This window comes from Ahaetulla prasina, chromosome 6 (genome assembly GCF_028640845.1).
Source record: "Ahaetulla prasina isolate Xishuangbanna chromosome 6, ASM2864084v1, whole genome shotgun sequence".
Taxonomy (NCBI): Eukaryota; Metazoa; Chordata; class Lepidosauria; order Squamata; family Colubridae; genus Ahaetulla; species Ahaetulla prasina.
In genome coordinates, this window is record NC_080544.1 from 85,868,969 (window position 1) to 86,013,147 (window position 144,179).

Below are 144,179 nucleotides of genomic sequence, written 5' to 3' on the forward strand. Positions count from 1 at the left end.
CAATGGAATTATAGTGAGCATGAAATTGGCGCTGTAAAGTATTTGTATCGATGACTTTGTATTGATTTGTATCCATTTGTATATGATTTGTATCCATAGGAGAAGTCAAGGAAGTCATTGTTTTCTTGTTCCTGGCGAGAATTAAGCACATGTTGACAAAAGGCAGTGATTATATAACAATTTTGTGGAATGTTTTAAATAAGCAGAAAGAATGGTCCCTAGGAGATAGAAAAGTTAGATAATGAGGACGTTTGAAAAATGATATAATGAATTTTCTTTACCTTTGAAATAAAGCTGAAGCAAAATAATTAACATCAAGATAAGGAATGGTCTTTGTGAACGCCAACACATTTTAACTATTCAGTAATGTCAGCTGTATGAGACTGCTCAAGCACAAAAAATTCTCATTATAAAATTGTAATTTATAAGTACAACTGCTACCATTCTAGCCCTTCAGACCACTAATACAATGTTTCTCTTAACACTTACTATACCTATATTCTGACCAGGTGTGCTTAATATTATTGGTTGATTCATTATGAGTTTAATATTTACATTTATCAAAGTTAACAATAACAACAATAGCTGTGGTGGAACAGTGATTAGAATGCAATATTGCAGGCTAATCCTGCTGACTGCCAGCAGTTTGATTCTCACCAGCTCAAGGTTGATTCAGCCTTCCATCCTAGGTTGATAAAATGAGGACCCAGATTTTTGGGAGCAAAATGCTGACTCTGTAAACCACTCAAGGCTATAAAGTACTATAAAGCCAGTGGTGGGATTCAAGTAATTTAACAACTGGTTCTCTGCTCTAATGATTTATTCCAACAACCAGTTTGCCAAACTGCTCAGAAAGTTAACAACCGGTTCTCCCGAAGTGGGGCAAACTGGCTGAATCCCACCACTGTATAAAGCGGTATACAAGTCTAACTGCTATTGTTATTTACCTGATCTGAATCACTCACAACAGCTAGCATTAGCTATGCAGAAAAGAAAACACTTGATAGAATATGTATTAATATTTGATCAAACTAAATGTTATACGCTACTTCTTAAATGTGGGAAATTAAAAATGATCTAGTTGAGAAATCAAAACCTACATCTTTCATTTTCTTGATAAAATGTTGGTTCTGACACTTCATTCAAGCACCTCAGGAAAATGTTGAAGTGTTTTTTACAAGTTTTCATAAGTTATTCATTTCTGGGCAGTGTAAGATATAATTGCTAAGTGGCCAAACACTGAAATTACCACAAATCAAACAAACAGGGTTTTCTATTCCAGCTATGCTTTTTGGGGTATGGTTGCTAGATAGACTGAGTTGTTTATAGTATATCTGGAAAGTGTCTGAATCTCTCTCTCTGTCTCTCTTTTTGCAGAAATTACTTTCATTTGGCTACTAACATTCCCAATTAATTAGAATATAGGTAAAATACGCACAAGAATCTGCAGCTGCCCACTGCAATATCAGTGGGATATTAGGAGCCAAATTGAAGCAAGTCCATTCTTATTGAGTAATATTTATTTCTAGCTGTGACACAGAAGGTCACAGTAAAAGCACATAATAAAAAACACACCCTGTTCTGCCCTTCTGCACCAGGTTATCACCTGTTTAGATTTGCCTGCCTACATCATGAGGCTGCAGTCATTTGCATCTACCAGAACAATTATTTTCTGTCATCGGGAACAGAATATCAAAGTAAAACAATGAAACTGAGGAGTGATTGATTTTGATTACCTTTCTGCAACCTGAATTCTAAATGTATCATGTATGCAACTGATACCTCATCTGGAGAAACAGTCAGTGTTGTACTGGGGTGATGGGATTAGTAGTCCAACATGTTTCCAAGGACAGCAAGTAGAGGAGAGCTGATTCATTTCTACTCAAAACTACAGAATGTGTGTCATAGTGGAACCCTGATTTACTCCTCAGTTACAATGGCTGTCTTAATTGTGTGGCGCTTTGAAATTCAAAGCAGACTAAATCATTTTAAAGGAATAAATATTGAATTCTGTTATTCATATTGGATGCTCTAGGATATGATTTAAGACATTCAGCACAGAGGTGGCAATAGTCAGCATATGAACTGGAGGAATTTCCAGCCAGCAAGGAATTTCCTTCATCGTCACACCTTGGGGGGGTGGGCAAATCTAAAATTTGAAAAGCTATTCAGATTTAGGATGCCATGAGAAGTCCTCCATAACACTAAATTCAATTTCTGTAACTGCTTCTTACTCAAAGTGTACACATTGTCTCAGCCAACATACTCCAGTTTTCCTTTCTCTTCAGAGACCACTGGGTTTTGGTCCTCATTTGGAGGTCAAACTATTTCATTTAATATAAATGTATCAGATATAGCTAGCATCATTAGTCCCCATGTACCTCTCTCCCTGCTGAGTTTCAGTGCTATCCATCCATACCTGAGTCAGTGAAATGTACTGTCCCACTGCCAGTCTTAACATTGTAAGTGTACCTGTTCTTAGTCATTGCTGAGTATGGAACAATAGTGTTCTGTGCAATGCATGATAAACAAAGCAGTTGGTCATTTATTTATTTTTTACTTTCCTCCAGTTTCTTTAGTTCAACACCAGTTGTTAAAAAAAAGCATCTGCCGCTCCAGGGCTCTGTTAGATACCAATCTTTAGGCTGCTTTGTGCTGCCTTGATCCCATACCCTATTGAGTTGAAATACACAATTTATGAAGTATTTACGATAGTAGCAATGAGGATTTCTAAAAGGGACTGAATCACTTTTAATATTTCAAAGAGAAGTTTGGGGGGCTGTTGTCAGCAGAACAATAAAGTATGCACTATGTCAAGCATGCACAATGCAAGAACTAGCGCAGAAAAAGTTATATGCTCTGTGCCCAGCTCCAGCATGCATTGAAAAGGATCTCCAGTGTGTTTAAGAAATGGACAAAGAAGAACATGTAGTTTTCTTTGCAACAGAAGGGAAGTGGTGGTTAGTTAAAACAGTTCCTTAGAGAGTAGACAGAAGAATGAAAATGGAAGAGGTTGACCAGAGATCGGAGGAAATATGTCGATGAACAAAAAAGGAAGTCCAGCCCAAGTGACTCAACTTCAAGACAACCAGAGGAAATGAAGTTCCTGCACCATAACTACTGCACTCATATCAATCTGAAACATTGGAGATTGGAGATAAGATGAAGGCAGTGTTTAGAGAATTGCCATTTTCAAGAAACAATTGTGCCCTGGTTAAGCGCAAACAGTGAAATGACCTTAATCTGATTTCCTTTTTGTCACATTCAAAATTATAATACGGTGGAAAATTTTTGGAAAGACTCTGGCGACTCCATATAAAGGTTTCAGGAAACACATGCTATAGCACTTTTGCTCTTGAGAATCAGAGGGATTGCACATCACCATTCTACATTGGTTTAGACTACTTGAATTTCAGAAGTGTGAATTCACAATAATTCAATTCTGAGTAATGCTTGGCAACACATACCCAAGCATGATTCATAAAAAATATTGTGTGATATGAAAGAAATCTATCTTAGAGAATCTAGTGAGAGAATGAATGATCTATCAAAGAGGGTTTAACAGTTTATCAATTAAATACGGTAAAATGTATTCTGATGACCTCCTTTATCCTAATCCTCAACATGGTGATGCCCTTTTGTGGATTCAGAGCTATAATGTAGTTTCAGGATCTGGGATCAAAGTTGCAAATTACAAGGATATGGCAGAGGCTGGATCCTCCATATATTCAAGGCCAGGCTGGCTCATTAGGCAAGGAAAGATCTGTTAAGGTGACTGTTCTCATCTTCCATGTCCTCCTCTGAGTAAAACAAAAACCCATTAAAAATCATGATGAAAACTTAGCTATTTCATATTTCATATTTAATGGCTATTTCAGATACTAGGTGCCACTTATTTGCTGGTAAGTGTGCATACACAAATCATCTCTCAGAACTCCATCTTTCTTAAAGTTTGCAAATGATGATCATGTGCTATGGCCAGCTGTGGCATCATAATGACAAGCAGGGCACCTAAGTGCCCATATCGAGATCATGTGACTGCAGGGATGCTGAAATATTTGGAACTTTAAGGACTAGTGAGTCCATTTTTTCTGTATTATTGTAACTCTGAACTGTCACTGAATGCATGGACGTAAATTGAGGATTAAGTACTAAGAAAGAGCAGTCACTAGTTCAGAAATCTAAACAGAAAGCAAAGGTGGAATATGCAGTTCAAATGCTGAACAGGCGTGGCTAACCATAGAGCAGTGTTGGTGAACCTTTTTGGCATTGAGTGCCAAAACGGGAGCGTGCACGCAGGGAAGCACCAGATAGTGGAAGAGCAGCTCCCTGGCACGCCAGGGAGCTGCTCTTTCGGTTTCCAGCGCTCACGCTCACGTGAAGACCACCTGGCGCCAGAAGCCCGAAAACAACGGGCAACAGCTGGCGTGCCTGGAGAGATGGTTCTGCATGTGTGCCATAGGTTCGGCCAGTGGTGGGATTCAACCAGTTCGCACCTATTCAGGAGAACCAGTTGTTAACTTTCTAAGCAGTTCAGAGAACCGGTTGTTGGAAGAAATCTTATTTTGGTTTTTCCCACTTTACAGGGCTAATCCTGTAAGGAAGGCAGGAAGGAAACATTCTGGTGGTGTTTCTAGCCTAATCTTTATTGCCCTGCTTACAGAAATTGCCTCTCTGCTTAACCTTTATTACATTGTAACAGCTAAGGCGAAGCGCCCATCGACGTGAGTGATGTTGAGTTGGCCACGCCCACATGGTCACATGACCACTGAGCCATGCCTACCCAGCTGGTCATTAAGGCAGAGAACCGGTTGTTAAATTGTTTGAATCCCACCACTGGGTTCGGCCATAGGGTGTAGTTAAAAAAAGTCAATATGGTGGCTACAAGAGTTGCTCATAGAAAATTAAATTTCTATCACACCATTGTGGAGGTCACCTTGACTTCTTGATTGTACCCAGTGGTGAAATCCAAATTTTTTACTACCGGTTCTGTGGCCGTGGTGTGGCTTGGTGGGTGTGGCAGGGGAAGGATACTGCAAAATCTCCATTCCCATCCCATTCCAGGGGAAGGATACTGCAAAATCTCCATTCCCCACCCCACTCTGGAGCCAGCCAGAGGTGGTATTTGCCGGTTCTCTGAACTACTCAAAATTTCTGCTACTGGTTCTCCAGAACCAGAACCTGCTGGATTTCACCCAATTGAACATCAGGACACCCCCCAAAATAAGTGACAATTGTGAAATGCCTCTGAATTACTCCACTGGAGTAATGGAGTGAAATGAAAACTTCTGCATACTGGGAAGGAAGGAAGGAAGGAAGGAAGGAAGGAAGGAAGGAAGGAAGGAAGGAAGGAAGGAAGGAAGGAAGGAAGGAAGGAAGGAAAGAAAAGACAAATGGGACACAATGCATTGAGAACCCTAACTGCAGAGGAATGGAATTTGAAAAAAATGCTCATCTGAATATGTGACTCAAACATGGCAAATCTGAATATGTGACTCAAACGTGAGGTTCAGTAGGTGACACAATGCACATGTCAAGTTCCAGATGTACATTTTGATGATAAGTAATAGCCACTGATAGATGGCATGAGGAAATATGAGGAAATAGATAATGAGTACATACATTATAAGGTTCTATACCCTGTAAGTTTCTAAATCATTACAATGTGACAAAGAATTCAGTATTCTGAGATTGAGTTGGGGTCTTCTTTCAATCTTGAATTCTTAATTGTCTCGATATACAATATAACCCGATATCCACCATTGACATATTCTCACAAAACCTCTTGTGGAACTAAAAAATATGGATTCAAATCATTTTTATTCTTTTTATTATGAACTGGATGAATTACTACCACTGCTGAGTACAGAAATTATGCAATTGCTTCCATAACAGGTGCTGTTGATTTTCATGGAAGAGAAATTGCTTCATACAGTTATTTCAATGGAGAATAACATTTCAATGGATTTTTCATTGGTGTCATATGGCGTCATCAAATATTTTGGAAGTATAGCACTAAGAACTCTACAGCTGTTCCCACATTTATGATTTATAGCATCTTCCAGTTATTGCTAGGGTTATATATCAGAAACAAAGATAGGCTTTATTTTGTCAGTTTAGCCTAGTGATTAAGGTGCTGGCCTAGAAACCAGGAGACTATGAATTCTAGTCCTGCTTTAGGCATGAAAGCTGACTGCTAATTTTGGGCCTGTCACTCTCACTCCACCCAATCTACCTCACAAGGTTGTTGTTGTGGGGGACAATAGGAGGAAGCAGTATGTTTGCCACCTTGAGTTATTTATAAAGTAATAAAGATGGGATAAAAATCAAATAAATAAAAAAACCTGACTCTGCCAATTGGCCTGGATTATCCTGGAGATAGCATTGGATTAGAAGATACCACCTGCAGTCTACTTGACTGACATCTGACTGATTTAACTGACCTCTGACACCTTAACTACTTTTTTTGTTAATTTCAATGTATTTATTATCTTACTGTTTTAATCTTTTAAAATATAGCTTAATTGTAAGCCACGCAGAATCACAGGATCGCAAGATGAGTGGTAAATTTAATCAATTAATAAATCAATCAGTCATGAATGGATGACCTGGAATGACCTGGAGAAAGATGTGTTTCCTGTCCTTTCCCTTCCCATCTTTCTTTCTCACCCACTTTTTGTGTATTGCAGCCCCCTTTTCAAAATTTTTGATATTAATTCTTTTTGGTTAACGTGGTCAGCAATCAATTATTTTCTTCCCCCAAGTGTTCTGAGGAGTCTCAGGTAATCCTCAAGGTAAGAACATTCCTTTAACAACAGTTCGACGTTACGATGGCCTTGGGGGAAAAAAGTGAGTTATGATCTTTCCTTCAAATTACGACTGTTGCACCGGCCCTGGGCTCACATGGTTGCAATTCAGGTGATTGCCAACCGGTTTTGTATTTACAAAGATTGCTGCATTTTATAGTCCAAGTCATGTGATTGTGATTTGTGACCATCCCAGTTGGCTTCCAACAAGCAAAGTCAAGTGGGAAAGCCGGATTCCGTTAGCAACTGAATAAATCACCTCACAATCATGTTTCATTTAATGACCATGGTAAAAGGGTCATCCAATTGGGTCTGGTGACATGACAACTCGCTTAGTAACTGAATTGCTTAGCAATCAAAATTCTGGTCCCAATTGTGCTCGTAAACCAAGGCCTACCTGTATGTACCTCATGTGACCCACTCATAATAACTTTTTGTCTTTTCTTAGAATTTCTAACTCCTTTTGAGTTCATCGAAATTACTGCTCAAATTATCTTTTATTTTCTGAATTAAATAATATGCTCCCCCTCTTCCCAGCTACTGGGAGGGTTCCAAAGTTCCCCCCAGCTCAGCATTCTTTCTCACACTTCCCTCCCTGTTTTTTTTTTTAAATGATTAAATCTACTTTGTACTGCTTCAGATTAGAGGTATCCCTAATTCAGTGTAATCTATGCAAAGAAAGACAACCTTTCCTTTCCACACGTCTTTCAGGGGGAAAAAAAACTTACTTGTTTTGGTATGTGTGTTTCAATAACTGGCCACCAGATGCAGAACTTCAGCGGTTATAACTTCCCCCGCACCTTTGGAGTGGGTGGGTAGCTGGCTGGGTTATAGATTCCTTCAATGCTTTAAATTACAGGGGGAATGAGGGTATGAAGGAACAGTGGAACCAATTATAAGCAGGGGTGGTGACCTCCCCTTCACTGTATATGTTCAAGCAGAGGCTAAATGCATGATTTAATTTTTGAGCACAGCAAGAGTCTGGACTTGGTCGTTTAACTGGCTGGTTCCAACTCTAAAGTTCTGAGAGTATTGGCAACATAGCCTGAAGAAGAAAGGATAGCGTTTGGGAGTGGATGTGGCCTGTGATTTCCACCCTATACTTCAAGGAAGGATGAAGAGCACTTTTCCAGGATTTCAAACAGCAGCCTATCCTAGCTCTGTGTTGTGACCCAGGCCAAGTAGTTAGTAGGAAACTCAGTCAGTGAAAAAACAAACAAACTTTATTGGAACCGTTGAGAATTACTTCATTCCCAACGTAGTTCAACTAAATTAAAGCAAATTCCTCTCAACACCAATTCCTCAGTCCTATCGCAAACCTTGGTCCAATTAGGCAAACTGCCAAAGGCCTTTCTTGGCAAATGTTCAGAAGTCACCAATACAAAAATAAATGCAAGAAGACAAAGCTACCAACGTTGTTTTCCAGCAAAGCCCAAATGCCATTGCTGGTCTTTATGGGAGGGGCCAATCATCTCTTGGCCCTACTCCCAAGTCATCCTCTTTGCTTGAGCTGCTCTTGCCTTCTGGCAGCTCCTCCTGTTCCTCTGCCTCACTACTATCAGTCTCTGGAGGCTCTGGAGTCCGCACCTCATTCCCCGATGGCCCTGGTCCCACCTCAGCCTCATTGCTGTTTGACTCCGTTGCCAGCTCCGTAGGCTGCTGGCAGACTACAACACTCTTTCATAAAATTGTAAGAACTGCTTTTTGCAAATTCAAAGCATGCAAGAGCTTTCCCATCTTACTGACTAATCCGTGGCTATTCATTGCAGATGGAGACACCAGGGAAATGTTCTTCCCACAGCCGTAGCTTTATTGGTTTGTTTGCCCCCCCCCCCAGAAAAAATAACAGCACTGAATGAATCAATTGGAACTGGGCAGCTGTAACAATTTCAAATTAAGTAAATGAAATAAGTAGGCATTTTGGCTTCTCCGTTCCATCATTGATTCCTTTTTTTTTATTTTGTCACAACAGTATATATACGCATAAGCATGAAACAACCATACAACATATAAGCGTATATAAAGAAAGGAAACAATAGGACAGGAACGGTAGGCACTTTTGTGCCCTTATAGTCCTCTTAGGAATGGGGTGAGGTCAATGGTAGACAGATAATGGCAGACAGATCCTTATCCAAATCCCACAGTCCATGGCATTACCATATTGGGCAGAAGCTCAGTATCTCGCTAAACACGGAGGGTTCCCAAATGATGGAGGAATTATGGCTTCTCACAATTTGAAATAAAGAGAGGATAACCGTAAGATTATTTTTTTTAGTAAGGTATTGTATCTGGGCTGCAAAAACCCAGAAGAAAAGCTGTAACTTGCTGCCACCTAACCCAGTGAAAAAATTTACACAGTGCAAACTATTGGGACTGATCAAGTCATAGTGATGGTAAGAAAGAACAGAAGCAGTACAGGTAGTCCTCGACTTACAACAGTTAATTTAGTGACCGTTCAAAGTTACAACGGCACTGAAAAAAGTGACTTATGGCCGTTTTTCACACTTACGACCACTGCAGCATCTCTATGGTCATGTGATCAAAATTTGGACACTGCAAAGCAACTGACTCATCTTTATGATGGTTGCAGTGTGTAGTGGCGTCATGGGATCCCCTTTTGCGACCGTCTGACAAGCAAAGTCAATGGGGAAGCCAGATTCACTTAACAACCACATAATTAACTTACCAACTGTAGTGATTCACATAACAACTGTGGCAAGAAAGATCGTGAAATGAGGCAAAGTTCACTTTTCAAATGTTTCACTTAGCAACAGAAATGTTGGGCTCAATTATGGTCATAAGTCAAGAACTATCTGTAATCATTTATTTGTTTGTTATAAGCTGCTCTTCACTCTCTGATGAAATAAGGACAGTTAGTATAACATAACATATTTTAAATCTTCCCTTTTTTCTTTTTACCAACATCGTTTGTTACGCGAATCAGCTAGATTAATCTTTTGTCGTTTTTCAAATTCTATCCCATACCTAAACGCAATTTGTGTTTTGCCACTGTTGGTGCAAAGTACTACTCTCCTTTTTCTGTTCATTTTTAATACACACACACACGACTTCCCAGGTGAGATTTGAATACAGCCTGATTTCAGGCCCCAAGCAACTTGTTGAAAATAAATGTGCTGAATTTGCTTTGTTAAAGGGGGAAAAAAATCCCCGTTTCAACATGAGACTATGATACATAGAAAAAATAGCACAATAGTTATCCTACATCATCTTTGCTAAATTTTACAAATAGCAGGGATATTTGCATAAAAGATTGTTCTGTCTCCAACAAGCAAAATAATCATAATTAATAATCTATAAAAATATTAAAAACCCATCACCTTCTTTATAGGACTGAAAAGGTTCCAAGGTCTTCTACTTATAAAATAGGTTTGATTTAAAAACTTTCCTCTTTGTCTTTGTTACGTTCTTACTCTCTGTCTTACTCACCTGAGAGTAATATGATGATAGTACACCACAGTAAATTTATCTTGTACTAGAGGAGAAAACATTAGCTGAGAGATACCTGCTCTGTGCACACAGTTCCGTTATAATGAGAAAAAGGCATCCTGTAGCTGATGGGAAACAGTTCTGAATGAGGTCTCTTGGAACCTAGACCATGATTTGATACATTAGCTTAATTCATCCAATGCACGCTCCAAGACCGCCTGTCCTCTGAGTCGTGATTCCTTAAATGCAGTGGGAGACCTTGTGTGTGGGTTTAAGTGCTAAGCCAGAGTAAAGCTTCCTTTAAGAGGAAACAATAGAAGTGAGAAAATGAATTGTTGTAGCATGCCTTTCAGATTCTTAGATTGCCTAACAGTGAGTCCTGACACTGAGTCTTACATTACTTTTAAAAACGAGGGTTTCTACAAAACTGTGTGGGTTTATGTTGACGTGAGCCATATGAACAAACATAACCAAAAGTATCTAGTTTGGCTATGGTTTTTTGGACAGTTTCTGGAAGAAACTTGCTGTTACATAAAGCGTGAAACAATTAGTAGGCCAAATCCAGACATTACAGCATGTTAAGCCAAAGTTGGATTTCACACAATATGTATACTCAACAGAAAGTAATCATAATTGATGAGTGTTTTGTAAGATAAATATGTTTGTAAACACATATTTCTTGCATTTGTTTATTCAATATGCTGCCCAATTCCCAAATGAGTTTAAGTAGCTTGTAACTAAAAAAAGAATATTAAAAGAATGTTATATTAAAAGAAAAATATAAGAGACAAGAAGAGCACAGTACCAAACCAGACCAAAGGCTTCACAATCTCACAATCTCCAAGATGGAACAATAACCAAATATTCAACCTAGTTTATCCACTTTCAGATATTAAGGCTAATGGTAAGCTTCTTTAAAAATGTTTACATTCCTATTTATTGTGTAGATTTACTTGGCCTATACAACTTTATGGCTCTGGGAGTCTAACAATGTTAAAAATATTAAAAACATGTAAAAGAAAAAAACCTGCCAACAGGAAACACATAGCAATGAGATTGTGAAAACAACACTCAAGAATTCACCATAAAAAAGAGGTGGGCTCTGTTAATTACCAGGAGCTCTGAGTTCTTGCTCAAAGCCAAGTCTAAAGGGCTTTGTGAAAGGCCAACAAAGACAGAATCAATCTGGTATTTTAAAGAACGATGTTCCAAAAAATAACAGAAAAACAGAGTTGGAAGGGACCTTGGAGGTCTTCTAGTCCAACCCCTGCTCAAGAGGAAACCCTATGCTGTTTCAGACAAATGACTGTCCAATCACTTCTTAAAAGCCTGCAGGGGTGGAGCACCCACAACTTCTGGAAGCAAGTTATTGCATTTGTTAATTGTTCTCGCCTTAGTTCTAGGTTGATTCTCTTCTTGATTAGTTTCCATCCATTGCTTCTTGTCTTGCCTTCAGCTGCTTTGGAGAATATATTGATCCCCTCTTCTTTGTGGCAGCCCCTCAAATATTGGAACACTACTATATCATTCCTAGTCCTTCTTTTTATTAGACAACCATACACAATTCATGCAATCATTTTAATACTTTTTAGCTTCCAGCCAATCATCTTTGTTGCTCTTCTCTGCAAACTTCGGAGAGCCTCAATGTTTTTTTCATATTGTGGCATCCAAAATTGGATGCAGTATTCCAAGTGTGGTCTTACCAAGGCATTATAAATTGGCATTAACACTTCACACAATCTTGATTCTATCCCTCTGTTAATGCAGCTTAGGACTGCATTGGTTTTGGCGGCTGCAGCACTGCTGGCTCATATTTAAGCAGTTGTCCACTAGGACTCCAATATACCTCTGGTAGTTGCTGCTATTGAATCACCTACCACCTATTCTATACCTGTGCTTTTGGTTTTTCTTGTCTAAATGCAAAACCTTACTTTTCTCACTGTTGAATTTCATTTTGTTAAGATAGGACCCAGTGTTCAAGTTCAAGAAAAGTGTTCCTCAGTCCTTTTCCCGATATAATTCCAGATGACTATTATCAAGTTACATTAATATTTGGAAGCTACAACTATGAACTCTGCTACATGTACTTGCAGCATATCAGAGGAGGAAACCTGTGATAAGCATTGTTACTATTTATTTTGTCAATCATATATAACAGGTAAAAGTATAAACATAATTTGGATATATGAAAAGAGTAAGTAAAAAGGAATATTAGGACAGGGACGGTAGGCATGCAGGTGTACTTATGCATGCCCCTTACAGATCTCTTAGGATTGGGGTGAAGTCAACAGTAGACAGTTGAAGCTTAAAGTTTTGGGGGTTTGGGGAAGAAACTACAGAGTCAGGTAGTGAATTCAAGGCGTTGACCACTCTGTTACTGAACTGATATTTTCTGCAATTGAGTTTGGAGCAGTTTATTTTGAGTTTGTATCTATTATTTGCTCGTATATTGTTGTGATTGAAGCTGAGGTAGTCATTGACAGGTAGGACATTGTGGTAGATAATTCTATGTGCTATGCTTAGGTCAGACTGAAATCGGCATAGTTCTAAGTTGTCTAAGCCCAAAATTTGGAGTCTGGTGGCATAAGGTATTTTATTGCGGGTAGAGGAGTGGAGGACTCTTCTCGTAAAATATCTCTGGACTCTCTCGATTGTATTTATGTCCAATATGCAGTGCGGGTTCCAGATGAGAAAGATACTACCCAATGACATTTGGACAGGTTGACAATCTTAATTTCACTACATTTAGGTTCATCGAAGGATTTACATTCTTTATTGTCCAAAATTGCTAATTTCTACTTGGTGACGTTGCATGGTTATGTCTTTGCTGAAACAGAACTTTTTAAAAAGTTCTTCCAGCAGCTATAAAGGAGTTTGAAAGTTGCTCTTCTTTTCCAATCTCCTCCTTTTTAAAAAAAAATGTTTATCATCTTGGAATGTCTTAAAAAACTGGGATGGAGTAATTGGTGCCATACTAGAGGGACTGCCTCTTTTTCACACCTTCCCTATATTGGAGAGAATATGACAGCTCCTGAGAAGACAGAGATGGGAATTCCTAGAGCAGTTCCACTTTTGCATCATATCCGTCTTGAAATCAATTAGCTTCATAGCAAGTAATTTTCATGAAGTAGGGGATTGTTAGTTGAATCCTAAAGCAGGGGTCTCCAACCTTGGCCACTTTAAGCCTAGAGGACTTCAGCTCCCAGAATCCTGGGAGTTGAAGTCCTCCAGGCTTAAAGTGGCCAAGGTTGGAGACCCCTGTCCTAAAGAACACTAAATCTGTTTGGGGTAAGTCCTTCTGGGTTAAATAGGTTATTTGTGTGAGAGATGGCACAACACACGACTCAATTAAATGTTCTCCATGAACAGGAAGTAAAAGACTGAGCAGAAGAAAACAAACACACAGCACTTCAAGATCATCTTTCCATCTGTAAGAATTATTTGCTGTCATTGTATTATTATTTAGTTTTACACAACTATAAATCTAGATTTTCCAGACTCCCAACCCATGCCTTATTAACTTGGCAATAGGTTCATTGACACAACTTGGCTAGTATGAATACACTGTAGTTGAGAATGAAGAATGACCTAAGATTTGCCTTTGACTCCAGGATCTAAACCCATGATGGTGAACCTATGGCACGCGTGCCAGAAGTGGCACACAGAGCCCTCTCTGCTGGCATGCACGCTGTCGCCCCAGCTCAGATCTTCGTTGGGTTTCTTTCGTGAGCTTCTGTTTTCCTGCAAACAACGAAACAGAAGCTCACGAAAGAAAAACATCTTACCTGTTGCCGAGTTGCTGGTATTGGGATGCCCCAGTCTGCCGGTCAGCTGATCTTTGGGGCTCTGCTGCGCATGTGTGATTGTGCGTGCATGTGCAAACTGTGTGCTTGCGTGGGCACGAAGTTTGGGCACTTGGTGTTCAAAAGGTTTGCCATCACTGATCTAAACTCTAGCCTTTTTCCCCTTGCCTTTCTGTGTAATGGATATTTGGCCATTCTCACCGAGTTAGCTGGAACTTGTTGACGTAATTGTTCTCAACATTTGGAAATGGTTAGTCACTGCTCTATCATTGTCACTCCAAATACACTGTACAATTTGAAGAAGCCATTCTTATAGCTGAAGAGCATCAGGTTGTAGACAGTTTTTTGTAGTGCCACCACTCAATGGTGGGTTTCACTTACCTTTGCTACCAGTTTGCTTGCTCATGCACATGCCACTTCTGCATATGCACAGAGCGTATTTGATGACATTCAAGCGGGTGGGCGGAGCCTCCCACCGTTGTTGCTACCAGTTTGCCCGAACTGGGGCGAACTAGTAGCAACCCACCACTGCCACCACTGTATAATAACATCACAAATTTGGGAGAAAGTTTTGCAAGTTGTCCAGATACATTAATACTGGGGCTTTTTGGCAAAGTCCAAGTATAGTGGAACTGCATCATCCATTAGTATTTTGTAGTTGGAGCCACCTTCCCAAAATGGCACCTTTTAAATATTTTGAGACTATAACTCCCAAGAATCTTGCTAGCATAGGACTGTAATTCAAAACTCCTGGAAGACTATGCTAGATTTCTTTATGCAGAAACTGTAGTATGTAACTACTCCTGGCATTCACATCAGTTTCTTCACCCAGTTATAAGCTATTCTCATCCCATTACGGTCAACAGCTAAGAGTTTAGAAACAGTTTCTGTTTCCAATAATTAAAATGTTTCATCAACATTAATTCCAGAAGCCTGGTCATGTTGCAATATATATTGTCACAAATCCAAACATAGAACTTGAATTAAAAAATGATCCTTAATCCAGAACACTGTATTCTTACCGTACATAATAAATAGCATTACTGTAAAATGAAACCGCTTTGCTGTTTTATCTGCCGTTTGGTTAAAAAGGGGAATAATTCGGAATACTCAAGTCAAACCCTTGTATCCCTAAAATCTACCAATGAGAGAGATGGATAAGGAACACAAGCCTTTTGTATCTTCAGCGCAAAATCCTACTTTCTAGAGCTGTTGTAGTTTGAGGGCGATAAACTGTAATACACATCTCGTTAAGGTCAGCGTCATTCTGATATTGTTGAGCATTCAAGTTAAAAGTTTTAGGTAACGAAGGAGTGCGGCTGGCCACATGTTGCAGAACTGACGTGGAGCTGAGGGGTCGCGAGGGACGAAGCCACGGTTATTTCTGCAACTCTTTTCATTTTAAATTTCTTTATTTTATTGTGGTACACAATCTGACAAACACACAACATATAAGCATCTATTTTTAAACCACGTTTCCTCGCGGTCTTCTTTCGCTTTTATACCCTTTTGTACTCTTTTCTTACTTAAAGCTCACAAGTGAGTTGCCTGAATTCTAAAAGACGGGTCGGGGTCGCGGGAAGGGAAAAGATAAGAGAAAGCGAAGGAGGGAAAATATTTCGCGTACGGCACCGAGACGCTTGCAGCGACTTCTTGCAACCTGCGTATCGGCGTGGCTGCCCGCGCTCTCTTCGTTTCTCTGCGGGCTGCTGTCACCGCCTCGCCTCCCTCCCCCTCCCCACAGTTTGCAACCTCTCACGTTTTACACTCTGCTCTATACCGATCCGCGACCGCTTTGAGTCACAGTTCCCAGGTTCCCCGGGCGAGGGTGGTTTTCTCCCTCTGGGTTCAGTTTGGGGGGAAATAAAAAAAAAGCCGCGCGCTCAGAGCGCCGCTCGCGTGCGTAATGACTCGAAACCCGCCGACCTAGGCGGCAGGAAGAGGGAGGCAGGCGGGCGGGCTTTGTTCTCCGCTCCTCCTCCTCCTCCTCTTCCTCCTCCTCTCATCTGGCAGCGCTGCCGGCTGGCTGCTGCGTGACAAACCCATTTCACAACCCCACCGCTGCGGTTGTTTAAACTGATCTGGCTGCCGAGCAGCACGACACCCTTCGTTTGAACTCCGCGCGGCGATAGCGTGAGAAGAGCCAAGGCTGCATGGAGGGGGGACTTGTCCCCAGCGTCCCTCTCTCGCGTCCCCCCGTGCTCTCTGCCCTCGGTCTCCCCCTCCTCCTCTTCCCCCCTCCCCCTGCCCGAAAGCGGCTTCTCGTGCGAGGCTCAAGCGGGAGAAACATATGTTCAAAGGGCAACATCAAACGTAGAGATGGCAGGAGCGCCTTTGTTTCCTAATGCCGATCAAAGGGAACCCCGGCGCTTCCCTTGCTCGCCCTCCCTGCCGTCTCTTTTAATGCATTCAAGGCCTCCGAATTGCTTAAGGGAGAGCCTGCCGGGGGTGGTGGGAATGGTGGCGGTGGTAAGAACAACAAAATAATTATGATAATGCTGCTCAATTTGTGACCTGGTTTCTCTGCACGCCATCTGGCTTAAAACAGCGTTTTGAGGCGTCAAGGCCTGCTTGCAATTAACCGGCGTCTTGCCGCAACCGGAAACTTTCGCCGAAAGTTGCCCTCGAATTAAGTCGGGAAGCACCGGCCGCTTGCAGCTCCGGCCCCGCCTTGCTTGCCTAAACGCTACTCGCCGTTCAGAGTGCCCTTCTCTACCCACCCTACCCCGGGCAATTTTATGCCATGGTTAAACGCTGGCAAATTTGCAGGCCAATCCAAGGCATGCCTGTTGGGAAATGAATCTCGTTTCTTTCGATTCTTGAGAAAGCAAGTAGAATCCGCTAGGAGAAATCATTTCAGCCCAGGAGGATCCCCGATCCCAATAAGGCAGAGGTCTTCAAACTTGGCAGCTTTAAGACTTGTGGACTTCAACTCCCAGAATTCCTCAGCCAGCTTTGTTGGCTGAGGAATTCTGGGAGTTGAAGTCCACAAGTCTTAAAGCTGCCAAGTTTGAAGACCTCTGCAATAAGGTGTCTCCTTTTTTTGAATACATCCCTAGTTGGAGGATAGAAGACCAGAACTGGGGTGGGGGTGGGGATTCCAAAACATATCAGCTTAAGCCAACTTGGACACATGTATGACTGATAGTCCACAAGCATCTGGAATTCGTAAGATTTTCCACCCTTGTTCTAAAGAGAATTCCAGGAATATTATCCATCTTGAGACAGAAATCCTGCTTTCTGAGTTAGCGTTTTCTAAAGCTTCAGGCAGTTGATTTTAACCTTTTGAGCGTATGTAGCTTTCCTGTGTAATACCACATGAACTTTCACCTTGTAAAACTGTACAAGTGCTAAGCAGCACTTTAAAGTGATAATTTATTAAAGGGACCTGCAAAACAGGGAAGGAGGAAAGGGTCTGAAAATATGAGATAATCTAGTCATGTTACAGAGGATTTTATGGTAGGAGAATGTGCAGACCGCTATCAATGTTCAGAAACATTAAGCAATCCACATTCATAAACTGAAATATTACAATAAGTGTCTATATCTTTTAGGAGGACTTATATGGTTGAATCAACTTCACTGCAGAAAAAGAGGAAGTTGAACAGAAGGATTTTATCACTGTTGTCCGGGCATTTTTTATGTTTTACATGGCAGTAAACACTTTATTTTTCCACTGGCAGAAATGCAGGAATGATATACCATATGCTGTTTCTGTGTATTTGATCTTGCTTTAAATGGCAGATACAAATCTCCCAATCTCATATAAAAGCAACAGGTGTGCACACAGACACAAAGCTTACATGGAGTGTTGTGTTTCCCTTTAGTTGCTATGTAAGTTAAAGTAATAACCATATAAAGAGGTGGATAAAACAGGAGCAGGTGGCCTTATCTTTAAGCTAAAATTAAAGTGTTGCAGTAATAAAATGTATGCCTAAAATCAAATGTGTGTGTCAAGGGTGCTTTCCATAAAATCATATTTCAGTTTTGGATCATCTTTAATACTATGTCCTATGTCCTTATAAGAAGGACATTATGAAGTCCACAAGTCTTAAAGCTGCCAAGTTAAGGCACCCTATGTTGATATCCTTAGATGTGGTGAAACAGTGCCGTAGTCCTTGACTTACAACCGATTGCTTAGCAACTGTTTAAAGTTACAACAGATTCAAAAAAGGTACTTAGAGTATGTCCTGGATTTGAAGTCATCATCCGTCCGTCCCCCCGCAGTCACATAATAGTATTTCAGGTGTTTGGCAACCAGCTTACATTTACAACTATTTGTAGAATTCTGCAGCTACATGACCACAATTTACTTGCAGACAATGGGTTTGCTTAAAACCTGCTATGTTCGCTTAATGAACGGATTCACTTAATGACCATGCTTTGCTTAACTGCCACCAAAAAAAGTTGCAAAACTGGGTTGGTCATGTGAGAACCAGCTTAATGATCAGAAAGATTTATGACCATAGTTCTGCGTTCAATTGCATAACAAGTCAAGGACTACCTGTTACAGAAAATCCACTGTTAATATTTAGCATTTTAGTTTACTTAAAAATAGAACTAATACTGCAATCCTACATATCTGCCTGGAAGAAAATTTCACTGACCTTGTTAGACTTCCCCCTAAATAATTACAGGATTATAAATTTCACTCTTATTGTAATTAATCTGCAATAGGTCCCACAGACTTCAATGGATCATACTTCTGGATAAAATATAGGTTATTATAAAATACATGGTACATTAACCAAATTACTTACAAACCTTTGACAGGCACAGAAATGTAAATCTAGTTGAAAACTAGGTGTGATTGTCACATCAGCTATATTGGGATGCTACTAAAGATGGGAGAGTGGCCAAATTTGAGATGAGCCATGTAAATAATAATAAAACATTTATTTAGTGTATGTCGTATCATACAAGAACTAGCAATATATATTAACATTTCACCTTGATTAGTAGAACACAATAAAATATAAATGATAAAAAGATCTATGTTCAAATACTAATGGCTAGGCCAGTGATGGCTAACCTTTTTGTCGTTGTATGCCAAAAGGGGGCAGAGTGCAGGGGGGGTGTCTCTTGTGTGTGTGCCCACACCCATAATTCAATGTAGCCCCCCCCACATGCACGCACAACCCACCCCCATGCTCCACCCGTTTTTGGCACAGGATGGTGGGCCAGGTAGGCCTATTTTTCACCCTCCCCAGGCTCCAGAGGTTTTCTAGGAGCCTGGGGAGGGTGAAAACAACCTTCCCCACCCTCTGGAGGCTGGAAATGGCCCATTTCCTGACTTCTGGTGGGCCCTGAAGGCCCGAAAATCAGCTGGCCAGCACGCGCATGCACACTGGAGCTGAGCTAGGGCAATGCTAGCGTACCCACAAATATGGCTCTGCGTGCCACCTGTGGCATGCGTGCCATAGGCTCTCCATCACGGGGCTAGGCCATCTAACCATTGAAGCACAGCGTCGGGCATATAAAAAAAATCGAATAGTGGACGGGTAAATACTCTCAGCTTACAGCCTGTCACATTGTGATTTACAGTTTGACATGGGTCAAACTGCAGTCACACTGAGGGGAGGATACTAGGCCCCATTTATACAAAGAGTCCCAGCGGATGCCGTTTGAGGTAGAAATCCTATTCAGGATTGTCAATTGCTGGTATGATAGTTCGAAGCCTGGCACCTTTTTTTGTGGGGCCATTTATATGTCTTCCTATGTGTGGGCATTCAGCAACCTTTATGGCTTTCCATTGGGAACTGATGTTAAAAGTTATTGAATAGATGTTGTGCAAGTGCCAGTGGGGGCTCCCTAGAGTTGAACCTTCCAGCTGATAAATGAGAAAGGTCGGTGTGCACCAGTAAAAGTGAGTTGTTCATATATATATATTATTTTTAAAAAAATGAAAGCAGTCCTTAGAAGACACTATATGTATAAATGAGGAAAAAAGCCGCTGCCCACAAAGAATACCTTAACAATAATAATTCAATAATGTTTTATCCAGAAATGCAAAGAATAAAAACGAAAACTACAGGAATATTCATGATGGATTGACCGATTGGCCTCGGTGGCACAGTGGTTAGAATGTAGTACTGCAGGCTATTTCTGCTGACTGCCGGTTGACTGCAATTTGGCAGTTCAAATCCCACCAGGCTCAAGTTCACTCAGCCTTCCATCCTTCCGAGGTGGGTAAAATGAGGATCCAGATTGTTGGGGGCAATAGGCTGACTCCGTAAACCGCTTAAGAGGGCTGTAAAACCCTGTAAAGCAGTATATAACGCTAAGTGCTATTGCTATTTCTATAATTCTGCCAAACTCTGCAAGACTCTGGGTGGTTTATAACATTAAAAATGGGAAAACACTTAACACAATGAAACCCCAAGCCATGCATAAATAAAAGAAGACAAAGATTTTTTTAAAAATCTACAGGGCCCCAGCACATTCCCTACTGCACAATTTGAGGGAGTAGTCAGGTTTTGAAGGAGCTTTTAGTATCAGGGTAGGAGCCCTACAGATCTTTTGAATAAATACTATTCCAGGTGGCATGCCCCACAGATCCTGAAAAGATGGCATTAATTGAAGGGCCCTGGACTTTGCCAAATCTTATGGGACAGGCAGAACCATAGCAGACAGGGCTTTCTCAAGTAACTAGGCCCTATGCCATCCATCCAATGTGGAAGTCAGTTTGTTCTGTTCTGTGCTGGACAGTAATGCTGACAGGAACATTTTGAGAGCCAAGGAGCTCTCTCTGTTGAACCAATGCAGGTCAGATTTTGTAAGCTGTTGGAGCAGAGGTCTTCAATCTTGGCAACTTTAAGACTTATGGACTTCAACTCCCAGAATTCCTCAGCCAGCAAATTCTGGGACTTGAAGTCCACAAGTCTTAAAGTTGCCAAGGTTGGAGACCCCTGATATGGAGAGCAGGGCTTTGGGAAGCCAGTAATGCAAATGTTGGACAGAGTACTAGGATCAAATGCAACATAGATGAAAGGTTAAAAGAGCACCAGGGAAGTGAATGAATAGTATCCGTATATGAGGGACTTTGATTAGAGACCTCCGTTTTTGTAATGTATTTCATAATGTAATGCATTTCATTATGTCAGGAATATCTGTTTTGTTGCTCCATGTAAAAACCTCTGAGCTTATAGTACTGAAGTGGCAATTTTCTTTTCATTTAAAATTCATTTTAAATTTATTTCATTTTTGAATGAAAAAATGTGCCATTTCTCATTTTAGATTCTTTATACTGATTGGGTTTACTTAGCATTGAATCAGTGAAAAGTTTGTTTGGCTTTGCTTGATTACGTTGATAAATAACCTGAACAAAAAGTCACTGGATTTAAGACACAGAGTTCAAATCTATTATTGCCCTTGCCTGACTGCGACTGAATTAACACAAAAGACATGACAAGTCTACCACAGTCCCTCATCAGGAAATCAGAATTAGAGCCTTTAGAACACATACAAGTGACCAGACCCTGCACATACAAGTAGTCCTTGAATTACAACCATTCATTTAGTGACCATTCAAAGTTACGACCACAGTGAAATAAATCACTTATAATAAGTCCTCGCACTTGCAACCATCACAGCATTGCCACAGTCAAGTGATCCATTTTTTCATGATTGACAACTGGCATGTTGCACTGCAAATGTTGCAGTGTCCCAGGGTAATGGATTGCCATTTGTGACTTTTGCATCTGGCTTCTGACAAACAAAAACAGTGGGAGAAGCCAGATTCGCTTAACAATCCTGGCAAACAAAGATCATAAAATTGGATCAGACTCACTTAACAATTGCCTTTCTTAGCATCGGAAATTCTGGCCCCAATTGTAGTTGTAAGTCAAGGACTACCTGTGCTATATTCTCTGGTGCGAATCCATTGTTGAAATAACCAATAATCAAAACGCTGAGAATCAAACCATTTTGGATTGTTTCTACTCAAAGCAGTAAACTTAAATTGGCTGAAACAAAATCCTGACAGCATTGTGAGCTTCCACACACATTCCAGTTACTGGGTTGTCAGCTGGTTTTAAAAAAATGAAGAAGAAAACCTTACATCAATACAGGATGCAGTGAGAAAGTGGGAGCTTAAAGGAAAACATTGCCTCCAGCTATCGGAGGGATTTTGGCACCTCCAGCAAAGCAGACTCTAAGGGCTTCTTCCTCCTCCTCTCTACCCCCTCCTCTCCCCTGCCGCTGCAAATCCCTTTGGGAGATCAAAGGGGTTTGGTCCACAATACTTTTGCCAAGTTCAGGATTAACCAAGTCATAGGGCCAGCTTTTAGTTCCGCACGCAAAGCTCTCAGCGGCCTGTCTCCAAGCCGGGTGGGGGGTGGGGGGGGTGGATGTGTGCTGTCATCTGAACTGAATGTGCAAAGTAAAGCTGAAAAATAAATAATGTGGGCAGTAATACAATGGACAAGGACAGTCGCTGGTGTGCATAGGATGGCTGAAGGGAGAACCTGCTGCAGGAATCGGATTGCCACCCTGCATTAAGAAACATGTGTGACTTGGAGGGATGCCTGGGGTTTTAAGAGCAAGTTGTTATCTTGGCCAGAGAGGGGGATGTTAGCAGCCAAAAGGAGGGCTCTGCTGGAAGTCACAGCTGATCAGAAAGTGTTTCCCTCAAACTTGAAATAAATAGGAATGAGAACCAGTTTCCAGTAATGAGGATGAAGGAAATATTCCCCACATAAAAGCTAAGGGGCATGCTCCCCTCTGTTTCACCCCACTGGTTCCCAAAGCATCTTTGGACAACTTGGAATTCTTTAAGTGGTGCAGCATCACCGCTTTGCATGCCAGCTTTGTCAACATTATTTAAATACACACCTGTATTTTCTTCAGAAGTGAGAGAACTAACCGAGTATACATCTCCTTATGCAACTAATAAGCCACAGGGCAATTTTGGATAGTCGTGATCAACATCATCCACAGAATTAATCTGAGTTTATTATAAAGAAAGCAAAAAAAGTCTGGATAGCGGACATTGTGATATCTGGTGAAAAGAAATCATGAAGTATAAAGACCTGCAAATAGAAGTAGTATAACTGTGGCAAAAGAAAACAAAAGTTGTACTAATAGGTAACTTGGGCGCAATCCCCAAAACATCTGGAGCACCACTGGAACAACATCAGCATTGACAAACTCACCATCGGTCAATTGTAAAAAGCAGTTTTGTTTGGAACAGCTTACACCCTGTCACGATTCCTTTATTATTATTAAACAACCATGTCTGCCTGTCCCAGGTCCTCGGGAAGGACTCGATTGATTGATTGGACAAACATGCAGATCCAATTTAAACATCTGGCTGACTGTGCAACCAACCATATTAATAACAATTTGTTAAACTGGTATGCTGCTCAACTCTCAATGGGACAGGGAGGCTCACAACAAACAAATTAAATAAAAGATAAATAAAAGATGGCAAGTGTGATGAAGCCAAAGGCCTGGGTGAAGAGTCAGCTTTTCGAAACAACAGCAGAGTGGGAGCCATCTGGATCTAGGCAGGAACCTCGTTCCTCAGAGCTGTACGTAATTCATTGTTCATAGGTTGTGCCCTTGTCAGGAAACTTGTTTTATCATTCTCTAGCTCAGGATTTCTATGCAACTGCAGTCCAACTGATAACAGAGGGAACAGATCCAAGAAGAAAACATTAAGAGTCTGACTATGCTGAATAGCTTTTCTGTCTTTCTGCAGCTCACAGCTTGATATGTTGCTGTGCAATTTGATTAAAAGGGGACTTAGACAAACAGAGCTTTATAAAAATCACAGCTTTACTAAAAATTAATTATCTTTAAAATGCAAGCAAAAATAAGTACATATAAATTGCTAGATAAATACTGTTCCATCCAATTACGGTAGAACCACAACTCTTAATACTTTGAGCATTCAGCTAACATTGTTTCCCTTTCCCCCCTTTGATCCTCATACCGATTCAACTTCTGTTCCTAATCAGAGCTGAATCTTCTATAGATTAGTTGCAGCCTCTAAATGCACCCCTTTTTTATCTGTGCTTGACAAAACACAAAGGGGGAGACTGCATAGGAAGAACATAATCAAAGTTGTTCATAAAATGAATGCAAATCAGCTTAATGAAATTCATTTAGCAAAAACATAGACCTTTCCTAGCATTAATACAATTTATGTATTAAAAAGATTAAAGCATGCTCAATCTTTTAACCTAAAGTCTGTAAGTATCAGATAGATCTGGGCAGCTGGCCATTACTATTCATAAATGTTCAAGGACTTAGTTTTGATTTTGTTAGAAGAATTTCCTTGGTCCAATTTTCTGAGCCAGGTCACGAATAAACACAAATGGGCAGCTGCTGGAAGTAAGAGTAATGTATTCATTCAACCATATACAATGGTTGAAGGTAGCTTACATCATTAGGGGTTTACTTACTAGGTATATATAATGATAAGTGGGCTTTGATGTTTAGATATGCAGATTGAGGTGTTCCTGCCTCCTGCTTTGATCATAAGGTATTGACTATTTCTTTTACCCGGAAGGAAGATCCACCCTAGGTGTGAATTATTATAAGGAATCCGGCATCTTCCCTTAACTTGAGGGGATGCCTGTTTTTTTGATAGTGAGGTGCTAGTCTAAATGTTAGGATTGTATGTTAGGATTGTATGTTCTGCAATCTTGATTGCAGAAAATATGACTTCAGTAACAGAGTTGTTAATGCTTGGAATACACTACCTGACTCTGTGGTCTCTTCCCAAAATCCCAAAAGCTTCAACCAAAAACTATCTACCATTGACCTCACCCCATTCCCAAGAGGTCTGTAAGGGGCATGCATAAGAGCACAAACGTGCCTACCATTCCTGTCCTATTGTTTTCCTTCGTTATATCCAATTAATATAATTATTACATACTCATACTCATATATATGCTTATGTGTTGTATAGTTGTTTCATGCTTATGCTTATATATACTGTGCGACAAAAATAAATAAAATAAATAAATAAAATAAATTTTGAGACTTGCTGGCAGTTCAGAAGGCTGAATAAAGGGGGAGTGGGGGCAAATCAGATGCTTTTAACTTCCGACCTTCTTTTCTATATTCTTTTCTGTTTAAATTCTAACAATTTTCTAACATTTCCCCCCTTGTGTAGGACTAAGCTATTGAATTCAGTGCATTGATAAAAAGATTTCTAAAAATTCTGGTAGCCATGCCTTTGATCCATTTGGATCATCATAGGGGGGGGGGCTTGCCTTTGATTTGTCGTGGTCTGTCTTTAGGAGGTATGGGAGACATTCCCAGATCTGCCCTATGTAGGTGGGTGTATGTTGGACAGAGGAGCAGAAAAATATTGTTATTGCCTCCCGAATTCCATTATGAAAGATGCTTTCTTGGGAGAAAGAGACCGATCATTGTATTGAAACAGAAAGTGATTCCTTAGTATTGGCTATTGCTTAGCAGGTCCCAAGCCATGTTCTCAGATAGAGCATACCAGTCCATGGAGGCTCTATCAAACATTGTCAAACCTTGTTTTTCCTTCCCACATTCCACCCTTATCAGATGTAATGTTAAGGGATAAAGATGTAATGTTAAGTTATTCTCATGAAAGGCTATAAAGGTAAAACACACATGTTAAAACATCACACACCCCTTTTTCCCTCTCTCACCAGCCAGCATTGAGCCAACAATTTTGGAATGCTTTTGTATATAGGCAGATTATATGCAAATCACTCTTGTGGGGCAGCACAGCAGGCAAAGCAATAGGGCACCTGGGAAGACAAAATGGTATGTCACCCCGCCCTCACAGCTAAGTCCTTTTATAGAAGCAACTACCGTTTCCTAACTGTAGCAGCTATAGGAAAAGACTCTGAGCTTTATTTTGAAAAAGGGCTTAAAGCCCAGTTCATTTACTATAATCACTTTTGTACTAGAGCGGGAAGCAAGCTTCCTGCAACACCCCCAAGTCTGGCAGACTACAAAAAAATTACATCAGAATTCTTGGTTTCAGAAAACTAAAATCCCAAAAACCATAAGGGAAGTAGGAAACTGTTCATAACTTTTTCCTGGGAAAAAAAACAAAACAACAGCAGCAGCTGAGGTTTCTCCCCTGATGTTTCTTATATTATTAAATCCATCTTGACTCCTAGGAACCAGGAGCAGCAATCCCTGCAATCTTCTTGGCAACATTTTCAGAAGTGGCCTGTTAGTGCCTCCTCCTTAGGATGACTGGTCCAAAAAACATCCAGCTGGCTTTCATAGCTATGGCAAACCCACAGTCCCATGGTTTCTAGCCTGGTGTCTTAACCATTAGACCAAACTGGCTCTCCTAAAAAAACACACACCCAAAAAAAATCCCCTTTGTCTTCTTTTCTTAACCTCAAGAAAAAGGACAACACATTTAGTACACACATTTAACAATAACTTGTCACCTCTTTTGCAGTAGCAAGAAGTTCCAAGTGCACATTCTTTATTAGATTTTAAATCGCATTACACAGAAGCATGACAAACTTTATACCAGGGGTAGTCAACCTTTTTATATCTACTGCCCACTTTTGTATCTCTGTTAATAGTAAAATTACCGTTTCCACAGTAATGTGGAAGTAAAAATACCGTTTCCACAGTAATGTGCCGTGTATCGTCGTCTGCGAATGCCTCTCGTGCATCGTGGATCGGGTTTGTGGGGGGGCATCGTCTACCAGCTCTGCTTGTCTGTTACAGCTGGGTGGTGTGGGGGGAGATGCACTAGCTATTCTAGGACAAGGCTCTTTTGTTTGCGGTCACACTATAGCGCCATTTAGTTTCACTTACGTAACGTGAACTAAACTTATGCGCGGGCAATACAAATAGTATATTTTCAGAAATGTAAATTGTCATGGGGAATTTTGTGAAAACCTAATGAAAATATTTTTAAATAATGCTATGAATTTTTTTTAAAAAGTTGATTAAATTAAAAAAAGGAAAGTGCTTCAATATCAGAAAGAACCCCTACCGCCCACCATGAAAGCTGGAACGCCCACTAGTGGGGGGTAGGGACCAGGTTGACTACCACTGCTTTATACCCTTGGTCCTTTGGCTAGAACCAAAATGCAAAAAAATAATCATCATCACTCAGATCCTGACACACAACAAACCACAACACACACAGCACCAACCCTTCTTTCGCTCCTCCCCATATCACATTTGCCTACAGCCAACAGTCATAAACTTTCTTACAAAGCATATACTCTAAAAATCAAGTATAATATTCCATCAATTGTTCTCAGCTGCTTCCCCTGCGTCTTTTCCACACAAAGAGGGGCTACCTCCCACTCTCCCTCCCAACTCTAGGCTTGGTTTTTTTATAACAGTCAATAGAGGCCACTCATCAATGACCATCTTCCCCCCTTCCCCATATTCTCCTTCCATGAGAGGCTGCACAGATTCAGTCAATGGGTCTTTCAGTCCAGCTGGGGAAGCCACCAAATCAGGCCATTCTCATGGGGCCCACATTGGTCAATGAGACATCCAACCAGCCATCCTGGTACTTGTCTCTGAGCATACTTTTTTTCCTATTTTGCTTGATTCATCCCTCTTTTAGTATTTGCTTCACAGCACCAATTGTTTCCATTTAAATCTTAGAATTTGAAGAACATACCACAGAAGGAGAACATCAAGAGAGGCACATGAACCTTAATAAAGCTTAGGAAAGGTTTATTAAGAAATTGCCTCAAAACACGTGCAATATCAGGACATGACCCCAATGGTGGGGAGGGCCCATGCCCTTCTCTAGAGAGAACTGAAGAAGTTTCTTGGATAAGCAATAAAAGCCTTTTGAAAAGCACCTTTGGGACAACCATGACCTGGATGATTGAGAATCTCCATGGAGAGAGGCTTTTAACTTTCAACATTCTTTCCTAATGTTAGAACAATGCAAGAAGGATGCCTCTGTTTTTCCCTTTCCAATATAATAAAATCTAGTCCCCATACCATGCAAAGTGGGACCTTCTTATTGAATTGAGTGTTGCATTTAGGTAGAATTGTCAAAAATAAAATGAAATACCCCCCCCCAAATGGGTAGAAATTCAGTAGATGTAGAGATACACTGCAACAATACACAGTAGAAAAAGAAACTATGTTGGGCTTGTTTGTCGCGTACCTGGCTCCTTGCTACGTGACAGCTGCCCTGCCCAAGCTCCTGGAGGTGCTGGCTGGGGTGGCAGTGGAGACCCCCAGACTTATAGTCATGGGGGACTTCAACTTGCCATCTTCCGGCACATCATCGACAGCAGCTCGGGAGTTCATGGCTTCCATGACAGCCTTGGACCTGACTCAAGTAGTCGATGGCCCTACTCACACTGGGGGTGGCACGCTGGACTTGATTTTTATCTCTGGTCAGGGGTTGAAGGATCTGGACTTGATGGAAGTAGTCACTGAACCTTTGTCATGGTCAGATCACTCTCTCCTTCGCCTAGACTTTCTGACCACTACTCACCGCCGCAGGGAGACGGAACCAATACATTGGTTCCGTCCCAGGCGCCTGATGGACCCGAGAGGTTCCAGACGGAGCTTGGGCCATTTCCTGAGGGTCTGGCTCACGGCACGGCTGAGGAACTAGTCGCGGCCTGGGAACGGGCTGCAGCTGGGGCTTTAGACCGTGTCGTGCCTTTGCGGCCTCTGAGCCGGCATAGATCCCAACCGGCTCCTTGGTTCTCCGAGGAGCTGAGGGGGATGAAACGCCGGAGAAGACGCCTAGAGAGTTCGTGGAGGTCCAGTCGTTCGGAGGCTGATCGAATACTAGTTAGGTCCTATAATAGGACCTGCCTAGTGGCACTGAGGGAAGCGAGACGTTGCTATGTCTCGTCCCTCATTGCGTCGGCAGATAACCGCCCGGCCACCCTGTTTCGGGTGACTCGTTCCCTCCTTCACCAGGGGGAGCGGGATGACCAGTTGCAGGGACATGCTGAGGAGTTTAACGGTTATCTATACGATAAAATCGTTCAGCTTCGGGACGGTCTGGACCAAAATTGCGGGGATCCAGATGGGGCGTCTGAGGGCGGTCTTGTTGACATTGTTTGGGATGAGTTTGACCCTGTGGCTCCCGAGGACATGGACAGGTTGCTGGGTAGGTTGAATGCCACCAAGTGTTTACTGGACCCATGCCCCTCCTGGTTGGTACTGGCCACTCAGGAGGTGACACGAGGCTGGCTCCAGGCGATTACGAATGCTTCTTTGTTGGAGGGAGTCTTTCCGGCCGCCTTGAAAGAGGCGGTGGTGAGGCCCCTCCTCAAGAAGCCTTCCCTGGATCCGGCTGTTTTAGGTAATTATCGTCCGGTCTCCAACCTTCGCTTCGCGGTGAAGGTTGTAGAGAGTGTGGTGGCATGTCAGTTTCCCCAGCACCTGGATGAAACTGTCTATCTAGACCCGTTCCAGTCTGGTTTCTGGCCCGGATACAGCACTGAGACGGCTTTGGTCGCGTTAGTGGATGATCTCTGGAGGGCCAGGGATAGGGGTTGTTCCTCTGTCCTGGTCCTATTAGACCTCTCAGCGGCTTTTGATACCATCGACCATGGTATCCTGCTGCACCAGTTGGAGGGATTGGGAGTGGGAGGCACCGTTTATCGGTGGTTCTCCTCCTATCTCTCCAATCGGTCGCAGACGGTGTTGACAGGGGGGCAGAGGTCGGCCCCGAGGCGCCTCACTTGTGGGGTGCCGCAGGGCTCGATTCTCTCGCCCCTTCTGTTCAACATCTATATGAAGCCGTTGGGTGAGATCATCAGTGGCTTCAGTGTGAGGTACCAGCTGTATGCTGATGACACTCAGCTGTACTTTTCCACACCGGGCCACCCCAATGAAGCTATCGAAGTGCTGTCCCGGTGTCTGGAAGCCGTACGAGTCTGGATGGGAGAAACAGGCTCAAGCTCAATCCCTCCAAGACAGAGTGGCTGTGGATGCCGGCATCCCGGTACAGTCAGCTGAGTCCGCGGCTGACTGTTGGGGGCGAGTCATTGGCCCCGATGGAGAGGGTGCGAAACTTGGGCGTCCTCCTGGATGAACGGCTGTCTTTTGAAGATCATTTGACGGCCGTCTCCAGGAGAGCTTTTTACCAGGTTCGCCTGGTTCGCCAGTTGCGCCCCTTTCTAGACCGGGATGCACTATGCACGGTCACTCACGCCCTCGTGACGTCTCATCTGGATTACTGCAATGCTCTCTACATGGGGCTCCCCTTGAAGGGCACCTGGAGGCTTCAGTTAGTTCAGAATGTGGCTGCGCGGGTGATAGAGGGAGCCCCTCGTGGCTCCCATGTGACACCTCTCCTGCGCAGACTGGCACTGGCTACCTGTGGCCTTCCGGGTGCGCTTCAAGGTTTTGGTAACTATCTTTAAAGCGCTCCATGGCATAGGGCCGGGCTACTTACGGGACCGCCTGCTGCTACCGAATACCTCTCACCGACCCGTGCACTCTCACAGAGAGGGACTCCTCAGGGTGCCGTCAGCCAGGCAGTGCCGTCTGGCGACACCCAGGGGAAGGGCCTTCTCTGTGGGGGCTCCCACCCTCTGGAACGAACTCCCCCCAGGACTTCGTCAACTTCCGGACCTCCGAACCTTCTGCCGCGAGCTTAAAACACATCTATTCATCTGCGCAGGACTGGACTAGATTTTAAATTTATATTGGTTTTAATGGGTTTTATTATATATACTGTTCTTTTTAATTATTTGGCTATGTGGAATAAGTTTTTTAATCGATATTTTATTCTGTATTTATATGTACCTTTTTATTTGCCTGTGAACCGCCCTGAGTCCCTAGGGAGATAGGGCGGTATACAAATGCGAAAAATAAATAAATAAATAAATAAATGTTGAATTTCAGCCTACCATGAGAGAAAGAACAGGCCAGTGACAGCTCCCTGATTTTTCTTGGGTAACTAAACACGGGGAATAGAAAAAAGAATTGTGGAAGATAACATTAATTCAGCTCTTCTGTTGTACTTCATCCTTAATGTGAACTTTTTCTGCTTTGGCGAAGCATGGTGTGTGAACCCAATTATGGTTTATTCAGTAAACTATGATTAAAGTGCCAGTGAACCCAGTCATTGTAGAACTCAGTCTGGAAACACTCTTGACTAGATTTGCACAAGTAGCAAGCTGGACCGAGACTGCATCAAGCCAGCTTAATTAATGTCTTTCAGTCTGTGTGGGGCTGAAAGTGTTTTTCTCAATCAGAAAAAGGAAACTAAACACAGGTAGCCATTTAAGCCGGCCTGATTTCTCCTACCCTTTCGCCTTCGAATGCAGCTGTAGATCAGGTTAGCTACGCCTGTGCATCTTTTGATACTATACCCTAACATTTCTATATAATAATACCGTGACTCGAAAGCCTCGTCACAATTTAGCCTTTTCAACGTCAACTCCGTCCTCTTCGATCGTGACCCGTAATCAGAGGGGTGACCTCTTTCTTTCTCTCTCTCTGCCGCCTCCCACTTTCGAGTCGTGCCCTGCGGTACAATTGCGCTCCCTTCCTTCCAGGGCGCCCTGCGCGCCCTGCTTTGAGGCCGCGTCTCCAAAGGGAAGCAGATCGTGACAACTATCCCTTGCAGCGTCAGCCACTTCCCTCCCTGGGTTGAATCACACCGTGCGAAGCTGCGCCGGAATCCCCGGGGAAGGCAACCCTCAAGTCGCTTTGCCTGCCTTGACACGCACAAGGAAGGCGGAGCCCGAGCCAAAGCGCCCGCGGTTTCCGTGCTTGGACCTTGACTCCTTCAGTACCTCGCGTGTACGACTGGCACGCAATACCAGCTGCTCCTGCCTTCTAAGCGCCGGCCTTGCGTGCTGCGACGGGATCAGCGGGTTGACGCTGCAGAGCGCACGCACTTCGCCGCTCCCTCCCTGTCCTAGTGACCCCGCCGTCATCTTCCTGTTGCTATCGCGGAGCTGCTGTGCAGGTTTCGCGCTTGGCAGGAGATACCTAATTGCTAATCCAAGGCGGGGCAGGTTGGGGACGAGTAGGGAACGTTCGTCCCGGGAGCGCTGCAGAAACTGGAACGCGGAGTCTCCGCGGTTTATCGGAAGGCGGAGTTGTTTTGACCAGATCTCACCTCTCGTAAGCGGCAGCATAAAATACCCTTGACTGCCTTTGGTCCCCGAAGGGTGAACGTGTAAAGGATGTGCCTCTACAGAATCTAGGCTTTTCATTGTAAATTTAGCTCTTCTTCTTCTTCTTCTTCTTCTTCTTCTTCTTCTTCTTCTTCTTCTTCTTCTTCTTCTTCTATTATTATTATTATTATTATTATTATTATTATTATTATTATTATTATTATTATTATTATTATTATATTTTATTTTTTAAAAATATCACCTTTCTCTGTCTGGTGAAGTTTTGAAGGTCACTACAAGATTTGTTTGATCTTTTTTATCTTTCAGGATATTTCAGAATGACAAACTGACACAATGATTCCAGGATTAAATGCATTCTTCAAAGTGGAAGAAGTTTGCCTCCTTCCACAAAAGTAAAATGGATTTTTCTCATAAAATGGAAGCCTATATCATTGGGATCCTAAACAATGTGTGCACAATACAACTACTCTGCAGGGACCTGCTTTAAAAACCACTCAGAAACTGCAAATATTTTAGGCATAATATTTCTTGATTTCAATTTGGCTCCCCAAATCCCAATAAACTGTTTCCGCTCCCCCTACCTCAATATCACTAGAGACCAACATTTTAGGTCTAAGATGCTGGGATCAGAAACTGGCCAATGCTGCTTTTCCCTTCACTGCCCTGGATAATCTGCATGCATTCTCTATGCTTTGCACTAGCATAGTGCTTTGTAGTAGAAAGGAGGACAAAAGTAACAAGATTATGTGGGGATCTTTCCTCATCTTTTCCTTCCCACTTTGGTTTTTCACTAGAGGACTGCTTTGGCGTCAGCGGTTCTTTGTCAAGTCTGGGAAAAGTAATTGTGATTTACTGATGACATTCATTCAAAGCAGGTTGGCTTGGTTTGTAATTACCTTGGAAGGATCAGTGCCTTAAGCATTTTTTTTTCATAGTATCATGGAGTTCCACTGACTGGCTGGAAACAGTAAACCATGAATTAGTCACAGAGTGAATCAGTTACTTGATGCTTCCCAACCTAATGGGTTGAGGCCAACTCCCAGAATTTTTCAGACTGATGGTTCGAATTTGATAGGCACCTGATAGGTGAAAGATAAGTTATTATTATATAGCAAATACCAGCAGAAGGCTATTTGACCCCTGCTTAAAATCACAACGGAGGCATCCAACTGGTTACTGTGGGAATTAGATGTTGGATTAGATAGACTCAGTAATATTGGACTAGGACTGGAACAGCTCAGGTTCAGATTCCCATTTATCTGAAGAACTAATTTTGATACAGTGTCCCAAAGGTGCTTTTTCAGAAGACAACTGGACTTTATTTTTTCTTTGAAGGCATTTTGCTTCTCATCCCAAGAAGCTGCTTCAGCTCTGATAGGATAGTGTGGATCCTTCCTTCCACTATCCTTTGAGCCAGTGGTTATCTCATAGCCCAGTGATGGCAAACCTTTTCGGCACCGAGTCCCCTAACTGGAACGCATGTGCGCACCAGAAACCCAAAAACCAGGTGGTTGGCGTGTGCATACACACCGGCCAGCTGCTCTTTGGGTTTCTGGCGAGCGCGAAGACCAGCTGGCTAGCGCACATGCGCATGCCGGAAACCCAAAGAACAGCTGGTGGTGGCGTGTGTGCCCACAGAGAGGGCTCTGCGTGCTACCTCTGGCATGGGTGACATAGGTTCGCCATCACAGTCAGAGCCTCATAGAGTTACTGTTCTGAGAGAATGGGAGAAGGGAGATGAGATAGAAGGGGAAAATTATGGCTCAGTTTCTTGAAGAAGACAGAATAGAAAATAAATAAATCCAAGGGGTTTCATCTTACATTTTAAAGTATTTATATTAGTGTTATGATTTAGAAAGATTGGGACACTATGTTTTCCTTTCACTATGTTTTAGAACGTATGACTATTCAGCAGAGACTCCTCTTTCTACATCCTACACAGGGCTAATTAAAAACAAAGTCTGCTCATGTGTTGAGTACTGAAAACAGCATTATATAGTCCCTGTGAAATATTCAATTTCCCTTGCTTCATGCCGGCTGAAGGCTTTTTGCAATTCTGAATGGAGCAGGTGTTTGATCAAGAGTTGTTTTATATAATAAATTTGTTAAAAATAAGAAAATCAGTAACATATTTTATCTCTAATAAATTATGAACTGAACATTGTAAAAAATTACCCCGGTCACTATATATTCATTGTGGAATTATTTTACAGAAGTAGGCTTATAGGAACTGTGCAACTTGCATTGTTCTGAATAGATCTGCAACTCATGCCAAACCAATTTGTTTAACCATGATTTATTGACAACCACAACTGGATAAAGCCTTAGACCAAGGTCACAAATCACATTGGCTGAGTTAGCATAATATGCTAAGTGAAATCCAAACTAATCCACTTAGCACAGTGTGTAAATCCAGCTACTAAATTAGGCCGTTGGTCCATTGAGTATATCAATGCTATCTACACTATCAGAGTGATTTCCAACTCTAGATGGGACATTCAAGCTATTTCTAATAGACCAGGGGCAGCATTTTCATATCATGATTGAAATGCACTGTGTGCATTTCAAATCAGTTCACAGACTGAACTCCCATTCCTTAAGATTACAGAAATCAACTGACCTACATTTCTATCTGAACCATCATGATGGTGTTTATAATGAAAGACTGAACCACATGCCCAGTTCTTTGCTCATGAAAGTTGTTGGGTGTGGGCAAGCCAGTTGAGTTTTTCTTCACTGAAACCTATGACAACTTCATCTCTTTTGACAACAAAACAGCTCTGTTTAAAAGGCTGCTGTAAGAGCAAGGCGGGCTTGAACAAAAAAACAGGATGTCATCAAGTCTTATCCTTGGTTGGATAGTAAAGACTCATCACTCAGATGAAAGAAAAGCATAATCATGGGGGAGGGGGGGATTAATTCCATGGGAAGGAGTCACAACAGAAATGCTTATTCTCAGGATTATCCCCTGTGTTGTATTTTGTTCTGAGTGAGCTTTCAGCCAGGGCTGGATGAGCAAAAGCAGTTCAAGTACAGGGTAAACAGATGTCCTAGTTTAGAGGCACTGAGCTAGCTCTAACAGACAGCTCTTGGGTCACCAGAGTTCTAGTGAAATCAGGCTTGCGTGTTGATTTCAGTAACCTCAAATAATCAGGTGATGCCTCTTTTCCTGGCCTTTCCTCCTATTGTAACTGAAAGTGCTGTGCCTGCTCAAAGCCCAGATCACTGATTTTAACTGGAGACATGGCAGAGGCTGCGGATTTTAAAAGTACATACCAGGACATTACAGTCTATTAGACTGCACGGAATATCCTGAAAACCAGGAGAGATGACAGCATTCCTGGCCCAAAAGTTAATGCAAATAAAAAAAATATATGTTCTAATTAGGCTTCATTCTCATTCGGTGGCTTTTTGGTTCATTGCAATTCAGTGCTTGAATGGCAGCTGAGCAACAACGGTTGTGGTATTCTGTGACTGAGGATGGCTACTATGAAAAATAAAAAGGGACCCCCCCCCCACAACCTGAAGACCTTTTTTGGAACAACTGCAATTAGTCCTCGATTTACTACAGTTCATTTAGTGACCATTCAAAGTTGGAATGGCACTGAAAAAAAAGTGACTTGCGACCGTTTTTCACTTATGACCATTAGAGCATCTTCATGGTTGTGTGATCAAAATTTAGATGCCTGGCAACTGATTTGTATTTATGATGGTTACAGTTTCCCGTGGGCATGCGGTCACCTTTTGTGACCTGACAAGCAAAGTCAATGGGGAAGCCAGATTCACTTAATAATCGTGTTACTAACTTAGCTGCAGTGATTCCCTTAAGAACTGTGGCAAGAACACTTGTTAAAATAGGGCAAACCTCACTTAATAACTGTCTCAGCAAGAAATGATTAAAATAAAATGGCTTTTACTATTGCTTTATGGGTCACGGTGGCTCAGGGGCTAGGACATTGAGCTTGTCGATCGAAAGGTCGGCAGTTCAGCGGTTCGAATCCCTAGTGCCGCATAACGGGGTGAGCTCCCGTTACTTGTCCCAGCTTCTGCCAACCTAGCAGTTCGAAAGCACGTAAAAAATGCAAGTAGAAAACTAGGAACCATCTTTGGTGGGAAGGTAACAGCGTTCCATGCGCCTTTGGTGTTTAGTCACGCCAGCCACATGACCACGGAGACATCTTTGGACAGCGCTGGCTCTTTGGCTTTGAAACGGAGATGAGCACCGCCCCCTAGAGTCAGGAACAACTAGCACATATGTGCTAGGGGAACCTTTACCTTTACAGCTTTATGTGAGTTCCAGAACAGAAATTTTGGGTTCAATTGTAGTTGTAAATTGAGGACTATTTCCGAGTTTTTCTGTGCCAGTATTATTAGCACTTGATGAGAAAAATATTCACTTAGATGCTGTAACCTTTTATTACAGTAGTTGTTAGAAAAAAATAAAATATAACATAAATAAAGCAACAATATATTCCAGTATAGAACAAATATATGCTTGGTTTTACAATGTTGGTAAGCCCCCTTAGATAAACACTTTTATATTAAGGAAGGCAAGAGCTCTAGCTAGAATAGATTTACACTTTTCATTATGCTGTACCTTATTTCTGGCTTAGCACATTTGTGTGAGCCCAGACATAGACTTGTAAATTCTGGTTTATAATATGCTACATGAACTCAGCCAATTGTGGCTTATGTGGATCATAGGTTATGTGTAAATTAAGTATTACTGGTATTTACTTTGCAATGTCTCATGACACAACACCCCAAAACAGGGTTTTTTAAAATTGCAAATTGAGGGAAAATAAATGTTCTTTGAAAGCTTATCTGAAGCTCTTAAATAGAAAAAAAAAAAGTAAGTGCATGCAGTTCCTGAAAAAAAAAGTTTTTACAATCAATTATTACCTCCAAATACATTGTGGGCAAGGCAAACGTGATCTGCAGCAATTGTGAGCAGTTTTATGGGATCCATTTTGTTTTTTACTAGACAATTGACTTCTACCAATTGAAGTAGTTCAGGGAATAATCAGTATTATTAATCATGCACTACACATTAAGGGTGAACAATACTTGGCCTTCTAAATGTTTAGCTACAACTCTCACCAACCCAGTCAAAAAGCCCAATGAGGACGATGTTGGGCGTTCTTCAACAACATGTGGAAGGCAACAAGTTGCTTAACCTACACCTGAAAGTATACGCAAGTTGACATGTCAATTTTAAAGCTATTTAAAGCTATTTAAAGCTATTCACAGAACGGAATAATACCATCATTTACACAGCAAAACCAGATGAGACACACATTTTCACCACATATAATGAATATAGTCACACTACAAGTAGTCCTTGAGTTACAACAGTTCACTTAGTGACCATTCAAAGTTACAACGGCACTGAAAAAAGTGACTTATGACTGTTTTTCACACGTATGACCATTGCGGCATCCCCATGGTCGCCTGATTTACATTAAATTGCTTGACAAGTGGTTCACATTTATGATCATTGCAGTGTCCTGGAGTCATGAGATCCCCTTTTTGTGACCTTCTGACAAGCAAAGTCAATGGGGAAACCTGATTAATTTAATAACTGTTACTAATTTGACAACTGCAATGATTCACTTAACAAACATGACAAGAAATGTCATAAAATGGGGGAAAACTCACTTAAATTTCTCACTTAGCAACATAAATTTTGGGGTCAGTTGTGATCGTAACTTGAGGACTACCTGTATGTAGTAAAACTGTTATAGAGAGTCTTTGATGGCTGAAAGTCACTCATTTCTCTGTGCCATAAATCAACTATGTGAGGATATAATGGTTATAAAAGTTTTCATTTTATTTAAGCATACAATAAATTGCCAATATTTTTTGGATAATTAGAAACTGTAATATAATTTCATCCTGAAAAAATTGACTTTACTGACACTTTCTGAAAGTATAAACAATTATATTTTAACTCTCCGGACAGCTATAACGTTGCATTAAACAAGGGATTGGGTTGAATGGCCTAATGACCATTTCCTCTTTTATAGTTCAACAACACAACTCAATGTCAGCATGAAGGAGTCATATTGAGGGTCAGAAAGTATCCCCAGTACTATTTGTTTCTTTTTAATAAAGAGATTCAGTCTTATAATTTTTATTGTTTACTTCTGAATTAAAAGTTCCATTCGTTTTACACTCCTGAGCATATATTCCTATTCAAAGTCTGCTGGCCAGATTTGAATTCCAAAGGAAGTGATGTGCAACATAGAATTGTTTTATGCTATGGCTCCCAAGTATCACATTTCCTAAACATTTTGTATTTTCTGGTAAAGCTTGATCAATCTCAACAGTCCCTTGTGGGAATATAGGAACATGGGAGTTACTTTTGAAGTTTTGGAGACCATCTTTTGACGGATCATGAAACCTTTCATTCTAGTTCTTTTCCATATGCTACTAAAATTGAAACGGCACATGGGACAACATATATGTATTTATATCATGGCATGATGCAATGATTGAGGTATACTAATGACAGTATTAGTAGTTTGCCTAATTAATACCGAACTCTGTGAGCTCTACTACAGGTAGTCCCCGACTTATGACCACGAGCCCCGAATCATTTGTTAAGTGAATTTTGCCTCATTTTATGATCTTTTGTGCCACAGTTAAATGAGTCATTGCAGTTGTTAAGCAGTTAAGAAGGTTGTTAAGTGAATCTGGCTTTCCCATTGACTTTGTCAAGAAGTCGCAAAAGGGGATTACATGACCTTGGGAACATTGCAACTGTCACAAATATGAATCTGTTGTCTGAATTTTGATCACGTGACCATGGGGCTGCCGCAATGTTCCAAAGTGCGAAAAGTCGTCAGTCACGTTCTTCAGTGCCATTGTAACTTTGAACAGTCACTAAATGAACTGTTGTTCCAAATTTTAAACATTTTATTAGGTTATAAGATAAGATACAAAATACAAAAGTAAACAGGAAAGCAGTGGGGGGAAAGAGGTGGTGGTGGTGGAAAGAGAAGTGAGGAAAAGTTAGCAAAAAGAAAAAAAAAGCTTTGACTTCCAGCTCCCTCTGTTGCAGTAAAATAAGGCATTAACATCAAACCACAACTTTTTGCTTTTTCATAGTAATATAGACTAGCCATAAATGAACTGTTGTTAAGTGGAAGGCTACCAATTTTTTTTTAATTTGCATTTATATCCCGCCCTTCTCCGAAGACTCAGGGCAGCTTACACTATGTTAAGCAATAGTCTTCATCCATTTGTATATTATATAAAAAGTCAACTTATTGCCCCCAACAATCTAGGTCCTCATTTTACCTACCTTATAAAGGATGGAAGGCTGAGTCAACCTTGGGCCTGGTGGGACTTGAACCTGCAGTAATTGCAAGCAGCTGTGTTAATAACAGACTGTTTTAGCAATCTGAGCCACCAGAGGCCCATGGAAAAATTGAAAAAAGCGGCTTCTCCAAAACTGAGCCATACACTTTTAAATTTAAATTTAAATTTTATTTATTTTGTCACAACATCATACAAAAAGATTATATAGTATATACACATATAAACATATATAGGAAGAAGAAAAGAAAAACAATAGGACAGGAACGGTAGGCACGTTTGTGCGCTTATGCACGGCCCTTATGGTCCTCTTAGGAATGGGGTGAGGTCAATAGTAGAAAGTTTTTGGTTAAAGCTTTTAGGATTATGGGAAGAGACCACAGAGTCAGGTAAAGTATTCCAAGCACTGATGATTCTGTTGCAGAAGTCATATTTTCTGCAATCTAGATTAAAGCGGTTTACATTAAGTTTAAATCTATTGGTTGCCCTTGTATTATTGCAATTAAAGTTGAAGTAGTCTTTGACAGGAAGGACATTACAATAGATGATTCTGTGAGTTAAACTTAGGTCTTGTCGAAGGCGACGGAGTTCCAAGTTTTCTAAGCCACTTCACTTCACACTAACCTATTCAGACGGCGAGCTAAACCTCACTGCAATCCATTACTATAAATAAAAAAAAAACAGCGATTGCATACCCTTACTAATGCATAAGTATCGCCAAGCACCGGGGGAGAGGGGCTCCCCTCCACGCATGTCTCTAGCTCAGGGGTCTCCAAACTTGGCAACTTTAAGACTTCTGGACTTCAACTCCCAGAGTTCCCAGAGCTTTGCTGGCTGAGGAATTCTGGGAGTTGAAGTCCACAAGTCTTAAAGTTGCCAAGGTTGGAGACCCCTGCAACTGCCTGAATTGAGCCATTAAGCCAGAAAGAACCCGGAAGAGAAACGCCGAGCCCAGAAGAAATAACTTCCGGTCTTCGTCTCTGCCCTACTTCCGGGATTTGCCGGACATGCTTAGTTGGTTGCTATGGAAACGAAGAAGCGGAGAGACTCCTGGGTGGGGCCTTGACAACATTGCGCGGCTGTCGTTGCTGCCCGCGGTGTTTTGCTAGCTGTGTTTGGGGGGTGAGTTCTTGTGGGTCCTTTTTCCCGCTGGTGTCCGTTGCCTTTCACCCCACACCCTAAACCCGCAACCCCCCCCGGGCTGAATATACGAGGTCGCGGTGTGTCTGGCTCCCTTGCGCGCCTTTGAACCCTCACTTGAGTCAGCTCATTATTTCTCCACCCGTGATTGCCTGTGGAAATGCTCAGTCACCCGTGTCATCCTTGTCTCTGAAAGATGCTTCCCTATCCCGCCTCCCAAAAGGTAACTGGACTGTCTTCTTCCTCAAGGGAAAAAACAAAACAAAAAGAGTCCAGTTGCCTTTTGAAAAAGCACTTTGAGCCCACTCGTGACTGTTAAAGCTTTCCACAAGGGGAATACTTCCTCGCTTCTTCTACTCCGAGATCTTTTAAAACAGAATGGCCAGAGATCGAGTCTCTATAAAACGAAAGAGTCTCTGTAAAGTTTCAGCTTTATGGGGAAAAACCTGATAGCTCTTTGGCTGGAATTGCGTGGCTTCATCTTTAGGACCAAACATAATTTCATGCTAATTATATGAATTTATATTATATGAATTATATAATTATATATCCGTGCACAAGCTGTGCCTAGGAATTGGTGCTACTACCTTATAAATACCTCATAAATCCTACACAAACATTTGATTTCTTCTAACCACCTAGTCCAATGGTGGGTTTCAGAATTTTTTACTACCGGTTCTGTGGGTGTGGCTTGGTGGGTGTGGCATGGCTTGCGGGACTGGCAGGGGAAGGTTACTGCAAAATCCCCATTTCCTCCAGATCAGCTGGAACTTGGGAGAGAGAGAACACATGGGGGCAGGGCCAGTCAAAATTTTTACTACCTGTTATCCGGAACTGGTCAGAACCTGCTGAAACCCACCTCTGGCCTTGTCTCCTTGTGTTCAGCAACTGAATTTAGGAAGAGTGTTACTCAAATGTTAAACAAGTAGTAACAGTCGGTAACCTCCCCAAATATAGCAAATTATTCCAAGTTTTATCTTCATCAAACTCTCAGAGTCACATTGGTAGGCTCATATAACTTATCCCTCCTGCTGTATACAGATTCTGGGTTCTGTTGCTGAGTTAGCCTCTTCCTGGACAGTAATATAATAAACCTGCTGGGTAGAAAAGGGCAAAAGGATTAGAAGAGGGAAATTGCCTGAGGGAACTGGAAGTTCATTGTCTCATCTTTTATTTGTATTTTTAAAGTGAAATTCTTCACTCATCAGAATTGTACTTGAGTTATATAGTCCTTCTCTTTTTTGCAAGCTTGTTCTTTTTATAATGAATTTCCCTATTTAGATAGGTCTGAGTTGTGAAATTCTACACCTAATTTTAATCCTGCGAAATGTGCTTCTAGATTGCATATGCTTTACTAAACAATATGACATTTCATGAATTATGCAATGTAATAGTTTAAAGAGATCTTGGAGATTATCTAGTCCAACCTCCTGCCAGTGCAGAAATCCAATATTGCAGTATCCTTGACAAAGGGCTAACCAGCTTCTGTTTAAATACTTGCAGCATAAGGGAATCCACCTCTTCCCCCAGGCAATTTGTTCCATTGTTGAACTTTTCTGATTATTTTGGAAAATTTCCTGATGTCTGACAAAAATCTATAATTTACATCTGTTGTATCTTCTTCTGTTTTCTGGAGAAATGCTGGGGTAAAAGAAAACCTCTACTTTATCTACTTCAACTATTGATCTTTCCTTGGAATAGCTTGGAACTATTCATTCCAAGCCCCTTATCATTTTGATTGCTGTTTTCTGTAATATTCTAGTTTGCCAGTGTCTTTCCTAAAGTGCAGTGCACAGAACTGCATACAATATTCTAATTTTTATCTAACAATGTAGAACCAAGAGAAATTATGACCTCTCTTGACCTGATACTTTAGATTTGTTCGTGTAGCCTAAGACTGCATCTGTTTTTCTTTTTGTACACGGTTTACTTATCTTACATTATCCATGTAATTACTTTTGCATGTATTCATATGCAGCCTGTCCTACACTCATGCCTTTTTTCTATTCAAATAAATAGTATTAAATTGTTTTGTTGAAATTCATCTTGCTGGTTTCTGACTGTTATTCCAATTTCAGAATCCTCTTGAATCTTAATACTTTCTTCCATTTGCTGTTTCTCTGTAACCTATGTAATCTATGAATAATAGCATACCCAGTTCATAATTTGCAATCTTTTAAAATAATCTCATGGAAGACTTTGTCAAATGCTTTGTTTAAATCAGGTATACTGTGTTCAGTACATTCCCATATTAAACTAAACAAGTTATTATATCAGAAAAAGAGTTCAGATTGGTTTGTCACAGCATGCTCTTCATAAACCTTGTAAAGCAATATGTTCTTTTTAAAATGCTGACAAACTAACTGTTTAAATAATCTGTTTCAAAGTTCAAGCAAGGTGACTGGTCTGTAGTTACACGGTCCTTTTTCTCCTGTTTGAGAAAAGTTGTTTGTAAATGCAGGGGGGAAAATTGCTTTTCTTCACTCTTCTACACATTCTTCATGATTTCCCCAAGAACAAAGGCTCCAAGGAAGAAAATGATGGGCATGTTACTTGCAGAAAATGTTAGGATAGCAGGAAGGAGAAGAGCTTCACAATTTCTATTTTATTTGGTATTTTCTTTGAGTAGGACCTGTGTTCTAATTGACCCAAGCAGAACCATTGACATAAGGAGGGAATGACAATCCAGGTAAATAAAGATATTAACATTAATGCATTTAAGGTTCCAGAAGCAAATCTATTAATCTAAGAGTGATGAGGGAACATTGGATCCCTAACTTGTAAAAAAAAGTGTGCTTTTTCTGCCTGGCTTTCTTCTATTTTTAGGATAGTTCTTGGTACCCTTCTCCCCCAGGAAGTACTTTCTGTGTTCAATTTAAGAAATCCCTACCTTCTTTGATAGTCTGGGGATAGACCATTATGCCTCTACCACTTTTATTTTATTTTCCAGTTGTACAGTCAACCTGTTTGTAGCATGTGTAATTCTTACCATCTTCAGAAAGGAAAACAAATGTGGCATTTAACCAGTGGTGAAATGTAAAATTTGTTACTACCGGTTCTGTGGGCGTGGCTTGGGGGGGGTAATGTGATTGGGTGGGCGTGGCTGATTTTTTTTTTTACTTTTAAAAGCATTTTTTCTACAACCTCTTCAGCCGAAGAGGTTGTAGAAAAAATGCTTTTAAAGGGTTCTGGCGATCCCAGCTGAGTTGCCTGATTGTAAGAAGCTTTTAAAAGCATTTTTTAAACAATCTCTTCGGCCAAAGAGGTTGTAGAAAAAATGCTTTTAAAGGGTTCTGGCGATCCCAGCTGAGTTGCCTGATTGTAAGAAGCTTTTAAAAGCATTTTTTAAACAATCTCTTCGGCCAAAGAGGTTGTAGAAAAATGCTTTTAAAAGGTTCTGATGTTCCCAGATGAGCCGCACGATCATCAGAGACTTTTTTTAAAGCATTTTTTTGTCCAAAGAAAAAATGCTTTTAAAAGTACAAAAAAGCACGGCTCAGCTGGACATGGGTGGAGGGGGGGGAGGGATTTTTGCTACCGGTTCTCCAAACCACCCACCACCATCGCTACCAGATCAGGTGATCCAATCTGAACTGGGAGCATTTCACGCCTGCATTTAACCCTGCAGATAATGGAAAGATATTTTTTTCTGGTTTATCACATGGACAGAAGAAAGAATTTCAGTATTCTAGAATCCCCTAATTGATTTTTATTTTGTGTGTTTATTTGTTAATAGGCTTTGTGACAGGCCTCTGATAATTCTTTAAAAAATATAGAAAGAAATGGATCGACATATTCCTGTGTATCCTTTGCCAGAAGAAATAAGAAAGGTATGATTTTGCAAGAAAAAGTGATGGGTTTGGGGTTTTCTAAACGGTTTGCAGTTATTATCAAGCCACAATTTTATATTCATTCTTATTTAATGTTTTCCTCTTTCTACTTAACTTTAATATTGTTATGGTTTTTTCCTCATGCACATTCTGCTATTCTTGAAAAGTTTGGTTTTTTTTAGAAAAATGAATGTCTTTTCCTATATAAAAGATTTACACGCGTATACACATGTGCACACAAAAATGAAAAATCTTGGGAGGGGAGGAATTCTGAAACAGGTAGATTATAACTTCCGCTAAGAAAAATATGAAATTAAAGGGCTTGATAACACTGGGAGGTTGGCTATACAAAAAGGTAGAATAGGTGTCAGTCATGTCCATAAAATTACAGGAATGATTTTTTTTAATGTGTGAGAAGGTTTTTTTCAGAGAAAATTCAAAATTTTCAGATCACAGAATGCAACACAGACTACAATAGATTTTGTGGAAAATAACTGGCCTATAACTGTATATAAAACTTATATAACTATAAGCCTCCTTATAGCATTTAGCAATAGCATTTAGACTTATAGCATTTAGACTTCACTGCTTTACAGCCCTCTCTAAGCAGTTTACAGAGTCAGCATATTGCCCCCAACAATCAGGATCCTCATTTTACTGACTCGGAAGGATGGAAAGCTGAGTCAATGAACATAGCGTGCCATGACTTTAATTATATTAATTAATTGCATTAAAAACCATAGTTAATTAATACAATTGATGTCAGAGTACATTATGTTCACATGTTATACAGATATAAACAGAGAAAATCTAATCTTTTGGATGCTTAGTATCTCCCATCACTGCTAGTTTGGGGAAGAAGTGTCAGCTTTGGAAGGTCTATTTATACTATTTATACTGGTGAAAAGTTGCACCACATTCATGGCTGTGAGTTTCCAACAGCATTAGGTCCTGAAAAATGATAGGCTATTGGGTTTGACAGAATTGGGTCTGGTTCCATTGCTTCCAATTCCTCCTTGCTTGCCATCTACAATCTGGCAAACTCATTTCCACACCATTAATTGTAATGAGGTATGTGCTTTTAGACGTTTCCCAAATGAAAATCTCAACTACAGTTTTGCTACCATGTCATGTATGAGATTTCTTCAACCTGATCAAGTATTACTCAGAAAATGTTAGTGATTTTGTATTTTTTGTTACTCCAGCAGCACATTAATAATACAACATATTTATTGAATGAATCCTGAAAGTGCTATTCATATGATGAGATTAAATGTTATCATGCAGTAAATACAATCAGACGGGAAACTGAAAAAACAAGAATCATTTGGATATTTGGACAGATAATTGTTATTGCTTGGGAGGAGGGGGCGGAATGTAGCAAAATCTTGAAAGCCTAGATATAAACTGAACTTATATGTAGCATAATTAAGGTGGAGTTACTCTCAGTCTCTTGCTTTCCCCTTCCGTTGAGCTGAGATGCCACAAACATGTTTCTTCTTCTACTTTCCCAGGGTCTGTCAGATGTTCCATCAGATTTATCTATATACAGTGCATGACACTCTGTTTGGCATGATTCCATTACTAAGTTTTTGGAAAGTCTTTCCAAATAACCTATTAGATAACTGAGAGCAGACAATTAAATCTCAAATCACATGCTTTCTTAACTAGTGAATAACATTCCTTTGAACTCAGATTTATCTTTCATTTCAGTGGGACTTAGTTTAAATATAGTATTGTTGTCCAAATAGATAAAGTGGTTGAGTGTAGAGAATAACAAAAAAAAAAAGAATGAAAATAACATTCTTAGAGAATAAGTAATGGCAAAAATGACAGCCAAAATATGCAAGCTGTATATTTGAAGAGAAGCAACTTTGACTGCTTTTGACTTTATAATATTTAATTTAAATATTTAAGTATGTTCCGTATTCATCTCTTTGAAAAAAAAGTGGCTCACAATGGTTAATTGACCCAATAATGCTTTTATATGAAATCCTAAACTCAGGGAGTACAATTTTATTTCTAAGTAAACCTGTTTTAGTGTGAAATGTATAGTCATTAGTGACAGTGTGATAGAATCAACAGCAGTCACAAGGCTAAATGCCCCAAGGTCTCTGAAGTTAGTCCTGGTTTACAACGATATGTTTATAGAATTTAGATTGTAACAAAGGTTTGATAATTTTCTTCCTCCATACACAATATAATCTACATAAAGGATTGTTATTAAATGATGTGATGCTTTTAGTATTGTTCTTTATTGCACCATTGTTTCATGTAGGTAGATATATTTCTTTGGTTTCTCATGACTCCCCCACTTGACTGTCCATTAATTTTATTTTTTCTTTATTTATTAAACTTCTATGCATTTGATACTCTTAAGAGCAAAAGACAGAGTCCTCTTTCTCTCTTGCATGTATTATTTAATTATTTTTGTTGTTATCCTTGGATGCTCTTTGCTTATCAATGCATTGCTTTCTTTCTTATTACTACTGGTGCTTAGGGTGAGCGATTGACACAAAGTCACCTAGATAGTTTCTGTTTATAAGAGAGGTTTAGAATCTGGATCTCTGTGCTCCTAGCAACTTAAACATTATATCATAGTGTTCTAAATAAACATTTATCTAAAGTACAGAGGAAGCCAACATAGACTTCTGAAAATAAAATTTATAGAGTAAAAGTACAATAATTTGTAAAATACATAAAATAATGGACTGCAGTGGTTTTAAATTATACTGAATATATTACTATTCTAAAGGAATGATCTATTAACATTTATCACTCATGGTGATTTACCATGGTACCAAAATAACATCCGTCTTGTACAGCAATCACATACTTCTGACTTACCAGTTGTCAGATGTGCAGCAATTAAAGAAATCACTCCCTGGTTCCTGTTCCATGTTTCCTTAGGTCAGTCATATTTTCACAATTGCATTTTTATTTAACTTGAATAACAGTTATCATCCCATGTAAGGCTATTTTGGTTAGAGCGGCAGGAAAATGGATAACTAATTTAAACTTATTGATATGTATTGATGATAGGAAAGAAATCAATTGAGATACATTTTAATACTTGGAAAAGGAAGCATTATTTTAAAAGACCAAGGTGGAAGATCATCAAAATAATCACATTGTCCTTGATTCTGTAGATCTGTATATATTTTCATCCCTTATAATGTGGCAATGATACAGACACTTTGCATCATACTGATACTTGTCACGTAACCACGATTCCTGCACTGTTCTATGGACAGTTCATTGACAAAACTGGACTGTTTAGTGTGTGATGTAGCTAAGGGTCTGTCTATGCTGGTGACTGAGTTTTATTCAGAAATCACAAGAAGCTAAGAGTTAAATGTTATGGCAAAGTGTTCTATTTAAAAAAACCATTTTTTAGCATTTCAAATTATACTATGTTTGATATAGCACAGTGATATACTTTTTCTTCGGTATGATACAATATATATGGGAAAATATTATCTTGATAATAATGTATTCCAGTTATTCTATATCATTTGCTTATGTGAGTTTGTGAGCATCCAGACACGGCAAAATAAGTTCTTGAAAGAAATACAGATGAACACATGGCTCTATTTTTTAGCTGAAAGTTACTCTGGTTGGTAACACAAAATATATCTTACTCAGGGTTGAATTTAGCATTTTCAGATTATTTATGTAGGTTCAAAATAGAATTGCTCATTAGCCCAAGCTTCTCCCCATCCAGTCCAGTGTCTTGCTGAAAGTAGATGCATACATTGGAATGTTTGAAATTGTTTATTTTGAAATACAAAAGTGGTGGTGCTACAAGAAATCACAGTGTTCTTTTTAGGATAACAGTCTCTCCTTTTCCTTCATGTTACAGTTCAGTTTGTCCTCTTTCAATAAGTAATTTTAGTACTTTGGAACCTTATGGTATTTATTCTGAATGATAGTTTCATATTTCTGGGCACAGGTTGTTACTGCCAGGAAAAATAGAATTAATTTTTCATTTCCTTCAGAACCACTGTAACTATGATCAGGCTTCATGAGGCAAAGAAGAGTTAAGAGAAATAAAGGCAAGCTTAGAAAACCTGTATCCAATATCACAGGTACACACTTATATTAGAAAATAATTAGAATATCATGTGAGACATGCCAATTAGTTAGATTATGGCGTGTCTCATAAATAAACATGATTACTGTTCATTATCCTGGCAAATAGATGGGGAAGAAATGGAGATAGTGACAGATTTTATTTTCCTGGGCTCCAAGATCACCGCAGATGGGGATTGCAGCCAAGAAATTAAAAGATGCTTGCTCCTGGGGAGGAAAGCTATGACAAATCTAGATAGCATATTAAAAAGCAGAAACATCACCCTGCCAATAAAAATGCGTATAGTCAAGGCTATGGTTTCCCAGTTGCAATGTATGGCTGTGAAAGTTGGACTGTAAGAAAGGCTGAGCACCTAAGAATTGAGGCCTTTGAACTATGGTACTAGAAAAGACTCCTGTGAGTCCCTTGGACTGCAAGGCGATCAAACCAGTCAGTCCTAGAGGCGATCAACCCTGTCTGGTCTTTAAAAGGCCAGATCCTGAAAATGAAACTCAAATAGTTTGGCCACCTAATGGGAAGGAAGGTCTCATCACTGGAGAAGAGCCTAATGCTGGGAAAGATAGCGGTGTCCCCCAAGGTAGCGTTTTAGGACCAACACTCTTCATATTATACATTAACGACTTCTGTGACCATATTATAAGTAATTGTGTTCTCTTCGCCGATGATGTTAAACTATTTAACACTACCAACAATACGGCTACCCTTCAAAAAGACCTTGATTTTGTGTCAACTCAACCAGCAAATGCTCTGTCTTACACATTGGAAAAAAGAATCAGAACACTAAATACAAGCTCGATGGACATTACCTTGTAGATGACCCTCACCCCGTTAAAGACCTTGGAGTTTTCATATCAAACGATCTAAGTGCCAAAGCCCACTGCAACTACATCGCAAAAAAGGCTTTAAGAGTTGTAAACTTAATCTTACGTAGCTTCTTCTCCAGAAAGATTACACTGCTAACCAGAGCAAATAAAACATTTGCTAGACCAATTCTTGAATACAGCTCGCCTGTTTGGAACCCACACCTCATTTCTGACATTAATATAATTGAGCGTGTCCAGAAATATTTTACAAGAAAAGTTCTCCACTTCTCTGTTTACAACAAAATACCTTATGCCACCAGACTTGAAATCCTGGGTTTAGAAAATTTAGAACTCTGTCGCCTTCAGCATGTCCTGAGTATAACTCATAAAATCATCTGCTACAATGTCCTTCCTGTCGAAGATTACTTCAGCTTCAATCACAACAATACACGAGCACACAATAGATTTAAGCTTAATGTGAACCGCTCCAATCTTGATTGCAGAAAATATGACTTCAGTAACAGAGTTGTTAATGCCTGGAATGCACTACCTGACTCTGTGGTCTCTTCCCAAAATCCCCAAAGCTTTAACCAAAGACTATCTACTATTGACCTCACCCCATTCCTAAGAGGTCTGTAAGGGGCGTGCATAAGAGCACCAGCGTGCCTACTGTTCCTGTCCTAATGTTCCCTTTTATTGTATCCAATTCATATAGTTATGTCATGCTTATGCTTATATATATGCTTATATATCGTATAGTTCTTTCTTTCTTATGCTTATATATACTGTTGTGACAAATAAAAATAAATAAAAATAAAACAGAGAACAAGGTGGCTGGATGGAGTTACTGAAGCAGTAGGCATGAGCTTAAATGGTCTCCAGGGGATGGTAGAGGACAGGAAGGCCTGGAGGAACGCTGTCCATGGGGTTGTGATGGGTTGGACATGATTTTGCAATTATCAACAAAAGTGTTTATTATTTGTCTTTTTCAAAACAACTTTATTTTTTTCTCCTTTTAACTTTTTGGTAGTATTTGAATATCTTTGTTCTCCTTTTCTCAAGAAGGGTTGTTATTTAATATCCACCATATCCAGAGCACACGAAATGTCTACTAAAGCAGCAGAGACTCTGCAAAGCCTCTTCAATCCAAAGGCGGCGCAAAGCCAGCGCCAGTACACCAGGAGGAGATTCAGTCGAATCCGAAGGTGAGGCGAGGATGAGGAAGAGGTCTGCCGGACCGAGAAGCGCGACACTGAGGACCGTGGCGAGTCACGGAAGCTGCGGAGGGCAGCATCAGCGCCAACGCTGCAGGTTTAAAGGCGCAACATGCGGCGGTGTGGGAAGAAAGGACACTTAGCTCAGGTTTGCAGGCGGCCCAACCTTCCCGCCGAAAATTCAAATCGGCCAATCAAAGCGGAACCGGAAAGGCGGCCCGCGATTGGTTCAAACAAGAAAGGCGAAGTCTAACCAAACGACTGTCATTATAGGCGCGCCTCAACCAAAGTGGAAAGAAGATTTTACAAAGCCCAAGATCGAGGGAGTACGGTGCAGGCTTGAAGTAGACACGGGATCAGCGATCACCATCATGTCCTGGGACACCCTGGCGAAGTCACTGCCGTCCGTCGCGAAGCGCCATTTGCAAGCACAGCGGCTACGAGTGCACGACTACCAGAGGAATCGCATCCCTGTTCGAGGACCACCTCCGTCCGAGTCGAGTACGGCCCTCACAAAAAGACCCTGCCCATCACAATCGTCGAAGGAACTCTGCCCAGTCTGTTGGGACTAGACTGGTTTCGTGCCCTGGGCATGGGAGTGACTGGCATCTACAGAAGTGACTGCAATTTGAAAGACATTCTCTTTAACGAGTTCGAAGATGTCTTCAAGGACTGCCTGGGCAAGTACAAGGGGAACCCTATTTCCTTCAACTTAGACCCCCAGGTAGCCCCCATTAGGCTTAAGGCGAGGAGAGTCCCTTTTGCCCTAAAACCAAAAATTGATAAGGAGCTGGACAAGCTCATAAATCAGGGGGTTTTGGTGCCAGTCGATCACGCAAAGTGGGAGACGCCAATCGTCACCCCAATCAAGTCGGACGGGTCAATTAGAATTTGCGCTGACTACAAGGCGACGCTTAACAAAGCCTTACAGAAAAGCCCGTACCCGGTCCCCGTAGTGCAACATTTATTGCACTCCTTGGGGCAAGGGCAAGTCTTTGCAAAGTTAGACTTGGCCCAAGCCTACCAACAACTGCCAGTAGACGCCCGCACAGCCGAAGCCCAAACGATTGTGACGCACAGGGGGGCATTCAAGTGCACCCGATTGCAATTTGGGGTTAGTGTGGCACCAGGGCTGTTCCAAAACCTGATGGAACGACTACTGCAAGGGCTCCCAGGGGTAGTTCCCTACTTCGATGATGTCCTAATTTCAGGGGAAAACATGGAGGAATTGGGGGAGCGGTTAAGAAAGGTCTTGAGCATTTTCCGGACAGCCGGATTAAAAGTCAAGACAAATAAATGTCAGATAGGGGTCGAATCGGTCGATTTCTTGGGCTACGGATAGACAAGAAAATTCACCCTACTGAGAGCAAGGTTAAGGCAATTAGGAAGGCTCCAGCGCCCAAAAACAAAGCAGAGCTGCAGGCATTCCTGGGATTGGTTAATTTTACGCGGTCTTTTAAAGAACAAAGCAACCGTTGCGGAACCGCTGCATAGGCTCTTAGGAAAAAATACTGTTTGGTCTTGGGGAAAGTCAGAAAATAGGGCTTTTGAAGCAGTCAAGAACCTGCTCTCAAGTGATAGCCTGCTCATCCAATATCACGACTCACTACCCCTAGTGCTGGTTTGCGATGCGTCACCTTATGGGGTGGGGGCTGTACTCAGCCATAGACTTCAAACGGCACAGAAGCCCCTATAGCGTTCTACTCTAGAACGATGTCCTCCCCAGAGAGGAACTACAGCCAATTAGACAAAGAAGCATTGGCCATTGTATCAGGGGTCAAAAAATTCCATGAGTATGTCTTTGGGCGGAATTTTGAAATTGTGACTGACCACAGACCGTTATTGGGACTACTGGCTGGCGACCGGCCAACACCTGTGGCACTGTCGCCACGTTTGACTCGATGGACTATATTTTTAGCCGCTTACTCATACAAGCTGCAGCATCGACCCGGAAAAGAAGTGGGGCATGCAGACGCTTTGAGCCGATGCCCACTGCCGGGGGCGACCGAAGATCCCACTCCGGGGACACCCATCCTCCTTATTGACTCGTTGGACTCTGGCCCAGTCACATCAAAGGAAGTGGCTCGGGCATCATACCGGGACATTGTGTTAAGGACTGTACTCGGTTGGGTACAGAGAGGGTGGCCCGCTGCGCCGGGCGAACGGTTCAAAGAATTTGTTAAGAAACGTGATGAGCTCTCGGCTCAAGGGGGGTGCCTGTTATGGGGTGATCGTGTAATAATTCCTGTTAAGTTAAGGGCAAGGTATTGGACCTCCTCCACGAGGTCACCCAGGCATCGTAAGGATGAAGGGGTTAGCTAGAAGCTATGTATGGTGGCCACTCATGGGCAGAGATTGCTGAGAGGGTAGGGAAATGCCAAGCTTGCCAAGAGTCCAGACCGCTACCCCAACAGCCCCAGTCAGAGAATGGGAAAAGCCCCAAGGGCCTTGGTCAAGAATCCACATTGACTTTGCTGGCCCTTTCACGGCCAAACATTCCTAGTGGTGGTGGGCATTTTCCAAATGGTTAGAGATCATACTTATGAAGTCCACCACAGCCGAAACAGTAATCGCAACCCTCGCCACCTATTCGCAACTCACGGGTTGCGGACACTCTGGTGTCCGACAATGAGCCCAATTCACGGCAGCCCAGTTTGAAGAGTACCTGGCAGAGGAAGGCATCCGACATGCCCTCTCTGCACCTTTCCACCCTGCGTCGAATGGCCTTGCAGGCGTTCCGTCCGGGCGCTAAGGAGGCATTGTCCAGGCTCAAGCCAGGTGACTGGCAAACAAAAATAGACTTTTTCCTAGCCGTCCAACATAGAACCCCAAGCACAGCCACTGGGAAAAGCCCAGCCGAATTGCTAATGGGACGAAAACTCCGGTGTCCACTTGACCGTTTGAACCCCCATTACACACCCGAGGGTTACAAGGGGGAGCTAGAAAAAACAAGGGAAATGAGGATAGGCGACCGGGTGTGGCCCGAAACTATGGGGACGGCCCTAGTTGGCTCGCAGGACAAGTAACAAAAGTAACAGGGCCAAAATCGTATGTGGTAGAGCTACCAGACAACCGAATGTGGCGGCGCCACATAGATCAGTTAAGGAAACGAATAACTGACCAAACCGAACCAACAGAGACAGGTAATGACCAATACCACTTTGAATCCACAGCTGACAATGACCGGGAGGCGCAAGACTTAGCTGAGGTCCCAGAGTTCCAGCGACGCCATCAGGTCCCGAGGAAACAGCAAGGAAAATCCAAAATTAATCCAAGGCGGATGGCCAAGAAAAAGTCGGCCAATAATCCAGAGCCCGATGGCCCAGAGAAAGAGCTGGGAGGAGAAAACAGCCCCTCCGACCAGCTCAAACACCACCAGAACTGAACCGCAGGTCAGAAAGAACTAGGAGGCGCCCAGGTTACTGAGAGGAGAATGTTTAATAAATAATTCTGAGTCATCAAATGAAACTATTTCATCCTTTAATGAAGAATTGATGGAAAGAAATCTATAATTTCTGATTACTTTTAGTCAGGATTACAGATTTGTTTCTTTCCTCTTACTCTAGAAATGTCTCTGTAGTTCTATTATTATTTTTTTTGCCATCTTTCCCTGTTTTTATGACAACTCACAGGTGTAGAGAGAAGCCTAGATTATGTATTCAGTGTAGAATTTGCTTTTTCTATTCCAGCTCATTAGCATTCTTGTTAATACCGCCACTAAACTGTAGACTATCATAGTTTGTAATAAAAATAATAGAATAGGCCTACAAACCCATTTATTTATAAAGAACAGATTTTTGCACAAATATTCTTTGCTATCAAGAACAGGTAACTATTTCTATATAAGTCTTAATTTAGCTATTTTTAAAAAAATCATAAATATTTCACTATGTCAGGGTAAATATCTATGATTTTCATTTTGCCCCCTAAGGACCTTATATCCACTTGGCCCATTTGGAGAATGTAAATTTTGTCTAAATTTCCAAGGAGAATGGTAAAAATGATTGTGTGAATAATTCAAGGGTAGGTTATTTTGTACTTTCAGGTACGTTGAACTACACATATTAGAAATTCCATCCAGCATAGGTAATGATAAAGAATTATAGAATTCTAACTTCATACTCCGTTCTGGAACATTGGTTGTCCACCACTGGAATAATGTGCTATGTAAACATTATTCTGACTCCATATAAAAAGTTGCTTTTATTAATTTTTTTAAAGGACCAGGGTTTTTTCACTGTACATGTTGCTTATTTTTTTTAGATGTCCCGAGATGACACAATGTGTAAATATTGTGGAGTCAGTTATTTGATCCTTCATGAATTTAAGCTACTGGATGAGAAAGTAAAAGCAATGGAAAAGAAGATGAAGTTTTTTGAGGGCAGTGTGGAACGGGAGAAAATACTGCAAGAAAAACTACAATGTCTAAGTCAAGATTTTGAACAATGCACAGCAGTTAGTGAATCAAAAACAGAAAGGTTGGACTTACTAGCCATTCTTGCTTTTCAAATTAATATGTCTATTAATATTATTCAGGGGCAAGTATGCTTTAGTTGTTTTGCCAGATTTAACTTGTATCAGGTATAATTTTCAAATGAATTCATGTTAATCAGTCATAGTTTGAGCTACAGTTTAGAAGTCACTATTCACTGCTTAAAGAAACAAACGTAATGTAAGCTGTGTTATTTCTAGTACTGAAATAATAGCTTAATATGATGCATGAACCAGGCAATTATAATTTATAAAACATGCTTTATAATTTGCTTCATATATAATGAAGCCACCATAGTTTATTCTGTAAACCATGGCTTAATATAGTGCATGAACAGCCATTTTGTTTGTCAAAATAAGATATGGATGTAATTCAATTACAAATCAGATTCTAAAATAAACTTTTGATGACAGAAAAGATTTGCTATTCCATAAGCAATAAAAGTTCAGAATACACAGAGCACTTTATTCTTTTAGCAGTTTTTAAAACATGTTTGTAAAGTACTGTAAGATTATATTATGAATAATTTCTCAGATTGCCTTTCTAACCTTGATTTGCAGTGGAAAACTTATTTCTAATTCTTTTTTTCCCCTGGAGTATGTTAGGTTGCTGTCTGATTTTTAAACTTTAATTTAGTTGCTTTGATATCATCATCTAGAGAAATAATACCATCAAAAATCTTTGAAGAAGCAGCAGAAAAATAGCATAAATTCATTGACTATTGTGTGCATGCAAAACAGGAATTGCAGGGTATCAATATATAAAGAGGAAAATTTTAAAAGACTAAGTTTTATATACATAAAATAAGCGCTTATTGGTCAGTTTTCTTGAATAATCAATATTCCAATTCCAAGTGCTTCCTGACAAATGAGCTATGATTTTTTTTTCCAATTCTCCAAGAAACAGCTCAAAGGTCTTTGATACTGCAATGCTCTGGATTACTGCAATGCTCTCTACACGGGGCTGCCCTTGAAGAGCACCCGGAGGCTCCAACTGGTACAGAATGCGGGCGCGTGGGGGATTGAGGGAGCATCGCGTAGCTCCCATGTAACACCTCTCCTGCACTGGTTGCCGGTGGTTTTCCGGGTGCGCTTCAAGGTATTGGTCATCACCTTTAAAGCGCTCCATGGCATGGGACCGGGATATCTACGGGACTGCCTGCTGCCGCCAATTACCTCCCATCATCCGGTGCGTCCAGTGCGTTCCCATAGGGAGGGCCTCCTTAGGGTGCCGTCGGCCAACCAATGTCGGCTGGCGGCCCCCAGGGGAAGAGCGTTCTCTGTGGGGGGCCCGGCCTTGTGGAACGAGCTGCCGGTGGGATTCCATCTTCTCCCTGATCTTCGGACCGTTAAGCGCGAGCTCAAGACCTTCTTTTTTCACCAAGCGGGGCTGGCCTGGTTGATTTTAAATATTGTGGGTTTTTTAGTAGGCTTTTAACAGGGTTTTTTTATCTTTCTGTAATTTTTATTTAACTATTTTTAACATACGGCGTTTAAATTAGATTTTTAAATTTGGTACTGTATTTTAAAATTTTTCTGGTTTATTGTTGTTTTATCTGCTGTACACCGCCCTGAGTCTTTGAAGAAGGGCGGTATAAAAATGTAAATAATAAATAAAATACAAATAACACATGAAACTTGGAGAAAAGTTGGTGTCAAAAATATTGAGGTGAAAAGGTGAATTTGGGAAAGAAAAGGCAGATGGTAAGAGATAAAATAGCTGTAGTTGAAGCTGGCTAGCAATTAAGGGTTTGTTTGTACTTCCAAGCATTTTTAAAAGAAACCTCACAATAGTTGGATTAGATGGCAAAGCATAATAGTTTTCATATCTTGAAGTCTTAGTGAGTTAGCTTCAGCTTTTGGTTGAAATAATTACTTTAAAACTAATACATCTGAAGACAATTTAAGACTGATTTAGTTGTGGGCTGGATCAAGTTGAAGACAATCTTATAAGGCCTGGAGTACAGTGTGATTGTCAGGCCTGGAAACCATATTAGATGTTTTCAGAGTATATGCTGCACTGTGTTAAAGTTGGGACAGGAGTTTAGAATGCATATTGGCTTTTCTGATGCTTCCAATTCATTATTCTTATCTCCCCCAACACACACACCCTCTTTGATTTTTCCTCTGTTCAGCATATAACCATATTCTGGCTGTGATAACAAGATGTTCAGCTTCACAGTTTATGTGAAATAGTCAAGTGCAGAAAAGATCACCATGTTCTTTCTTTTTTTCCTTTTAGCTTCTGCAATTAATTAGCCGTGGAGTTTAGGATGTTTTCATGATTTCACGTGTTAAATATTATCAGTGCAGCCAAGATTGTAGTTCAGATTTTAACAAAAAAAATTGCAAGCAAAAGAAACTAGCTGTGTTAGAATTTTTAATTCATTTTAATGCTGATTCATTAAAGCATTGTGATTCTCTGCATATATGTAGGTTATCTACACATTTTCTCTCTAGCCATTTTGTAACTTAGGAACAAAATAGTCCTGCTTAAATAATAAAGACAATCTAGTCTGCAGGTATAGGGGCCAAACAGAAGCTTATGAAATCAGGAAATGAATACAGTATAATATTTGATTGCTTTTCCCACCAACTTTTGCTAATGATGTATCTGATCCCGGAGTTAGTGCTTGGCTCTGATGGTGAGAGGTCACGCATATCATCATAAATTTATCTAGGACAGAGGCCAGTGGATGTATTTGACATATTGTGAGCATGCTGTGGTCACTTTTATAAAATGGCTGCTATGAGAATGATTTATGCATTCAGAAAATGGCTACCATTATGACTTGTCTGATCATAATGATAAGATAATATTTAAGAGAGGCAGTTTTCCCAACAGCTAGTTTATAAGCGAGAAAGGGAGGGGGAGACAATAATCTCAGAGAAACAACAACAAATTGTAGATTAGAGTTATAAAAAGGTGATAGATAATAAAAATACATGGAAATAAAATTGCAAGGAAATTGCTAATGATCAAGACATAAAATATCAGACCAATAGGACAATTTCCATGGGATACAGATAAACAGAAAACAAGCTAACTACAGATTCCTATAGAGAGAACGAAAAAGCAATTGTAGGAATGGAGGACCAGTAAGAGTTCAAGACCTAATGATAATGTATTCATTTAAGGGGATGTCTTTGTAAGGACTGTATAAAAGGAACTAGCCTTGAAATGGACTACTTGCTTGGTTTGGAATCTATTCCCAAGCATCAATTATCCAGTACAGAATAAAGTTTTGCAAAGATTTCTATATCTGTTGCAACTCACTTGGGTGGAGCACAGCAGGCTAAGAACCCCAAGCATTCCCCAGGGCATTTCACATCTATTTACTAGGGGACAAATTGGTAAAGATCTACCTGCCATTCTCCACCACCTCCATTATGTTCATATTGTTTCTCTACTGATCTGCAGGTACTAATCATTTTAATTTTTAAAGACTGGATATAGAACTAAAGTTCATCTAATTTTGTTTTTCATATTTTAAATGATGGAAATAACAGCTTGTTGATTCTCTTGGGCAGTAGTGTCAAACTCAAGGCCTGGGGGCTGGATCCAGCCCCCGGGGTGCTTAGATATGGGGCTGACCTGGAAACAAGTGAAGGACCAGCGCCTCTTTCCAGTGAAAACAGAGCTTGGGAGCGCCATGCCGAGCTCTGTTTTTGCTGGCAGAGGTTTGCAGGATGCCATCGCAGCTGAAAATGGAGCTTGGGAGCCCGTTTTCACTGGCAGAGCACTTGGGCCACCACAGGCGCCTCCGACATGAGTGACATCGAGCTGGCCATGACCACACACACACACCCCGAGGTCAAACACAACCCTGATGCACTCTCAATGAAATTGAGTTTGATACCACTGGTCTTGGGCATCACTTCAGGGACCTAATGTCCCTTTATTTTAAGGGGAAGGAACTTTTTCCATGTTTGCTTAAAATAGTCTGCTCATGTGCTGAGGTAGGGTGCCCACCCTGCAAAAAAATCAGGCTAGGACTTATTTTCGGGGTAGGTCGTATTTTTGGGAAAACTGTGTGTTTGTGTGTGTTTGTATATATGTGTCTGTGTGTATATGAAAACCATCAGAAATATAGGAAGGTGCTAAGGTGGATGATCATTTTAGTGATAATGGCATCATGTCATATTGCACTAGAGAAAGCAATAATAAACTACTGTATTTTTCAAGGAAGCTATGTGGATAGACAAGATGAAGGAATTGTCAATATATTGCTAGATAAAGGGCCCCTTGAGTCAGATGGCACTCAATGTACTACTAAGAAAAAGTTGACACTCTTTGACAGTGCTAATTGTGTTTTTGATGCAGTTATATTTGTTTCCAGACTATTAGTTGCTGATGTTATCTGAAGCTGCAAAGGCACAACTACAATTGGAACATAGAATGTAAGAAGCAAGTACATAGGAAAACCTAACAGAGTGAAAGATGTAATAAAGTTAAATACATATTGGTGTCCTATGCATCATCAAATTGAAAAGAATTTAAATTGGATACTGTTAGTCAGAAGATCACAAAAAAAATCAAAGAAAAAATGTTCATGAGAAGGATATAGCAAAGACAGTATGTAGGTACAAAATAGTCAGTGACTGAGTAATTATCAAATAAATTTTGCAAATAAAATTATGATTATTCAAGTTTATGCCACTACCACTGATACATAAAAAGAAACAACTGAGAATTTTTAAGCTCAAGTTCAAAATTTACAGAACATAAATGCAGAATGTGCTACTTTTGGTTGCTGACTGGATAGTCGGAGTAGGAAATAGTGAGGAGGAGATCTAAATTAGACTGTATTTCTAAGGCAAGTGTTATTGCCAGCAAATCCTTTCAACCTGGAAGCATATTTCAGTTAGCTTTGTAAGTATTTTTGAATGAATATGGACCTCAAAATGTTCCAGAAGGCTGGGACAATGGCTGAGAAGGTTCTTCTCCTGGATCCCACCAGACATAATTCCTTGATTGATGAGATCCACAGCATGCCTTTTCTGGTGGCATGGGTGGGGTGGACTTGTCCCATAGCGGTGTAGAATTCTTTGGCAGTTTTGGCTTGGTCTAGGATACTCACAGTTTCCCAGTTGAAACTATGGTTAAATCTATTCAGTCTAAAAATCATTTTTGGTATGGATAATGTGTAAATTTACTTCAACTTTATTTATTTAATTAATTAATTTTTATACTGCCCAGCTCCCCTATAAGATGACTCTGAGCAGCTGATTAGTTACTCAAATTCCTGGTGATTAATTTAGCTACAATTCTTAACATCTATCATAAATAAAAATGTATAAAAACTGATTCTCTCTTTTTATTTGTTAGTTTGCTTGTTTGTTGTTTTGCCCCTCATATCGCTGCAAAACATCTCTGCGCAATTTATAACATCAAAATAAAGCCATAAATACATATATACAAATATATAAAATCACAATAAAATAGTAATAAAAATAGAAATTAAAACTAAAATTAAAAGATGGGGAGGAAAAAGCAGGACAAAGAATTTTTCAGGGGAAAAATATGCTAAAGAATAACATACTGTTGTCAAAAATATTATTTTGGATTAAAAGCTGTCTAGGCTCTTGTTTTATGCATTCATATGTTTAGCTAAAGGAATAAAAAGCTATTATATCATTTGATTATTTAAAAATGCTGATAATTAGTTAAATGTGTTAATAAGAATAATATATGTCAATAAGAATAATAAGACTCTTCTAATTAAATTGGTGATACATTAGAAAATTTGTAAAGTATATAATAAGAAATTCTGAAAACTTGGGGGACAAATCTTATTAAATGTAATGGAACCAAATATATATCCAAGGAACATACTGTATTCATTTACTAGCACTGGTGTCAACTATTTTTTACATGTGAGCATCAGGCTTTATCCTGTGAAATACTTTAACAATCTCAGGAATTGGAAATGGATAAATAACTATATACCCATATTACTTAGTAATCTCTAATGTCTGGAGTGCCTACAGTTTGGACTCAAGCCAGTTGGTTGTGCTCTGCAGTACCACTGTCATTTTGATTTACTCTGCAATAAGGAACTAGTTATGCTCCAGTTATTATAACATGCTTTGCACATGTGTAAAAGATTTAATTTACAAGCACATTAACAATTCTGTGCAAATAGATGCTTAAAAGGAAACCTCCTCTTTTTCTTCATTTAGCAAGATAAAGTAATTCCCTGATCCTCTGTTAAGGATGAGAAAAAAGGCTTTCCTTGAATAGAAGGGTATGGGGTCTAAGGCAGGAATTAATGAGCCTAAATTATTATTATTTTAGGCAAAGGATAATACTATATTTTTTTTAATTTCAGAATAAAAGAATTAGTTACAGAACTTGAAAATAAGGAATCTGCAGTAGGGAATCTAAACAAACAATTGAGAAGCTTTCACAAAGAAAAGGAAGATATATGGAGACAATCACAATTGGTCCAGTAAGAATTCTCACATGAGATGGTTTGGGGGTGGAATTTATTTTCTAGTAAAATTGTCTGTCTGTCATTTATCTGAAAAATCTGTTTTCTTGGTAATTTTTAAAGCTGTATTAAAAAATTATAGCAGTATATACAAGGAAACAATGTTTAAATTCAGGTTTATTGATCAAACCAATGGCCTGATGTTTTAAGAATGTGTAGGTAAGATCCTAATTTACCAATAGTTCTAACAGTTCATGCCATAAGCATACCCCCTAGGAACTTCCGGCACTGAATCTCATAGATCAGCGGTCCCCAACTGCCGGTCTTTGAACCTGCTCTGGTCCATGACATGCCAGAAACTGGGCCGTGGAAACAAGTGAAGCCCCATCCAAAGGATGCAGGCAGCATGCAAAACCACGGCCCCTCTGGTCTGCGGAAAAACCTCTCTCTACGTTATCAGTCTCTGGTGCCCAAAAGTTTGGGGGCCGCTGCCATAGATGATTGTATTTTCTTCCTTTTATGCCAACTTGAAACAGAGATAAGTCTTCATTGTAACTCTAACAACAGGAATTTCTTTTGCTACTTAAATATTTGTCTCAACTTGTGTATTTGTGTTAGAAAATTATTTTCCTTACATTAAAATTGATTTAAATATTGATTTAATCTTTCAAAGGGATATCTTCTAAATATTATTTTGATTTTAAAATGATAACTATTTTTTCTTTCTTTTTTGGCAGGAAAACATTGCAACGACATAAATTCATCCTAAAGAAAGCTTTTAATGTTATTCCCTTTATTAGGGGAGAGCTAAACAAGTTTAAAGAAGAAATACTTGGTTTTCTCAGAGAATGGATTTTACTAAAAGGAGATATATTTTTACAACTAAAAACCATTAATAAAATAGGACTGGCAGGTAGATTATCAAAGCAAAGCTTTTCCTAGCATGTTCCACTTTCAGACTGGTTATGGAGTTCGCATGTATTTTATTATCAAGGCAGTGATACATTGAATTGATACCTTGTTCTTATTGAGATTTGTAGTTATGGTACTGTATAGTGTAGGGATTAGAAAAATACTTTCAGATCACATTTTGATGCAATTTACCCAAATTAGTATATGAATCAGGACATAATTTCATTTTTCTTAATTTTGACTTACACTTTTTCATTTAAAATGCACAGAAAAATGTTTGTTATGTAAAGTGCCACTGAAAACATAAATAATAATTAGATTGCACAAAAATTGGATAATGTTGGAGAAAATTAATGGAAAAACATATATGGTATATTAGGAAAACTGTTTTAGGATCAACCTGAAAAATAATGTGCCAAATATTTTTCTGTGGATTTTTAAGATGCAAATTGATGTAGAGATAAAGGGATAAAATTTAAGTTCTGAAAAATGGGAAAGTAGTATAGAATATTTCTGTAAATCAAAATCTATATCAAAATAATGTTTATAAAATTATTCATAGAAAATTAGAAGTTGGGCCTAATATGCACTTCTGGATATTGATTTTCCTATATGAATGGAGTATTTTGTTTGGATATGCCTGAATTTAAAATCCCTCTTACATGTTGAAGTGATAGCATCTAGAGAATAGCTTAGCAAATCAGTGAAGTGAAGTCTCAAAGAATATGTCACTTCCTGAGCTTCATAAAGTTTCCAGAATCCAAGTCCAGGATCAACTGCTCAATACTACTTGCTAAAAAATGTTTGTCCACTGATTTGTTTCTTTTGTTTTTCTTTTTGTTTCCTCTTTGTTTCCATAATTCACTTGCCCAAGATCCTGGGCAAGAAGCAATTCAATGAAACATCTGGGGAAGGAGCAGGGAAAGAGTAATAGAAAATGGGAAAGTATAGGAATGTGTTTGGATTTTTCTGATGTTTGAGAACCTAATATAGAAAGAATGAGTAGCATTTAGGTTAACATGGTATAAATCTATACCTGTTTTCTCCTTACTTCCTCCACATTTCAGTTTTAAAGGAGATTTGTTCTGAATATTGAGTCATGTTAAGGAATCCAAAATTGTTTAGCTTTTCACTATGAATTAGAGAAGATTTGAATAATAACAGAATAACAAGACTTGGAAGGGACCTTAGAATAGAATGGAACAGGAACAGGAACAGGAATAGGAACAGGAACAGGAACAGGAATAGGAACAAGAATAGGAATAGGACAGAATAACAGAGTTGGAAGGGACCCTGGAGATCTTCTAGTCTAGTCCAATCTCCTGCTCAAACAGGAGACTCCCTACCGTTCCAGACAAATGGCTGTCCATTTTCTTTTTAAAACTTGCAGTTACGAAGTACGCGCAACTTCTGAAGACAAGCCATTCCACTAATTAATTGTTCTCATTGTCAGAAAATGTCTCCTTATTTCTAGGAGTAAATCCATTCTTTTAGTTTGTATCAATTAACTAGATGACAAGTTAAAATAATGCTAGTATCTTAATAACTACAGATACCTACCCTGTTTTCTTATAGACTAGATAGGAACAAAAAAAGATGTTTTTGGATGATATAATCAGAGTACATAAATGTTATAAAAGTTGTAGTATGGATACAACTATATTTTTGTCTTGGCCTTTATCACATTTCAGAAGAATCCAGTTTGAACCAAACCTTAGGTGAGTGTCAGAGGAAAAATCTAATCCTTCAAAAAGAGGTGGAACACCTAAGACTGAAGTCAGATGCAGCTGCACTGGAAACTAAGCAACTTCAGGCTTCTCTTTTACGGGAGAATGAATTACAAAATAAATGCAATGAATTACAAAAGAAAACACAAGGTAAGAAGATGATGTTAATTTTTTAAAAAGTGAAGAACAATATGTTTTGAATACATGTATTATTGCAGTAGACATTCTATAATAGAAGTAACGGAGAACTGAAAATTTCCTACTATCTACATGTACCACTGATTCCCTCCAACAATATATTTTTGCATGGCTTTAACAAAAGCAGTTACTTTCACTTTTAAAGTACCAAATTTCACATTTATACCTCCGTACGAACTACAGTTTCTTCTAGTTTGAACAATCAGGATTTTTTGTCAGATTCTACCGTATTTTAAAATTACAAATCCCAACTTGTCATCAGAGTGCAATCTCCAAAGCAGAAACTTATGCTTCTTTTCTCATAGCAATATGAAAGGAAGGAAGAAAAATCCAGCCAACAGTTCCCTCATATAGAGGGAAATCATTGTCATTCATTACATCTGAATCCACCCAAACAACCATTAAAGCTCACTTCATGTTTGTCTTTTACTAATCTCTCTGTGTTGTGCCCATATATGCTTCTTTTCTTTGAAAGTTTATGGGCAATTTTTTCCTAAATAAATGCCAGAGTTGCAAAATGATATTTATGCACTTACCTGCTTTATTTTATTTCTCAAAAAAGGTATGTAGGGCCTTGAAAGGGTTATAAAGAGATCTGTAGCCTCTTTTAGGAGATATGCAAATAATATGTGTATTGTATTTTTGTGGATCTCAGATGATTTATTTGCAAAGAGTAAGCAGTAGGTGAAAAAAATGTACAATAGTGTAAAGACTGCAAGAGTCCCTACAAGCACAAACAGACAGGAGACTGGAAAACCCATCCATGAATACCAACTAGCAGAAAAAGAAGTTTCTTTAATTTCAATACTTATGGCAAGACTTAACCATAATTTCAACTGGAAATATATGACCATCCTAGACCAAGCCAAGTCCAAAAACTCTAGAGACTTCCTGGAAGCTTGGCACTCTGACAAATTGGCCATCAACGGACATAAACAACATCTACATACTGTGCAAAAAGACAATCAACAAGCCAAAAAGGAAACAAAGACCAAAACACCTTCCCACCAGCAATCAGCATCCAGATGAACATTGACTAATACCAAGATTAATATCAGACCAACAATCAAAAAGTAAACAATATATCTACTTTAATGAAAAGAAGGACTAAGGGAGACATGCTAGCAGTGTTCCAATATCTCAGGGTCTGTCACAAAGAAGAGGGAGTCAAGCTATTCCCCAAAGCACCTTTGGGCAGGACAAGAAGCAATGGGTGGAAACTATTCAAGGAGAGAAGCTACTTCGAACTAAAGAGAAATTTCCTGACAGTTAGAACAATTAATCAGTGAAACAACTTGCCTGCAGAAGTTGTGAATGCTCCAACACTGGAAGTTTTAAAGGAGATGTTGGATAACCATTTGTCTGAAGTGGTGTAGGGTTTCCTGCCTAAGCAGAGGGTTGGACTAGAAGACCTCCAAGATCCCTTCCAACTCTGTTATTCTATTCTATTCTTATACCCCAAACAAGTGAACAGTAAACAGCTTAACCAAAGAACCTACAAGACCATTCCCACCAACCCTGACAGGGCGAGCCACTAGAATATAAAGGTGATAATAACCCTAGAGACGAGGCTAGGGGGGGAAATGACTTGAATAGTTACCCTACAGAGTCCCTTCCAACTAATGCATTCTGTGACAGGGGAGAAAAGGGAGAGGAGCCCTGTTTTATGACTGGGGGAGCAATATTTCCCAAGTATAAAAATAGTCCAGTATTTCCCATATTGGATAGATGCCTAAGCTTGCTGAAAACTATCTACCTATGTTTTGGCAGAATGGAGATTCAAACTCCCTGATTTTTCCATATTTATCCAGCAGGAAAATAAGGTCCCCCCACTCCCCCATAATTACCTGATAGTTGAGGTGGTTAATAATTTGTGAATTCGAATACAAGAAGCTGTTAAATACAAAGTAAAGAGCATGAGATGCTGCCCTTCCTGCTATAAAAGTCTGGATGTTATTGGTACCTTTAAAAATTAGCCAGGTGCTTGGGAAATATTGCTCCCCCAGTCATAAAACAAGGCTTCTCTCCCTTTTCTCCCCTGTCACAGAATGCATTAGTTGGAAGGGACTCTGTATGGTAACTATTCAAATCATTTTTCCCCCTAGCCTCGTCTCTAGGGTTATTATCACCTTTCCCATTATTTTGCTTCTTAGTGTACTGAATGGGTCCTTGACATTATAGAAATAAGATAAAATGAATCCAAATGAAAGACTTATGCAATATCATTCTGGGTCCTACCATCTCTTTCAGCAAACTTACTTTGACCATTTTCCACTTTATGGGTGCTGCTGCAGCACAGAAATTGGCAGCACCTACTGACCTTGGCTAATTGCCCCAAACCTAATCATAGTTAGACCTGTTCAGTATTTGGGTAGGAGACAATCAAGTGTGTAGGTTAGACTCGGGAACTAATGGAATATTATGGAAAAAGACTATGGTTTTATTTATGTATGTTTTTAATTTGTGAAGCCATTTGTTCTTGTGACTTACTCAGATTTAAAAATAGTTTAAAAAATTGGAGAAGAACAATCCTTCCAAGGAAAGCAAACTCAGTCAATTACATCTGTACAGCAGATTCTTATATCACTTAATAGGCAGGAGGGCCAAGGGTACATAGAGCTCAAGGAGGGAGAGATTTTGTTCACAATGTTAGGCACAGAGAAGATCTCCTTGGTCTTTCAGATGACTTTGTTTTATTGACAGTATCAGGAACATGCCAATTCCTTCAGATTTTTTAAATAATTGGAGAAAGACACTTCTGTAAATAGCTTAGTGACCACAAATGTCCATACTAGAATTTTAACTTACCGGTAATTCAAGAGAATCTTTCTCTTCCTGCTGCTTAGTTTAAGCTGCTATTTGTTTGCATATATGACAGTAATGCCCTTAAGACTACTTTGAGACAGAAAATGTGTGCTACTGGATTCAGATCCATGTTCCTGGATAACTACTTTTTGAAAAAATTATCTTAGGAAGAAAGCCATGTAATGCCGTAACATTGTTCATTTGGACATTGTGACCAGATTTTAAAAAGAATGGAAGCTGGGCTGTTGAACAAAGTCAAACTATACTTGGGTGATCACCTTTTTAAAAAAACTTAAGTCATCTTGTAGTAATATAAATGCACTTTGTCTCAAAGCATTGTGACTTCTTTTCATTCCAGAATGGTGATTTTTGTTCTTCCTTCTTAAGGGATGAATGTTCCCATAAAAATATGGAGAATTCCATCCCACAAAAGAAACACAAAAAGATGGACAAGTTATTCTGTTTCCTCCACTTCCCACCCCAACCTATTTTATTATTGCACCATAAAGAAGTCTTCCATAACTCACGTCCAGTTCCAAATGTGTTCTGCTCTCAATAATTCCTTACGACATTATGGAACAAGTAATTCAAATATTTGAGATTTAACTGTGGAAGGTTGTCACATTTTTTTATTCCTATTATAACTCACTATTCTTTGAAGTTTTAGCAGTTAACTAGGAAGTAAATCCCAAAATCTAGCTTGTATTTTAATGAATGAAAGCTATGAGGTAATTCTGTAGGCAGATTCTACCAATTACATTCCATTAAATTTATTAATGTACTAAGAAGTAATAGGTCATTGCATTATAAGTTTTGGCTGACAAGCTGAAAATCAAGATGTATTTACTTGTTTCCACTGAAATAATTTTAAATTTTCAAGCATGAAAAAACTTGTTTTTTTTCCTAATCTGCCTTTCCCTTCTTTGAGGTCAGTATGACCAGAAAATTAGTAAAATGAATTTCTGTTTTCCCTCAGAAAGTGCTCAATGCTCTCCTAGTTTCAGTAAATAGAAAGACACTATGACCAGCAGTGGAGCAAATAATAATAATAATACTAACAACAACAACAACAACAATAATAACAATAACAACAACAACCAACTTAAACAGAATACCTTTTGAAAAGAAAAAAGGGCCAACAAATCCAAATGTATTTCTCTGGTGGCTCAGACTGCTAAGACAGTCTGTTATTAACAGCAGCTGCTTGCAATTACTGCAGGTTCAAGTCCCACCAGGCCCAAGGTTGACTCAGCTTTCCATCCTTTATAAGGTAGGTAAAATGAGGACCCAGATTGTTGGGGGCAATAAGTTGACTTTGTATATAATATACAAATGGATGAAGACTATTGCTTGACAGTGTAAGCCACCCTGAGTCTTCGGAGAAGGGTGGGATATAAATGCAAATTTAAAAAATAAAATAAAATAAAAATTTATCCACTCATGGGCAAAATATATTTTAATTTGTCTTTTAAAGTGAAGTTTATCTTTAACTTCAAAATGATTTGCTTCTACTGGAGATACTAGAAGAAATAAAAGATGTGAACAAGAAGTATTCCTTGTAAAAAAAAAGTGCTCCCACTATTTCAGTCAATTTAGTGTATATGGATAACTCTTTTGTATAAACATATACAATCAAGTCTGATTTCAATAAGCTCTATATAGATTTAACAAATTTTGGTGGCTGTCATAGTGAAATTCTGTCAGATTCTAGAAGCAGAAAATCCCTCCTCAACTTCTGAAGAGTTCTGGTTTTGTTTTTGTTTTTAAAAACAGTCATCAGTGTCTCATAGTGTGGAAACATTGCAAAATCTTAGAATGGAAATGATTACCAAGCTCTGGTATTCCACCAATTTGCAGGAAAAAAAATGTAGTCTTGCAGTGATGAAAATATTGGGACAATAATAATAAACAATGATAAAGTGAATAATAAAAAAAGAAACCCAAACAATACCCCGGATTCTGCAGGTTTCTCTTGCCATGCCTGATTTAATCTTTCACCTGTGTTGAACTTCCCATTTTTGCGCTGCTTATGTTTTTGTCAGTTATGATTTTATCTTTGTAGCTTGAGATTTTCTTTTCTAGCATGGCAACATAAGCAACTAGATGTCTCAGAGGCTTTAACCTAACTATATCATACACACCACTGATATCCTGGAAAATACTCAGCTCTTCATTAACATGTTGAGTCCATCCAACTTGAGAGAATCCAATCACAGAGAAAAGAAAAAAAACACACCACAACATTGTGCCTCTCACTTTCAATTCACACAGAAACCAGATCAGTACAATCAATATGGCTGATTGTACCAAAAGCAGCCATGAGATCAAAGAGAACCAAGATGGCTGCACTACTTTGATTTCAGCTGTATCAAAGGTCACCACAAAGTGAGATCAATGCTATCTTAATTCTATGTCTCTCAACCTGCCAGAGACCACTTCCTTGCAGGGAGTTACTGTATGGAATTTTTGTGGGAGATCGCAAGTCCTCTTCTTGTCTAGAGAGAAATTCGGAGAAGCTGGTCCATTCACTGGCTCCTTGTTCTGCTGCAGAAAAAATATTTGGCATTCCTGTCTAAAAACTCCATTTTTACAATACTGTAATCTGCTATGACTTCAAAAAGTAAACCAATCATTTCAGTTGTCAATTTTAGAATTTTTATTCCAATCAAGATATATCTTGCGGCCTTTTTGCTACTTGATTGAAATATGAGACATTTTACTTATTTAGTGCTTTTTATTGATTGATTTGCTTGCTAAATAGGTTTACGCCAAATACCCGACCTTTGGACCTTTCGCCGCGAACTGAAGACACATCTTTTCACTCGCGCGGGGCTGGCTTAAGTTTTATCGATTTTAAATTTCTTATTACTAATTTTAAATGGGGTTTTAGTTTTTTATATATTTTAAAGTTTTTAGGCTAATTATAATAAGTTTTTTAACTTGCATTTTAAATTGTATATTGTATTGTCTGTTTTTTACTTTTGCCTGTACACCGCCCTGAGTCCTTCGGGAGAAGGGCGGTATAAAAATCAAATAAATAAATAAATAAATAAAATAAATAAATAAATAAATAAATTATGCATTTTTATGTTCTAATTTTGTACCTACCAGTATATTTTTTCTATAATTCTATTCAGAGATTATTTCTTGAGAAATTTAAGTTTGTAGGCAAGTATAAAATTAAACCAATCAGCCAATATAGTTAATTATTGAGATATTTTTACAAATGTATAGTTTATTAATAATTTGGTTTTTTTCTGCATTTTACAATTCTTGTTATAAACCTGCTGGAATTTACCCATGGGAGAGTGGTGTTTACCACAAGAATGGACCTAAGTGCTTGGCACCATGGAACAATAGAGAAGGGAGCAGTCATTGGATTTATTTCCAACTCTTTGCTTAGTGCAGCACATTGCACTTTAAGTATTTATGGTTAAGGGTTATTCAGTTTCTGCCTGAATGCTTCTCAAGAGGAGAAGGGTGAAAGTGAGCCTACTACCTATTTGTGTAATTAATTCCACTGTTGACCTGCCCTTACTGCTAGGAAGATTTTTCTAACGCTTGGTTGGAATCTGCCTCCTTTGAACTTGAACTGATAGTTCCATATCCTGTATTCTGAAATGATGAAAATTAGATTTTGACTGTCAGTCTGAATACTTTTTCAGATATTTGAAGGATGCTATCATGCCCAAACTCAGTGCAGTGTTCTCAAAATTAAGCATTCCCAATTCATTTTAATCTTTCTTTTGATCATTCTTACTGTCTTTTCTTTCTTTTATGTACACTGAGAGCATATGCACCAAGACAAATTCCTTGTGTGTCCAATCACACTTGGCCAATAAAATTCTATTCTATTCTATTCTATTCTATTCTATTCTATTCTATTCTATTCTATTCTATTCTATTCTATTCTATTCTATTCTATTCTATTCTTTATTTGTCCTAGTTGGTCCACGTAGCACTAGAGGTAGGATCAGGACAGCTGAAAATACATTTTTATTGTGGTTCCAAAGGAAGCTTCAAATAGGATAAAGCCAAAAATTGCATTTTCTTTTACATTGCTGACTTACGTTTATCTTGTGAACAACTTCAGTTCTAAGTTCCTTTTTGCATTTTCTGTTACAAAGCCAAGAATTCCTCAGTCCATAGCTATACATTATATTTATATCCTGCCTTTATTATTTTTACAAATAACTTAAGGCAGTAAACATATTTACCTCTTCCTCCTATTTTTCCCACAACAGCAACCCTGTGAATTGACTTGAACTAAAAGAGAATGACTGGTCCAAGGTCACCTAGCTGGGCTTTCATGACTATGGCACGACTAGAATTCAGTCTTCCGTTTTCTAGCCTGGTGCCTTAACCACCACACCAAACTGACTTTACTGGCTTTTGAGTTGAGAGAATTTTGAATTTATCTCTATTAAACTTTATTATATTTTTTCCACTTCCTAGATTATTGAAAAATGTTGAAAATTATTACCATCTGCTACAGTTTAAATTGTCTCACCTACATTTATATGATTTAAGCATTGAGATGTATCCTTCTATCTCTTTATTTGGGAGTTGAAGTCCACAAGTCATAAAAGGACCATGGTTCCCCACCCCTGATCTAAGTAGTTTATAAAAACGCTGAAGGGACTGTGCCCAATATGTATCATTTTGATGTTCTACTTGATATTTCACTCCATCTTGTTGAACACAAAACACTTTATGTCTATAACATTCCCATAATGTATTAAGAAACTACCATATATAAAAAGTAAGCTTAGCCTAAGACATGTCCTTGGCAAATACTTCTAGTATTCATTGTTTTCAAAGTATTTGCACATTGTTTCATTACATATTTTAGGTATGCCTGTTTGATTAATTGTTATCTAGCTTCCTGGGCCCTTCTTTTTCTGATTTGATGATATCTGTTTTCTTCCATTTATCTACAATATCTCTATAATAGTTAAGAGACTAGCATTAATTTAATACATTGTCGTGTTTAGTCTAGCCCATCCTACTCAGGCCAGCAAAGGGGGGGCCTACCGCAGATCCTGTCAGTCAAAGAACTCCGACTATTGGAATCCAAAAGAAGAGCCTTTTCTGCTATAGCACCCACCCTTTGAAACATCCTGCCCTCCAGGGTAAGATCTGCCCCCAAACTCATATTCTAAGAGCCTAAAAGACCTGGCTTTGCAAGTTGGTTGTGGATTCAATGGGGGAATTCAACTCTGGAGGTGGTTGTTAGAACAATAGCAGACTCCAGCTCCCCACTCCCTGTTCTCTGCTCCCCACTCATCCATCTTTTTTTTAAATCATATTTATGTATTTTCTTTGTTTTCTTTTTCTTGGTTATTTTTTTTGTTCTATTTTACTTTTTCTTTGTTTAAACTTCCTTTTAATTTCTTCATTTTTTTAAAATGGTTATGACCCTCCTAGAGTGTCCCCAGGGCGAGAGAGGCAGCAAATAAATTTATTAAAAAGAAAGAAAAGGTAGTTCCAATAATAATAGGTGCCTTGGGTACAATCCCAAACAGCTGGAGCACCACTTTAACTGCATCAGCGTTGACAAATTCACCATCAGTCAGTTGCAAAAAGTGGCTTTACTCAGAACAGCTTACATCCTGCAACAATATCTGTAACACCATCAAACATCTACATCTGCCTATCCCAGGTCCTTGGAAAGGACTCGATAGGTGGATTAAAATGTCAAATCCAATCTGAACATCTGGCTGGCTGTGCGATGAACCATAATAATATAGATGCATAATTATAGCCTTTCTTAACCTGCCTTTCTCTAATCATGTAGAAACAGCTCTAAGACACTGAGAATTATGGGTGTTGGAATTTCAGTACATGTGGAGATTATCACTTTGGGCAAAGTTAGAATTTGTGGAAAGTGTGGAAAGCAAGCGCTTGTGGGATTTGCAATACTACAGGCTTTAAATTATTTAAATTCTATTACTGTGCAATTTTAAGAAATGTCATTGATGTATTTTTATTGCACAACTTAAAACACTTAATTTTCTTGTGATTGACAAAATCTTATGACACATTAATTCTTCCACTTGGATTATCTATTATGTCATATTGAAACGATTTTTGAAATGAGGATGGAAATCTTTTTTATATAACTGCTCTTTACATGTTGAATGCAATTTCTTCATAAATGTGCTTTACTGAGAAAGTCAGCTTTTTGATGTAAAAAGAGAATTTTAAAGTTATTTTTACATTTGATGTGATTGTGTGGAATTCGTAATATCTCTTCCATGCCTGTAGCAAAAAGGTCACTGTGACCAGCTATGGTATAGATGTTGACAGTACATTTTTGACATAATCTAAACTTGTGTTTTTTGTCATAGTCAGATCTTTCAGGTATGTACTGAATAAAGAATGCTGGAAGGTATTAAATTAATGTAATTTAATACTCTTTATAGACATAAAAATCATTTTAACATATGAAAAAAGTAATTGAAGACATGATTCTTCCCTCAGGTATGGGTCAAGATGGGAGGTGAACTTATAGCAGGTTTTTTTTGTATTTTATAGAGAAGGTACTATTATTACACTGAGGTTTGCTAGAGTTTTAGTCTTGTCTTTTTATTATTATGTATTGTTGACCACCTAGGTTTATTTTATATAATAAAAGTGTGTTTTATAAATTTATGAAGAAAATGAATAAAATAAATAACATTTAGCAGGTGTTAGGATCTTACTGGGCCAGTCTGCACTCAGAAGCTTAATAAGCCAGCCTTCAATACTTTTTGGATAGGAACTACTACCGATAGAGAATGTCAGGGCTGTGGACTAGACTGAGAAATAATAATTAAAAAAAACTCTCCTGGAAGATGGTATAAAAAAAATCCATTTCTGACCGTTGCTCAGAATTATATGGATATATGTGCATGAAGAACCAGGAGTTATCCTTGATTTGAAGAAAGCAGATGCATAGATTAGAGACTGAACAGGAAGGAGGAGGAGGAAACGGGGAACAAGGGGAAGAAATAATAATATTGGGGGGGCGTGTTTGGAGAAATGTAGAACAAAGAATATTATAATAAGAGAGGTATAACTCTTTATCTCTTATAACTCTGCTCCAAATTTCCCTATTCTCTAAAAAGGATTTCACAGTTGCTTATTGAAATTGAAATTGTTAGTCTGGAAGCCATAAGAGATTGTCACACTTTGTAGATATCCACAAGAGTAAGGTGATTTTCCTTAGAGATAATTGGTTTAGAATGACCACAGCAAGCACTGCCCAGAAAAGCATTTTTGTTTTGATTTCAGTCAACTTGTAAGAATATAATACTAGAATATCTCTGTTAGAGTAGTTATTAGATCATCTTGTCCAGTATTTTGGATTATTCAGTGACCAATCAAGCATATTTGGGGAATTTCCACATTTTCTTCCTTGAAACAGAATTGCTTAGTGATATTTCTCCAATTGACAAGTAATACTGAAGATTGATTTTTTTAGTCTCCACTATTGAAGAACATCCAGTTTCTTTCAGTTCAGAATCAGATTATCTTAAAAAATACACCACTGTATTCTGATTTTAAACCTGCAATTTGGCAAGACCTGGAAGTTTCTTATTATTACTTTTGGCTCTTGGACAGTGATATTTCTGGAGAAGTGGTTCATGAGACAACCATGAATAGAAGGATGGTAACCTTTTTTTGTTGCTTCTCAATATTTATTTATCATATTTATATGGCCATTCATTTTATGTAATGTGATTCTTGGGTGGCACACAAAACAATCATAAAATATTTACTTGTGTTTCCCAATCCATGGACACAAGTGAGCTTTAAGAGATTTTCTTCAGAAGGTCAGCTGACTGGACACCAGGGTGGGGATCAAAGAGCTGGAACATGAAACCTGTAAGACACTGGGCCCATAAACTGCCATTTAAGGTGTATGACCTCTGATTAAAGTTAATGAACTTATCAATACTAACCTTTATTGATAGGCTACTCAATTTATCTAGTGACCTTCTAAAGTTTTCTAAAATTGATGCCCATTACCAAATCTGCTGGCAGTGAATTCCATAGTTCAGTTTTCCTTAAATAAATGCTTTGTTTATCAGTTCTGAATCTCCCTTCATTTTGATTGGCATCCATTATCCTTCCCAGTTATTTTGGTTGCCATTTTCTGCACAGTAATTTTCTTTGTCTTTCTACTACTATTGTTGATGTAGTTATTATTGTATTTTTTTCTATAAAATCTTTTCTATATATTAAAATCCATTCAAAAGTAAAATATTTTCCCACTCAAGAACAAAGTATTTATGCCTATATAAAATGTTTGCTAACAAAGCTGCTTAATTTCTGGACTATTTAGGTCTCAAGTGTTTTCACTCTCTCTGTAAATGTCCCAGAACTATGCCTTGACATTTTGGATGGTTTTGTATTTTTTATTTTTCCTTGCAACATATTTTTATATTTTCTTGCAATAAAGATTTTCTTCATTTAAGCTCAATTCCTGGTGATTTCATAGACATATATCCATGTAGAATTTTTGGCATCATTGCAGAAGTAATTTGCCATCCAGACTTTATTTTTTTAAACTCATTTGATTTACACCGAAGGATTTCTTAGCAATCTTCCATTCCAATGCTTTTTAGGTCTGACATTGCTTAGCCTTCTGAGATCCACCAAGAACAACTAGGGGCTGCCACTTGCTGAGTCACAATTAGTTGGAAGGATTTCAAAAATGGGAAACAGCAAGTTTTGGAGATGTGCAGTCTGAGGCTTACAGAAGAATCTATTGGTTACAGAATAACAGAGCTGGAAGGATATTGGAAGTCTTCTAGCCCAACACCCTGCTCAGGCAGGAAACCCTATACCATTTCAGACAAATGGTTGTCTAATCTCTTCTTAAAAACTTCCAGTGTTGGAGCACCCACAACTTCTAGAAGCAAGTCATTCTACTAATTAATTGTTCTAAGTGTCAGGAAATTTTTCCTTAGTTTAGGTTACTTTTCTCCTTGATTAGTTTCCCTCCATTGCTTCTTGTCCTGCCTTCAGGTGCTTTGGAGAATAGGTTGACCCCCTCTTCTTTGTAGCAGCCCCTTAGATATTGGAACACTGCTGTCAGGTCACCTATTATATGCACAGCAGGGAGCTAGAAGTAAGACCATTATGTAGCCATGTGTGCTGATGTTTTATTTTCTGGATTTATTTTCTATATAATTTACAGTAAATACTTGCACAAGCCCACTGTAATTGTCAAATGTTTCTGTAAAACCATTTGTAAAACCAGTGATAATCAGTTTGCAGAGTTTATCTTTTATGCAACTCATTTTCTGCTGATACCATTACCTAATGGTATCAAAAATATTTTTAATGCCTTGGAAATTCTAGAAAATTGCATCAATATAAAAATTTGGTCTGTTCCACAAATTACAATAAACTGCTCCTTATTTTTTAAAACTCTTGATAAAATTAATCCAGAATGTTCTCAAAATTTGTTCTTGAGACTTGGGAGACCATCTGGTGCATTATTTTGAGAAGACATGGAGAAGGAAAATAAAAGCCATGCCATATAACTGAATATCTGCTTCTATCTCCTATAAGAACTTTAGGAGGTATTTTGGGTTATTTTTTTATATTGTACATTCACAATAAATTTTATGTTGTTTCTTATAATATTTTATAACTACAACATTAACACAAATACAGGAACTAATTTTTATAAATGACTCACATTATAAAATATTACATGTTATAATATATTGTAACTAACTTGAACAATTAGTTAGTGAGGCAGAAGGCACAGTTAAATTAATGAAAATGATAGACAATAATTTGTTGTTGCAGATTTAACAGATGAAATACAGGCAACTGAACTCAAGTTCCAGAAAGCTGCAGATGAAGTTACATATTTTAAAGAATTAGTCATGTAAGATGCTTCATTTTATTCATTCACAATACCATTCTTTTTTGCTTAACAGCTTGTAATTACTTATTTAAGTGAATGATACAGTAATTGAAAAGTCAGAGGGTATCTTATGATTTATTATATTCTGCTTTTTTGTTTGAAAAGTATCACATGCGTAAGTATTCACACATACAAATACTGATACCAAATCAAGCCAAGACCCAGCCTGTTTCCTTTAGTGGCCAACTGGATAGTTCCAGATAGTCCATTCACATGACTTACAGGCTTAAAACCCATTTATCACTGTAATCCCAATAAATGCCCATAGTTATAAAGACAAGATTGCTGTAATTCATTGACGGAGAAAACAGTGCGACAATGTTATTGACTAGTCCAATCCATTTTTTCTATCAAGGTGGGGAAAGTTTATGTAGAGGATTGTGAAAATTATAGTACTCATGATCAGGTTAGGTTAAAAGAAACATTTACAAACACAGGTAATCCTCATTTAATAATGATAATTGGGATTTATTTATTTATTTATTTATTTTTGTCACAACATCATATAAAAAGGATTATATAGTATATAAACATATATATGAGTAAATATTAGGAGGTATAAGCACCAATATATATATAGGAAGAAGAAAAGAAAAGAAAAAAAAACAATAGGGCAGGAATGGTAGGCACGTTTGTGCGCTTATGCACGCCCCTTATGGTCCTCTTAGGAATGGGGTGAGGTCAATAGTAGAAAGTTTTTGGTTGAAGCTTTTAGGATTATGGGAAGAGACCACAGAGTCAGGTAAAGTATTCCAAGCACTGATGATTCTGTTACAGAAAGTCATATTTTCTGCAATCTAGATTAAAGCGGTTAACATTAAGTTTAAATCTGTTGGTTGCTCTTGTATTGCTGCAATTAAAGCTGAAGTAGTCTTTAACAGGAAGGACATTACAATAGATGATTCTATGAGTTAAACTTAGGTCTTGTCGAAGGCGACGGAGTTCCAAGTTTTCTAAGCCTAGGATTTCAAGCCTGGTGGGATAAGGTATTTTGTTGTTTTCAGAGGAGTGGAGAACTCTTCTTGTAAAATATTTCTGGACTCGCTCAATTGTATTGATGTCAGAGATGTGGTGAGGGTTCCAAACAGGCGAGCTGTATTCTAGAATTGGTCTAGCAAATGTTTTATATGCGCTGATTAGTAGTGTAGTGTTTTTGGAAAAGAAGCTACGCAGGATTAGGTTTACAACTCTTAGAGCCTTTTTTGCTATGTAGTTACAGTGGGCTTTGACACTTAGATCATTTGACATGAAAATTCCAAGGTCTTTAACGGGGTGGGGGTCATCTGTAAGGTAATGTCCATCAAGTATGTACTTAGTGTTTGGGTTCTTTTTTCCAATATGTAAGACTGAGCATTTGGTGGTTGAGATCTGGAGTTGCCAAGTTTTAGACCAAGTGGTTAGATGATCAAGGTCTTTTTGGATGATAGATGCATGTTCGGTTCTGCAACCCAACAAGAAAAACACAGACTTCAGAGGATAATTAGAACTGCAGAAAAAATAATTGCTACCAACTTGCCTTCCATTGAGGACCTGTATACTGCACGAATCAAGAAGAGGGCCGTGAAAATATTTGCAGATCCCTCGCATCCTGGACATAAACTGTTTCAACTCCTACCCTCAAAACGACGCTATAGTGCACTGCACACCAGAACAACTAGACACAAGAACAGTTTTTTCCCCGAAGGCCATCACTCTGCTAAACAAATAATTCCCTCACACTGTCAGACTATTTACTGAATCTGCACTACTATTAATCGTTTCATAGTTCCCATCACCAATCTCTTTCCACTTATGACTGTATGACTATAACTTGTTGCTGGCAATCCTTATGATTTATATTGATATATTGATCATCAATTGTGTTGTAAATGTTGTACCTTGATGAAAGTATCTTTTCTTTTATGTACACTGAGAGCATATGCACCAAGACAAATTCCTTGTGTGTCCAATCACACTTGGCCAATAAAATTCTATTCTATTCTATTCTATTCTATTCATTGTCTGTGGTGTTAAATAGTTTGACATCATCAGCAAAGAGAACACAATTACTTGCGATATGGTCACAAAGATCATTAATGTATAGTATGAAGAGTGTTGGTCCAAGGACGCTGCCTTGAGGAACGCCACTCTTGACAGGAACAGGATTTGATAGAGCATTGCCAATTTTGACCACTTGTTGTCTGTTGGACAGAAATGCAGATATCCATTTGTGAAGGGGTCCTGAAATGCCATAGGATTTTAGTTTTAGGAGAAGTTTATTGTGTACTACTGAGTCAAAAGCTTTGCAGAAGTCTTTGTAGATTGCATCTATTGTTTTGCCTTGATCGAGATTTGTAGTCCATATGTTTTTACAGTGAAGAAGTTGTAAGTTGCATGATAATTTTTTCTGAAACCAAATTGTTTATTGGAGAGTAGGTTGTTAGTTTCTAAGTGTGAGGTAATGGATTGGTTGATGATTGATTCCATGACTTTGCACAGAGAGATCGATCTGTAATTTTCAACTAAGCTGGGGTCTCCTTTTTTGAAGATAGGGTTGACTGTGGCTAGTGACCAAAGTTTGGGAAGGGAACTGGTTGTGAAAGCTTTATCAAAGATTATGCTTAGGGGTTCTGCTATATTAGTGGAAAGTTTTTTTAAGAAGTATGCGCATAGTTCATCAGGTCCAATAGATAGCGATGATTTCAAGTTATGAAGAGCTTTTTCAACGTTTTCTTCTGTGAAATCTATATGGGTTAAGTCATCATATTCAGTGCTAGTGCGTTTATGGAATGTCGGATATGTGTTATTGGATTGGCAACTACATGGGTAAGCAACACTGTTGTAAAAGTGTGATGTAATATAACAGTGCCAACTTAAGATGGTGATGGCAATTCCATTTGCCTTGTTATACAAATCCCCACAAGGTCAGACTGTTCCATGCTTGCATCATCGCCATTTGTGACCTCCGGCTGTCTTCTTCATTGATTTTGCTTGTCAGAAGTGAAGATTGCAAATGATGATCATGTGACAGCAAGATGCTCTGACTATCCTAATTGCAAGCCAGTTGCTTGCACCTGAATCAGGTTCACATGACTCAGGGATGCTGCGAGGGTTGTAATTACAAGGAATGGGTTGTAAGTCTCTTTGTTCAGTGCTGTCCTAACTTGAACAGTCAGTGGATGAATGGTTGCTGAATAAGAACTATCTGTAGAATACCCTTTGGACATTTCATTAAAATTTTTGCATAGATAATATATATCTATGTTGATCCACCTGGGCCAGAATCTATTTCCATCTACTACTAAATTGCATACAGGTAGTTGTTGACTTACAACCATTCATTTAGCCACCATTCAAAGTTACAGTGACACAGACAAAAGTGACTTATGACCTCGTACTTACAATGGGTGCAGCATCCTCAATAATCACATGATCAGAATGCAGGCACTTGGCAACTGGCATGTATTTATGACGGTTGCAGCCTCTTGGGGTCACATCACCATTGTGACCTTTCCAGCCAGTTTCTGATAAGCAAAGTCAATGGTGGGGGGAGCCCGATTTGCTTTACAACTGCATGAATCACAGCATGGCAAAAAAGTTCATGAAATAAGACATGCCCCACTTAAATGCTTTGTTTAGCAATGGAAACTCTGGTTCCAATTGTGGTTGTAAGTCAAGGACCTATATACAGAAGCACCGGCTTCTCTGGCTTACTGGAGAATATCAGACTGATTCCTGTTGAATGAGAACATGGATCCAACTGGCAACTGGAGCAGTTCTACAAGAGTTCTGTGGGGGGAAAAGAGACAAAAACCTACAAGTAGAATCAGATAACAAAAAGAGCCAATAGGATGCTCTCTATCCCAGTCTTTAAACACTCCCCCCCAATCTTAAAGAATTTTCTGATTATGCTGGTACCTTCTTTATTTGTAGTCTGGATGGACTGTTTTATTGTAGCATGAATAACCTATTACAGGGTACTATATATGTTAACTTTCTTGTTTGAAGTGTTCTAAAACATCTACTGAGGTTTGCTTTGTCACGTGTTATGTTTTTCCCCAGTAAAAAAGGAGAGGAATTTATTATATAGCTTATTTTCCAAAACCACTACAGCTATAGCTTTCAAGCTTTTCTAGTTTAATACTTATCCCTATTTTAGCTTTTATATACATATTTTGTCTTGGTGTTATTTGGATGTTAATATTGTCTAAACTAAAAACCCTAAAAAAGGGACGCGGTGGCTCAGGGGCTAGGACGTTGAGCTTGTCGATCGAAAGGTCGGCAGCTCAGTGGTTCGAATCCCTAGTGCTGCCGTGTAACGGGGTGAGCTCCCATTACTTGTCCCAGCTTCTGCCAACCTAGCAGTTTCGAAAGCACCTAAAAATGCAAGTAGAAAAAATAGGGACCACCTTTGGTGGGAAGGTAACAGTGTTCCGTGCGCCTTTGGCATTGAGTCATGCCGGCCACATGACCACGGAGACGTCTTCGTACAGCGCTGGCTCTTCAGCTTTGAAACGGAGATGAGCACCGCCCCCTAGAGTTGGCAACAACTAGCATGTATGTGCGAGGGGAACCTTTACCTTTACCTTTATTGTCTAAACTCAGTTATTTGCATAGTAAGATTTTGGTTTGAGAACCACCTAGTTAGTATATTGGTGATACATTACTGCTTGCTTGCACACAGGTTGAGTTTTCTCATGCCGAAAGTGTATATTAAAACAATATTTAGCTTTGTTGTTTTGCTGAGGTTTAGAATAAGCATTAAAAAGTTAACTCATTTTATTACTAAAGTTCTCTTTATTTTTTAAAAGAAATAAAGATAATAATTCAAAGTTCTGTATTCTAGAAAGAAATCAAAAGAATGTGAAGACCATCAGAGGGAATTTCAAACGTTGTCATCTGAAATTGGAATAGCTAAATCTCGGTATGAGTCATAATGGTTACAAATTTATGAAATGCAGGTGGTGTTTATAACTTCTTCTACTTCAATAATTGTGTTCAGTTTCCTAGCAGTTTTCATAACTGTTTTACATTGTATGATTTTTATTTATTTGTTACATTTTTACTCTGCTTTTGCACATACTAAAAATGCTAAACATAGAAGATTGTCTAATTTTCTTAAACTAGGTTCCTAATCTCTATTTCCTACCCTGTTTGTTATACTTCCTTTACTAATTTTCAATTTATTCAGATTATAAATCTGTTATAAAAAACTCTATCTTCTCTTTGTACATTTATTAAACTTTTAAAAGTTTCTTTTAATTACATGGATTTGTATTTTTATAAACATATATTTCTAGGTCTCATTTTGTTACATTTCTTGTATTTCATTTGCACTCTTATTTAATGAAGAGACGTTCTTCCCATAAACTTCAGTTCCCTTTACTGTTAAGGGCCATGTAAAATATGAGAGAGAGAGAGAGAGAGAGAGTATGTGAGTCTGAATATTTCAGTTATTATATTTCTTTTGTTTTACATTTAGGTTTACTCATATGGTGACAGAAAAAGAACAATCTATACTTGCCTGCCAACAAATGTATCAACGTTTACAGGAAGAAACAATTGAGAAAGAAAAGAGAGAAGATAATTTTAAAAAACGAATAAAGATTGTGGAAAGTGAACTGGAAACAATCAACAAGCTTCTGAAACAGCGAGAGGAAGAAATAGTCATGCTTAAGCAAGAAAGGTAATTAGAAATGTCTTGTCGTACCCAGAGATACAGGTCCAGATGTTTTTGCTAGGTTTTCTTTCCACATGCAGTACTCCTCACTCAAATAAATAGTTACATAGGTGGTTAGCGTGCAATAAAATAATGTACAATCTCAATCATGCTTACTCTTTTCCATGAGATACTCACCAATTGAACTCTTACGACTGTGAGGTTCCCCCGCCTCGCAGAAATGACCCTCTGCACTATCGAGGGCCTGCCTTAATGACGGGTCTTGGGACCCAGAGAGGTGGCATGCATCTAAGAAGAACCTTGGGGGGTTCTTAAATGTTTTTAAAGAAGGGTCTTTGGGGGGGGGGAGGGAAAGGACGGGTGAGGGGGGAAACCCATCGGGGAGGGGGCCAGTTCCTGCGGGTGCTTGCGGCGTTACTTCAATAGGTCTGGGGGTAACGGGGGAGGATCGCGTTCATGTTCATCAGGGTTGTTCCATCGGCACGGGAAGTGGGAGGGGCGGATATGGTGGAAGCGGGGGGCCACATCATGTTCCAGGGGTGCGCACTCGCTGTCTAAGAGCGATCGCGTGATCCGGCCCCTCAGACTTCTCCCGTTCCCCGAGTGGCCAGACTCCTCAGAGCTTGGACCTTCGGCTGATGTTATGCAATGCAAGGTCCGTGGTGAATAAAGCCCCCCTGATTTATGATCTTATTCGGGGGGGGGCGCGGACCTGATGGGCATTACGGAGACCTGGTTGGGCATGGAAGGGAGGGGTTTCCCTAGTTGAAATGTGCCCACTGGGTTTCCGGGCATTTCACCAGCCGAGGGCCCAAGGTAGGGGTGGGGGGTGGCGGTCGTTATTAAGGAAAGCCTGGAGCCGAGGGAGACCACTGTACCTCAGATAGCTGGTTGTGAATCCGTCTGTGTGAAGTGGGGTCGTAGGATTCAGGTGGGTTTGTTGATCACGTACCTGGCTCCTTGCTGCGTGACAACAGCCCTGCCCGAGCTGTTGGAGGTGCTTGCCGGGATGGCGGTTGAGACCCCTAGACTTATGGTCATGGGGATTTCAACTTGCCATCAACCGGCGTGGCATCTTCGGCGGCTCGGGAGTTCATGGCTTCCATGACAGCCATGGACCTGACTCAAGTAATTGAAGGCCCTACTCACATCGGGGGAGGCACACTAGATCTGATTTTTGTCTCTGGGCAGTGGTTGAATGATCTGGAATTAGGTGATTTAGTCATTGAGCCTTTGTCATGGTCGGATCATTCTCTTCTTCATCTGGACCTTTGGACCGCTACTCAACACTGTAGGGAGACGGGGCCAATGCGTTGGTTCCGTCCCAGGCGCCTAATTGACCCGGAGAGGTTCCAGACAGAGCTTGGGCCGTTTCCTGAGGATTTGGCCCACGGCACGGCCGGAGAACTAGTCGCGGCCTGGGAACGACACGGCGGAGAACTAGTCGCAGTCTGGGAACAGGCCGCGATGGGGGCTTTGGACTGTGTCGTGCCTTTGCGGCCTCTGACCCGGCGCAGATCTCAACCAGCTCCTTGGTTTTCTGAGGAGCTGAGAGAAATGAAGCACTGGAAAAGATGCCTAGAGAGTGCCTGGAGGTCCTGCCGTTCTGAAGCTGACCGGACACCAGTTAGGTCATATATTCAGACCTACCTAGTGGCACTGAGGGAGGCTAAGCGTACTTACATTTCCTCCCTAATTGCATCGGCAGATAACCGCCCGGCCGCCCTGTTTCGGGTGATCCCCTCTCTCCTGCAGCAGGAGGTGTGGGATGACCCTCTTCAGGGACGTGCCGAGGATTTTAGTGTGTATCTGCCCGATAAAATCGGGACGGGTTGGACCAAAATTGGGTAGATTCAGGTGAGACGTCAGAGCCCTGTCTTGTTGAGACTGTTTGGGATGAGTTTGATCCTGTGGCTCCTGAGGACGTGGACAGGTTGCTGGGAAGGCTTAATGCCACTACATGTTTACTGGACCCGTGTCCCTCCTGGTTGGTGCTGGCCACACAGGAGGTGACACGGGGCTGACTCCAGGGAATTATTAATGCTTCTTTGTTGGAGGGTGTTGTTCCTTCCGTCTTGAAAGAGGTGGTGGTGAGACCCCTCCTCAAGAAGCCTTCCCTGGACCCAGCCATTTTAGATAATTACCGTCCCGTCTCCAACCTTCGCTTTGTAGCGAAGGTTGTAGAGAGTGTGGTGGCACGCCAGCTACCCCAGTTCCTGGATGAAACAGTCTATCTGGACCCATTCCAGTCCGGTTTTCGGCCTGGATACAGCACGGGGACAGCCTTGGTCGCGTTGGTTGATGATCTCTGGAGGGCCTGGGACAGGGGTTATTCCTCTGCCCTGGTCCTGTTAGACCTCTCAATGGCTTTTGATACCATCGACCATGGTATCCTGCTGCGCCAGCTGAGGAGTTTGGGAGTGGGAGGCACCGTTTTTCGGTGGTTCTCCTCCTATCTCTCTGACCGGTCGCAGATGGTGTTGGCAGGGGGGCAGAGATGGACTGTGAGGTGCCTCATGTGTGGGGTGCCGCAGGGGTCGATTCTCTCGCCCCTCCTGTTCAACATCTATTATTATTATTATTATTATTATTATTGTTGTTGTTGTTGTTGTTGTTGTTGTTATTATTATTATTATTATTATTATTATTATTATTATTATTATTATTATTATTATTATTCAGTGATATCATTGAACTCCAAGGTCTGCACTGTATATACTTAACCCATAACCAGCCAAGAATTACAACAAATAGTAGCCCTAATTGAGATTAATTAAAGCTTCAGTACCATTCAGGTCAATGGAAGAAGTTAACCATTTTTAAAAATTCCATTTAGTTTTATTGTGATGACTGAACAATTAATGTTCTCCGATATGGCATACCTAGCTACTGTTATGGACATTGGAGTAATGAAAATGTCCAAAGCATTTAATATATGTTATCTTCATTGACATTTCAATTTCTACCCAAATAGCTTGACAGAGGGCTGTATAGTAGATGCTATCACTGCCTTCTACTCAGCAGTGTTCAAGGGGGAGGGTTCAACTTGTCCCAGGCAGATGACCAAGCAACCAGAGAAGAACCAGAACTGGGTTTCCCACAATTTCACTTGCTGTTTAGCTGTGGCTATTTACTTACTTCCTTACTTACCTTACTAATTTGGATTCCCATACTGTTGAAAGGTGTTCACATGGAATTTCATATGAATTCAAGGGTAATATGAGATTTAAGCTTGGGGCGTGATGGCTTAGTGGTTAAAGATGCTGACCTTGTTAGGTGAAAGCTGACAGCCTGGGTTCAAGATCTGAGCACTGGGTGAGCTCCCATTATTTGCCCCAGCTCCTGTCCACCTAGCAATTCGATAGCATGGAAATGTGAGTAGATAAATAGGTATCACTTTGGTGGGAAGGTAAGTGTTCCATGAACCTCAGTGCATATACATTTTGGCTACATGACCAACAAAATGTCTTTGGACAATGCTGACTCTCTTGACTAAGAAATTGAGATGAGCACAGTCCCTTAGAGAGAGATTCTGGGAGATTTAAATGGTAGTTCTTATTTCATAGAATAAGAATACAATCATCACATTATAGGATTTCTCAGCTACATTATGCCTCTGAAAGTAATGCATGCCTATCTATTTTTTCAGATAGTAAATCATTATTTTATGAAAAAAATAATTTTCTGTGTATTTTTCTAAATATGCTATCCTATGGGAGAGCTTTGCTGCTTTTTCCTGGTAAGTGGTATCATCAAACAGGCTTGCAAACAAACATCAAACATAATCCGCTAAGTTTAGTTGTATCACCTATGCAACAGGTACAGCTTCTTAAGATTGCAACCTAATGCAATAATATTGGTGCATCGGGGTTGTGGTCAATTCAGTTATGTCATGTAACATGCCAGTCCTAATATGTGTATGTTTGTATTTCAGTATATTGCTTACCAAATGTCATTATCCACAATTTTAATAGGCGTTAGTGAGGTTTGCCTTGCTCTCCAATATTCTTTAATCCAAGAACATAAATAGCTTCTTAAGATCTATAATTATTGCTATTTTTCAATAGATGGGATCCAGTAATATAATTATCTTCTTTCATAAGTGTTCCCAAATAGAATTACAATGTGTACTAATTGGAGATTGGGCAGGATATGATATGTACAATCAGATAACTCTCCCATACCTACTATTTTCTAAAAGCAGGAGCAAAGGCAAAAGTCAAATGGCTGTGGTTATCTTATCACCTGTGTTCTTTTCTCATTATAAACTGAACCCGCATATATGTTTTTTTCCTTTGGGGTAAATGTGTTCTGGTTTTTGAAGCAGGAAATATAGATTAGATGCATGGAAACAGTTTATTTCTTCTCTTTTAATTGGATCTCCAATTTAGGTCCCTGTTTGTAGCTGCTTTCATTTAAAAAATAAAGCTTTAACAAGTATTTAATTGCTTTAATGTTTTAATTTTTAAAAAAATGCATGTTTTTTATAATATTTTTATTTGTTTGAACTGTATTTTCCTGTTTCAATTATATTTTTGTAAGCTGCCTTAAGCTGTTATGGAAGGAAACAACATGCAATGCATACACATTAACACTACATTTTTATGGACAATTAGATCAGCTATGCACTACCTCTGATTGTGTGTTAAATGCAGCAGGAAGTTACTGTGATGACATAATTTCTATATACCATAGGTAGTTCTCGACTTATGACTACAAGTGAGCCCAATTTTCTGTTGTTAAGTGAGGCATTTGTTAAATGAGTTTTGCCCCATTTTACAACTTGCCACAGTTGTTAAGTGAATCACTGCCGTTGAAAAGTTAGTTACATGGTTGTTAAGTGAATCTGACTTTTCCATTGATTCTGCTTATCAGAAGGTGATCATATGACCTTGGGACACAGCAACGGTCATAAATATGAACCAGTTGCCAAGCATCTGAATTTTGATCACATGATCATGGGGATGTTGCAATGGTCATAACTGTGAAAAACAGTCATAAGTCACATTTTTCAGTGCTGTTGAAACTTTGAACAGTCATTTAAATGAACTGTTGTAAGTTAAGGACTACACAAATTACTGCATTTATATTATTTGTGGAATAATATAATGCTATAAATTCCTTCAGATGTTATATAATTAGGGTACTTTTTGATGTGTATTTTTTTATTTGGCGAGGATTTCTAGATATAAATGTGTTCTACTGCTTCAGAAATCTGTTGGGAAAATGCCTGAGCTGAAGAGAATCAGTGTCAACTGTATCAGTATTTTCCATACCGATAGCATCTCCTTGGGAAATATTGACCCAAATATTAAAAAACAAAATTTAAAACAAGCAGAATTAGTAGTTGGAGAAGAAATCCCATTTAGAACTATTTTTATAGTTGGCTAGAATGCATCTTATATATGATTTTTTTTGTACAATTAGGGAATCTGTGCAGGTTTCCCATCAGAAGATAACAGAACGGCTGCAGGAAACATTAAGGCAGAAAGTGCTGAATGAAAAAAATTGGCAAGAAAAGGTAATACTAGGAATTCTAGTTATCACCATGCTTATTCGTTTTCTGTATCTTGCTTAATTGTCAGACAACACATCCAAGCTTTTGCTCTATTATACTTTTACTTTTGTATTCTTTGCTTAAAGCTAAGATTAATACATACTGTAACAGAGTTTCCTTCCTTCCATTTTATTTCGCAGAATCATCTGCATATGTACATTTTTAAAAGCATTTAAAAATTTAAAAATTCCAAAACAAAAAATATTTAAAATATTTAAAAACAGAACAATAATTTATATAAAATGTATAAAGTATGTTTCATTTTTGTTGTATAATATAAAAATATTGGCATTCCTAGATTTCATATATTTTATCTAAAATATAGATTAATCTCTTAATCTATTTCCCACTTTTCTCAGAACTCAAAATGCTTTCTGTGGGAATCTTTCTTCATTTTATCCCTACAACAACGATCCTGCGAGGTGCATTAAGCTGAGGTGGAATTAATAGTTCAATTATCCAGTGAATTTCAGCAGGTGATAATGAATTTGAACCTGCATCTTCCCAAGTCCAGTGCCCTAATCACTGCCCTTCCTTTTCTTCAGTTAAATTATTTAGCTGGGATGTTGCTCAGCAGCAAAATTGTGCTATCTTATTGTGGGTTTCTTCACACGCACATCTAGTTTCAGAAGCCTGCCTACATTGAGAAGATGAGCCAGGAAGGATTTAGCACCTAAGGCAATCTGGACTAGAAATTTTTTTTTCAACCAAATTCCTACTTAATTCTAACTGGCCATATTGCAATTATGTCCCCCTCAATTGCAAGGCAAGGGGAATTGGGGGAGGGGGAGGAGGAGTTGCACCGAAGAGGCAGGCAGGAGGAGAGTGGAGTTCATATGGCCAGCTGTACTTGTTGCGCTTGTCTACTTCTTGTCTACTTGTCCTGGTTTAGTTTCTTTAAAAATGTATTTCTACTTCTGCTTGGTCACTAAACCTCAGGCTATGAATACTTGGTTCTCAGATGTCCCAGTTTTTCCTTTCAGCAGAATTTCTCAGAGACAGGATATAATTTTATCATGAATTGGTCTGTTTACACAGTTGGTATCTGTTATGCAGCTTGGCATTCAACGTAGGTTACCAACTAATAGGAATAAGAGACAGCACTTACATATTTGCTGACAACTATTAAAATGTGCTGAATGTCAAGTGCTCCAGAAATGTTCTTCTCAGACTAAAGAGATGATGCTGTCTTGTTCTTGGGTCATTGTGCCACTACATGGGAATAAAATGTTCTTTTTAAAAAAAGAGTGGGGGGTGGGTGGGAATCAAATAATATGTACCCTAAATGGAAGGAAAAAAATATCTTTTAAAATGAAGTTCCTTAAAGTGGAATTTAGGCATTTAATGCCCTAGATTATAAACACTACTTAAAAAAGAAGAAATAAATTGTTGCTAGGTAACATGGACAAGATAATTGAGAAACATTTTTCAGAATGCTCCTTATTATGGCTATTAATTGCATGGATTTTGTGTGTTAGTTAAATGGGAAATATTTTCATTCTGAGATCTGCTTTCACTTATGTCAGTACTGCTGACAGTGTTTTGAGAGTACTTTAGGGTCCTTTATGATCTATGTGCTCAAGGCTTAATAAACACTTTTGCCACATGCCATGATTGATGATTAAGGTACTTAAAAATGAGGCCAGGGTAGAAAAACATGCAGCAGAAAGAAATGTGTCATTAAATAGATGCCAATTTCCCAAGTTATAAGGTCAGATCTAGTCATTGAGATTATGTTCTAGCTGATCCCTCTGTCCTCATCCTGAGGAGATGACTAGTACTATTGAATGTGATCTGACTGTATCTACCAAAGAATGTAACATCCATGATGGATTGTGATACCTAAAGTAGCATTTTCTTACCATGATTCTGAACGCTTATGGGATAAAGACTTAACAACTACCCAATAGAAATTATTAAGAAATACTATATGTATTTAATAGCAATAGCATTTAGACTTATAAAGTGCTTCACAACCCTCTCTAAATGGTTTACAGAGTCAGTATATTGCCCCCAACGATCTGTGTCCTCATTTTACTGACCTCAGAAGGATGGAAGGCTGAGTCAACCTTGAGCCTGGTGAAAGTCGAACTGCCAAGTTGCAGGCAGCCGGCAGTCAGCAGATGTAGCCTACAGTACTGCATTCTAACCACTGCGCCACCACGGTTCTAATAGCTGTATAGCCAGTGGTGGGATTCAAATAATTTAACAACCGGTTCTCTGCCCTAATAATTTCTCCCAACAACCAGTGTGCCAAACTGCTCAGAAAGTTAACAACTGGTTCTCCCGAAGTGGTGCGAACTGGCTGAATCCCACCACTGTGCATAGCCATCATGAGTAGAAGCTATTGAGCGTTGTAATAATTAATTTCCATAATATTTTAAAGCTCTTTCTGAATATTTTAAAGCTATTCAAGTTTGCAGTTATTTTCTCTTATGAAAGAAAAATATTCTAATTTTCTAAAATAATGAAAGATAAACAACTGAAGGAGGCATTTAACCCAACTGGAGCATCACTTGACTTTTTTCTATTGGATAGGAACTCACATTTCAATTATTAAAAATCCTTATCCTTATGAATTAGTAATTATCGCAGTAGTGTAGAACAGTAACGTTGTGTTTTAGGGGTGTTTAGATAGACAGCATGTATCTCTTTCTTTCTATATAAGGGGTTTGTGTACGTGTGTCTGACAGAATTGTACATTGAACCATATAATTTTGCAATGCAGGTTATATTTATTTATTTATTTATTTATTTATTTTTTGTATTTTTATACCGCCCTATCTCCCTAGGGACTCAGGGCGGTTCACAGCCAGATAAAAATATACATATAAATACAAATAAAACATCCATTAAAAAAGTTATTACAAATGGCCGAATAATTAAAAATGACAATAAAAATAATAAAATCCCCATTAAAACCAATTCGAATTTAAAATCTAGTCCAGTCCTGTGCAAATAAATAGATGTGTCTTAAGCTCGCGGCGAAAGGTTCGAAGGTCGGGAAGTTGGCGAAGTCCTGGGGAAGCTCGTTCCAGAGGGTGGGGGCCCCCACAGAGAAGGCCCTTCCCCTGGGTGTCGCCAGCCGGCACTGTCTCGCCAACGGCACCCTGAGGAGCATAACATATATTGATTATAGTTTCATGCATTAGAAATGAAACACTTTTGATGGTAATCCTCTTTTTCTAAAGCTTTTATGAATATTATAGTGTTCTGTACTATTGTTATGGTTTGTATTCCAAGGTAATTAATATCAAATACTGTATACTTTTGCATAATTTGTACATTTTTATCCAACTTGGAGATGTAAGGATCAGGCTGCATGTCTTGACCAACTTAAGTCCTGTTATTTCCACAAGTAACATTGTACACTATGTCCATTGAACATTGTGCGTATATAAATTGAACAGAGTCTTAACTGATTTCCAAATGTTTGCTTTCTAGGTTGAAACTGATAAAGTGAAAGAACACACCGGTCACAAAGAAGAGATCGTTAGACTCAAAGAGGAAGCCAGAATGGAACTAGATATTGAGAAACAAAAGCATCAGGAATTAATTGCAAAATATCAGAAAGATCAAGACGAGCTGCTACATACAAAGGTTTAAGCAACTAAAAATAAGCTGTTTTTTAATGCATAGCCTCAAGAATAATTTAATTTCACTCTTTATGTCATATGACAAAAGGTCACAGAGTTGTCCCATTTTTTTTAAGATGTTGATTATTTAGTGCATTACAAAGATTTTTCATTACTGGTACTTCATGAGTCCTTCAGAGATCTTTTGTAGGACTAAGAACCCCATCAAACAGAAGTAACAGTTATATTTATTCCATACTAAAAAAAAATCTCAACGTGAGTCAAGTTTTGCTTTAGTCTTTTAAGAGTTGTCCAGAATATTTATTTATAAAAGCAAGTTGTTCTCTCTTTATTGTGTGTTTAAGAAGACTTACCCAATTCTTCATTTGAAAACAGATTTACTATAATATTTATTTCATTTATGTATTCATATTTAACATTTTTAATCATTCCCAAATCTTATGTCTTCTAAGAATTCCACTACTATGGAGTACTTTTTAATATTCATTTCATGATAAGTACAAGCTCTTTGTAAGTCTTACATGGAATGGAGTGATGTTTCCTTATCTTTTTCCAAAATCACTTAAACCTATTTAAATCTACTTAACCAATGTATGTTTGCCAAAATTCTTTGACAAGAATTGAATGTCCAATTTGTTTTCAGATACCTCTACTGATATGTAATGCTACTAATAAACTGAAGGTTGAAATGGAGACACTTGAAAAGAAACTCCATGAAGCGGAGAGGAAGGTTAATGAGAAAGATCACAAGAGGGAAAAAGAATGGCAAGGCCTCAGAAGACAAATAACTGAGCTTGAGTTCCAGCTGAAGGAAGAACAGAGCATTCATAATTCAGTGACAGAAGACATGAAAGAAGAAATAAAAAAGAAGACCCATGAACTGGAAAAACTAACCGAGGAACAAAAACAATTGATTCAGACAATGAATCAAGTTCAAGAGGAGGTATGAACTCAGCCAAAGGTCAGACCTGGTTCATTATGTGATATCCATTTTTAAATTTTGGTTTCTTTGAGATACAAAAATCCTAACCTAACAAATGGTGGGTATTTGGACAAAGAACAAAAATATAAGTCCAAATACCATTTCAGTTGTTCTCTCTTTCCCATTACAAACAAGGATATCAAACCATGGTTTAGTGCCTGTTAAATAAACCATATTCTATATCTAAGATTATTAAGTCTAAAGCAAGCTACTTTCATCAAGGCATGGAAGGGAGAATACAATGCCACTCCTGTCAAGTTGTTTATGTAATATAATAAAACATCTACTATTTTTTCAATAGTTGGACCCCATACCCAGTGCAAATACAGTGCGGTGAAAAATACCTTTATCATCATATTAATTTAGAATAAATTTTAAAGTATTTAAAATTTCCAAAGCAACATACAGAATTTGTTCAAAAGGAAAAATAGAGAGCTGCAATTGAATAATAATACATTTAGCCAAAAGACAAATCAAGTCAAAAGAGCTTAAAGAGAGAAAAAATCACAAAAAGTTAAAAAAAAAGAGAATATTTTTTTAAATGTAAAAGAGGAAGTGAAACCTATTTTTTTATGAAAAAGATGTGCCAGGAAGATTTGCATTTGGATGGTTAAAATTATTAAAAATTAACACATGTACTTGTTCCTAAGTTTGTTTGCATTATTTTTATCCTGTCCATTAAAAAAATTCTTAGTAGTTGCGTCTTCATTGAAAATTCTGTAGTGGACAAAACAGTCCTGTTCTTCAATAGCAAAACTCCAACCTTGGAGCCATAACATATTTCCAGAACACTGCTGTCTGAAAATTGGACAGGACAGAATGAGAAATCTCCTGGCTTTGTTGATTTCTTGATTTGTTTTTTAACTGTTATGTTGAATTCCTTTCAGTAGAAGGAAATACATTCAGAATATCTGGAAATCTGGTCTAAATTTTTGGTACATTGGGAGTTATACTATAGTCACCCAACCTTGGCTAGGCCCTTAGGCATTTTTTTGACATTGGGGGTGGAAGGAAAGAGGAAAAGCAAATCTAATTCTAGACTTCTCATGATATACTGGTATCCCTCTGATTCAAAAGTCGGGAAAGAAAAATCTAATTAGTTATCTGCCTCTGGAATATTCTTTCCTAAGTCATTGAGTTGCATCTTAAAATAGATGCATTTGTCATAGAAATCATGCCTTCTTATATCTTTTTGACAGTAAGTTGTGCATATAGATGAATAGAAACAATTGAAATAAGGGCATTGTTTTGTTTATCTGTCAATGATACATTCATTATTGTAATCTTTATATTGACTACATATAGTCAATTTATATATCCTCTATTCTACATACCCCCTTACATTGGATATGACTTCCTTTACTTTCATTAAAAAAAGAGAAATGATGTCATGCCTGTCTTAATAAGGTTTTTTTTTGGATTAATCATTAGTCAAATTGGGTTCACATTATTTTTGAGCCTTCACAATTGCCCTTGTTAAGTTTTTAAAAAATCATTTTAAAATGCAAAAAGCATTTAAATCCTAAATTCTTCAGTAATAGTGTGCATAGATAAATTTGGACTTTTAATTAAAATAATTAATATTTCAGTGGCAGATTTAATAGTTTTAGTGGGTATATTCAAATTTGGACTAGGCTTCTGCCCTGAAGGCCTGCTACCATGAGGATGCCTTGATTTATCTTTCCAATTTTCTATTCTAAGGCTTGAAGCAAGCACAGTGCTAAAGACATTTCAGGTCACTGTGGTTTTCCCGGAAAGCAAAGTGACTATTCCTAAATGAATTCAACCTTCATAGTACTTTCATAGTTAGCTAATTATTGAAGCCATTGTCCATCATGGAAAAGCAGAAAAAGCTATCTTTGAGAGACTTTGTTGAGGAAAACTGTTGAAAATAAAACAGGCAATTTGAGAGACAAATTGTAGGTATGTTTATGAAATTAAAAAAGCAGCACAGTTTTAGAAGAGATTGGAATAGAAACATAGAAAAAGAAACCAAAATTAGATCATCCACTGAAATGAACCCTTTTTTAAGAAAAAAGAATTATTCCTTCATGCTTCACATTGTTCATTTAAAGAAGAATGCCAAGTGGCTTATTCAACTGGAAGTGGCTTATTCAACTAGTTTGTTTTAATGAGCGTTTCTCTCTGTAAACATAGATAATGTTTGTATGTGCTTTGGTGTGATGATGCAGATCTTCCATTTTTATGTCATTGTAATTGTGAATATCTTCATATCTAAAGAACTGGGTGGATGAGCACTGCCAAATTGCAAATTGATTTCTGATATGACATAAAGCGACGGTATTCTAATTATACTTTTAAAGTTGCTTAGTATATCTAAAATATAGTAACACTTTAGATGTCAGGCACAATCTTTTTTTATTGCACCCATGATCAAAAACACAGTAGCTAATAAGAATAATTGTCACATGGATATAATGGTTATCTGTGGTATAGCTGTAAGCATTTCAGTACATAATGTGTTGTCTGCACATGCTGTTCTGAGTACACTATGTTTTGAGATGCTAAGAAACACCCAATATTTATATATCTTTTGTTGTCATCTCAATAATGTTTTATGAAATATGTCTTTCTTTATTCTCATAGAATGCCCTTCTCCAGGACACTGTACGCAGGGAGTGTGAGGAACGCTATGAGCTTACTGAGGCTTTGGTTCAAGCTAAAGAACAAGTCATGGAACTAAAAAAACTTGGTGGAAACTTTCCCTTGACACAGTGTTCCCTCGGTCAGGGCAGTTCAACTTCCTCCTCCACTTTGATCAACAGTCAAAGGCGCCCAAAGGCTTCAAAAGGGATAACATCTGAGATTTCAAGGACCACTAAAGCAGTAGTCTGTGGTAGGAACCAAAACAACTTCAGTGTTAGCTTGCCTGCTATACCTACATTGCAGTCACCTCAAAGGAGAACATCTCTAGATGAATCCAGGAGAAGGATCTCAGCAGTTATAAAAAGACAAATGAGTCAACTATGATGAGAAAAGAATTGCTACCCAGGATCAACAACTTTGGCACGTTATCTAAGTTTCTTAAAGTGAGCCTTTAGGAGGTAATGTTAGAAGAAAATACGTTTCTGGGAATAAACATGTTTTTAGGGATGATTGGTTTTTTATGCTGACAGCATGCTACAAAGCATTTGGCATGCTTTGCTTACCAAAACATTTGTATTTTATTATACAATCATGATTCCTCACTTCAATCAGAAAATGGTGGTGATTTCAGTATAGTGGTTTTCTGGCTTGCCACTGCAGGCTGCAAGATCCAGCTCATATATCTTCCTTCCTGTTAGACGTTTACTTAACCTAGCAAAGTAAAAATCATAGAGAAACATCCCAGTCTAACTTTGTAATACCTCATTAAAAATAGGATGTCATCAAGAGTAAGCTAAAAATTTTCTTGTGATTGCCTACCTAGCTGCATATGATTATGGGAGCCTCTACTTGCAATGGGAACTGCTATTATTCAGACACACCCAGCTCAATGTAAATTAATATGTAGTATGCATCATGTGTATATGGAGTAGAACAAATTAAGTGATTTTGTTCCTTTTTCCCTTTCCCCACCCTTTGGACACAGACTCACCTGAACACACACAATGGTATTTTAATTTTGCAATGGTATTTTAATTCATTTGTCTTCATTGTTAATATGTTAATAAAAACCTTGCTGAATTGTTTGTACAATCTCCAGTTTTCTTCTAAAACCATTGCCTACATTGAGGCTTGCAGAGAGAAGCCAGCTATGGCAGATAAAGTGCAAAAGTGTCTCAGCTAGAGTGAGATGTTTGCCCCAACAGCCAATGATGTTCATGCATGAATCTGTCTGCGAATATATCTTCCTCAGGGATTACTTTCAGCCACAGTATTTGGGTAAAGAAGAGGGCCTAGATGGATCATTTTGCATCAGGAATGGGGTGTAACCTCAGGTTTCCTGGATCAGGTTCACAAACTATGCCAATGGTTTAATGATGGGAGTGGGAACTTCCCCTCCCTCAAAAGTTATCCACTTCCACTCACCTTGGCTGCAATAGGTACACAGATGTTACTTTGGACATAATGGGTTGTTAACCGCATAACAACCATACCTCCAATAAGCTAGATTGATATTTAGGATTATTTTGTTAACTGCTAACTTCCAATGTATACAATTCATGAAGTGCTATTATTTTTGATTATTGTTTTAGGCAAAAACCCAGCTGATGTAGAAATTGCAAAATAATACAGCATGAAGAAAAAGCACTGTGTTTTTTCCTTAAAAAGCAGTAAATGTATATGAAGTAAAGCAAATTATATATGTCATAAGAAGGCCATATGGAACTAAATCACCTAATATTGATGTCAATTCAGTATCAAGATCATAAATTGTCTAAAGGGATGAAGATGTGCTATTTTGTTCTTCATATTTTAACTATTCTCCAGCATAGAACCAGCTGCTCTTTCTAAGTCACGTAACTGATCAAGCTAGATACAATCCAGGGTAATGACTTTCATCTCCAGGTGCTGCCAGCTATTATAAAAATGATGAAAAGAAAATATCAAAAACTCTTAGAATTTTGAAAAGTGGTCAGGCTACAATTGTAGATTGTATAATTAGACACATGTTAAATGGTTGGTGTAAGGAGTGGCTGTATGCATTTTGAAGTGCAGTGATCTTCATAGTGTACATTCAAAATATTAGTGTAGGTATATATTTATTTAAAGCATTTATGTAGCCACTCATCTTATATTGAACTCCAGGTGGCTCCCAATCAGGAAAATAAAGAGAGTGACCTCAAACTCTTAGTGTACAAAGGCAAATACTATTTCACAGGTATGATAGACCAAGTGGGATGATTTTCCTAATTGCAACAGAACAACTGAAGGATGCAGTTAGCCTCCAAACAGAAGCAATAGGGAAAAGAGCTCTACGCTATGCTTAAAAATGTCCATAGGATGCTGTTGGGAGAATCTGGGTTACAATAAATAAATGAATAAAATATCTCAAAGAGGAGCAAAGTAGTTGTAATAAGGAACCTTAATTACCCCAACCTCCCCCCCTCCCTCTCCCCCCAAAAAATAATTGAACATAAGTTTGCCAAACTTGGTCTCTCTGAGGAATTCCTGCCCTGGTTTGCTAACTGCTTTCTCCTTCAGGAGGTAGACAAAGCAGAAGGGAAAGAGCTACTTTTGCCTTAACGGTCAATTAATGAAGAGGTGGAGGGAATGATGATCAGATTGGCAGCTGACAGAAAACTGAGGGGATGACTAATACAGTATTCTAGAAGCACAAAATTGAAGACTATTTTAACAGATTAGGCTGAAAGTAAAAGAACTTTAACAGAGGCAAATGTAAAGTCCTTTACTTAAAAAAATGTGGAGTTGCACTGATATAATATGTGTGATACCTGGCTGATATTAAAGCATGTGACAAGCTTCATCATGCAACTTTAGCTTAGTTGGTAGAAGCATAGCTGACTTTCTAAACCATGGGAGATAATAATTCTGCTTTAATCTGCATTGATCAGAGTACTGTGTCCAATTTTGAAGACCACATTTTAAGAAAGATTCAGATAAGCCAACTGGTGCAGATAGCCAGGATGATGAGGTAACTGGAAATTAAGTCTGAGGAAAATGGATATGTTTTTTCTTGAAGAAAAAATGACAGTGGATATGCCCTTTTCAAGTATCTGAAGGAATGTCACAGAAGGTTGACTTGTTCCATATTGTTTGAGAGTACAGGGATGGAATAAGAATCTGTAATATTCTGAACTGAAGAGTCAACCACTGCAAAGTATTAATTTGATTTTCTATTGTATGATTTGGTACATGATTGTCTCTGCTCTTGACCCAACATCTTGACCCAATCCTTATATATATACCACATTTATTTCTATAGCTTTAGAATAATATTCATTATGAAAACCATATTCAAATAACATTCTTAACCTTGTAGAATTTACTCATTTTCTAGGTTTTTGTAATATATCAAAACATTACCTTGCCAGACACTAAGGCACAAGTGTTCACCCAACACATTAAGCACAAAAAATTAGCCAAAGTTATCCTTGTCTTGGTTTGTGGTGTTGTACACTGTATTTCTTAGATCATTAGCTGATTTTATGAGATGTGGTGTGTGAACCCAGCCCCTGTGTGGGTTCAGGAGTTAATTTAGATAAATGTTTTTCAAACTTGGCAACTTTAAGCTGTATGGACTTCAACTCCCAGAACTTTTCAGCCAATAAGTTGCTTGTTTGACAAACATTGATTTAGACGACTCTTCTTCCAGACTTGCGCCCCTGAAAGGTTCTTCTATAGGGCAGCATGGAGTCAAGTTTGTTTGTTTGTTTGTTTGTTTATTTAATTTATTTATTTGTCAAACACAACAGTATATATAAGTATAAGCATGAAATAACCATACAAATTGGATACAATCAAAGGGAACATTAGGACAGGAACGATAGGCACGCTGGTGCTCTTATGTACTCCCCTTACAGACCTCTTAGGAATGGGGTGAGGTCAATAGTAGATAGTCTTTGGTTAAAGCTTTGGGGATTGTGGGAAGAGACCAAGAGTCAGGTAGAGCATTCCAGGCATTAACAACTCTGTTACTGAAGTCATATTTTCTACAATCAAGATTGGAGCGGTTCACATTAAGTTTAAATCTATTGTGTGCTCGTATATTGTTGTGATTGAAGCTGAAGTAGTCTTCGACAGGAAGGCCATTGTAGCAGATGATTTTATGAGTTATACTCAGGACATGCTGAAGGCGGCGCAGTTCTAAATTTTCTAAACCCAGGATTTCAAGTCTGGTGGCATAAGGTATTTTGTTGTGATCAGAGGTTGCCCCATGACAAGGTTCCTCAGAATACCAATTTTGTTATGTGAGTTGCCCTTAAATGTGGATTGATTAGCAGCCATCGCATGAGCTTCAAACATCATCCTCTCCCCAAATGGTCAGCCTATTTCAACCCACATTTAAATCATTCAGTGTTTTTATTCTAAAGACTGTTACTGAGTACACAAAGATCCTAGTGAAGTGCCTTTCACTAATCAGACTTTCTGAGCTCAGTAAAATATCTTGCTCAGCCCAAACTTTGCTGATGTGAAAACTTCCTTTTATGTGAATTCTCTCAGTGGATAACAAGCACTTGTAAACTTTTGAATTTGGAGCACGGATTAAAAACCAAAATGAACAATAGAGATAGTTCTCAACTTAGAACCATTTATGAATGAAGGGACTTATGACTCATGTCTGAAATTATGGCTGCTGCAGCGCACCACCACCACATCCCCTTGTTATGCTGTGTAAATTTGAGCACCTGGCTGCAGAGGTGAAATCCAATTTTTTTACTATCAGTTCTGTGGGTGTGGCTTAGGCATGGTGTGGCTTGGTGGGTGCGGTTTGGTGGGCGTGGCAGGGGAAGGATACTGCAAAATCTCCATTCCCACGCCACTCCAAGGGGAAGGATATTGCAAAATCCCCATTCCCTCCCCACTCCTGGGGGAAGGATATTGCAAAATCTCCATTCCCACCCCACTCTGGGGCCAGCCAGAGGTGGTATTTGCTGGTTCTCTAAACTATTCAAAATTTCTTCTACCGGTTCGTCAGAACCTGCTGGATTTCACCCCTGCTTCGCAGCCTGCCTTGACTTATAACCACAGGGGCAGTGCAGCTCCCTCCATCCAATTTCTCCCGTGATCCCAGTCAACCACCCAATCCACCAGTGTAAGCAAAACTGCCCAGGTTCAGAAAGCCTCACTGCCCACCTCACCCTCCAGCACAAGCAAAGCTGCTAAGGAGGCTTCCAAAACCACTGCAAGCCTTCTTGGAGAATGGCACAGGGCCTCAATAAGAAGGCTTGGCTTTGCATAGATTGCGTCAATCAGTAGCTAGAGAAAAAAGGCAAAAGTAATTTGGGCACCTTGCTTGTGCTAGTGGGCTGGGTGAACAAAGAGTCTTCTCAGGTCATGGCAGCTTTGCTTGCGCTGATGGGCTGGCTGGCTGGTGAATATTCCAGGTCCAGTCCAGTTGCCTTTTGAAAAAGAGCTTTTGAGACCTTTGGGGCAACTTTTGCTTAGTGAAGTTTATTTCTGAGCAGATATTGGAGAATGATCTTAGCTAAAGAAATAGGCATTGCAGGAATTCTGCTTCCAGCTAACTGCAAAAAAGAAAGGAAGGAAGGAAGGAAGGAAGGAAGGAAGGAAGGAAGGAAGGAAGGAAGGAAGGAAGGAAGGAAGGAAGGGGAAAAAAGAAAAAAAAGGCTGCAGCAATGTTAAAAAGCTACTAGAATGAAAGCAACTTTATGATAAATAGTTATTCCATGTTGGATTTTTTTCATGAAATATATAGTTAAGATGATTTCTTGTGACTAAATCCACCTACTGCAGTTTCCTAGTATGCTGATTAGACTAAACATTTCATATTCCTAGAATATATAAAAAAAGAAGGGGATGACAGAGAACAAGGTGGCTGCATGGAGTCACTGAAGCAGTTGGCGTGAGTTTAAATGGACTCCAGAGGATGGTAGAGGATAGGAAGGCCTGAAGGAACGTTGTCCATGGGTTCGTGATGGGTCAGACTGTTTTTTTTCCTTGAGGAAGAAGAACAAAATGTTTTGTTGTTCTTTTTTCTCAAGAAAAAAACAGTCCAGTTGCCTTTGCATAAAGCACTTTTGAGACAACTATGACCTGGATGACTGCGAATCTCCACAGACATTTGCCCCAAAAGTGCTTTTTCAAAAGGCAACTTGACTTTCTTAATTTTTTTCCCTTGAAAACATTTTGGTTCTCATCCAAGAAGCTTCTTGAGTTCAGAACTGAAATGTTTTCAAGGAGAAAAACCAAAAAAGTCCAGTTGCCTTTTGAAAAAGCATCTTTGGGATGACCATTACTTGGATAATTGAGAATCTTCATAGGCATAGCCAGGATGATTAGAGGACTGGAGACTAAAACATGAAGAACACGGTTACAGGAACTGGGCATGGCTAGTCTAGTGAAGAGAAGGACCAGGGGAGACATAATAGCAATCTTCCAATATTTGAGAGGCTATTGAGAGACAAAGAAGGGTCAAGCTATTTTCTAAAGCACCTGTAGGCCAGACAATGAATAATGGACAGAAACTGAACAAGGAGAGATTTAACTTGGAAAATAAGGAGAAATTTTCTGACAGAACAATCAACCAGTGGAACAGCTTGCCTTCAGAAGTTGTGGGAGCTTCATCACTTGAGACTTTCAAGAAAAGATTGAATTGCCATTTGTCAGAAATGGTGTAGGGTCTGCTGCTTGGGTGGGGGATTGGACTAGATGACCTACAAGGTCCCTTCCAACTCTGTTAATCTGTGAGAGGCAAGACTTAGTAGCTGTCTTCTTGCAGTCAATGCATGGCAATACCTATCCATTACATAGTTTAACCACCAGGTGGCACTAGTTTTGGTTGTACTTCATGCAACAGAGAAGATCCTGTTATTGTTCTGTTCCTGTTAAAGAAGAACAGGACAAATAAATTCTTGTTTAATGTCTGATGGTATGTTCATGTCAACAGTGATGAAGTTCTTGTCCTAGAGAACATGTATTATATGTTGGAGAGTGTCCTCTGTTCCATGGGACATACGTCCACTACTTGCTTCTGAGACACACACTTGCAACAGCACAACTCAGGAGCGCTCATAAGCCAGTTAGTTTGATAGCAAAAACTGAGGGAAAAAATTAGTCACATTCAGTGTGGAAAACCATAAATGTAAATCAGATAGGCTTTCTGACTAACCTGGTTATTGCTGATTAATGGGGGGAATAGAACAATGACTTTAACTTCCGTTTTAAGCTTTCTGATGGGCAAATTAAGGAAACACACTCAAGCTAGCCTTCAGCAATTTTAGGAAGTGTTTAATTGGTGCAAAATATGGCAATTTTTAAGTTGCTAGCTAGAACATGCTTCATCTGCCCTGTCGGTTGACTCCTCAGCACAATTTAAGGTGTTAGTTTTCATCCTAACAATGACAATAATGCCGCCACCACAACCACCAATGCATTAGATCCAGAGGTGGGTTTCAGCAGGTTCTGACCAGTTCTGGAGAACCAGTAGCGGAAATTTTGAATAATTCGGAGAACCGGTAGTAAAAATTCTGACTAGCCCTGCCCCATCTATTCTCTGCCTCCCAATCCCAGCTGATAGGGAGGAAATGGGGATTTTGCAGTATCCTTCCCCTGGATTGGGGAGGGAATGGAGATTTTACAGTATTCTTCCCTTGCCATGCCCACCAAGCCATGCCATGCCCACCAAGCCACACTCAAAAAAATTTGAAACCCACCACTGATTAGATCTTCATACAACTCTGCATGGGCAGGAAAGACCCTTCTGAAGGCACCCTTGCATTGAGACATCCATTTGTAGAGACAAAACAGATGTCCTTCTCCATTCCTGAGCTATACAATCCATTCTTCTGGGAGCTGCTTTTTCCATTTCATTCTCATTTTACTTCAGAGAAGCATGTGGGTGGAGCTGCCGCTGTGAGGAGAGATTGGGGGTGAGAAACTGCCTTCATTTCATTCTCATTTTCATGACCTGCGCGCCTAACGGCGCGCGAATCTAATCCAATCACTATAAATCAAAAATAGCAATAATATATTCAGGGTTAGTCCACTTGAGATTGTGATTTTATTCTATTTCAAAATGACTGGCTTAGTTCACTGCAATACTTGTTTTGCAGCTGTCTTTCGCAGTACTCTTTTCAAATTTGGGTACTGTCCTCTTTGTAAACAAATTAGCAGTCTATGTGGACAAATTACCTATCTAGAATCTCTAATCTATGCTCTCCAAGCAGAAATTAGGTGCCCAATTCAGCCATTCCACCTGCTGTGCCATCAGCCCCCCCACCACAAAGATCCTGCAGGAGAAGGGCAATATGGACAACCGTGGGATCTGGCAGGGTGAGAGCTGTGAACCATAAAGACAAAGCTTTTGCAGTGTCCCAGTATAACAGATATAGTCCCCTTGCTGACCTTAATAGGGACACTAAAGTGACAGATCAAGACAGTTGTGATACTGATAACTCAAACAATGAGGGGATTATGGTCTGAGATGAAGAATTTACTTTGGAAAAGTGTGAATCAGGTATTACAGATCAGTCACACAAGAAGAGCATGGTATCCAAAAAGAGAAGCCACCTTCTGATTGGTGATTCAATTGTAAGGGATGTAAATTTAGGAAAGGATATGGAGGTTTTGAAAGGGGTCAGGTGTCTACCTGGTGCTACTGCCAGCAGAGACAAGAGGCGTATTCTTAAGATAGTCAAGAATGCCAGTAAGGATTTTGATGTTGATGCTATTATACATCTTGGCACAAATGATCTGTCCCAAAAGGATGTACTTTCTTTGCAGAATGATTTCCAGAGCTTGGGGTATGAACTTAATAGTATAGGTTGTAGGCTTATCTTTTCAGAGGTTTTACCAGTACATAAGGAACAAAAAGGTAAAGGCCAGTGTGTAGTGGAGTTTAATGTGTGGCTAAAGAAGTGGTGTAAAAGGTAAGGCTTTGGTTTTATTAGTCACGATCTCTGCAACTGGTCCAATGAAAAACTGTACAAAAGAGATGGATTGCATCCATCAAAGAAAGGGACTGAGTTACTTAGCAATAAATTCACAGATTTTCTGGATAAACTGAACAGTGGGGATAGAGAATTAATTGATACAGAAAATTTCTGTCCCCAGCAATCCAAAATTAATAGGGTTATCAGTGCATGTAACATAGATGTCTGTGTGGGTAAGATTATCAGCCCTGCTATCAAGCAAAACCAAGCATTTAATAGTGAGTGCCATACCATGTGCACTAAACCAACAGGTGGCAAGAAAGTAGGGGCAGTCAGGCACAACACAGGTTATGTAGACAGCAAACACAAGGTCAATCCAAATGGACTCAAATGTCTATACACCAATGCACAGAGTATGAGGAATAAACAGGGTGAATTAGAAATTCAAGTAAATGAGGGTAGATATGATATTGTTGCCATTACGGAAACTTGGTGGGATGAAACCCACAAATGGAACATACAGCTAGAGGGATATAAATTGGTGGAGTTGCACTATATATATGATATAACTACATCTCTACAGAAATAGAGCACAACAATGATGAAAATCTTCTTGAATGCATTTGGGTCAATATAAAAGGGGTTAAAAATGATATTGCCATAGGTCTATACTATAGGCCACCCAACCAAACAGAGGAAGTAGATGAACTTTTTGCTAGTCAGCTAACTAAAGTATGTAGGAAGCACATCATAGTATTAATGGGGGATTTTAACTACCTTACATCAACTGGGAGACAAACTCTGCACCAAGTGGAAGATCCAACAGGTTCCTAACAAACCTAGCAGACAACTTTGTTTCCCAAAAAGTAGAGAAGGCGACAAGGGGATCAGCCATACTGGACTTAATTCTCACTAACAGAGATGAAATGATAGAAAGCGTTGAAGCTACAGGCACCTTGGGGGCAAGTGATCACACAATATTGAAATTCGACATTAAGCAAATACAAGTAGTAGAACAAAATCAAACTAGAGTCTTGGACTTTAAGAGAGCTAATTTCAATAAACTTAGAGCTTGAGAAGGATTCCATGGGTGAGAATCCTCAAGGGGAAAACAACTCAAGAAGCTTGGGAAACTTTGAAAAGTGAGATTATAAAAGCGCAGTCTAGCACAATACCAATGAAGAAGAAAAATAATAGATCTCAAAAGAAACAAGCATGAATGCATAAAGAACTATCTGACAAATTGAAAGACAAAAAGGACAAGTATAAAAAGTGGAAAGAGGGGCAAATAACTAAGGCAGAATATCAGCAAGTAGCCCGACCCTGTAAAGATGAAGTGAGGAAAGCTAAGGCTCACAATGAACATAGGCTAGCAACAAAAGTAAAAAATAACAAAAAAAGCTTCTTCCAACATGTTAAAAACAAGAAAAAAGTTAAGGAAACAATTGGCCCATTGCTGGGAAAAAGTGGCAAGAAGATGACAAGCAACAGGGAGAAAGCAGATCTACTTAACTCATATTTTGCATCTGCCTTTACACAAAAAGGAAAAAAAATTCCAACCTATCAAAAACAGCACCACAAAAAACAGATTAGAAACACAAGTTAAAATAGGGAAGAAAACGGAAACTGAACACCTGTCTACCCTAGACGAGTTCAAATCAACAGGATCGGATGGATTACACCCCAAGGTTCTGGAGGAACTGATAGATGAGATCTCAGAACCACTGAACTATATCTTTCAAAGATCCTGGAGCAAAGGGGAGCTGCCAGAGGACTGGAAAAGAGCTGATGTAGTTCCCATCTTCAAAAAAGGAAAAAAAAACAGATCCAGGAAACTACAAACTTATCAATACTGGGGAAGATTCTGGAAAAGATAATCAAGCAACTAATCACTGAACACCTAGAAGCAAATATAATAATAACCAAAAGCCAACATAGGTTTGTCAAAAACAGATCATGCCAGACTAATCTTATTGCATTCTTTGACAAAGTGACAAAATTAGTAGACCAGAGGAATGCTGTCGATATAACTTACTTGGACTTAAGTAAAGCATTTGATAAAGTAGACCATAACCTACTACTAGATAAAGTAGAAAAATGTGGGTTAGACAGCACCACATGACCACCAGATGGATTTGTAACTGGCTGACCAACCGCACTCAACCTGTAGTCCTCAATGGAACTACATCCACATGGAGGGAAGTATGCAGTGAAGTACCCCAAGGCTCTGTTTTAGGCCCAGTACTCTTCAACATCTTCATCAATGACATGGACAAGGGGATAGATGGGGAACTCATCAAATTTGCAGATGACACCAAGCTGGCAGGAATAGCCAATACTCCAGAAGATAGGCTCAAGTTACAGAGGGATCTTGACAGACTTGAACATTGGGCGCTATCTAACAAAATGAAATTCAACAGTGAAAAAAGTAAGGTTCTACATTTAGGCAAAAAAACCCAAAATGCACAGGTACCATATATGTGGTACCTTGCTCAATAGTAGTACCTGTGAGAGGGATCTTGGAGTCCTAGTGGACAACCATTTAGATATGAGCCAGCAGTGTGCAGCAGCTGCTAAAAAAGCCAACACAGTTTTGGGCTGCATAAACAGAGGGATAGAATCAAGATCACGTGAAGTGTTAGTGCCACTTTATAATGCCTTGGTAAGGCCACACTTGGAATACTGCATTCAGTTTTTGTCGCTGCGATGTAAAAAAGATGCTGAGACTCTAGAAAGAGTGCAGAGAACAGCAACAAAGATGACTAGGGGACTGGAGGCTAAAACATATGAAGAATGATTGCAGAAACTGGGTATGTCTAGTTTAATAAAAAGAAGGACTAGGGGAGGCATGATAGCAGTGTTCCAATATCTCAGGGGTTGCCACAAAGAAGTGGGAGTTGGGCTGTTCTCCAAAGCACCTGAGGGTAGAACAAGAAGCAATGGGTGGAAACTGATCAAGGAAAGAAGCAACTTAGAACTAAGGAGAAATTTCCTGACAGTTAGAACAATTGATAAGTGGAACGACTTGCCTGCAGAAGTTGTGAATGCTCCAGCACTGGAAATTTTTAAGAAAATGTTGGATAACCATCTGTCTGAGATGGTGTAGGGTTTCCTGCCTGTGCAAGGGGTTGGACTAGAAGGCCTCCAAGGTCTGTTTCCAACTCTGTTTTTATTATATTATAGAAACATCTAAGCCCATAACCTTCCCTCTTAGTCAAAGCTTTGACAACTCCTCTTTAGCCAGTCTTTTAAAGATGGGATAGTGATTAGTTAGTGTTTTTAAACTATTTCTATGGTTTTACTTTTATTTGATACATTTTATGCATACTAAGGATTAAATTTGAAAAATAAAATCCTATCACAGTTGCACAAACAAACCTTTTATTATTCCACAAGTCATTGATTTGATTCCCCAAGTCATTGAACCTGTCATACTAGGTTGTTTCAATTTCAATTTCAAATATATTTTTCAAAATAGGTTTTGAGGTTTTGCTCTGCATGTGCTCAGAAGGAACACTTACCTACATCAAATTCAGATTTTGTCCAAGTCCAAGTTATGGCTGTGTATTCCTGCCCACTTTTGCTTTCTTCTTCATGTTAGAAGGAAAACAAAACTATCACCATCTTAAGAGTCACCTTATTGAAAACTCTTTGCTATGGGCATTTTGTCTGAAATATCAGTGTGCTTGAGATATTTGTGCAAGATTAATCTGCATGCTGGACAGTGTGTTACAAACTCCTCCAGGATTATTAAAGCAAATAAAACTCTTCTGACAAGGCATAGAACTTTTTCATTCCTCTTGGTCCTCAAGAGAACTTCTGCCCACTGAGCATAAGTAAAATGACAAACACTCCCGTCATTAAGAGCTTTCCATCCAGAGTTTTGCCTTTATTGTGAATTTGATATGGTACCAGGATATAATGACCTTGCATTCCTAATGAACAACAGGAGTCTCTCTTTGTACCCACAGACCAGCAAAAATTTCTCTTATCAAGGAATTACACAGAGTTCTTCATGCTGGACTATCCAACAGATACACAATTGCCTGATTATTCAAACAGAACAAAATGCAAAGAGATACAAACAAAAGCCCAATAATGATGCAATGTTATTTCACAAAGATTTAGTTAAGTTGTCCATTAAATATTAATTTGATTAATTTAATAGGGTACAATAGTGGTAAGGTTAAAAATATTTCACAGGGATCTCATAAGAAATTTCTTAATGGAAGATGACTGAATGTGACAAGTCTCAGAAAGAAAACCGAGTATTGCTCGTGAACCAGATGTACCCAGGAGAGGACAGGCTGCTTTTGTTCATTAGGCTGTCTAAACTCCTGACCCCTCAGGGTTAGTAATACAGCACAACCTATCCAAAGACACCTAGTTCTGGACTCTATCAGCAGGAAGATCACAGCGTACTGCGTTATTAAAGCAAATTGCTTCACACATAAAAATACCGACAGGAGTTGGCTACAAAACCTTGCAGGGGATTAGGAAGATTGAAGAGTTGAGTTATTCTTACAATTTTCCTCTTCAAGTACCAGTTTGGAACACCCTGTTAGTTTTGGAGTGCTGGTATTTTTTTTAAAAAAAGACTTTAACTTTTTTTAAATAATTATGAATTTATGGAGTGGTCCATATTTAACATGCCCAAGAAATGGTCGTCATCATCGTATTGTTATTTGCTATATAAATGATTAAACATCAACTTTTGCATATTTATTATTTAGCTTCTTCTATTTGAAATGTTATATTCCAACGTTTGCAACTCTAAATCTTCCTTCCTGATATGAAACTGGTTCAAGGTGTATTGACAATGCTGTTAACCTCAAGCAAGGTCTTCTGAATTTAAAAAGTTGCATCAAAAGACCATGTTGAAAGCTTCTATGTTATCATTTTTAACCTAGCAGAATCTGTGCTGCACTGCCTACTTCCCAAGGTCAAATGTATGCTCAGCACAACTTCCTCAGCAAAGTTAATATCTGAAAACTCCCTGCTCAAAGTCCCACCACTGTGTGCAGTTTGCTGTCAGAGAGAAGGAGAACCTTCTTAGAAACCATCCCAGTTATGAAAGACTCCTCTAAGATTTGTTTGGTTGGTCCATAAGCCCCATAAAATGGGAAGACATGGCTGTTTATTACATTTTTATTTGCATTTTATTAGTATCCTGCCTCTTCCTATTTTCCCCACAATAGCAATTCTGTGAGGTCAGTTGGGCTGAGATAGGGTGACTGGCCCAAGGTCACCCAGCTGACTTTCATGGCAGGACTTGAAGTCAGTCTTCCATTTTCTAGCCTAGTGCTCTAACCACAACACCAAACTGTTGGCCAGTTTAATCACTTAATTAATAGTTAATCAATGGTTTAATCAATTGTTTATAGAATAAAGGCAATCCTTGACTGATGACCACAATTGGGGCCAGAATTTCCATTGCTAAGCAAGGAGGTTTTTAAGTGAAATATCTGATCTTACTATCTTTTTTGCCATAATTGTTAAATGAATCACACTTTGGTTAAGTGTGTATCCGGCCTTTCTGATAGACTTTACTTGTCAGCAGCTTAGCTGGGAAAGTGATCACATGACCCATGGTAAATAGATGCCAGTTGCCAAGAATCCAAATTTTGATCATGTGACCACGGAGGCCATGCTGCACAGGTTGTAAGTGTGAGGACAAGTCATAAGGGACTTGTTTCAGTGCCATTGTAACTTCACACAGTCGCTAAATGAAGGGTTCTAAGTTGAGGATTATCTGTTATGATACTAAATTTTGTTTGCTGTCTTAAGATATCCAAAGAAAACCATCATTATAGAGCACAGGAATGCTGTAAATAAAATAAAGGTGGCATCCATCTATTTGTGCCACAATCATTCTTAAAATCAGGCCTTTGTGATTGTGATTCAAAAACACAGCATCTGATAGAAAATCAGAAAGGGAGCATTGTCTTTTTAAATCATGTCAATCTGCTGTCAGTCCACTAGGTTCTCTAGTGTGCCTTCAGTCTGATGTTTTAGGAATTATAATAGAAGGTCACTTGCAAGTCAATTAATAAAAAAAAAACCCCAATGTGTTAGTTGAGTTGCTGGAAGCGTGTATAAAACCAGGGTGACACCATGGATCCATAAACATGTCAAACATGCAGACTTTGCAGGTCTGCACTGGCTGTAGTCCAAAACAAAAACATAACACAGTCTGGCTTTTTCGGGGTATTACTTGTCCAAAAATGTCTTGTAGATGCGAGAAACACATATTGATTCCAGGCACCAAGGTGTGGGGCAGGATCCATATTTACAGCTGGAGACTTTTCAAAGACGCAAATGTCTCAATTGCAGCAAAAGTTGAAGAACAATTTAGTGTAAATAGGCACTTGATTACATTAAACCCATTCAAAATGAAAAGGCCAGCTGCAGTGCTGAAAAAGGTCTTCAGCATTTATGTCATTTTCTGAATTTTCCTTCGCTAGGCTTTTCAATTGGAGAACTGAGAAGGAAAGTCAGCGTGAACTAAAAAAGGACAGATTTTAAAAAGTCGCCACCTGTCCCATTTATGAGGCCTGGCACTAGCCACCATTGGAGGACAACAACCTGAAGATGGGTCAGGATTTCTTTCCAGCTATTACTGTGAAAATCAAACTCTTTCGTACATAGATGCTCAGCTTTTGTCCAAAATCTCCAAATCCTTTTCAAGAGAAAAGAAGAAACGGAAGAGGAAAGATTCACCTTCTGCTGCTTTATAAACTATTACTATGGCCTAATCCTAGAAAATCCTCAGCATAATCCCTGGTGCTACACAACAGGAAGGCCTCTGCCCCACCAGTATTGAAGGTGGCATAGAGAGAGAACGGGTACTTGTACCCGGTAAGTACTATTCACTTAGCATCAAATAGTTAAGCATAAATGCCCTTCTAACGGTTAAGAAATAGATATAATACTTTATATTTTATAGTTTACCTGGAAGGCACTGGGTCCAAAAAGGTTGCAGGTTAGCAACGTATTACAATGAAAAAGCTTTTTACAACCTCATGTTGTTTAAATATACTGGATTATAATTTTACTGCTCTCTATTATTAGAGCCAATAATTGACTATAGACTAGTGCTTTAGTTTCTGATGATCTTTTCATGGTACAACCTTTTTGTAATTAAAGACTGCCCCTAGTTGTTTCCTAATGATTTACTCATGTTATTAGAAACAAAGACCAATTTTCAATCTTCGTTTTATTGAGTCCAAGTCATAACCCCAAAAGCTAAAAGACCCACTAGTGCTCTAAAATGACACCTAGTGTTCTCTTTCGGCTCTAAAATTTTGCCTTGTAGCTCTGACACAAATGTTTATTTATGGCAGAGAAAGGATACAGCTGACCAGGATTTGGAGACGTAGTATGGATTCCTAAATTGCAACTCTATTCTTAATGGAAAAATGAAACTAAGTGGAAATTTATTTTTCTTCACCAGTGGGCTAGTTCCCACTCTACCGGTAAGATTCATCAGAGAGCCCAATAGAAAACATTTTGAACACTGAGTTCTGGCCAATGCCCTTCTCTAAATTAGAAGTAATATATGTATGCAGTTAAATTAGAAAGTGTAGTTTCAGAGAAAAAGCAAACCCAGAATTCCTTTTGGAAAGGCAAAAAGGAAGGATAATCTATAGCAGGGGTCCTCAAAACTTTTTAAATAGGGGGCTAATTCATGGTCCCTTAGACTGTTTGGGGGTGGGTGGACTGGCTGGGAGGGGGTGTGGCTGGGTGGTCATGAGACTGGGTGGACCTGGCCAATTTAGCAGTCCATTAAACAATACACATAAATTAAACTTTAATTTGTTATGCTCCTGGGGCTGGAAAGCAAGTTAGTGAAGGGATGTGGCTGCCTTGGGTGTGTGTGTGTGTGTGTGTGTGAATGACAATGTTTGTTTGTGCCTTCAAGGCAGTATTGACTATGGTGACTGCCTCGACCGGGGTGTTAAACTCAAGGCCCATGGGCCAGATCTGATCAGTGGTGTGCTTAATTCTGGCCCGCGGGGCAGCCATGGAAATGGTGAAGGACCAGCGCTCAGTGCCACTACCAGCGAAAACGGAGCTTAGGAGGGCTGGTTTTCAGCCTGGATGGCCTCCTGCAGCCCTCTGCCAGCGAAAAAGGAGCCCCAGGGGCTGCATGCGCCCCCCCCAGAGCCTCTTTTTTGCTGGAAAAGGGCTAAAACAAACTAGAAGCAAAACAAAACAAAAGGAGAAATGTTTCCCCATTTGCATTTGAGCATCCAAGAAAGGACAGGAAAGGAGAAAGGGAAAGAAAGAAAGATGGGAAGAGATCAAGGAAGGAAAAAGAAGGAAAGAGGGGAAGAAACAAGAAAGGACAAGGAAGAGGGAAGGAACAAGAAAAGGAAGGAAGGCAGGAAGGCAGGAAGGAAGGAAGGAAGGAAAGGCCTGCCATAGCACTTGGCCACCAGCAGATGGCAAGGCTCCTCTGGAGGACAAGGGCTTGGCGCTCCCACTGGTCTCGCCTTCCTCCACTAGAGACAATGGGTCCCCTCAGCCCCACCACACAAGTGCCCTGAAATAAGTGATGTCAAACTGTCCACGCCACCCCAGCCACCCAGCCACCCACCACGAGGTCAAAAACAATAAATGAATGAAATTGAGTCTGACACCGTTGATTTAGGATTAGGGTTAAGTCTCCATGAATTCAGAGAGCAAAATGGACATTACCAATGGATTCGGAGCCCCTGTGTATGGTTAGAAGATTGCATATTTTTCGAGCCTGCGTTATCTATATTTCCTTGCAAAATACATAGGAAAATCCCATTTGTAGAAAATCCACTTATGGTTAGGGTTAGGTCTCCATGAATTTGGAGAGCAAAATGGACATCACGAATGGATAGCCTGCTGTCAGGCCTGGAAACCATACTAGACTTTAGGGTTCCAGACGCTGCCACATTTTTCCCCTGAGGGGAAGAAGGGGGGTTGAGGGGTATGGTAACATTCTTCAAGCGGTCAAGGTTGGATGGTGTTCACATCTGCAGGAGGAGTGGCGAGAAGATATTCAAATGAACTGGGAGAACGTGGGACCATGTGACCAGCAAAGGGGTTAGGGGGATGGGACTTTTGGGGTTTGTATAACTGGGAAAAGAATCCGGAAGTTCAGTTTTGGAATTTCACTCATCGTGTGCCAGTTTCCTCATGCTAGTAAAGAACTCTGAAAGACAATGGCTTCTGAGTTTTTTTTATGCAGAAGAGGTTTTTCTGGAACCTTTGCACCTGCCTTAGCACTTGGCCACCAGCAGACCGCAAGGCTCTTACTGGTCTCGCCTTCTTCCTCTGCTGGAGACAATGGATTCCCCAGCCCCGCCCTGGGCACAAAAGGTATCAGAACGAATGATGTCCACGCCCAACCCCCCCAACCCCCCCTAGATCAAACACAACCCTGATGTGGCCCTCAATGAAATCGAGTTTGCCTAGACAAATCTCTGCAGGTTTTTGGGCAGAATTTCAGGAGTGGTTTGCCATTGCCTCCATTCTAGGACTAAGAGAGAATGATTGGTCCAAAGTCACTCAACTAAATTTGAGTGCCTAAAGCAGGACTAAAATCATGGTCTCCAGGTTTCTATCCTGGTGCTTTAGGCATTACACCAAAACTGGCTTTCCCAAACACAAATATTTAGATCTTTATTTTGTTATTACTCAGGACTAACATTGCAGTTTTTATTCCATTTTACAGCTATAATTTCTGGTTTTTATCAGCCTGATACGTCATTTCTTTCCACTTAAGTGTATTACATTTGGATTACAAAAATATGAAGGATTCTATTTCCTATTATCCAGGTATATCTAAAATATGTGTATTCTAGCAACAAAGAAATCTTTGAAAAGGCCTCTCTTGTGGTTCTAAAGTGTCTGTACATCTTTGTAGCAAATAAAAACAGTCACTCAGATAAGCCCTAAACTGTTCAGGGTTTTAAATGTCAACAGCAATATTTAAAATGTTCCTGGTACTCAGCAACTACTGCACTAATTAATAAACAATCTATTCCATTTTGCATCAGTTGCATGAAAATCAAGTGCTTTGTGAGAATAACTTCTGTAAAGATGTTTCAGTAATTCTGAAACACAAAAGCACAATTTAGGAAAAATAATATTTCCTGTCCTCATCTCTAGTTGTTTTTTTTTTGGAAGGGGGGAGGGGCAGAAAAGCTGAATGAAAAAGGTCTATTTCTTATTTTTTCATCAGTATTTTCTTTTCTACGTTTTCATCTCTTTATTTTTATTTATTTATTTATTTATTTAATCATATTTATATACCGCCCTATCTCCCAAGGGACTCAGGGCGGTTTACAGGCACTAAAAACAGATAAATAGAATATAAATACAATATAAAACATTTAAAAAACTTATTCTAAAGCCCGTCCAATTAAAAATAGAAATAAAACCCAATTTAAAACCCAAAATTTAAAATCTAGCTCAGTCCTGCACAATTAAATAAGTATGTTTTAAGCCCGCGGCGGAAGGTCCGAAGGTCCGAAAGCTGACGAAGTCTGGGGGGTAGATCGTTCCAGAGGGTGGGAGCCCCCACAGAGAAGGCCCTTCCCCTGGGCGTCGCCAGATGACATTGCCTCGCTGACGGCACCCTGAGGAGACCCTCTCTGTGAGAGCGCACGGGACGGTGGGAGGTATTCGGTCGCAGTAGGCGGTCCCGTAAATAACCCGGCCCAATGCCATGGAGCGCTTTAAAGGTGGTCACCAAAACCTTGAAGCGCACCGGAAGGCCACAGGAAGCCAGTGCAGTCTGCGCAGGATAGGTGTCATATGGGAGCCACGAGGGCTCCATCTATCACCAGCGCAGCTGCATTCTGGACTAACTGTAGCCTCCGGATGCCCCTCAAGGGAGCCCCATGTAGAGAGCATTGCAGTAATCCAGGCGAGGCGTCACGAGTGCGTGAGTAACCGTGGATAGGGCATCCCGGTCCAGAAAGGCGCAACTGGCGTACCAGGCGAACCTGGTGGAAAGCTCTCCTGGAGCGGCCGTCAAATGCTCTTCTAGAGACAGCCGTTCATCCAGGAGGCGCCTAAGTTGCGGACCCTCTCCATCGGGGCCAATGACTCGCCACCGATGTTCAGCCGCGGATTTAGCTGACTGTACCGGGATGCCGGCATCCACAGCCACTCTGTCTTGGCGGGATTGAGCTTGAGCCTGTTTCTCCCCATCCAGACCCGTACAGCCTCCAGACACCGGGACAGCACTTCGATAGCTTCGTTGGGGTGGTTCGGTGTAGAAAAGTACAGCTGAGTATCATCCGCATACAGCTGATACTTCACACCGAAACCACTGATGATCTCACCCAGCGGTTTCATGTAGATGTTAAACAGAAGGGGCGAGAGAATCGACCCCTGCGGCACCCCACAAGTGAGGCGCCTCGGGGATGACCTCTGCCCCCCTGTCAACACCGACTGCGACCGGTCGGAGAGATAGGAGGAGAACCACCGATAAACGGTGCCTCCCACTCCCAATCCCTCCAGCCGGCGCAGCAGGATACCATGGTCGATGGTATCGAAAGCCGCTGAGAGGTCTAATAGGACCAGGGCAGAGGAACAACCCCTATCCCTGGCCCTCCAGAGATCATCTACCAACGCGACCAAAGCCGTCTCCATGCTGTAACCGGGTCGGAAACCGGACTGGAACGGGTCTAGATAGACAGTTTCATCCAGGTGCAAGGGAAGCTGATATGCCACCATACTCTCTACAACCTTCGCCGCAAAGCGAAGGTTGGAGACCGGACGATAATTACCTAAAACAGCCGGGTCCAGGAAGGCTTCTTGAGGAGGGCCTCACCACCGCCTCTTTCAAGGCGGCCGGAAGACACCTCCACCAAAGAAGCGATCGTAATCGCCTGGAGCCAGCCTCGTGTCACCTCCCGAGTGGCCAGCACCAGCCAGGAGGGCACGGGTCCAGTAAACACGTGGTGGCATTCAACCTACCCAGCAACCTGTCCATGTCCTCGGAGCCACAGGGTCAAACTCATCCCAAATAATGTCGCCAAGACCACCTCGGCGTCTCACCCGCATCACCGCAATCTTGGTCCAGACCATCCCGAAGCTGAGCGATTTTATCGTATAGATAACCACTAAACTCCTCAGCCCGTCCTGCAGCGGGTCATCCCGCTCCCCTGATGAAGGAGGGAGCGAGTCACCAAACAGGGCGGCTGGGCGGTTATCTGCCGATGCAATGAGGGAGGAGGCGTAGCTACGCCTCGCTTCCTCAATGCCACTAGGTAAGTCCTAGTATAGGACTTCACTAGTGTCGATCAGCTTCGAGCGGCTAGACCTCCAGGAACTCTCTAGGCGTCTTCTCCGCGCTTCATCCCCTCAGCTCCTCGGAGAACCAAGGAGCCGGTTGGGCCCTGCGCCGGGTCAGAGGCCGCAAAGGCACGACTCGGTCTAAGGCCCCCGCCGCGGCCCGTTCCCAGGCCGCAACAAGTTCCTCGGCCGAGCCGTGAGCCAGACCCTCAGGAAATGGCCCAAGCTCCGTCCGGAATCCATCCGGGTCCATCAGGCGCCTGGGACGGAACCAACGTATCGGCTCCGTCTCCCTGCGGTGGTGAATGGCGGTCAGAAAGTCCAGGCGAAGAAGAGAGTGATCTGACCATGACAAAGGTTCAGTGACTATTTCCTTTAAGTCCAGATCTCTCAACCACTGACCAGAGAGAAAAATCAGGTCCAGAGTGCCACCCCCAATGTGAGTAGGGCCATCAATTACCTGGGTCAGGTCCAAGGCCGTCATGGAAGCCGTGAACTCCCGAGCCGCTGTCGATGACGGGCCGGAAGATGGCAGTTAAAGTCCCCATGACTAAAAGTCTGGGGGTCTCAACTGCCACCCCGGCCAGCACCTCCAGGAGCTCGGGCAGGGCAACTGTCACGTAGCAAGGAGCCAGGTACGCGATCAGCAAACCCATCTGACACCTATGACCCCATCTCACAAAGAGGGATTCGCACCCGGCAATCTGAGGCACAGTGGTCTCCTCGGCTCTAGACTCTCTCTAATCACAACCGCCACCCCCACCCCTACCCTGGGCCTCGGTTGATGGAATGCACGGAAACCAGCGGGCACATCTCCACGAGGCACACCCCTTCCGTGCCCAACCAGGTCTCCGTAATGCCTATAAGGTCCATGGAACCCCCTGAATAAGATCACAAACAAGGGGCTTTGTTCACCACGGACCGAGCATTGCACAACATCAACCAAGGCCGGGCTCTGAGGATCCTGACCATCCGGGAACGGGTCGGAGCGTGATCGCTTTCAGACATTGAGCACGCGCTCCCGAAACTTGGTATGACCCTCGCTTCCGCCATATCTGCCTCTCCCACTTACCGTGTCAATAGAACCACCTCATCAATAGGAACACCTCCACCCCATAACCTCCGAACCTGATAAAGAAAGACCGCCGCGAGCATGTGCAGAGACTGGCCCCTTACCCGACGGGTTACCCCCATTGCCCGCCCTTACCCTCCCACCCCTTAAAAGTTCCCTCTCTAAAAAACCCCACAAGCTCTTCTTTTTCTTTTTATATAGCAGTAATCAACAGTAATCACCAATAAGAGTTTCTCTACATGAATTCCTTTGACCCTACATCTAACTCCTTTGAAAGCTGTCCAAGAAGGTAACCACTATTACATTACATTGTATTGTACCTGTCTTGAACTCTTTAATTGCTGAAGTCTTATATAAACTAAAGTGGCCAAGTGTTGCTTAATTAGATGGCAAAAAGTTTCCATAGTTACACGAGTGTAGATTTTCATCATTCATTACATCTGAAAGTAAAACAATTTGCACACACTCGTTGGAGAGGCAGGAAGGTTGAACAATGGCTTTCTCCAAGCACTTTTAGAGTTGTGTATTGCAGAGAGGAGTCTCTCTCATTAACATATACAGTGTTGACCACTGCCAGTCATGATGTCATCACATAATTTACATGATGAACCTCATTTACACTGGTCTCTTTAGCCACCTTTTGTCCATCAGGCATCTGCAGTGCGCTAATCAAATTGATGATTATTTGCATGTCTTATGTCCCTGGAGGCAGAACTGAGATGGCAATGCCAAAGCAATCAAAGAATGATCTGTTCATGACAAGGAACAAATAAAATCATACCCTGCCCCAAGATCACATTACCCCTGGCCTGAAGCAAACATGCAAATAAAAACAGATCCAATGTATAACCCATAAACATACCCCATGCTTCAGGGACTTGATGGTTTGTATCAGATTCATGATTGCCTTGTTGGCCATGGACTCCTGAACCACTTCAAACTCTGTACTTAGCGAAGAAGGCTGAAGTCTTCCACTTCCATAAATCTAGGAAGTTCCACTATCAATCCAGTCACACCACTGAACATCTAAGCAGTAAAATTACTATGCAGCAGGGAGGTACATAGCAACATCACCACTTGTCCTCTAAAGCCCAACTTCATAAACAGGATCTCACATAGTGTTCTCTGCAAAACAGTCTCTCTGAAAGCCACAAGAGACACCCAGATAACAATAGCTATCAATCCATCTCACACCCTGTCCTGGGGTCAAAGCTGATGCCACACTTGAAACTCGGATAAGTACATTTCTATGAGCCACATAAAGACATACATGCAACATGCCCATCCGGAGTTCAATAATATCTGTCAGGGCTGATGGATGAGAACCTTGTTATAAGAAAGCCATAAACTATACCCACTGCAGGCAGCTGCTTCCTGATTTTTGAGAAGCTCTTGCAGCTACCAGCAAAATCACTCTTTTGTGGTTTTGCAACAAATAGGCTGCTGATTCTGATTGAGTTCTTTGTTTTATATAAACCACAAAATTGCCTCCTTGTGGCAGGTGTTACATTAAATTGATGCAAAGGGGGAAATAATGAACATCAGGGAAATGTCCTGAGAACAAGGATGTATCAGGGGTGAAATGCTCCCGGTTCGGACCGGATTGCCTGATCTGGTAGCAATGGCAGCAGGTGGTTCAGAGAACCGGTAGCAAAAATCCCTGCCACCCCCCCGCCCCAGCTGAGCCACGTGATCATGAGAGGTTTTTTTAAAAAAAACTTTAAAAAGCATTTTTTCTTCGGCCAAAAAAATGCTTTTAAAAGTAAAAAAAAAGCCTCTGATGATCACATGGCTCAGCTGGGATCGTCAGAACCCTTTTAAAACATTTTTTCTACAACCTCTTCAGCTGAAGAGGTTGTAAAAAAACAGCTTTTAAAAGGCAAGCTGAATTGCCTGATAGCCAGAACCTTTTAAAAGCATTATTTTACAACCTCTTTGGCCGAAGAAGTAAAAGGAAAAAAAAAGTTGGCCCCGCCCACCCAGTCACATTACACCCCTCCCCCCACCAAGCCATGCCCACAGAATCAGTAGTAACAAATTTTACATTTCACCCCTGGTATGTATCAGTGGCGGGTTTCACTTACCTTTGCTATTAGTTCGCTCATGCACGATGCTGATGTCCAGGTGGGTAGACAGAGCCTCCTGCCACCACTGCTACCGGTTCGCCCAAACCGGTAGCAACCCACCACCGGTATGTATATACATTTACCACATTTAGGTGTGAAATTTATTACAATGTGCATTATAAGACAGATAATAATACAAGTCTGTTTGGTGGCTATATCACCACTTCCTGTAGAAATGCCTTTCTGATGTGGCTATGCTGATCTCAAAATAATTAGATTATTATAGGAATGATAATATTATTATAGCATTTTCTGTAACTTTTAAAAAGCATTTTATGAATGCTTTTGTACAAACCATTGCTTTATGATAGCTCACCAAAGTTCATCTCATATAAATTCATAGCCAGCCAGGACTAAATTAGGTAGGACTAAGCTTGGCTCATATTATTCTTCACAGCTAGAATATATCAATCCTCATATGACTTATTCAATTAACATAAAGGAATATATCTATGTCCCATTGAAGCCTACTAAATAAATTAGTTATTTTAATGAGTTGATCTTATAAAAGTGGTAGCATCTTTTTTCCCTTGAATATCAGTCTGAAAAAGGAAATGCCTGCTTTTATTAGTAGCCAAGAAGCTGTGCTTGAGTCAAGGTTCAAATCTTTTTAAAAATTATAGGTGCTCAATGATTTCATAGCTCCTATGACAATGAATTTTTGTCAGTAAAATTATAGAGTAAGGCAAATGCCATTCTTTTTGCACATTAGAATAGGATAGGATAGGATAAGATAGGATAGGATAGAATAGAATAGAATAGAATAGAATAGAATAGAATAGAATTCTTTATTGGCCAAGTGTGATTGGACACACAAGGAATTTGTCTTTGGTGCATATGCTCTCAGTGTACATAAAAAGACAAGATACACTCATCAAGAATCACAAGGCACAACACCCAGTGATAGTCATATGATACAATAAGCAATCAAATCATACTAGGAAACAATCAGTAGCAATATAAATCGCAAGGATACAAGCAACAAGTTACAGTCATGCAGTCACAAGTGGGAGGAGATGGGCGACAGGAACGATGAGAAGACCAATAGCAATAGTAATGCAGCCCGGGGTGAAATGTTCCCGGTTCGGACCGGCTCATGCAATCCGGTAGCGATGGCAGCTGCTGGTTCGGAGGACCAGTAGCAAAAATCCCTGGCCCCGCCCCCCTGCCTCTGCTGAGCTGCACTATCAATAGAGGTGTTTTTTTTTAACTTTTAAAAGTCGGTTTTTCTTCAGCTGAAACATGGCTTTAAAAGTTAAAAAAAGCCTTTGAGGATACCGCCCCTCAGCTGAGATCGACAGAGCCTTTAAACTTAAAAAAAAAATTAAAGTTTCCTTCGGCAATCTCACCTGAGTTCCTCATCAGCAGAACCTTACTTGTACTCTTACTTGTAGAAAACATGTTTTCTACAAGTAAGAGTAGAGATTCTAAGGAACTTACCTGATTACTGATGAACACAAGGCTTTTTTTCCAGCCCGAAAGCCCCAGTTTCACTTTCAGCCACACAGAATCAATTGCTTAAATAATCTATTTCCTCAGTGAGCAACTAATGCTGGCTGGCTTTGCTGGCTGAGGAACTCTGGGAATTGAAGTCCATAATAAAATAAAATAAAATAAAATAAAATAAAATAAAATAAAATAAAATAAAATAAAATAAAATAAAATAAAATAAAATAAAATAAAATAAAATAAAATAAAATAAAATAAAATAAAATAAAATAAATAAAATAAAATAAAATAAAATAAATAAAATAAATAAAATAAAATAAAATAAAATAAAATATTTGTGCAGCTTTCTGAGATTTGGTGTATTTCTGTAGTGTCTCTAACTACAAAAACACACAAAATCTCAGAAAGCTGTATGTGGGATTTTGTGTGTGTGTGTGTGTCAGTTGTGTTGTGTGTGTGTAAATTGTGAAAGTTGGTTTTTGGTACCTCTTATTGTTTTTTATACTTTATTATTTTTAATATTTATTGTTATTGGCCATGGCCACCCAGTCATCTGACCACCAAGCCACTCCCACCAATTAAGCCATGCCCACAGAACTGGTAGGGAAAATTTTTAGATTTCACCCCGATGCAGCCTAATGTGAATAGTTTGACAGTGTTGAGGGAATTATTTGTTTAGCAGAGTGATGGCGTTCGGGGAAAAAACTGTTCTTGTGTCTAGTTGTTTTGGTGTGCAGTGCTCTCTAGCATCATTTTGAGGGTAGGAGTTGAAACAATTTATGTCCAGGAGTCTGTAAATATTTTAAATAAATGCGAGGGATCTGTAAATATTTTCATAGCTGTCTTTTTGACTCATGCAGTATAAAGGTCCTCCATGGAAGACAGTTTGGTAGCAATTGTTTTTTCTACAGTTCTAATTATCCTCTGAAGTCTGTGTCTGTCTTGTTGGATTGCAGAACCATATGTTGTGATGTTGCATTGATTTACATAGGAGGTGGGGCTTGAAAGTCTTTTCGTCATTTTGTTGAAGCCACTGAATTGTGTGGGTGCCTCGGACTCTTGATTAAGGTAAAGATTCACATCTTGCCAAGTTGGGTTGAAGAGTTATGTAACCAAGTCAAACCAAGGAATCAAGTAAAGCCTTGAAGCATGAGGAGGTCTGTACTGTAATGCCCAGGAACAAAGAAGGGTCAAATACACATTTTATACATGAATTGAAAAATTGCTACTTTCTCCATGGAAATTTATGGAGGCAGAAGCTGACATCATTTCTTTCTTGGTTGCACTGTTTTCAATGAAGGCATTACAGTACTTATTTTTAAAGTGTTCTTTATACATAGGTGGTAACCTGATGTGCTCAAGCAATAAGGTATTTGCTTTCCCCCCCCTAGTAGTATGTGTCAAGGTTCCAGAAAAACCTCTTCTGCATAAAAAAACCTCAGAAGCCATTGTCTTTCAAAGTTCTTTACTAGCATGAGGAAACTGGCACACGATGAGTGAAATTCCAAAACTGAACTTCCGGATTCTTTTCCCAGTTATACAAACCCCAAAAGTCCCACCCCACTAACCCCTTTGCTGGTCACATGGTCCCACGTTCTCCCAGTTCATTCGAATATCTTCTCACCACTCCTCCTGCAGATGTGAACACCATCCGACCTTGACCGCTTGAAGAATGTTACCATACCCCTCAACCCCCCTTCTTCCCCTCAGGGGAAAAATGTGGCAGCGTCTGGAACCCTAAAGTCTAGTATGGTTTCCAGGCCTGACAGTATGTACAGAAAAAATGAAGAAACCAATAATAATGGTGTAGGTACAAGCACAGGACAGATAAATAGAAAAGAAAAATTAGTTGATTCAAGACTGCAAATAACTACTTGCAAAGGAAAGTTTGGATGTACTTTTCTTCAGGGCTATATTCAAAAGGGTAAGTTGGAAACACTCCCAGTTTAAACTGGGCAGAAAAATAAATCCATGGAAAATATTCTCTAATAAACCTTTGTAGGTTGACAACCCAGAGAATTAAATCTCCTAGAATACTTTCCATCATTTCTCAGTTTCTAAAATAAGTATTGGACTTATTTGCTTCTGTTTATCTCCTAGCCTTAACATCTAATTTGTTGAAATGAGAGGAACATATTAGGAGACATTTTCTTATTATACACTGATATTTTCTGTGTCTCCTCCCATCCTGTATGGTTAAATAGACAGGGAAAAAATTCATTAGTAACAAGTTTATTAGCTTCTTGTTTTATCATTACTGACCTACTGTAAGCCAGCTAGAAAGCTTTCAGTTAGATGGACAAAATTTTAAAAGTATGCATTCCAGAAATCCTGGGTGTCTTTTATGTATAATTATAGGATGACTTTAATACCCAATTCAAAATTCGGATGTGAAAAAAAAAATCCATGTCGTGCAATAAAAATGGAAACTTGCGTGCACAGAATACCTTGAACTGTGAGTTGTTTAAGTATTGCAACTATGTACACCAGCTTCTACATTTGGTCATCAGGTTGCAATTAGAATTCAAGTACATTATTCACACAAAAACCCAGGACATATTGCAAATACCACACTTTCATGTTATAAATATTTGTGGAGTATACCTAAACAACTCTAATGCCCTAATTTCTATCACAGTTCAAAACACACTGGTAAATTTTTGGAACCTAACTTCTAAAGAACTTAGAAAAAATAAAAATAATTAAATTAGTCTTCAATTTTGGTATGAATTTGGGAAATACGTCTAAACTATAAACAACTATGTAAGCTTAAAAGAAGACGGATGTCTTTTCTCCCTCTTTTTAATTCATTTGGTCTCTCCCTGCATCCTTCTCCATATTTCTAAATTGATGGAGGAGAAAAACCCTAAACCAATACAGACTGAAGTGCTGAATTTGCACGACATACTTAACTTGGTTGCTGGATTAATCCATTCTTTGGGTTCATTCAATATCGTGAATCATAAACCAGCCAAGCAAGCAGGTTGCCAACGTTATTTAGAATCCTTTCAATCATGCTTAACAAGTCTGAACTGAGTAAGAACAAATTGTCTTAATACTCAGTTCTGATAATGAAAAGTGTGCTTCATAATGAGATAGACCATCGGTAGATATACGCTCTATTAAAAAATATTATGGCATATTTTCTGCCTGGAGGTAATGGAGTAACATTGTAATAAGTCACATAATCAGATTAATTAAAAACTGATTGTCTGGGTCTGGCAACTGCCCACCTGAATAGTACAAGAAGACAGAGGGAGAAGGGTTAGCTCTTCAATTAACTTTATCTCCAATAATATATCTAGTTCCTAACATCATCCCACTGGCTTTCATTTCAATAGGTGTGGAGCATAACTAGCCAACAGCTGTTTTTACACAGATACCTAGGAGTAAATTAAGTATCAATCAATGCAAACTCCTCCTATTTTGTGTGTATTGATGTTGCATGCATAAGTGTTAAAAAGGAGTAAGACTTGTGAATTGGAAGAGTAGAATTATGAGAACTTTATCTACAAGGATTAAAGAGCACAATTATAAAGTTGTTTGGAAATGGTATTTGACTCCAGTAAGATTGTCACAAATGGATAAAAAAATTAGTAAAAAATGTTGGAGATGTGAGATGGAATTGGGGACTTATGAACATATGTGGTATAATTGTGATAAGGTTAAAAAGTTTTGGCAACAATTGGAGAAAATGATATTTGAAATGATGGGGAAAGTAATAACATTGAGAGTGGAAACTATATTATTGTTGGTAATTAAGGAAATAGAATTAACAAAATATGAAAAAGAATTGATTAGAATTATGATTATAATAGGTAGAATTATAATAGCTAGATATTGGAAACTAGATGTGATTTTTAGAATAGAAGAGTGGAATTCTGAAATGTGGAAATTAGCTTTAAATGATAAAATGACATGTGATATTAAAATTAGAAGTGGTGTGTATAAAGAAGATATTTTCTGGAAGACTTGGAAACCATTTGTGGACTTTGCGCTTGGAACATTGGACGCTTCAGTACCTGTACCTCGAGAACGTGGATTTTGGCAATCATGAGGATATATCCGAAGACCCAAATCTTCCTTTTATGTATAGCACAAGGGTGTAATAATGTATTTTCTTTTTGTTTGTTTGTTGTAAAAAAAGTAATAAAAAAAGTAATAAAAAAAAGGAGTAAGATTTGCATAATAATATGCAATTCACAGTTGCTGATTTTGACTTCTGTCTATGTACTCTGCTGGGTAGATTTATTTATTTATTTATTTATTTATTTATTTATTATTTACATTTGTATACCGCCCTTCTCCCGAAGGACTCAGGGCGGTTCACAGCCAAATAAAAATACAATACTATAAATACAGATTAAAAAATACAATTAAAAAACTTATTAAAATTGGCCAGAATTAAAATTTGGAACTAAAAACCCATTAAAACCCATTAAAACACTAACCCAGTCCAGCGCAGATAAATAAATAGGTTTTAAGCTCGCGGCGAAAGGTTCGGAGGTCCGGAAGTTGACGAAGTCCTGGGGGGAGTTCGTTCCAGAGGGCGGGAGCCCCCACAGAGAAGGCCCTTCCCCTGGGTGTCGCCAGACGACACTGTCGCGCCGATGGCACCCTGAGGAGCCCCTCTCTGTGAGAGCGCACGGGTCGGTGAGAGGTATTCGGTAGCAGCAGGCGGTCCCGTAAGTATCCCGGCCCTATGCCATGGAGCGCTTTAAAGACATTCACCAACACCTTGAAGCGCACCCGGAAGGCCACAGGTAGCCAGTGCAGCCGGCGCAGGATAGGTGTCACTCGGGAGCCACGAGATTACCATGAAAACATGGTAATTTTAATTATTTTATTTTTATTTTATTATTTTATTATTTATTTTAATCATTTCTGAGTAGAAACAATTAGGAAACTCGGGGATATAAATCTGATTTCTCCCCCTTTATGTGTATAATCTTATTTGAAGAATTGGTAAGTCCAGGAAAGTAACTATTGTAAGTTGTGTGGTACTAATATAAGCAATGCATGTGATACAGCTGAGAACTGGAGAAGGGAGGATGAGCTACAATCCACATAAGGTGAATGAGTCACTCATAAACTTTGTACCTTAGGATCTAAACAAAGAAAAACATTCTGTTCTTTGTAGTTGGTGTGCTCATTGGGATCAGAATTCCTAAATTGGTATAAGGTTAGCCAGTCCAACAGCTTTATCACTGACATATCAAATATAGATTTTCACTGGATTTAGCCATGGTTGTTGGACTTGGGGGAAATTTAAAGGAATCCATTATCATCTAGGGGAAAAAAAGCATACTAATAGAATATTTGTAATTGAGGGTTGAACTGGGGAGTCCTTGGTGTTCTCTGAGCTTGGATGTTTTCTGGCAAACATTTCAGTACCCAACTAGGCAACATTCTACAGTGCTAGAAGGGAGAAGAGTCTCTTTTATCTGTCTTTATACAGTATATAGTCCACTGTATATATTATCTTCCTTCTTCCTAAGCCATGAGTAGGACAGAACAGTATTGTGCTTGTCTTTGCTTGTGCTGATGCTAATTTTTTTTACAATCTAAGCTTGTTCCAAGAGAGGAAGAGGAGGAGGAAGGGGCGGGGGAGAAGGAAGGAGAAGGAGAAGAAGGAGAAGGAGAAGAAAGAGAAGGAAGGAGAAGGAAAAGAAAGCGCTTAATAATTTTGGAGCACTGGAGAAGAGTTTCTTAGTTTTCTTTTTAACAAGAAAAGTGATTACCCATTTTGGTGCCAATCTAGTATTACATTTAGTTGACTAGATTCTTGTGCATAGACTTGAATAAAACTTCTGAGATACCACTTAATATCCTGATCCTTTGTACCTGACATCACTACCACTAGATTTATATAACCTTTTAGCTTAATATGTGATTAAGCGGTTTGTAACTAAATGTGTTGTACTAATACTCTAATCCTGTTGCTCCAACACTTCTAGAAGGCAAAAAGTTGAGGAAGACTGATCTAAATTAACAAAACAAAGCTACAAATCTTGTAGCTAGTATCTTAATATATAATAGAACAGATTAAAAACAACAACAAAACCAAAAGGATGATAAATATATTCTAGAGAATCTGCATTTATGGAGCAGTGAATTGTTTTCTGTATACTGAAATGGATCAGGCATTTTGTTAGTGGAAATTCTTGTTCAAATTACCAGATCTGAACAAACGAAGAGACATTTTCAAGTACACATGTATGTGGACACCCCACTAAGTAGCAAATAATTTCCAATAAAACATTAAATGTCAGCTAAATTGGGCCAATTACATAGGTGTGGTGAACAGTCGTGCAGCTTTCACATTCAGCCCATTGCCAGTTTAATCATTATGGCTGTTGACGTTAGCTTTCACACATGATTCTAAAAATAACTATCCTTCCTCTCTGGAGAATGGAATGGAAGAGTTTGGCTGGAGACAGTTCTCAGATGCAGTCGGGCCACCTGGCAGTCCTGGTCTGCCCTGAAATCTCCATTTGCTTCCATTTAGCTTTCAGGCACAAGTCATGATTCATTTTTTTATATCCCTAAAAGGCTAGCATTTTAAAAGCTAGTTTCTCTCCTGGTGAATGAGCTCCTGATTCAGAGCAAAAGGGAGATTGTTTATGAAAAGTGGAAACATCTAAAGTGCAATTAGAAGAAGATGGAGTCAATATGTTTGTTTGTTTGTTTGTTTTTTAAACTGCCCATCTCCCTCACAAAGGGGCTCTTGGCAGTAAATATAAATAAATCTATATATATAAAAGCGAAAACCACTCATGCCGTAATCACAAAATCTCCAGAACCAGAAAGCCTACAAACTTGAAATTTGCCACATATGTTCCTCTTGGCTTCTAGGTGCTCACTAAGAAAGGATTTTTCAAAATGGCCATCAGAGCATTAGTATTTCCTATATTATTATTAACACACTCTTATGCTAAGGAGTTCTACTCCCCCTCCCCACCTGAAAAGAAATCTGTTCCAAATGCAAAACACAAGCAGAGGAGAGGAGTTTCACTTTCAGTTTTACAGCAGGAAGCAGCTTTAATACAGAACACTTGAGGTAAGCCATGGCCAGGCTCCTTCCTGTCTCCTTCCTGTTTCACTCTCCAAACAGCCCTCTGGTGCTAAGGATTCTACTCCTCCTACCCACCTGAAAAGAAATATGTTCCAAATGCAAAACACAAGCAGAGGAGAGGAGTTTTGCTTTCAGTTTTACTTTCACAGCAGCAACCAGGGGATAAGATAGGGAGGCTTCTGTGGGGCAAGCCTGAGGGAGATAAGGGGATAGGATATGAGACGTTTCTGTGGGGCAAGGCTAAGGGAGAGAAGGAGAATAGGATAGGATAAGGTTCGGTGGGGTAAGGCTAAGGGAGAGAAGGGGAGAGGAGAGGCTGTTTGTAACTACTCATTAATTTTTAAGCTGTAAATGTTGATTTATCAAACCCGATCGCATAGTTTCGTAGCGAAGCATGGGTATCCAGCTAGTAATAAACATAAATGTTAAATAAATACATAAACAAATATAAATAAATATTTTTATTTATATTTTTATTTATACACAAATAACTCAAGGCAGAGAACATATCTAACACACTTCCTTCTTCTTCCTATTTTTCCCACAACAACAATCTTGTGAGGTGGGTTGGGCTGAGAAGAGAGTGACTTGCCCAAGGTTGCCCAGCTGGCTGTCATGACTAAAACAGGACTAGAACTCACCATCTCCTGCTTTCTATCCTTAGATTTTGCTTGTCTAACTTCACACAAAATAATTCTAACACAATGGGGAATCTTGCTCTGGCCTGAGGTTTCTTTATTAATTTACTTTGTTTTAGTAGATGTGGTCTTAATTATGTGCTTATGAACTTTGACGTACAGCTTTCTTGCAAATCCATTGAAAGAAGTACATTTAGCATTCACATTGAGTCATTTAACAGGTGGACAACTTTTTAATTAGGAAGAGGGGATAAATGCATTCCTAAAGTTTAGAACTAGACTTCAGTTACCGTAAATGCATGAAGAGTCATTATTAGTCAGAGGAGATAATATTTCTTTTGCTTTCACCACTACTAAAACTTAACTGGTGCAGCAAAACTTGGCTCAGCCAGTACTGTAAATAAATAAGCAAGGAAACATCTTTATAGAGCAATTTGTAAGGATTGAAGATGATAAGGCAGGATTTCTGGTTCTCATTCCAAGGAAAGTCATTTTGTTAACAAAGAGAAGATGGCAAAAGTGTGTATGGCCAGAAAATTAGCTTAGCCAACTCAAAGATGTGGAAGGGATAGGCCTGGGATTTAATTCTGGGGGCTACAATATATAGAAGGCAGGATCTGGAGTACTGGCAGAGGGATAGCTTCTTCATATGAATGGCTTCCTAGTTCTTTGCCATAAATCTAGGGGGGAAAAATTCAGCATACCAAAAGATCAGCATGTATTACTTAGCCCAGGGCAGCCAATTTCATGGCAGCCTTTTTGTACTTGCCCAAGAAAATAAATAAACAAAAAATGGGCAGGTTAGGATTTTACTGAACTTTGAAAGTTTTTTGTGGACCAATTTGAAACAGCTGTTTGTCACAAGTCATCATTTTTGTGAACTCCACTCCACTCGTGGTGTGTGGTTTGTCATACTCTGATCCAGATTTCCATGGACAAATTCATTATTCATAAATATTTGCCAAACGATGTGACTGAATTATGGCTCAGAGAATTGTTAACTAGACATTCATCTGGTTTGTTTTTTCCATATTACAGTTTCTGCTTTCCTGAGTTGAAGAATATACAATTATAAACAGGAGATGAATGTTTATTATTTTCAGATCAACCATTTTCAATTTTGTACTTTGCTAGAGCACAGAATGTCAGCTGTATTCGTCTGTTCACTGAAATATTTTTTTACTAACCACTAATATTAGGGAAGAGGGTAACTTTGGTGCAATTTTAGTTGACACTCATTATTAATGACATTTTACTTTAGGTGGTTAACTCTTAATTGGTAGAAATTCTAATTTGCTGTTGCTACAAAATTTCAATCTTTCCTTTAAATTCTCACTTTCTCTCTTTTAAACCGTAAGGACTGAAGTATTATCAAATGGTCATGCCTAGAAAATGAACTGCTATATTTTTTTGTATGAGGTAGAAGGAATGTTACATATTAAGCCACACACTGCTTTCTTGAAATATATCTTTCATTGTTAATCTAGATATAAAAAATGAGGATTTCATTTACCAGAATAACAGAACTTAAACCTGTTAAAAAACTTAACAAATCTTATGTTTTATAGAATTTCTGCTCTAATGTGTTCACCTATACATATTATGAAAGTTTCCTTTTATATGAACTCTCAAGGGTGAAATGCAGATTGTGAACCCTTCAAATCCGTGACATTTGGATGGTAACCCTAGAGCTTTCTCAATTACCTCACCGGACCGCTTTGATGTCTGAGAATAATTCATGGTTGCCACCCTGAGCTCACTGTAAGAATGACAAGCCAGATATTCTTAACATTGATACTCAGCATGTAAGTATTTTAGCATTTATGTAAATTATTCTCTGATGTAAATGATTCTTAATGGATGTATGTGAATTTATTAAGGCACCAATTGTTAATTTCTCAATATGAATATATTTGCTCTTTCTGTGTCATTTCAGATGAAATAGGACCTTTTGCAGAATACATCTTTTTAGAGAATATCAAAACCTAGCCATCTCTTTCAAAGCTACATCTTGCAAAGGCTTGGTCTTTAATAGCATAATAGCCTGCAAATGGATTTGACAGCATTTGTAGATGTTCAAAATAGTAAAGGACAATGCTCCTGTCTTATTTCTTATTTTTTTATGGTCCTAAGGCTACACTCTTCAGAACTAAGCATAATACCTGTCTAGGGGAACACTTTGATTTTTGTCTGGGATGCCTCTCAAAAGTTTGAACTAGTGGCTCAGCCAACAATATTACAAAAGGAGAACCGAGTTATGAAACAAAGCACAAACCATAGTGAGATCTTTTTTGTGGGCTCTCAACTCATTTTTTTCTAAGAGCATCCAGGCTATAAAAGAGAGTGTTATCTATTATGTAATAAGTACAGAGAGATCTCTTGTGAAATTAAGCATTCTAAGTTTGCAAAAAGCAAACTGTTACAGTCAGTTTAGGAACAGCATGCAGCAGTGATAATGAGCAATTGTTCTTTTAGATTATTCAATTTTCAGATAACAAGAACACTGATGGACAGACCCCATCTTCTAATCTACGTGAGTTCAGAAGAAATCTAAAGACAACCCCTACCCATATTAGTTCTTAGATATGCTAATGAACACAGGCCAACCAGGAGCACTGCTTGATATTCTTGATATTAAGATATTCTTCACCTGTATGCTCGCATAAAACCAGTGAGAGTACTTCTATTTATATGTATTGGACATCATTATTATTTTGCCAGTCCCCTTATTGCAGTCTTTTACATCAGGGTTGCTAAGTTTATGGCCCTTCACCAGTGGTGAAATCCAATTTTTTTTACTACTGGTTCTGTGGCCGTGGCCCGGTGGGTGTGGTGTGGCTTGGTGGGCATGGCAGGGGAAGGATACTGCAAAACTCCATTCCCACCCCACTCTGGGACCAGCCAGAGGTGGTATTTGCCGGTTCTCCAAACTACTCAAAATTTCTGCTACCGGTTCTCTAGAACCTGTCAGATTTCACAACTGCCCTTCACAAATTGCCTCTACCACTTCTATATATTTTATTCTTATGGCCAATGGTGAAGGATCCTAGGTATATTTCAGCATCACATGCTTATTCTCTAATCTTTCCTGTGCTAAGAGCAGGCAATCTTTTAGAGGCCAAATGTCTTTCCAAAACCTAACGTTTTGGAAAGAATAAAATTTCATAATAGTTAGCATGAGACTTTTGTTTTCTGCAATCCTTGTTTGATTTTTTAAAAACATTCTAACCCCTTTTTAGAATTTAGACACCTCATTGACTTATTTATACCAGTGAGATTAAATGGAAACATGCCGGAATTTTAAATCCTAAATATTGGTTAACAAGGCAAAATCTTCAAGTGTGCTAGAATTCAGGCATTACTAGAATAACCAGATAGTGGGAAAGAAAACCTCAGAAAACCACTGAAAAGACCCAAAGAATCAACAGGGGATGCATTTCTATGTTTTATATGACAAAAAGTCATCACACAGGACAGACAAGATAATTGTCTTAGCAGGACACACAAGGCAATGTTTCATATTGAAAGAAGGTTTGAATCCTGTTTTAATGAGAAGATCTCAAATGATAATTAGGTAAATCACTGTAACTCATCATGCAACACGTTAAGTCCTGCTAAACCTGCAGCATCACTCCACTTGTATAGTTTCGTTTAATTACTTCTCATTAGTTCTGCTACAAGGTATCAGCTCCTAGATAAATTCCCTGCAAAGAATAACAGAGTTGGAAGGGAACTTGGAGTCTTCTAGTCCAAATACCTGGTCAGGCAGGAAGCTCTATACCATTTCAGACAAATAGTTGTCCAATCTGTTCCTAAAAGCCTTCAGTGTTGAAGAACCCACAACTTCTGAAGGCATGCCATTCCACTGATTAATTGTTCTAACTGTCAAGAAATTTCTCCTTTGTTATAGGCTGGTTCTCTCCTTGATTAGTTTCCATCCATTGCTTCTTGTCCCGCCTTCAGGCACTTTGGAGAATATCTTGACTCCCTCTTTTTTGTGGCAGCCCCTTAGATATTGGAACACTGCTATCATGTCACCCCTAGTCCTTCTATTTCTCAGGACACATCTATTTTTCATCTTACATCGAGGAAATATTTATTTACACATACAATCATTTCTCTCACATGATCAAGAACAAAAACTGATGAAACAACACACAAAAACCAGCAACCCTCCCAAAAACTACAACAAAAACCCAATTTCTACATTGGGATAACAGTAACAATCAGAGACTAAAAACAATTTGAAAGATGGTTCAGAGCAGGGGTCACCAACCTTTCAGACCTCAAGGACCACTAAATTCATAATTTTCAATCCTGCGGACCACTAATATGATCTGCCTAATGACCGGCTGGATGGGCGCGGCTAGGTGGTCATGTGATTGGATGGGCGTGGCTAATTTGATGTCCCTCAGGACAAGGAGTGCCTCACCAACCTCTACTTGCCCCTCCCCTCCCACCCACTCATCGCCTGCCTGCTTGGGCTCCTTAGGTCCCCACTAGGAAGCAGTTGTTAGAGCTAAGCAGCCACCATGAGAAAGAATTGGCAAAACAGCTCAGTTCATTCAAGGCCAGTGGGCTGAGATGGTCAGCCAGTTCCAGGCCATGATACAGTCTTACTGGAACAAGACCCTCCGGCTCTTCGCCACCTGTGGCACTTCCCTCCAGCCTTCGCCCAAAGCCCCGCACAGGAAGCTGAAGCAGACCCCAAGTCGGAATTTCACCCCCCTTTGACCCACACAAAAAGACCCCAAAAGGGGAGACTCTTTGCAGCAACACAAACGTTCATTGCACATATCTGTCCTAGGGCTGTAGCTTGACGACCCCTGATTTAGTGCAATATAAAAAATGCAAATATTTTTTCTGCGGACCACCAACATTTTCTCAAGGACCACTAGTGGTCCACAGACCACCAGTTGGTGACCGCTGGTTCAGAGAATCAGAGTTAAGAGTTAATCCAATATAGCATCAAAGTCTTGCTTAGAAACATATCTTTGAAACAATATGAATTCCGTTGCAGCATTTCACAATTCAGTTAGTTTGATAAGTATTCTTGCCATTTAGCAAGCAATCACTTTTTAAAGTGATTTAACAATACACTAGCAATTGTTCATTAAAAATAAGGTCTCTGAATCCCAATAGGAATTCTGGGAGTTGCAGTTGAAACAATTATTGGAAGAACATATTACAGGTAGACCTTGACTTACGACCGCAATTGAGCCCAAAATTTCTGTCACTAAGTGAGAATTTGTTAAGTGAGTTTTGCCCCATTTTATGACCTTTCTTGATGCAGTTGTTAAGTGAATCTGGTTTCCCCATTGACTTTGCTTGTCAGAAGGCTACAACTGACAAGCACTGCAACCGTCATAAATATGAGCTGGTTGCCAAGCATCTGAATTTTGATCAGGTGACCATGGGGTTGCTGCAATGATCATGGGTGTGAAAAATGGTCACAAGTCATTTATTTCAGTACCTTTTAATTTTGAACGGTCACTAAATGAACTGTTGTAAGGACTATCTGTACCCGATTTTCTACTACCATACTATCTCTGCTACATTGCTATTTATTTTTTTAACTATTGAACCCATGTACTTCCTCTCTGATAAAATCATGCTTATGTGTAGTTCCTTGCGGTTAGGTTAGCAGCAATATTTTATCCAAACATCTTTTGTGGAGGAAACAAAAGCTTAAACTTTTCAAATTATGCATCAAATATATTGTATCACTCACTCTGGAAAAAAAAAAATCAGAACTAGATTCTTCTTTACATACAAATAGAAACTTTGCACAAAAGGGGGATTAGCCAGTCCAGTTCGGCTTTTCCTAAGTCAGATTTCAGCGGTATGATTCCCCACCTAGAATGCTTCCTTCGACCATTTACTGTTGTTCTCATTCTGATTGTAGGCATTAAAGAGAATGGAGTTCGGGAGACAAAACGAGGAAAATGAGCATGTCTATCTATTTTAAATGTATAAAAAACATGTGTGCATAATTGAAACTAGACAATCTGTTGGGTCATCATTTCAGAGATTCTTCCATACCAGATTCTTCAATGCCTTCAACAATGGCAGAATATCTATGTGCTTGAAAAGTTCTTACACATTCAGGGAGATATTCAGAAATATATTTTTAAGAAAATGTTGGATAGCCATTTGTCTGAAATGGTGTAGTGTTTCCTGCCTGGGCAGGGAGTTGGACTAGAAGACCTCCAAGGTCCCTTCCAACTCTGATATTATTATTATTATTATTATTATTATTATTATTATTATTATTATTATTATTATTATTATTATTATTATTATTATTATTATTATTATTATTATATCAAAAATAGCCCATGTTGAACTGTGTGACAAATTCAAATATCAGGAACTGTCCTCAAGATTTTTATTTTTTTACATTTTGTATTATGACAAAAACTGCCTAATGTGACTATTATGTCATAAAATGTTTTATAAAATTGGTCAAATTTCAATTCTACCAAAGTCCTAGGTTTCGTATTTTGGGTACATTCTGTAAATTAACCCATTTGAGATATGTAAGTCTCAAAGGTTTTGCCCTATGATGGACTGTTTTTTCAATTAAAGGTTACAGACATGAGAGTTTTATTTGTATGTCATAAAATGGTTTATACAATTTGCCAACTTTCAATTCCATAGGAGTCATGGCTCACAGATTTTGCATGAGTTCTCTAAGTTAGTCCGTTGGCAGTATCTCAGAAGTGGGTTTCAGCAGGTTCTGACCAGTTCTGGAGAACCGGTAGCGGAAATTTTGAGTAGTTCGGAGAACCAGTAAATGCCACCTCTGACTGACCCCACCCCCATCTATTCTCCGCCTCCCAAGTTCCAGCTGATCGGGAGGAAATTGGGATTTTGCAGTATCCTTCTCCTGCCATGCCCACCAAGCCACACTCATCAAGCCATGCCACGCCCACCAAGCCACACCCACAGAACCAGTAGTAAAACAATTTGAAACCCACCACTGCTTGTGCCTTATGTTGTACTATTCTCCCCAGTTAAAGGTTACAGACACAAGACACAAGAGTTTTGGTGGTATATACATTTTCCTTAATAAATCCAAATGAGGATGAACAGGGAATATGCTGAGTTCATGCTTTGTAAATGTTGAATATTCTGCCTTTTACCATTACTGGGAAATCAATTGATCAATGAGGGTGGGAGGACAAGAGTGTAAGAGGTATCAGGTATTGTTTTTTTTTCTACTCTATTCTTCCTTTTCCCTTCCTTTTTCCCACAGAATTGTGTGAAGTACTATGGAGTTTGATGGAACTTGGAGTCTCCAAACCATCCAGCGCAGCAAAGGGGAAAAATATTTTGAAAAATACAATTCAGTCTTATCAAAACATAAACCTAACATGTAATCTAATGTACTTTGCCTCAGCATAGTTGCCAAAAAGTGTTTCTTGAAAGGACTCTATGAAAGACTCCATGCAATATTTTAGAACTAGACCTTCCAGAATAAGCCTAATGTAACTGGAGAAGTCTGGACTGGGGAAGGTCGGCCCGAATTATTCATTCAGCACAATCATATATTTAGACAGGGTTCTCAATCTACAGAACTTTAAGATGTTCAACTTCCAGAATTCCCCCTGCCAGCCTACTGGCTGGAGGAATTCTGGGAATTGAAGTCTAAACAGTTTAAAGTTCTGTAGATTGAGAAATATTGATTTAGATATCCATAAGCACAATTGAAACTGAAGGAACATCCTCATGAGGAAACAATGCTTTAAAAAAGAAATTGTGTCAACTCAATTACCAACTGCATAGCATTTTTAAAAATTTTTTGTGGAGGAGGAGCATGAGTGCCCCTGCTTAGAAGTTCAGTCATCAGGCCCCTATATCAATGTGGCCTCCCCAGTCCATTGAATTGATATAATGGCTGGAAAAACCAGTCTTGCTTGTGAAGCTATATAAAGAGTCTCCAATAGCTTGGATAGAGCATATGTTGCATATACTTTGTCCATCTGCATATCTTTTCCAATCTTTATTCTAAACTAGCATGGCAAAAGAGATTAAAGAATTGCATAGGTGTGGGGTGAGCCAGTACTGTAACTCTCCACCATGAAAGCTTCCTCAGTGATGTTGGGCTACTTATTTTCTCTTAGCCTCACTGGGTTTTTGTTGCAGGAGAAAAATGGGAGGGAGACACTATGTTTGCCACCTTGACTTATAATGGTAAATAAAAAACAGGACATGTAAATCTAATAAATAAGTGAACATGGTGGCAACTGCTGAAATCTTGGGAGATCCATCCAACTCTCTTCAGTGTTTGCATATTTCTTCAGTCTCCACTTCGGAGTAACACAAATAACTTAGCTGACATGTCCCCCCTCAAGCAAGCCCAGAAAGCATAAAGTATTTATTTATATATTTTTATTTAATTATGACGTTTAAGTTGCCCATCTCCCTCACAGGGTGGTGCCAGCTTCCTGAATGTTGTGTTTTTCTTGAGGGTTATGAGCGAATACTATGGTAAATAAACAGTATGCATAAAAGAGCCTAAATTGCTCAATCTTACTGTTTTCTCTGTCACATTTGTCACTAGAAGCCATTTTTAGGGGGAAAAAAACTATTTTCCTTTCAAGAGCTGTTATAGATAGGGGAGTTTCTCTTGGATCAAGAGCCAGACAAGGGTTTTTTCCCCTCACATTAGTTCTTTTTCTAAATAAGAGAAACCTGATTCCTTCTCAGTCTGTTTTTCTGTCTTCAAGCTGGGATAAGCCAACAGTAACTAGTGTGTGTTGTCTCGACAAGGCAGGCAGCTGACTGTGAGTGGGAAGAAAAGTGAATTGGTCTAGCCAGATAACCTCAAAAGAATGATTCACCCCCAAGGTTCACCCTGGAGCCCTGGCTTCTACAGAGTAGAACACAAGAGGTTGTTTGTATTAAGAGATATTTATATTAGTGGGTCTCCTGGAAATCTAACAACAAGGATGTGGAGAGTTTAGACATCATACTCCTTACCATATTAGGATGAAATACCCATAAGGACAATTCAAAGAGGACAGCAACACTGTTTGGGGGGAAAAAATAACACATTCTTAAAATAAATAAGGAGCTTCCCACAGTCAAAATAGCTAGTTTTGATTTTGAAATTTTTTAACAAGAGTATTACTGGATTGGCTATTGAATGAGTTACAGGAAATTAATGTCAATGTTAATTTATGAAAATATTATTTGCATTAAATGTTGAATAAACAATTGCTTTCTTGTATAAAGTGAAAGAAACAGATGGACATTACTGCATGTCCAGTTATCTCTCTCTCTCTCTCTCCCTCCCTCCCTCCCTCCCTCCCTCTCCTATCATTATTTATCATTGATAGTGAAATTCAGAATGTATCAGTTATCAAATGCTATCTACCAACTCTCTGAGTAATTAGGTCTGTAATAAATACTCTTAGGAAATTCTTTAGATGTAAAGTGGTTCATACATACAGTACATGAAGTAGTCTCAAATGTTCAAATGTGGTTAATTAATTAATGATACAGTACTTAATCAACTGTCCTGGTTCCAAATGTTATATTAGGCTTAATGTAAATTTGCAACATGGTGGTCCTCCTTTTTAGATTCCACATTCCACAACCCATACAGAAATAGAGTGTAGAACCAGAGTCAGTTTGGTCTAGTGGTTAAGGCACTGGACTAGAAACCAGGAGACTGTAAATTCTAGTCCCACTTTGCACATGAAAGCTGGTTGGGTGACGGGTCAGTCACTATCAGCCCATAATGTCAGGCTTGGGCAGCAAGCTAGTTATTATTATTATTTATTATTTATTAAATTTTTATACCGCCCTTCTCCCGAAGGACTCAGGGCGGTGTACAGCCAAAGATAAAAAGTTGATATATATACAATTTAAAACCAAGATTTAAAACTAAGCAAATTACAAAAAGGCCAATATTAAAATTTAAAAATTTAAAAAACCCTAAGACAATAAAAACCCAATTTAAAATTAATAAAACTATTATGTCAGTCCCGCTTGAATAAATAGGTGTGTTTTTAGCTCAATTCCTGGATCAACCAGTATCTGGACCAACCTGGAACGACACTCAATTGATTTTTAAAAAAAGCTAATTCTGTACTCACAGGAAAAATGCTAGGATGAAAAAAATTGCAATTTCATTATTTCCCTTTCTAGCCAGATATCCTAATATACAGGGTTCTCTGTGAATTTACTCACATATGGTTTTGTAGGATTCCCAGCATCCCTGAGGTACAATGCTTTTGATTACTACCATTTGTTGACTTTTTATCAGCTGTTTTTCTTCTCTGCTTATGTAGAAGAAAATCTGGGACTGGAAGTCTTTGAGACAGTTGTCTCATAGGAAATCACCAAAGTCTGGCATTTAATGCTGAAGCATTTTCACTGTATTTTGGTAGTGCAGTTTCTTCAGTGGTACCATTGTAATTAGGAGCCATGTAATTGAGGCTCAAGAACTGCCAGGTTTGTTTGTTTGTTTGTTTGTTTCGTCAAGCATGTATTTTATGACAGATACAAGTGTAAACATAATTATAAATACATGTAAAGGATATGAATAAAAGAAAACATTAGGACAGGGACGGTAGGCACGCTGGTGCGCTTATGCACGCCCCTTTTATTAACATGAAGTTTATTAACATCTGTTTTCAGTCTACACTAGGTTATTTCAGTGTTAAGAAGAGTCCTGGTCTGACTGTTAATTTAGCAGAGCCTTCCCCAACCTGCGTCTCTCCTAATTTGCTGGGGCTGCAATTTCCAGAAGCCTGACATTGGGGTGTGCATTTCCTTTACAGAATTTGGTTACATAAGTTTCAATAAATATATGAGGAAGAGGAAGATATTTTACTCATGTCTTCAAATGACATGTCTGATGGTCAGGTTTCCAATGGCTGTGGGTTCAACATTAGTGTCAATTGTACCTGTGTGAGAATCTTCCTCTCACGAATGCTGAATACATGACATTTGTTATGAGAAACTAGGGAGTAACTAGTCATTATGGCAACCAGGAATAATAAATTGATACAATTAGTTCTTGTTCTTTTCCTATTTCTTACACCATTTTGTAAGTGTTACGTTGAGGAGAACCACTCAGCCACAACTCACCAGGCCAGTAATTCTTACTCAGCCCAAGCTACTTTACAAAGTTGTAATTATTGGGGGAATATGTCTGTACTTTTGAGCTTCTGTAGAAAATATAAATATTAATATAAATGGTTTTATCACACTCTGTCAAAGTGACTTCAATCTTTCTTGGAACAAACTCATTTTATCAGAAATACTTTGCACATACTTGAAAATATACTGTAATTACAAATCTTACATGCCCATTTGAAAGTCTGAAGTCTAATTGCTTATCAATTTTGACAGGATCAGATTAGATGGACCAACAAAATGACTCAATATAAGGTCCTTCCTTCCTTCCTTCCTTCCTTCCTTCCTTCCTTCCTTCCTTCCTTCCTTCCTTCCTTCCTTCCTTGATTAAAAAGCAAAAAACCAACATTTTATGAGGAAACAAATAGAAAACATGTTCCTACACTGTCTTTAAGTTTATCTCTCACCATGTAAAGAGTCAGGAAAATTACTTTGATGGAAATATATAGGAACAATTACTTAAGCAAAAGGAGTTGAAATATTTTTAAGTTCAGTACAATAAAATAACATTTGGCACAGGCAAATGTCTCCCTAATTCACTGAAAATATAAAATGAGGGATGGCACAATCAGACTTGCAAGATTCTGTTGTTGTAGCCAATCTCAATAAAAGTAATTTTAGCCTTCATGTGGAGTTGAATTCCTAGTCTTCACTTCCTAGTCTCATGAGGTGGGGGAAAATTTTATTTATTTATTTATTTATTTATTAAATTTTTATACCGCCCTTCTCCCGAAGGACTCAGGGCGGTGTACAGCCAAAATAAAAAACAGAATATATACAATTAAAACAACATTTAAAACATAGCAAATTATAAAGGCTGATAATTAAAATTTAAATTTAAAATTTTTAAAATATTAAAAAAACCCAATTAAAATTCAACACTATTATGCCAGTCCTGCTTGAATGAATAAATATGTTTTGAGCTCACGACGGAAGGTCCGAAGATCAGGCACTTGACGCAGGCCAGGGGGAAGTTCGTTCCAGAGCGTCACTGCCCCCACAGAGAAGGCCCTACTCCTGGGGGCCGCCAGCCGACACTGTTTGGCGGATGGCACCCTGAGGAGACCCTCTCTGTGAGAGCGTACGGGTCGGTGGGAGGCAAAGGGTAACAGCAGGCGGTCTCGTAAGTACCCGGGTCCTAAGCCATGGAGCGCTTTAAAGATGGTAACCAAAATCTTGAAGCGCACCCGAAAAACCACAGGAAGCCAGTGCAGACTACGGAGCAATGATGTCACGTGGGAGCAACGAACGGCTCCCGTTACTACTCGCGCAGCCGCATTCTGGACTAACTATAGCCTCCGGGTGCACCTCAAGGGCAGCCCCATGTAGAGAGCATTGCAATAATCCAACCTAGACGTAACCAGAGCGTGAGTGACCGTGCATAAGGCATCCCGGTCAAGGAAGGGACGCAACTGGCGGACCAAGCGAACTTGGTAAAAGGCCCTCCTGGAGACGGCCGCCAGATGTTCATCGAAGGACAGCCGTCCATCCAGGAGAACGCCCAAGTTGCGAACCACCTCCTTTGGGGCCACTAACTCGCCCCCAACAGTCAGCTGCGGATGCAGCTGATTGTACCGGGATGCCGGCATCCACAACCACTCTGTCTTGGAGGGATTGAGCTTGAGTCTGTTTCTCCCCATCCAGACCTGTACAGCTTCCAGGCACCGGGACAGCACTTTGACCGCTTCGTTGGGGTGGTCCGGGGTGGAAAAGTACAGCTGAGTATCATCAGCGTACAGATGATAACTCACCCCGAAATCACTGATGACCTCACCCAGCGGCTTCATATAGATGTTGAACAGGGTAGGCGAGAGAATCAACCCCTGAGGCACCCCACAAGTGAGGCGCCTCGAGGACGACCTCTGCCCCCCTGTCAACACCGTCTGCGACCGGTCAGAGAGATAGGAGGAGAACCACCGATAAACGGTGTCCCCCACTCCCAATCCCTCCAACCGGCGCAGCAGGATACCATGGTCGATGGTATCAAAAGCCGCTGAGAGGTCTAATAGGACCAAGGCAGAGGAGCAACCCCTGTCCCTGTCCCTACAGAGGTCATCCACCAATGCGACCAAAGCCGTCTCCGTGCTATAACCGGGTCGGAAGCCGGACTGGAACGGGTCTAGATAGACAGCTTCCTCCAGGTGCCGGGGGAGCTGCCATGCAACCACCCTCTCTACAACCTTCGCCACAAAGCGAAGGTTGGAGACTGGACGATAATTACCCAAAATAGCTGGGTCCAGGGAAGGCCTCTTGAGGAGAGGTCTCACCACCGCCTCTTTTAAGGCGGTGGGGAAAACCCCTTCCACCAAAGAAGCATTTATAATCCCCTGGAGCCAGCCTCGTGTCACTGCCTGAGCAGCCAGCACTAACCAAGAGGGACACGGGTCCAGTAAACATGTAGTTGCATGTAACCTCCCCAGCAACCTGTCCACATCCTCGAGAGCCACAGAATCAAACTCATCCCAAATAACCTCAACAAGACGCGACTCTGTCATCTTGGTTGGATCATCGCAATCTTGATCCAAACTATCCCAAAGTTGAACGATTTTATCGCATAGATAACTGTTAAACTCCTCAGCTCGTCCCTGTAAGGGGTCATCCCGTCCCTCTTGATGAAGGAGGGAACGGGTCACCCGAAACAAGGCGGCCGGGCGGTTATCTGCCGATGCAATGAGGGTGGAAACGTAGGAACGCTTCGCCTCCCTCATTGCCACTAGGTAGGTCCTAGTAAAAGACCTCACTAGTGTCCGATCAGCCTCGGAATGGCTAGACCTCCAAGTACTCTCTAGGCGTCTTCTCCGGCATTTTATCTCTCTCAGCTCCTCGGAAAACCAAGGAGCCAATTGAGATCTACGCCGGGTCAGAGGCCACAAAGGCACGACACGGTCCAAAGCCCCAGCCGCGGCCCGTTCCCAGGCTGCAACCAGTTCTTCAGTCGTGCCGTGGGTAAGATCCTCAGGAAACGGCCCAAGCTCCGTCAGGAACCTCTCCGGGTCCATCAGGTGCCTGGGACGGAACCAACGCATTGGCTCCGTCTCCCTGCGGTGGTGAGCGGCGGTCCGAAAGTCTAGGCGAAGAAAAAAATGATCTGACCATGACACCGGTTCCTTCACTATATCTCCTAAATCCAGATCATTTACCCACTGACCAGAGATAAAAATCAGGTCTAGCGCGCCTCCACCGATGTGTGTAGGGCCATCAGTTACTTGAATCAAGTCCAAGGCCGTCATGGAGGCCTGGAACTCCTGACCCACCGTTGACGACAAGCCAGCCGATGGCAAGTTGAAATCTCCCAAGACCAAAAGTCTGGGAATCTCAACTGCCACGCCAGCAAGCACCTCTAGTAGCTCAGGTAGGGCTGTAGTCACGCAGCAAGGAGCCAGGTACGTGATCAACAGCCCCATCTGATTCTGATGGCCCCACTTCACAAGGAGGGATTCACAACCAGCTATCTGAGGAACAGTGGACTCCCTCGGCTCCAGACTTCTTTAATCACAACCGCCACCCCCCACCCCTACCTTCGGCCCTCGGCTGATGGAATGCACAGAAACCCGGTGGGCACAGTTCAACCAGGGGTACACTCCCTTCTGTGCCCAACCAGGTCTCCGTAATGCCCATAAAGTCTGCAGATTCCCTCTGAATAAGGTCACAAATCAGGGGAGCCTTATTAACCACGGACCGGGCATTACAAAGCATCAGCTGAAGACCCAAGCTCTGAGGGTCTTGACCATCCAGGGAACGAGTGAGGACTGAGGGGCCGGAGCACGTGATCGCTTTTAAACATCGAGCACGTGCTCCCGAAGAACGATATGGCCCCCTGCCTCCACCATATCTGCCCCTCCCACTTACCGTACAGATGGAATAGCATTCTCCGCTCTGCACAATCCCCTCCCCCCTGTCTTCGGACCAACTAAAATAGTGTCGTGAGCACGCGCTGGGACTGGACATACCCTCCCCGACGGGTTTCTCCCCCTACCCGTCAATCCCCTCCCCCCCTTAAAAACCCCTTATTTAAAAACCTATTAAAAAACCCCCAAAGATTCTTCTTCGATGCATGCCACCT

At 39.6% G+C, this 144,179-nt stretch overlaps 1 protein-coding gene across 3 annotated transcripts; it reads left to right on the forward strand.

Annotated features, from left to right (window-relative positions):
- The first annotated feature begins 31,964 nt into the window (after window positions 1-31,964).
- LEKR1 (leucine, glutamate and lysine rich 1) lies at window positions 31,965-96,435 on the forward strand. 3 transcript variants are annotated; one of them, XM_058187933.1, is made up of 14 exons: window positions 31,965-32,101; window positions 32,422-32,507; window positions 44,312-44,405; window positions 54,779-54,993; window positions 61,339-61,458; window positions 62,178-62,353; window positions 64,044-64,229; window positions 76,890-76,971; window positions 81,836-81,913; window positions 82,472-82,675; window positions 88,097-88,190; window positions 91,671-91,826; window positions 92,466-92,765; window positions 95,412-96,435. In XM_058187933.1, exons 3-14 carry the CDS (start codon window positions 44,358-44,360, stop codon window positions 95,793-95,795), a joined length of 2,043 nt encoding a protein of 680 aa, XP_058043916.1. In that variant the 5' UTR covers window positions 31,965-32,101; window positions 32,422-32,507; window positions 44,312-44,357; the 3' UTR covers window positions 95,796-96,435. The 3 variants fall into 3 exon arrangements, with proteins under 3 accessions (XP_058043916.1, XP_058043917.1, XP_058043918.1); XM_058187934.1 differs by lacking the exons at window positions 31,965-32,101; window positions 32,422-32,507 and adding an exon at window positions 40,346-40,557; XM_058187935.1 differs by lacking the exons at window positions 31,965-32,101; window positions 32,422-32,507; window positions 44,312-44,405; window positions 54,779-54,993 and adding an exon at window positions 58,721-59,407.
- The last annotated feature ends 47,744 nt before the right edge of the window (window positions 96,436-144,179 follow it).

Coding starts and splice junctions, on each gene's coding strand:
- LEKR1 (XM_058187933.1), top strand. CDS start 44,358: ATGGATCGACATATTCCTGTGTATCCTTTGCCAGAAGAAATAAGAAAG. Junction 54,994..61,338: donor AGTGAATCAAAAACAGAAAG/GTTGGACTTACT, acceptor TTTTAATTTCAG/AATAAAAGAATTAGTTACAG. Junction 64,230..76,889: donor ATTACAAAAGAAAACACAAG/GTAAGAAGATGA, acceptor TTGTTGTTGCAG/ATTTAACAGATGAAATACAG.